Genomic DNA, 124,460 nt, shown 5'->3' on the forward strand with positions numbered 1-124,460 from the left:
TTTTGGGGTCCAATTTCTCTTGTTACCCTTGTGAAAATAAAAACTTGGGGGCAAAAAGATCATTTTTGTAGAAAAAATGAGATTTTTTATTTTCACGGCTCTACGTTATAAACTTCTGTGAAGCACTTGGGGGTTCAAAGTGCTCACCACACATCTAGATAAGTTCCTTGGGGGGTCTAGTTTCCAAAATGGTATCACTTGTGGGGGGTTTCCACTGTTTAGGCACATCAGGGACTCTCCAAACGCGACATGGCATCCGATCTCAATTCCAGCCAATTCTGCATTGAAAAAGTCAAACGGTGCTCCTTCACTTCCAAGCTCTGCGGTGCGCCCAAACAGTGGTTTACCTCCACATATGGGGTATCGACGTACTCAGGAGAAATTGCACAACAACTTTTGTGGTCTAATTTCTCCTGTTACCCTTGTGAAAATAAGAATTTGTGGGCGAAAAAATCATTTTTGTGAAAACAAATGCGATTTTTTATTTTCACGGCTCTACGTTATAAACTTCTGTGAAGCACTTGGGGGTTCAAAGTGCTCACCACACATCTAGATAAGTTCCTTGGGGGGTCTAGTTTCCAAAATGGTGTCACTTGTGGGGGGTTTCCACTGTTTAGGCACATTAGGGGCTCTCCAAACGCGACATGGCGTCCGATCTCAATTCCAGCCAATTCTGCATTGAAACAGTCAAACGGTGCTCCTTCACTTCCAAGCTCTGCGGTGCGCCCAAACAGTGGTTTACCTCCACATATGGGGTATCGGCGTACTCAGGAAAAATTGCACAACAAAATTTGTGGTTAAATTTCTGTTTTTACACTTGTGAAAATTAAAAAAAATGGTTCTGAAGTAAAATGTTTGCAAAAAAAAGTAAAATGTTAATTTTTTTCTTCCACATTGTTTTAGTTCCTGTGAAGTACGTAAAGGGTTAATAAACTTCTTGAATGTGGTTTTGAGCAGCTTGAGGGGTGCAGTTTTTAGAATGGTGTCACACTTGGTTATTTTCTATCATATAGACCCCTCAAAATCACTTCAAAGGTGATGTGGTCCCTAACAAAAACATGGTGTTGTAAAAATGAGAAATTGCTGGTCAACTTTTAACCCTTATAACTCCCTAACAAAAAAAAAAATTGTTTCCAAAATTGTGCTGATGTAAAGTAGACATGTGAGAAATGTTATTTATTAACTATTTTTTGTGACATATCTCTCTGATTTAAGGGCATAAAAATACAAAGTTTGAAAATTGCAAAATTTTAAAAATTTTCGCCATATTTCCATTTTTTTCATAAATAATCGCAAGTAATATCGAAGAAATGTTACCACTAACTTGAAGTACAACATGTCACGAAAAAACAATCTCAGAATCAGCGGGATCCGATAAAGCGTTCCAGAGTTATAACCTCATAAAGTGACACTGGTCAGAATTGTAAAAATTGGCTCGGTCATTAAGTACCAAATTGGCTCTGTCACTAAGGGGTTAAAGAAGTTGTCCACTACTATAACCTTTTTTTTTTTTTTTCATAAATCTTGCTATTATGTGCCACTGAAAACATCTACTGTGTTTATTTTAGCAATATTACCTTTTATCATGCTGTAGCAGCACATTTTAGTGCTGGATTCAGCTCCCATGGGGTTAATCGACAACTTCCTTTCTCCTGAGTCATTGTGCTCTAATAATACTAGTTCCATGATGCATTGCACTGCTACTAAGCCTGAACCTAGCACACCCACTCCAAAACACACCCCAACCCCTCCCTCCTCTCCCTCCTCTAGCTTCAAAAAGATTTGTGATGTCATTTCTGTCCAACCTCCTCTTTTACATTTGTCCAACCCACACTCCATTACACACAGATAGATAGTAGATAGATACATACAGATATATATCTATTTCCATAGATATGTCCATATCCATGTTTCTAAACCCCTTCACCCCCTGGAGCTTTTTTGTTTTCGTTTATCGCTCCCCTTCTTTCCAGAGCCATAATTTTTCCATCAATATGGCCATGTGGGGGCTTATCTTTTGCGGAACAAGTTCTACTTTTGAACGCCATCATTGGTTTTACCATGTTGTGTAGCAGAAAATGTGAAAAAAATTCAAAGTGCAATGAAATGGCAAAAAAAGTGCAATCCCACGCTTGTTTTTTGCTTGGCTTTTTGGCTAGGTTCACTAAATGCTAAGGCTGTGTGCACCCGTTGCGGATCTGATTGCAGATCCGCAGCGTTTTTTGCTGCACTGAATTGCATCAAATCCGCAGTGTAGTGTACAACCAATGTAAGTCTATGGGAGCCGCAGACTTGTGCACATGCTGCGGAAAAAGCCGCACCGAAACCGCACCAAGGACTGCATCAAAACCGCACCAAAAACTGTATCAAAACCGCACCAAAACTGCGAAACTGCACCAGGTTTTGATGCAGTTTTGGTGCAGTTTTTGGTGCAGTTTTTTTGGTGCGGTTTATGCGCGGTTTTAATGCCGTTTTTGGAAATAAGTAAATAAACGGAAAATGTGCATGATTTGAATGGAAACATGCATGAAAAAACGGATTCCAAGGCCGGATTCATCATTTCACAGCTCAGTTTCATACTTTTTTTGCTGGATCCGTCGCTGTGCGTTTTTTCGCCAGACAGAAAAAACGTTCCTCTGTATGTGTTTTCCATCCGGCGGAAACAGCTTTTTTGACGGATCCGGCAAAAAACGGATGAAACTCTATGAGAAAAAGACGGATCCGTCGGAAAAAAATGGATCCGATTTTTTCAAAACTCGCCGGATTGTGCCTCACGGCAAAAACCTGATGTGTGAAAGCACCCAAATATATGGATAGATACATCTATGTATCTATAGATAAATATATCTATAGATAGATATATCCATAGATATATAATAGAAAGGCCGATGTTTCTATAAGGCTACTTTCACACTTGCGTTTTTCGCAATCCGTCTTTTTGGGAAAAAACGGATCCTGCAAATGTGCTCGCAGGATGCGTTTTTTACCCATAGACGTGTATTAGTGAAGGATCGCGACGGATGGCCACACGTCGCGTCCATCGTGCAACGGATGCGTCGTGTTTTGGCGGACCGTTGGCACATCCGTCACGTCTGCCATTTTCTACCGCGCATGCGCGGCCAAAACTCCGCCCCCTCCTCCCCGGACTTCAGAATGGGCAGCGGATGCGTTGAAAAACTGCATCCGCTGCCCACGACGTGCACAAATTTCACAACGTGCGTCGGTACGTCGGCCCAACGCATAGCGATGGACCCGTGCCAACGCAAGTGTGAAACAGGGCTTAATGAGCGTTTAATTTAATAAAAAACTGAAAAAAACGACGTGGGCTCCCGCGCAATTTTCTGCGCCAGAGGGGGAAAGCCGATATTGGATGTTGGATATTGGTCCTCCCCCGGCTACAAATACCAGTCCGCAGCCACCCCAGAAATGGCGCATCTGTAAGTCTACGTTCACATTAGCGTTCGTCGCCGCATGCGTCATGTGCCCCTATATTTAACATGGGGGCGCATGGACATGCATTGTGCTGCGTTTTGCGACGCATGGGTTTTTTTGGCCGCAAGCGTTGGGCGCAGAGGACGCAGCAAGTTGCAATTTTTTTTGCATCCAACTTTCGGCCAAAAAGGACGCATGCGTCGCAAAACGCAGCGTTTTAGCGTGCGTTTGTTGCGTTTTTGTTTGCGTTGTGCGTTGCGTCTCCGACGCTGCGGCGCACAACGCAAATGTGAATGTAGCCTTAGATGCGCCAATTCCGGCACTGAGGCTGGTTTCACACTTGCGTTTTTGGATGCTGCGTTTTAGCGCTAAAAAACGCATGTGTTTTTTTCCCTATACTTAACATTAAAAATGCATGCGTTTTTTCGCATGCGTTTTGACGCGTTTTCGGCAACTCATGCGTTTTTGAACGCGCGCGTTTGTTTGCGTTAAAAACGCATGCGTTTTTATAGAAAAGAAAACAGAAAAAAACACTGAAAAACCACCCACCACCATCAGGGTGATAAAGGGATCCTAACCCTACCCTCACCCCTAACCGTTTAATGAACATTTTATGTCAGTGCCACGTTATCAGTGCCACCAAAAAAAACCAAATGCATCATGAACATCAAAAGGTGGGAATGCTAAGTAGCCAGCCACCTGGTGTAGTTTAATTCGAACATAAATACTTTAGAATAAAGAGAAAATAGTGGAGTCAACTCGAATTTCTAGAATGTAATAAAATACAACTTTTATTTAGACAATATTAAAAACAGTACAAACAATGAAAGATCAAATGTGTTCAGGAAAAAGCAGTAACAGGCCAGGTGCGCACAGATTTGTTGCTATTGGTAAGGCATAAGCTTATCACAATAAGTAATGCAGGCAAGTAGTACCGTGGAATACAGGGTTCAGCAACAGAGGCATATAGGGAGACTAATTTAGTATGACTCTAATAAGTACAGGGCCAACATTGTAATAAAGCCTCACCCAGACGTGAAATAAGGGAAAAGTGCGGCAGAGCTTACCACAGTGTGCGCAATAATGAGTAATACAAACAAGTAGTGCTGTGGAATATCAGGCTCAGCGACTGAGGCATATAGGGAAACTGTTATGGTGTGACTCTGACCGATGCAGAGCCAACATTGTAATAAAGCCTCAAAAAGACATAGAATAAGGGGAAAATACGGCAGAGCTTACCACAATGTGCGCAGCAGACCTGTATGCGATGGTGGATGACCCGACGCGCGTTTCGTGTCCACGCTGGACACTTCCTCAAGGGGTATATTCTGCACATATGGGCAAGGACCTTAAATTGCCATGGCGACATACCACGTGGTGTGTTTTACACCAATCGCGTTGCGGTAATAATGGCGCATGCGCAGTGTAAGTCCCGGATGTCGGCACAGCAACAAGGCGCTGGAGTCAAGCGAAGGAAACCATGGAGACGCCCGCCGTCATGCCGAGCTCGGGGACAGCACCGCGGATGCGCACAACCGCCTGAAGATTTGGAGACGTGTGGTATATACAGCAAGTAAGATATTAACAGCATCACTATAGGCAGCACAAGAAGTCAAATCAATATATATACATAGCATATTAATTACGTGTCAAATGAACAAAGACACAAAGACAAAGTCATATTATAACCATAAAGCATCTGTGTCTGGCCATAATATTAGTAGGTGCTTAAAAATGACACAAATATAAAAGATGTCAACAACGCTGTATGGGCTCCATGATGCGATGATGAAATGGTGAAGGAAGTACGCCATGAGGTTCTTGGCCATAATAAACAATCACTGAATGAAAATAAAAAATAAAATTAAAAACATAAGAACAAGAAAACGCATTTTACACCATCTAAAGGAAAAATATATATACAGTAATGATAGAGCACAAAGAGAAGAACAGGATAGTGATGTGGAACACAACTACAGAAATGGGGCAAAAGTAAGAGATTCATTAAGACCTTTAGGGGCCAGTGTATCAAGAACTACGATCCATCTGGATTCTTTTTGAGCTAGGATTTTTTTGTAATTTCCACCGCGAATCCCGAGATGGATGGCTTCAATCCCTCTAACTTTAAATGATGTTGGATCACATTTATGATGAACTTTAAAGTGGCGAGGGATGGGTTTAAGTTCAGAAAGATCGACCGCTGTCTTGGCCGCGCAAATGTCCCGCACGTGCTCACGTACTCTGATTCTGAGTTCTCTCGAGGTAAGACCAACGTATATCATGGAGCAGCCACATGTAGCATAATAAATTACATTGGTACTGCCACATGATATACGCTGTCGTATTGTATATTGCTTGGAGCCATCTGATGATTGAAATGTAGAGCACCGCAGGACATTCGCGCAGGCAAGACAACGGCCGCAGGAAAAGCAGCCCACTATCGGTTCTCTGTTACTAAAAGGATTAACAATTTTTGGGACGTAGTGGCTGTTAACGAGTAAATCATTAAGGTTTTTGGATCGTCTTGATGTCATGGAGGGAAAGTCGCCAATGGATGGGCCCAGGGAGGGTTCAGCGCCCAAAACAGCCCAATGTTTTGTTAAGATGTCACGCATATTTTTCCATTCGTGATTGTACGTTGCAATAAAGCGGATCTTTTGATTATCTTTTTCTTTTTTCATCATATTTTCTCTAGGGTACAGCAAGTCACTCCGTGGGTTTTTTTTCGCTCTGCTGTAACCTTTCCTTATGCACCTGTTGCTATAACCACGATTAGAAAAACGGATTTTAAGGTCACGTATGTCAGTGCCACGTATTTCAGTGCCACGTATTTCAGTGCCATGTATTTGTCACGTTTAGGGTTAGGGTTAGGCCCTAACCCTACCCCTAGCTATTTCTATTTATAGTGGGTTTTCTTGTGGATTTTGATGATTGGCAGCTGTCACACACTTCTCAGCATGCGTTTTAAAAACGCAAACGCATGAAAAAACGCATGTAAATGCGGCAAAACGCCGCGTTTTTTTCTACATGCAAAAACGCATGCGTCTAAAAAACGCAGCGTTTTACCACGTTTACATGCGTTTTTTCACACATGCGTTTTTTAAAAAAACGCATGCAGATAAAAACGCAAGTGTGAAACCAGCCTAATCCCCTCTCTTCCCACTCCCGTGTAGCGGTGGGATATGGGGTAATAAGGGGTTAATGTCACCTTGCTATTGTAAGGTGACATTAAGCCGGGTTAATAACGGAGAGGCGTCAATAAGACGCCTATCCATTATTAATCCAATATTAATAAAGGGTTAATAAAACACACACACATTAGGAAAAAGTATTTTAATATTCTTCATTTCACCATACTTACCATACTTCAGCCCCTGCAAAAAACGTAAAATAATAAACCGTATACTCCCTGTCCGCCGTAGTCCAATTAATAACGAGTGTCCCACGACGATCTCCCCTATAGAACAGAGACATCGGGTGATGTCACTGCTCTATAGGACCCTCAGTGACACACTGACAGGAGACAATGGCTCCTGCAGTGCATCACTGAGGTTACTATAGTTCACTGGTCTCACTTTATGGCAAAAAGCTGCGTGGGAACTTTCTCATACAGCATACCATAAAGTGAGACTAGGGACTATTTTCTCACAGGGGCGTAGGAATACATTGTGGGGAATACATTGTGGAAGGATACCTTCCTCCCCTCATTGTCTTCCTGGAGCCCCTGGAGAGTGGTTGCATCAGCAGATGCTCCTGTTCTCCACGGGAGATCGTCGTGGGACACTCGTTTTAATTGGATTTCTGCGGATCAGGGAGTATATTGGTTGTTTATTATTTTAATATTTTTTATGACACTGGCTTCGGGGATCAAAGTGACAAGTAATGGTGAGTATGTAATCTATGTTATATGTACTGTATGTCTGTATGTATGTATGTACTGTATGCGCATGTCGTCGCATGGCGCATGTCGTCGCGTGGCGCATGCCGTCGCATGGCGTATGCCGTCGCATGCATCATGTCGTCACATGCATCATGTCGTCGCATGCATCATGTCGTCGCATGCATCATGTCGTCGCATGGCGCATGTTCTGTATGTGTGTATGTACTGTATATGTGTGTTTTTTTTTTGTTTTGTTTTTTTTTACATTCAACACATTAGCCGGATGATGGGACTACTACTGTCCCATCATTGGCTAATGTGTCACTGACTGTCACTGTAGCAGGCAGAGCACGATGGGACTTGTAGTCCCATCGGACAATGCCTGCACACAGAGACACACACACACACACACACACCAAAGACCACCCCACCCCCCGCAGCAGACCCAGCACATACCGGCAGCAGAGCCCCGGCCCCCACCCCCACCCCCACCCCCACATGCCGGCGCAGAGCCCCGGCGCCGTACCTACATACCGGCGCTGGCACGCAGAGCACCGGCGCCGGCACGTACATACAGACCCCAGCGCCCGCACTTTCATCATCCCTGCCTAGCCCCACCCGCCCCCAGCACAGCCCCGCAGGCAGCCACCAGCCCCGCCCACAGCCCAGTCACTCTTGATGAGTGACTGCTCTGACTGTGCGTCTGGGACACACCTGCTGCTGACGTCACGTCAATTTCCAGAGCCTGGAAATTGACGTGACGTCGGCGGAAATAAGCGGCGGCTGCAGCCTGGGGGTCACGTGACCCGGACTCAGCCGCCGCTACAGCGCCGCTCACAGGCGAAAACGGCAACAAAAGGTATTTGCACAATTCATCAGGGGCCCCGGGGGGATACATTGGGGGGTTAATTGAAAGTAGTGGACAACCCCTTTAAGCACATAGTACATCTTATTACTTCTACCCAAGTGAAGTGCATGACCTTACATTTATCCCCATTAAAGCTCATTTGCCATTTATCAGCCCAAGCTTCTAGTTTACATAAATCATCCTGTAATATAAAATTGTCCTCCCCTGTATTGATTACCCTGCAGAGTTTAGTGTCATCTGCAAATATTGAAATTCTACTCTGAATGCCCCCTACAAGGTCATTAATAAATATGTTAAAAAGAAGAGGGCCCAATACTGACCCCTGTGGTACCCCACTGCTAACCGCGACCCAGTCCGAGTGTGCTCCATTAATAACCACCCTTTGTTTCCTATCCCTGAGAACAGTCGCCGAGCTCAGCGCAAGACCCGGAATATCTAAAGAGCGGTGACGTTACTGATGTCACCGCTCTTCAGAGTCACCGTGTCTCGTGCTGTGCGGCGGAACCAAAAGTGGCTGTAGGCAACGTTTATGGAGCATCAGAATGAAGTTCCTTAGCCTTTGGTCGTCTCAATCCCTTCATTATCTACGAGATCCAGTTATGTAGGTAAAGTAGCGGCTTTTCTTGGTACTGCAATAAATAGGACTGAGCTGTAATGCTGGACACAGCTGTGATCATATGTTATATAGTCATGTTACACTCCCCTCACTTCTTGTAACCTACAAGTGTACGAAGATATTATACAGTCACCATATGACAAGTGGGCCTGTGTAACTTCAAATGCCAGGGCTGAATTTTAGTCCCAGTCCGGCCCTGTGTACTGGCAAACACAAAAATTGTAGATGGTCACCACTTTGCAGCTAAAACGGCTACCATCCTTCTTAGGCCGGTTTCACACGTCAGTCGCTCCGGTACGTGAGGTGACAGTTTCCTCACGTACCGGAGCCACTGACACACGTAGACCCTTTAAAATCAATGCATGTGTGCAGATGTCATTGATTTTTTGCGGACCGTTTCTCCGTGTGCCAAACACGGAGACATGTCAGTGTTCGTGGGAGCGCACGTATTACACGGACCCATTAAAGTCAATGGGTCCGTGTAAAACACGGACCACACACGGACCTTCTCCGTGTGCAGTCCGTGTGGCATGCAGGAGACAGCGCTACAGTAAGCGCTGTCCCCCCCACATGGTGCTGAAGCCGCGATTCATATCTTCTGTGCAGCAGCGTTTGCTGCATAGAAGATATGAATAATAGTGTTTAAAATAAAGATCTATCTGTCCGCCGCCCTCCCACCCCCTGTGCGCCCCCCCGCTGTTCTGAAAATACTCACCCGCTTCCCTCGTTGGCTGTCGATGCTTCCTGTGCTGGCCGGCCCTTCTACTGTATGCGGTCACGTGGGGCCGCCGATTAGAGTCATGAATATGTGGCTCCACCTCCCATAGGGGTGGAGCCGCCTATTCATGACTGTAAATGAGCGGCCCCACGTGACCGCATACAGTAGAAGGCGCGGCCAGCACAGGAAGCATCGACAGCCAACGAGGGAAGCGGGTGAGTATTTTCAGAACAGCGGGGGGGTGCACAGATAGATCTTTATTTTAAACACTATTATTCATATCTTCTATGCAGCAAACGCTGCTGCACAGAAGATATGAATCGCGGCTTCAGCACGATGCAGTGTACCACACGCGTGGGTACCACACGCTCCGTGTGGTACCCATTCGGCACACGGGCGGCACACGTGTGCCGCACGTATGGCCTACGTGAGCTCACGGGGACACGGATAACTCCGGTACCGATTTTTTTCCGGTACCGGAATTATCTGGACGTGTGGGACAGCCCTTAGATGGCTTTCTACAAAATTTCTGAGTGTATGGGGGAATTTTTGCCTATTCATACAGAAGAGCATTTGTGAGATCAGACATTGATGTTTGATGAGAGAACCTGGTTTATAATCTTTTGGCTCATCCCCAAGGTGTTCAGTGGGGTTGAGGTCATGGCTTTCAGGCCCATTCAAGTTCTTTCTCACCAAACTTTGCCAACCATGCCTTTATGGATATTACTTTGTGCACTAGAAAAGGTCTTTAACAAAACTGTTCCAAAACGGTAAACTTTACAATTTTTCTTTTTATGCTGAAGCATTAAGATTTCTTTTGACAGAAACTAAAGGGCCCAAGTCATCCTGGAAAAAAAAACAATCCAATAGCATTATACCACTTTTACCAAACTCTACAATTGGCAAAATGTAGTCAGGATCATGATGATCCAGCATTCGCTAAACGCAGTGGCAGTGTACTTTACACCACTCCATTATTGGTGAAGGGGAGTTGATGGGATGGGTGGAGGAGATGGGATAGGGGGTGCCTGTATGCGGCTTGGCCGTGAAAACCTGTGCTGTAAAGCTGCCAGTGCATTGTTTTGTGTTGATATTAATAACTGCAGCGTTCCAGACCTCTGGCACAGTCAGCCGAGCACTGGTGACTCTTCTGCACTATGCGCCTTAGCACATTGTGACCTCCACCCTCTGCAACTTTGATTTGTCACTTCTTGGCTGCATTGCTGCGGTTCCTAAACACTTCCACTTTTTCAATAAAGCCGTTCACAGATTTAGGAAGGAAGAAATTTCACAAATGGCTTGTTACACGGGTAACATCTTACTACAGGACCATGCAGTAATTCAGTGAGCTCTTTAGAACAACCAAGGAGTAGGGGAGACTGCATGGCTAGGGTTGGATTTTATACACCTGTGGCAATGAAAAATCCTTCTTTCAGTGATTAAGAGGTGTGTACCAATACTGTTGAAGAACACAACCAGGGACAGCTGAAAACCGATGCCATACTGTGTGAATGAAGTCCTCCTGCAAAGCATACTTAATGGACAGGGTGTTAATTGCTCAGTCATTTTTCTTATCCTAAACATAAACCAGCCTCTTGGCTAAAGGGTAATTACACTTCAGAAACGTTCATTTATTACCTTTCTCGGATCAGTGTTCCAGATAGCAACACAAACATTATCGAGCCTGTACTCATACTTTTTCCTATGTAAAATGTTGAGGAGCCCATTGTAACTCAAACAGGTAGTCTGCATTGCACCAAAGATTAGTTCTATGTGTGCTTCCATAACATTTGCATGTGTTTGTGTCGCTTCTCTTGGTTAAGTGATGGTGCACATTATGATGGCCTTTTAGCATGTCAATGAACTGGCCACCACAAAGAACATAGTGACGCTACGTTCACATTTGCGTTGTGCGCCGCAACGCACAACGCTGGAACAACGCATGCCTAACGCTGCGTTTTGTGACGCATGCGTTCTTTTTTTGAACGCTAAAAAAATGCAACATGCTGCGTCCTCTGCGCCCTGACGCTTGCGCCAAAAAGGACGCAGGCATTACAAAATGCAACGCATGTCTGTGCGCCCCAATGTTAAATATAGGGGCGCATGACGCATGCGTCGCCACTGCAGCGCCCGACGCTGCGCTGCACAACGCAAATGTGAACGTAGCATAATATATTACTTTTTTATTTAAAGGGAACCTGTCACCTGAATTTGGCGGGCCCTTTATTCAGTCCAATGGGCGGTGTTTTATTCACCCCTTCCTTTCCCGCTTAAAGTTGATTCGCTTTCCTTCATAGAACACGCCTGCGCAAGGCAATCTTGCCTGCGCAAGGCAATCTTGCCTTGCGCACTGTGCTTTGCCCAACTGTGGGCAAAGCCGAAAAGCATTAGTGTGCATGCGCCGACGCACTATGTCCCTGAAGTATTTCGCTGTTCCAGGACATAGTGCGCATGCGCACTAATGCTTTTTGGCTTTACCCGCAGTTGGGCGAAGCATACTGCGCGTGCGCAAGGCAATCAACTTCAAGACGATATTGCAGCCAGTGGGAAAGGAAGGGTTGAATAAAACACCCGAAAACACCACCTATCGGACTGAAAAAAGGGCCTGCCAAATTCAGGTGACAGGTTCCCTTTAATTATGTTTCTTATTTTAACAGCCTTCAGCTCGATTTCGAGCTATGGCGGCCTGATGGATGGGAGATTGATCTTCTGCAGGACTAGATATGTCCACCAGGGTCTTCTTCGCCGATGTGTTTTAATTGCGGAAAAAAACGAAACATATGCACAAAAATTGCGGAATGCATAAGGGTATGTGTCCACGTTCAGGAAACGCTGCGTTTTTGACGCAGCGTTGAGCAGCATGCATAAAAAAACGCAGCGTCCAGATGTTACAGCATAGTGGAGGGGATTTCATGAAATCCTGTCTCCACTATGCAGTAAAAGACGCATGCGGCAGACCCGAGAAAACTCACATGCGGCGCGTCTTTTAAGAACGCAGCATGTCCTTACATTGCAGAAAAAACTCAAGGACAACGCAGGTGACCTGCCAGTGACCTCAGGTGCGGATTTGGTCAGGATTTTACCTGCATACAATTCTGACCAAATCCTGAAGCAATCCTGAACGTGGACACATACCCTTAAAAATGATAGGATGCTTAATGTAAGCGTTTTTGCAGCGGAAAACCGCCAGAAAAACGTGAAAAATCCGCAACGTGTGCACATAGCCTGACCGTGATGGATTTCTGCTCTTCATTGTTTAGCACACAGAGAGAAGCAGCATGGAGGAAATTATACAGCAGTCCTCAGCTGTGTAGATCTAAATCCAGCTCTGGGATGAGGTAAAAAATAACTGGTTTAGGCTACTTTCACACTAGCGTCGGGAACAACCCGTCGCTGCGCGTCGGGCCGACGTTCCCGACGCTAGTGTGGTCTCCGCCGCACAACGGGGGCAGCGGATGCATATTTCCCACGCATCCGCTGCCCCATTGTGATGTGCGGGGAAGTGCGGGGAGGTGGGGGCGGAGTTCCGACTGCGCATGCGCGGTCGGAAAAAGCGGACCGTCGGGAGCAAAAAACGTTACATGTAACGTTTTTTTCTCCCGACGGACCGCTACCATACGCCCAAACGCCGCCAAACGCATTCACCGTTTGGAAATGCGTCGCAAATGCGTCGCAAATGCGTCGCTAATGTTACTCTATGACGAAACAACGTATCCAGCAAAAACTTTTGCTGGATGCGGCGTTTCGCAAAAACGACGCATTTGCGACGTATTGCAGTTAACGCTAGTGTGAAACTAGCCTAAAAAGCAAAGCACAATATTTCTGTCTCTCACTCTGCTCCTCTCTCCTCCGCTTGTTTGTTTTTTTATGTATTGAGACATAATGGGACATGTAAATCTGAAAGGGGCCCAGGATGGGGGACATTACTACATAATGGAGGAGCACCAGGTGTCACTTTTTAGGATTTAGAACACTACAAGGGCCCATATACAGTTATATGAAAAAGTTTGGGCACCCCTATTAATCTTAAGCTTAATGTTTTATAAAAATAGTTTTTTTTTTTGCAACAGCTATTTTAGTTTCATATATCTAATAACTGTTGGACACAGTAATGTTTCTGCCTTGAAATGAGGTTTATTGTACTAACAGAAAATGTGCAATCTGCATTCAAACAAAATTTGACAGGTGCATAAGTATGGGCACCCTTATCATTTTCTTGTTTTAAATACTCCTACCTACTTTTTACTGACTTACTAAAGCACTTTTTTTGGTTTTGTAACCTCATTGAGCTTTGAACTTCATAGCCAGGTGTATGCAATCATGAGAAAAGCTACTTAAAGTGGCCACTTGCAAGTTGCTCTCCTGTTTGAATCACCTCTGAAGAGTGGCATCATGGGCTCCTCAAAACAACTGTCAAATGATCTGAAAACAAAGATTATTCAACATAGTTGTTCAGGGGAAGGATACAAAAAGCTGTCTCAGAGATTTAACCTGTCAATTTCCACTGTGAGGAACATAGTAAGGAAATGGAAGAACACAGGTACAGTTCTTGTTAAGGCCAGAAGTGGCAGGCCAAGAAAAACATCAGAAAGGCAGAGAAGAAGAATGGTGAGATCAGTCAAGGACAATCCTCAGACCACCTCCAGAGAGCTGCAGAATCAACTTGCTGCAGATCGTGTCACTGTGCATCGGTGAACTATACAACGCACTTTGCACAAGGAGAAGCTGTATGGGAGAGTGATGCGAAAGAAGCCGTTTCTGCAAGCACGCCACAAACAGAGTCGGCTGAGGTATGCAAAAGCACATTTGGGGAAGCCAATTTCTTTTTGGAAGAAGGTCCTGTGGACTGGTGAAACCAAGATTGAGTTGTTTGGTCATACAAAAAGGCATTATGCATGGCGGCAAAAAAACACAGCATTCCAAGAAAAACACTTGCTACCCACAGTAAAATTTGGTGGAGGTTCCATCATGCTTTGGGGCTGTGTGGCCAATGCCGGGACCGGGAATCTTGTTAAAGTTGAGGGACGCATGGATTCCTCTCAGTATCAGCAGATTCTTGACAATAATGTTCATGAATCAGTGATAAAGTTGAAGTTACGCAGGGGATGGATCTTTCAGCAAGACAATGATCCAAAACACCGCTCCAAATCTACTCAGGCATTCATGCAGAGGAACAATTACACTGTTCTGGAATGGCCATCCCAGTCCCCAGACCTGAATATCATTGAACATCTGTGGGATCATTTGAAGAGGGCTGTCCATGCTCGGCGACCATCAAACTTAACTGAACTGGAATTGTTTTGTAAAGAGGAATGGTCAAAAATACCTTCATCCAGGATCCAGGAACTCATTAAAAGCTACAGGAAGTGACTAGAGGCTGTTATTTTTGCAAAAGAAGGATCTACTAAATATTAATGTCACTTTTCTGGTGAGGTGCCCATACTTATGCACCTGTCAAACTTTGTTTGAATGCAGATTGCACATTTTCTGTTAGTACAATAAACCTCATTTCAAGGCAGAAACATTACTGTGTCCAACAGTTATTAGATATATGAAACTGAAATAGCTGTTGCAAAAAAAAACTATTTTTATAAAACATTAAGCTTAAGATTAATAGGGGTGCCCAAACTTTTTCATATAACTGTATCTAACCAACACGGGTGGAGGGCCAACAGGTTTTAGTTACACCACTGAGTACCATGGATCCCTAAATCCCAAGGATCCCCTTAATCATCCATATAAAACAAGATCAGCATACGGGTCCCACATACGGATTACAGTACCAGAGACTTTTAAGTGCAAATCTGACCTGTACAAATAAGATATATCGTAGATATCTAGTATTTAGGGAATAAATCCACAGATGTCATTAAGTGCTAGGACACGTTCACACTATCAGTATTTGGTCAGTATTTTACCTCAGTATTTGTAAGTCAAACCAGGAGGGGAACAATCAGAGGAAAAGTATAATAGAAACACGTCACCACTTCTGAATTTTTTACTCACTGTTGGTTTTGGCTTACAGATACTGATCGTGTGAATGTGGCCTTAGATAAATATCCAGGTGTAGGTAGGTTTCAGAGATACCTAGTGTATGAAACACTAAAAATCGAGTGTGGTGTGAAGGGTCCAAGGAAAGGGTGCATGTATCCACAGTATTACACTCCCTAGTAGATCATAGTTACAGTCTCCCCAAGGCTATGTTCCCACAAGGAGCTTTTGGTGCGTTTTTGATGATGTAGAATTTCTGCACCTAATATTTAAATTAGCTTTCTTGCTGTTTTTCATTTGTGTCACATTTTTGGTATGTCATGCTTTAAATAAAGCTGCTTTGTTTCTGATACTTCCTTGTATTTTGCTTTGGCAAAACTTTATTGACATACATTTTTTTTTTAATACGTTTCTGCCGCGGAAACGCACTAAAAATGCATGTGTTTTTTTTTCTGTAGATTTCCAGCATCTAATGTATGTCTATGGGGAAAATCCACACAGAAAACTCTGTGTAAGGCTATGTGCACACGTTGCGGAATGTAAGCAGAATTTTCCTCATCAAAACCGGACTCCCTTGCCAGGAAATACGCTCGCGTTTTTCTAGCGTTTTTTTTTTTTTGCATTTTTTCACACTTTTTTGGTGTGTTTTTCATGTGTTTTTTTCCATGCATCCCAATACAATTATATAGCGGCAAAATCGCCGCGATTCCGCAAAATTGTTGAACATGCTGCGTTTTTTTCTGCGATGCATTTCCACTGTGGAAAAAAACGCAGCATGGGCACAAGAATGCGGAATTCCATTAAAAATAATGTGATGCATTTTTTAAACGTTTCCGCAGCGAAAAAACGCAACCTGGGCGCATAGCCTAACCGAAGAGAAATTGACATGCTGCCGATTTGAAATGCAGGTCAGTTTTCTCAGCGCTAAAAAGAAGCACAAGTGGCTGGCACTGTTTCCCATAGCAACCAGTTATACTTGTAAAGGCCAGTCTCACACGTCCAGATAATTCCGGTACCGGAGTTATACGTGTCTGTGTGCTCACGTGGCACACCTGTGCCACCTGAGGATCACACGGACCGTGCAGGAGAGACAGCACTACAGTAAGCGCTGTCCTCAGCTCCGGGTGGAGCCACATATTCATCACTGTAATGAGCGGTACCAAGTGACCGCTCACACAGGACAAGCTGCCGGCGCTGAGAGGAGGCATCGCGGGAGCTGGGTATTTCTTCTGCAAGCGGGTGGGCGCACGGGGGGTGGGAGGCGGGAGGTGATTTCAAACTTTATTTTTAACAAAAAAAACTTGATCTTTCATCCCTTCTCTCCTGCAAGAGTTGCTTTCTGCCGAGCAGGACAGAAGGGATGAATGCCGGCTTCAGCACCACACGCAGGGGACAGCGTTTAACTGTAGCGCTGTTTCTCCTGCGGTGGTACGTGCACACGGAGGAGAGTGCACACTGTTCTCTGTGTGCACGTGTGCGGGACGCTTTGCAGACCGTGCTGCCGCAGAAAAGCGGACATGTCTCCGTGTTTTGCAAACGGACACACGGTCCGTGAAAACACACTAACATGTGCAGAGACACATTTATTTTAATGTGTCTACGTGAGTCAGTGTCTCCGGTACGTGAGGAAACTGTCACCACACGTACCGGAGCCACTGACGTGTGAAACCAGCCAAAATAAAAGCTGAACTTTGATTGGTTGATGTGGGTTGTGACGCAAGGTGACGGTGTCTGCACTTTCAACAGTCAGGAGGACTGTCATGTCAGAGGTAATTACAGTGCTCAGCATAAATCAGTACACCTCTATGAAAAGTAAAATTTTAATCAATATCTCACTGAATACAAGAACGGTTTCCACATTTTTTACAAGACTGAGACCCATAAAACATGTTTTTTAACCCATAACATAAAAGTAAGGTTAATATTTCATTACAAAATCTTCTCTTTTATTCAAATTGTTTGATGCAAAGATGAATACACCCCACATCTAAAAAAAAAAAAAATCCTACATAGTATTCTGTATGGCTTTCATGATTTTTAACGACTTCTCCAAATTGTCGATTTTTCATACGCACACTTAACGTATGAAAAATTGGTCTGAGTCTTCCTGCTGAGAGTCGCATGAGTTTAATGTGAGTACAGTCCGATTTTTCACACCTAGCATCCGATTTACATCCGAGTGCAGTGCAATTTTAACATGAGCTTTTACATACAGCAATTCTCTGTCCGTTACACATCGTTTTCAAAGGAAATATTCGTCAAAACACGCACATATGCATATATATATATATATATATATATATATATATATATATATATTATATTAGATAGAAGAAAAGCAGTCAATTCATGTGCGTGTGCAGTAAAATCACACTGACAGAATAGAATAGATATATACACATAGAATACATAGATATATAGATGTCAGTGACACACACACATATATATATATATATATATATATATATATATATATATATATACACATACATATATATATATATATATATATACATACAGTGGGGCAAAAAAGTATTTAGTCATTCAGCAATAGTGCAAGTTCCACCACTTAAAAAGATGAGAGGCGTCTGTAATTTACATCATAGGTAGACCTCAACTATGGGAGACAAACTGAGAAAAAAAAATCCAGAAAATCACATTGTCTGTTTTTTTATCATTTTATTTGCATATTCTGGTGGAAAATAAGTATTTGGTCAGAAACAAAATTTCATCTCAATACTTTGTAATATATCCTTTGTTGGCAATGACAGAGGTCAAATGTTTTCTGTAAGTCTTCACAAGGTTGCCACACACTGTTGTTGGTATGTTGGCCCATTCCTCCATGCAGATCTCCTCTAGAGCAGTGATGTTTTTGGCTTTTCGCTTGGCAACACGGACTTTCAACTCCCTCCAAAGGTTTTCTATAGGGTTGAGATCTGGAGACTGGCTAGGCCACTCCAGGACCTTGAAATGCTTCTTACGAAGCCACTCCTTCCTTGCCCTGGCGGTGTGCTTTGGATCATTGTCATGTTGAAAGACCCAGCCACGTTTCATCTTCAATGCCCTTGCTGATGGAAGGAGGTTTGCACTCAAAATCTCACGATACATGGCCCCATTCATTCTTTCATGTACCCGGATCAGTCGTCCTGGCCCCTTTGCAGAGAAACAGCCCCAAAGCATGATGTTTCCACCACCATGCTTTACAGTAGGTATGGTGTTTGATGGATGCAACTCAGTATTCTTTTTCCTCCAAACACGACAAGTTGTGTTTCTACCAAACAGTTCCAGTTTGGTTTCATCAGACCATAGGACATTCTCCCAAAATTCCTCTGGATCATACAAATGCTCTCTAGCAAACTTCAGACGGGCCCGGACATGTACTGGCTTAAGCAGTGGGACACATCTGGCACTGCAGGATCTGAGTCAATGGTGGCGTAGTGTGTTACTTATGGTAGGCCTTGTTACATTGGTCCCAGCTCTCTGCAGTTCATTCATTAGGTCCCCCCGCGTGGTTCTGGGATTTTTGCTCACCGTTCTTGTGATCATTCTGACCCCACGGGGTGGGATTTTGCGTGGAGCCCCAGATCGAGGGAGATTATCAGTGGTCTTGAATGTCTTCCATTTTCTAATTATTGCTCCCACTGTTGATTTCTTCACTCCAAGCTGGTTGGCTATTGCAGATTCAGTCTTCCCAGCCTGGTGCAGGGCTATAATTTTGTTTCTGGTGTCCTTTGACAGCTCTTTGGTCTTCACCATAGTGGAGTTTGGAGTCAGACTGTTTGATGGTGTGCACAGGTGTCTTTTTATACTGATAACAAGTTTAAACAGGTGCCATTACTACAGGTAATGAGTGGAGGAAAGAGGAGACTCTTAAAGAAGAAGTTACAGGTCTGTGAGAGCCAGAAATCTTGATTGTTTGTTTCTGACCAAATACTTATTTTCCACCATAATATGCAAATAAAATGATAAAAATAACAGACAACGTGATTTTCTGGATTTTTTTTTCTCAGTTTGTCTCCCATAGTTGAGGTCTACCTATGATGTAAATTACAGTCGCCTCTCATCTTTTTAAGTGGTGGAACTTGCACTATTGCTGACTGACTAAATACTTTTTTGCCCCACTGTATATGTATATTACATAGATAAAAGAACAGCCGGTAATTCATCTGCCGTGTGTTCTGTAAAATCACTGCAGGAGCCGACAGGATAGAAGAGATGGATTACATGCAGAAAATACAAATGGATATATCGATGTCAGTAATAAATACAATTAGTGCAGTGTGTGTGCAGCTTACTGTATATGTATTTAAGAAAAGATTATTTTTTGGAAAAAAAACGGCGTGGGCTCCCACGCAATTTTTGTAACCAGCAGAGGGAAAGCCGACAGCTGGGGGCAGATGTTTATAGCCTGGGAAGGGGGTAATACCCATGGAGCTTCCCAGGCTATTAATATAAGCTCACAGCTGTATACTTACTGTAGCCTTTACTGGCTATTAAAATGGGGGACCCCCCAAAAAAATGATGTAGGGTCCCCCTATAGTTAATAACCAGCAAAGGCAGATATTAATAGCCTAGGAAGGGGCCATGGATACTGCCCCCCAGGCTAAAAACATCAGCTCTCAGCCACCCCAAAAAAAGGCGCATCTCTAAGATATGCTACAATTTTACTCGCACGTCAAATATGCCTGAGAAAAAATATGCTGCCCCATAGATTAACACTGGTCCGAGTGGTATGCGATGTTTTCTCACATAGCACTCGTCCGTATTCTACGCTAGTGTGACCCCGGCCTTAGGTCCTGGATGCTGGATGGAGAGTGATGTTTAACTTGTCTCTTTACAATTCTCTATAGGTGTGTTCGATTGGGTCCAGATCAGGAGACATATTAAAGCCTCCTCCATTTGTCAGTGTTTCCAGCACCTTTGGTATCTGTTTCTTTTCTCAGACACCACACGTACCCATTTTAACCCATTAATGACCGCCAATACGCCTTTTAACTGACCTGAGATGTAAGAATAGCCTCCCCATACAGGTGACAATCCAGTAGCTGTCGGCTGTACACTATAGCTGACAACTTGCTCTATCAGCCACTATCAGTGCTTGCACCGTCCAAATCTGTTTAACCCATTAGATGCTGCTGTCAATAGTGACTACATCATTATAAATGGTTAACAGAGTTTGGGGGCTCCCTCTTTATCCCAATTGGTGCCCTCAGATCATGATTGTGTGGTCTTGATATTTGCCATTGCAATTCAAGACCAAATAGCGGCCTTGAATAGAGTCTGACTGCTGTAGTAATCGGTTCAGAAGTTAGCGGCATTTATGTGGTAAAAATACACATTTTCATTTCTGTCATGCTACTTTGTATTAATTCCTGAAAAGCACCTGATGGGTTAATAAACTACCTGACAGCAGTTTTCAATATGCCAGGGGGTGCAGTTTTTGAAATGGTATAACTTTTGGAGGTTTCCCAAAATATGGTACATCTAAAGGCACTTCAAACATGGATGAGTCCCTAAAAAAAATACATTTTGTAAATTTCCTTGAAAAAATGAAAAATTCCTGCTACATTTTTAAACCTCCTTAAATGCTAACAAAATAAAATAAAATTTTACAAATGGTGCTGATGTAAAGCAGACGTGGGAAATGTTATTTATTAATGTTTTGCTGTGGTATGACTCTGGATTAGAGGGATAATCATTCAAAGTTTGAAAATTGCTAATTTTTTTACATTTTTCTCAAATTTCTGATATTTATTATAAATAAACACAAAACATATTGACCTAAATTTATCATTATCATAAAGTATAATGTGTCACGAAAAAAACAATCTCAAAATCACTGGGATTTGTTGAAGCGTTCCAGAGTTATTAACACATAAAGTGACACTGGTCAGATTTCAAAAATTTTGCTCCGTCACTAAGGGGTTAAGCTATGCTCTATGCACATGTCCATTTTCCAGCAGCATGGATGTTAAAAGACAATGGAAATCTATGGATCCATGAAAAACACATACAGTACATGGATGGAAAACTGTGCTGTAGGTGTTTAACATTGCAAAGCATAAGAGGAGCTTTGTAATATTTGCAATACCAGAAAAACACTGATGGTAAAGAGAGACACACGGCTGACACACTGATGAAAAACACTGACAGCCCTAGTACTCCTTTTTTCACGTATGTATTTAACCCCTTTACCCCCAAGGGTGGTTTGCACGTTAATGACCGGGCCAATTTTTACAATTCTGACCACTGTCCCTTTATGAGGTTATAACTCTGGAACACTTCAACGGATCCTGATGATTCTGATATTGTTTTCACGTGACATATTGTACTTCATGATAGTGGTAACATTTATTTGCTATTACCTGCGTATACACGTATTTGTGAAAAAAAACGGAAATTTGGCAAAAAGTTTGAAAATTTTGCATTTTTCCAACTTTGAATCTTTATGCCCTTAACCCCTTCCTGACCTTTGACGCCACGTAGGCGTCATGAAAGTCGGTGCCAATCTGACCTGTGACGCCTATGTGGCTTCATGGAATGATCGCGTCCCTGCAGATCGGGTGAAAGGGTTAACTCCAATTTCACCCGATCTGCAGGGACAGGGGGAGTGGTACTTCAGCCCAGGGGGGGTGGCTTCACCCCCCCGTGGCTACGATCGCTCTGATTGGCTGTTGAAAGTGAAACTGCCAATCAGAGCGATTTGTAATATTTCACCTAAAAAACTGGTGAAATATTACAATCCAGCCATGGCCGATGCTGCAATATCATCGGCCATGGCTGGAAACACTTATGTGACCCCCCCACCCCACCGATCGCCCCCCCAAGCCACCGATCTGTGCTCCGCTCCTCTCCGTCTTGTGCTCCGCTCCCCCGTCCGCTCCCCCTGTGCTCCTATGCCACCCCCCGTGCTCCGACGCCCCCCCCCCCGTGCTCCGATCTCCACCCCCTTATACTTACCAAGGCTCCCGGTGTCCGTGCGTCTTCTCCATGGGCGCCGCCATCTTCCAAAATGGTGGGCGCATGCGCAGTGCGCCCGCCGAATCGGCCGGCAGATTCGTTACAAGTACATTTTGGTCGCTGTGATAGGTTCTATCACAGCGATCAAAATAAAAAAATAATAAATAAACCCCCCCCTGTATCACCCCCATAGGTAGGGACAATAATAAAATAAAGAAAATATTTTTTTTTCTTTTTCCACTAGGGTTAGGGTTAGAACTAGGGGTAGGGTTAGGGCATGTGCACACAGTGCGGATTTGGACGCGGATCCGCAGCGGATTGGCCATGGATCCACAGCGGATTGGCCGCGGATCCGCAGCGGATTGGCCGCTGCGAATTCGTAGCAGTTTTCCATCAGGTTTACAGTACCATGTACACCTATGGAAAACCAAATCCGCTGTGCCCATGGGGCGGAAAATTCTGTGCAGAAACGCTGCGTTGTATTTTCCACAGCATGTCAATTCTTTGTGCGGATTCTGCAGCGTTTTACACCTGTTCCTCAATAGGAATCCGCAGGTGAAATCCGCACAAAAAAACACTGGAAATCCGCTGTAAATCCACAGGTAAAACGCAGTGCCTTTTACCTGCAGATTTTTCAAAAATCATGCGGAAAAATCTCACACGAATCCGCAACATGGGCACATAGCCTTAGGGTTAGGGTTGGAATTAGAGTTAGGGTTGGAATTAGGGCTAGAGTTGGAAATAGGGTTAAGATTAGGCTTGTGGTTAGGGTTACGGATAGGGTTAGGGGTGTGTTGGGGTTACAGTTGTGGTTAGGGTTGGGATTAGGTTTAGGGTTGGGATTAGGGTTAGGATTAGGGTTAGGGTTGGAATTAGGGTTACGGGTGTGTTGGGGTTAGGGTTGTGGTTAGGGGTGTGTTGGGGTTAGGGTTGTGATTCGGGTTATGGCTACAGTTGGGATTAGGATTAGGGGTGTGTTGGGGTTAGTGTTGAAGTTAGAATTGAGGGGTTTCCACTGTTTAGGCACATCAGGGGTCTCCAAACGCAACATGGCGCCACCATTGATTCCAGCCAATCTTGCGTTCAAAAAGTCAAATGGTGCTCCCTCCCTTCCAAGCCCCGACGTGCGCCCAAACAGTGGTTTACCCCCACATATGGGGTACCAGCGTACTCAGGACAAACTGGGCAACAACTGTTGGGGTCCAATTTCTCCTGTTACTCTTGCAAAAATAAAAAATTACTTGCTAAAACATAATTTTTGAGGAAAGAACAATTATTTTTTTATTTTCACGGCTCTGCGTTATAAACTTCTGTGAAGCACTTGGGGGTTGAAAGTGCTCACCACACATCTAGATAAGTTCCTTGGGGGGTCTAGTTTCCAAAATAGGGTCACTTGTGGGGTGTTTCTACTGTTTAGGCACATCAGGGGCTCTGCAAATGCAATGTGACGCCCGCAGACCATTCCATCAAAGTCTGCATTTCAAATGTCACTACTTCCCTTCCGAGCCCTGACGTGTGCCCAAACAGTGGTTTACCCCCACATATGGGGTATCAGCGTACTCACAACAAACTGGGCAACAAATATTGGGGCCCAATTTCTCCTGTTACCCTTGTGAAAATAAAAAATTGCTTGCTAAAACATCTTTTTTGAGGAAAGAAAAATTATTTTTTATTTTCACGGCTCTGCGTTGTAAATGTCTGTGAAGCACTTGGGGGTTGAACGTGCTCACCACACATCTAGATAAGTTCCTTGGGGGGTCTAGTTTCCAAAATGGGGTCACTTGTGGGGGGTTTCTACTGTTTAGGCACATCAGGGGCTCTGCAAATGCAATGTGATGCCCGCAGACCATTCCATCAAAGTCTGCATTTCAAATGTCACTACTTCCCTTCCGAGCCCTGACGTGTGCCCAAACAGTGGTTTACCCCCACATATGGGGTATCAGCGTACTCAAAACAAACTGGGCAACAAATATTGGGGTCCAATTTCTCCTGTTACCCTTGTGAAAATAAAAAATTGCTTGCTAAAACATCTTTTTTGAGGAATGAAAAATGATTTTTTATTTTCACGGCTCTGCGTTGTAAACTTCTGTGAAGCACTTGGGGGTTGAACGTGCTCACCACACATCTAGATAAGTTCCTTGGGGGGTCTAGTTTCCAAAATGGGGTCACTTGTGGGGGGTTTCTACTGTTTAGGCATATCAGGGGCTCTGCAAACGTAACATGATGCCCGCAGACCATTCCATCAAAGTCTGCATTCCAAAACGTCACTACTTCCCTTCCGAGCCCCGGAATGTGCCCAAACAGTGGTTTACCCCCACATATGGGGTATCATCGTACTCAGGACAAACTGGACAACAACATTTGGGGTCCAATTTCTCCTATTACCCTTGGGAAAATAAAAAATTCTGGGCTAAAAATCATTTTTGAGGAAAGAAAAAATATTTTTTATTTTCACGGCTCTGCGTTATAAACTTCTGTGAAGCACCTGGGGGTTATAAGTGCTCACTATGTATCTAGATAAGTTCCTTGGGGGTCTATTTTCCAAAATGGGGTCACTTGTAGGGGAGCACCAATGTTTAGGCACACAGGGGCTCTCCAAACACGACATGGTGTCCGCTAATGATTGGAGCTAATTTTCCATTCAAAAAGTCAAATGGCACGCCTCCCCTTCCGAGCCTTGCCGTGCACCCAAACAATGGTTTACCCCCACATATTAGGTATCGGCGTACTCAGGAGAAATTGCCCAACAAATTTTAGGATCCATTGTATCCTGTTGCCCATGTGAAAATGAAAAAATTGAGACTAAAAGAAATTTTGTGCGAAAAAAAAGTACTTTTTCATTTTTACGGATCAATTTGTGAAGCACCTGAGGGTTTAAAGTGCTCACTATGCTTCTCGATAAGTTCCTTGGGGGGTCTAGTTTCCAAAATGGGGTCACTTGTGGGGGAGCTCCAATGTTTAGGCACACAGGGGCTCTCCAAACGTGACATGGTGTCCGCTAGCGATGGAGATAATTTTTCATTCAAAAAGTCAAATGGCGCTCCTTCCCTTCCGAGCCTTACCATGTGCCCAAACAGTGGTTTACCCCCACATGTGAGGTATCGGTGTACTCAGGAGAAATTGTCCAACAAATTTTAGGATCCATTTTATCCTGTTGCCCATGTGAAAATGAAAAAATTGAGGCTAAAGTAATTTTTTTGTGAAAATAAAGTACTGTTTCATTTTTACGGATCAATTTGTGAAGCACCTGGGGGTTTAAAGTGCTCACTATGCTTCTAGATAAGTTCCTTGGGGGGTCTAGTTTCCAAAATGCGGTCACTTGTGGGGGAGCTCCAATGTTTAGGCACACGGGGGCTCTCCAAACGCGACATGGTGTCCGCTAAAGATTGGAGCCAATTTTTCATTCAAAAAGTCAAATGGCGCTCCTTCCCTTCCGAGCCCTGTCGTGCACCCAAACAGTGGTTTACCCCCACATATGAGGTGTCAGCGTACTCAGGACAAATTGGACAACAATGTTCGTGGTCCAGTTTCTCCTTTTACCCTTGGGAAAATAAAAAAATTGTTGCTAAAAGATCATTTTTGTGACTAAAAAGTTAAATGTTCATTTTTTCCTTCCATGTTGCTTCTGCTGCTGTGAAACACCTGAAGGGTTAATAAACTTCTTGAATGTGGTTTTGAGCACCTTGAGGGGTGCAGTTTTTAGAATGGTGTCACTTTTAGGTATTTTCAGCCATATAGAACCCTCAAACTGACTTCAAATGTGAGGTGGTCCCTAAAAAAAATGGTTTTGTAAATTTTGTTGTAAAAATGAGAAATCACTGGTCAAATTTTAACCCTTATAACTTCCTAGCAAAAAAAAATGTTTCCAAAATTGTGCTGATGTAAAGTAGACATGTGGGAAATGTTATTTATTAACTATTTTGTGTCACATAACTCTCTGGTTTAACAGAATAAAAATTCAAAATGTGAAAATTGCGAAATTTTCAAAATTTTCGCCAAATTTCCGTTTTTTTCACAAATAAACTCAGAAATTGTCGACCTAAATTTACCACTAACATGAAGCCTAATATGTCACGAAAAAACAATCTCAGAATCGCTAGGATCCGTTGAAGCGTTCCTGAGTTATTACCTCATAAAGGGACACGGTTCAGAATTGCAAAAAACGGCAAGGTCATTAAGGCCAAAAAAGGCTGGGTCATGAAGGGGTTAAATCGCACAAAATACTTAATAAGTAACATTTGAAGTCACTTTGAGGGGTCTGTATGATAGAAAATACCCAAGTGTGACACCATTCTAAAAACTGCACATCTCAATGTGCTCAAAACCACATTCAAGAAGTTTATTAACCCTTCAGGTGTCTCAGGAATTTTTGGAATGTCTAAAAAAAAATGAACATTTAACTTTTTTTCACAAAAAATTTACTTCAGCTCCAATTTGTTTTATTTTACCAAGGGTAACAGGAGAAATTGGATCCCGAAAGTTGTTGTAAAATTTGTGCTGAGTACGCCGATACCCCATATGTGGGGGTAAACCACTGTTTTGGCGCACGGGAGAGCTCGGAAGGGAAGGAGCACTGTTTTACTTTTTCAACGCAGAATTGGCTGGAATTGAGATCGGATGCCATGTCGCGTTTGGAGAATCCCTGATGTGCCTATACAGTGGAAACCCCCCAATTCTAACCGAAACCCTAACCCAAACACACCCCTAATCCCAACCATAACCCTAGCCCTAATCCGAACCCTAATCCCAACCGTAAATGTAATCCAAACCCTAACTTTAGCCCCAACACTAACTTTAGCCCCAACCCTAACCCTAACTTTAGCCCCAACCCTAACCCCAACCCTAATGGGAAAATGGAAATAAATACATTTTTTTAAATTTTATTATTTTTCCCTAACTAAGGGGGTGATGAAGGGGGGTTTGATTTACTTTTATAACGAGTTTTTTAGCTGTTTTTTATGATTGGCAGCCATCACACACTAAAAGACGCTTTTTACGTATTGCAAAAAATAGTTTTTGCGTCTCCACATTTTGAGAGCTATAATTTTTCCATATTTTGGTCCACAGAGTCATGTGAGTTCTCGTTTTTTGAGGGATAAGTTGACGTTTTTATTGGTACCATATTTGGGCATGTGACATTTTTTGGTCGCTTTTTATTCCGATTTTTGTGAGGTAGAATGAACAAAAAACAGCTATTCATGAATTTCTTTTGGGGGGGCGCTTATACCGTTCCATGTTTGGTAAAATTGATAAAGCAGTTTTATTCTTCGGGTCAGAACGATTACAGCGATACCTCATTTATATCATTTTTTATGTTTTGGCGCTTTTATACGATAAAAGCTATTTTATATAAAAAATAATTATTTTTGCATCTCTTTATTCTGAGGACTATAACTTTTTTATTTTTTCGTTGATGATGCTGTATGGTGGCTCGTTTTTTGCGGGACAAGATGACGTTTTCAGCGGTACCATGTTTATTTATATCCCTCTTTTTGATCGCGTGAACTTCCACTTTTTGTTTGGCGGTATGATAATAAAGCGTCGTTTTTTGCCTCGTTTTTTTTTTACGGTGTTCACTGAAGGGGTTAACTAGTGGGACAGTTTTATAGGTCAGGTCGTTACGGACGCGGCGATACTAAATACAGTTAGGTCCATATATATTTGGACAGAGACAACATTTTTCTAATTTTGGTTATAGACATTACCACAATGAATTTTAAACAAAACAATTCAGATGCAGTTGAAGTTCAGACTTTCAGCTTTCATTTGAGGGTATCCACATTAAAATTGGATGAAGGGTTTAGGAGTTTCAGCTCCTTAACATGTGCCACCCTGTTTTTAAAGGGACCAAAAGTAATTGGGCAGATTCAATAATTTTAAATAAAATGTTAATTTTTAGTACTTGGTTGAAAACCCTTTGATGGCAATGATTGCCTGAAGTCTTGAACTCATGGACATCACCAGACGCTGTGTTTCCTCCTTTTTGATGCTCTGCCAGGCCTTCACTGCGGTGGTTTTCGGTTGCTGTTTGTTTGTGGGCCTTTCTGTCTGAAGTTTAGTCTTTAACAAGTGAAATGCATGCTCAATTGGGTTGAGATCAGGTGACTGACTTGGCCATTGAAGAATATTCCACTTCTTTGCTTTAATAAACTCCTGGGTTGCTTTGGCTTTATGTTTTGAGTCATTGTCCATCTGTAGTATGAACCGACGACCAATCAGTTTTGCTGCATTTGGCTGGATCTGAGCACACAGTATGGCTCTGAATATCTCAGAATTCATTCGGCTGCTTCTGTCCTGTGTCACATCATCAATAAACACTAGTGACCCAGTGCCACTGGCAGCCATGCATGCCCAAGCCATCACACTGCCTCCGCCGTGTTTTACAGATGATGTGGTATGCTTTGGATCATGAGCTGTACCACGCCTTCGTCATACTTTTCTCTTTCCATCATTCAGGTAGAGGTTGATCTTGGTTTCATCTGTCCAAAGAATGTTCTTCCAGAACTGTGCTGGCTTTTTTAGATGTTTTTTAGCAAAGTCCAGTCTAGCCTTTTTATTCTTGATGCTTATGAGTGGCTTGCACCGTACAGTGAACCCTCTGTATTTACTTTCATGCAGTCTTCTATTTATGGTAGATTTGGATATTGATACGACTACCTCCTGGAGAATGTTGTTCACTTGGTTGGCTGTTGTGAAGGGGTTTCTCTTCACCATGGAGATTGTTCTACGATCATCCACCACTGTTGTCTTCCGTAGGCGCCCAGGTCTTTTTGCATTGATGAGTTCACCAGTGCTTTCTTTCTTTCTCAGGATGTGCCAAACTGTAGATTTTGCCACTCCTAATATTGCAGCAATTTCTCGGATGGGTTTTTTCTGTTTTCGCAGCTTAAGGATGGCTTGTTTCACCTGCATGGAGAGCTCCTTTGACCACAAGGTTTACTTCACAGCAAAACCTTCCAAATTCAAGCACCACACCTCAAATCAACTCCAGACCTTTTATCTGCTTAATTGAGAATGACATAATGAAGGGATTGCCCACACCTGTCCATGAAATAGCCTTGGTGTCGATTGTCCAATTACTTTTGGTCCCTTTAAAAACAGGGTGGCACATGTTAAGGAGCTGAAACTCCTAAACCCTTCATCCAATTTTAATGTGGATACCCTCAAATGAAAGCTGAAAGTCTGAACTTCAACTGCATCTGAATTGTTTTGTTTAAAATTCATTGTGTTAATGTCTGTAACCAAAATTAGAAAAATGTTGTCTCTGTCCAAATATATATGGACCTAACTGTATGTGTACTTTTATTGTTTTTTTTATTTAGATAAAGAAATGTATTTACTGGAACAATTTTTTTTTCCGTTATTTAGGAATTTTTATTTTTTTTTGTAAATATTATTATTTTTATTTTTTTTACATTGCCCCGGGGGGGGGGGAACATCACAGTAAAGTGACAGATCGCTGATCTGACACTTTACAATGCACTGTGTCAGATCAGCGATCACACAGGCACTGCAGGGAGGCTTCCCGGCTCCTGCTCCGAGCAGGCGCTTAAAAGCCACCTTCCTGCAGGACCCGGAAGGACCCCCGTGGCTATTTTGGATCCGGGCCTGCATGGAGGAGGAGGTAGGAGACCCTCGGAGCAACGCGATCACATCGCGTTGCTCCGAGGGTCTCAGGGAAGCACGCAGGGAGGCGATGCTTCACAATGCCGCCAGAATGCTGCGTTTATCTTTGATCGCAGTGTGTCTGGGGTTAATAGTCAGCTGACACCCGGCCGCGATCAGCCGCGCTCCCCCCGTGAGCGCGGCTGATCTTGTTAGACGTACTATCCCGTCGGTGGTCATACGGGCCCATACCACCTCGACGGGATAGTACATCTAATGTCAGAAAGGGGTTAAATATGAATATTTGTAGGAGGCTTTAGCCAATGAATAACTTTCATCCAGTTCTTCAGAAATGCAACCGATTTGTGTTTTGGATAATTGTCATGGTGAAAAGGTCACGTCTAACAAGGGCACGGAGTGATGGAAGCATATTTTCTTTCAATATAGAGCAGTACAACTGCAAATTCATGATATCATCAATGAAATCTAGTTCCATGACACCAGCAGCATTCATGCAGCTCCACATATCCACATAAGGACACTGCCACCACCATGTTTCACTGTAGGTTCCATGTATTTAGATCAATACATTTATAAAAATGTATGGTGCATACAATGAAACATTGTGGTGGCTTATGTATATCAATAGTCTCACCGCCCCAAGATAACTTCAGGCCAGGTCATGCAAAAGATATCAACATCTCTACAAATTCTCCAGTTATGATCTGACTTGGTCACTTTATAGATAATCTATACTGCGGTATCAAAGCAAAAGAGACACTTTTAGTAGCAAAGAGAGGAAATGGTTAAATTTAAAAGGGAACCTGTTAGGTCTGATAACTCTTAATCTGCAGGTAACTAGCGTATGAAGGTGCATGCCCCTGTACTGAAACTGCCGCTGGGTAGAAAATGAAATTTCTTTCTCCTGGGAGCTGGCGGTTTTCCGCCATGCAGGCATGCCATTGCGGCTTCAGTCACCTCTTAGTATACACTGAGCAGTGGCAGTAAGTACACTCTGTCCCTTTTACAGCTGTCTATAAGGCCGGTTTCACACGTCAGTGGCTCCGGTACGTGAGGAACCGGAGCCACTGACACACGTAGACCCATAAAAATCAATGCATCTGTGCAGATGTCATTGATTTTTTGCGGACCGTGTCTCCGTGTGCCAAACACGGAGACATGTCAGTGTTCGTGGGAGCGCACGTATTACACGGACCCATTAAAGTCAATGGGTCCGTGTAAAACGCGGACCACACACGGACCTTCTCCGTGTGCAGTCCGTGTGGCGTGCAGGAGACAGCGCTATAGTAAGCGCTGTCCCCCCCACATGGTGCTGAAGCCGCCATTCATATCTTCTGTGCAGCAGCGTTTGCTGCATAGAAGATATGAATAATAGTGTTTAAAATAAAGATCTATCTGTCCGCCGCCCTCCCACCCCCTGTGCGCCCCCCCCGCTGTTCTGAAAATACTCACCAGCGTCCCTCGCAGTGTCCTGTGCTGGCCGCCCCTTCTACTGTATGCGGTCACGTGGGGCCGCAGATTAGAGTCATGAATATGTGGCTCCACCTCCCATAGGGGTGGAGCCGCCTATTCATGACTGTAAATGAGCGGCCCCACGTGACCACATACAGGAGAAGATGAGGCCAGACCAGGAAGCAGCGACAGCCAACGAGGGAGCGGGTGAGTATTTTCAGAACAGCGGGGGGGGCGCACAGGGGGTGGCAGGGCGGCGGACAGATAGATCTTTATTTTAAACACTATTATTCACAGAAGATATGAATCGCGGCTTCAGCACGATGCAGTGTACCACACGCGTGGGTACCACACGCTCCGTGTGGTACCCACTCGGCACACGGGCGGCACACGTGTGCCACACGTATGGCCTACGTGAGCTCACGGGCACACGGACACGGATAACTCCGGTACCGATTTTTTCCGGTACCGGAATTATCTGGACGTGTGGGACAGCCCTCAGTCAAACTGCTTAGGTGTGCTTACAGCTGTAGCTCACATTTTAGTGAGTGGTGACAACAACCTAATTTGCGTGCCTTCATAACTGAAAGCTGGTGGCTGCATGGAGGAATAAAGTTAATTTTCTCCCAAGTATCGCACTTTCAGTACAGAGGCCAGGCATCTTCCTAAGGGCTTGTTTCCATTTGCGAGAAACACGTCCGTGTCTCACATGTGGAAACCAAGCTCTGGCATCGGCACTCCAGAGCGGAGCGTGCAGCTCCATGTGTTCCTATGCGGCCGCACGCTCCGCTCCCAAGTGCCGGCACCAGAGCTTGGTTTCCACATGCGAGACATGGACGTGTTTCTCGCAAATGGAAACAAGCCCTTAGGATGAGTGTCCACGGTTCAGATTGTCGGCACTTTGGACGGAGCGGAAAACCCGCTCCACCCAAAGCGCCACCCCCTTCTATACACGTGGTGATTCCGGATGTGTTCATTGCACACATCCGGAATCTCCGCACCCCATACATAGGACCCTGTTATTTACCTTCTGGCGACGGAGCATGCTGCGTTCTAAAAAGATGCGCCGCAAGTCCGTAAACGCAGGGCCGCCGGATGCGTGTTCACACGCATAGTGGAGACAGGATTTCATAAAATCCCTCCACTATGCGGTAACATCTGGACGCTGCGGGTTCGCTGCGGAGTGTGAAAGAGGCCTTAGACGACCAGGTGTTAATCTGGGGATGCTTTATTATTGTTTCTACATGATTATGAACTTTTTTTTTTCTTTGCATTATTTGAGGTCTGCAAGCAATGCAAAATTTATTGCTTGGAACTTCAGAGACGTTGTCAGAAGCTTATAGAATAAAAGAACAATTTACATTTTACTCAAAAATATACCTATACAGAGAAAAATCAGACAACCAGAAAATTTTGCAGTGGTCTCTTAATTTTTGCCAGAGCTGTATATCCTTCACACATAAGAAAAATGAATGAATAACAATGGGATTATAATCTATTGGTTCTAAACCTAAATATCCAAAAAAGGATACATATCTTATTTATGACGAGATTAGAAAACAAGAAAAATGTTGCTGCTGCTGAAAGCTTGGGAGGAGCTGAAATGTTCAAATTCTGACAAATAAAAGAATCAATATTCACAATTATCTCTGAGTGTCGGGAATTCTTCACTTCCTTCCACGTGCAGAACAAGGAGTGGAGTGTGGATCGCCATTTGGATTTTCTAAAACCAGGAGGGGAACAATCAGAGGAAAAGTATAAGGCTGCCGTCACACTAGCAGTATTTGGTCAGTATTTTACATCAGTATTTGTAAGCCAAAACCAGGAGTGGAACAATTAGAGGAAAATTATAATAGAAACATATGCTCCACTTCTGCATTTATCACCCACTCCTGGTTTTGGCTTACAAATACTGAGGTAAAATACTGACCAAATACTGAATGTGTGACCGCAGCCTAATAGAAACATGTCATCACTTCTGTGCTGTGAATGCTTGGATTAGACTTTCCATTGCCCCCTATACTGCTGAGACAGCCATCTTGGCAGTATGTTAAAGGGACACTGTCACCTGAATTTGGAGGGAACAATCTTTAGCCATAGGGGCGGGGTTTTCGGGTGTTTGATTCACCCTTTCCTTACCCGCTGGCTGCAATATGGGATTGAAGTTCATTCTCTGTCCTCCGTAGTACATGCCTGCACAAGGCAAGATTGCCTTACAAAGCCTGAAGCAAACCTGAACGTGGACCCATACCCTTACACACAGATGTGTTAATGCTGCAAAAGGGTTGAACCACATATTGGGGTTGGATGTAAGGCCGGCATCACACTGGCGTATTGCATCCGATGCGAGATCATCGGATGCGATATGCTAATGACACTCGGCTCCTGCTCACAGCAGAGCAGGAGCCGAGTGTAATGCGTCTGTGCTCCGATTCTCTCGCACAGGGAGGATCGGAGCACAGCTGCGGAGGAGGCAGAGAAATGAATTTCTCCATCTCCTCCATTGCTGGGGTCCGCTTATAACGCACAGCACTCGGATGATAGCCAAGTGATGTGCGCTGTCTCACTCGCACCCATAGGCTTATATGGGTGCGAGTGAGCCGAGATTTTTCCTCGGTCCGAGACAATCGCAGCATGCTGCGATTGTCTCGGACCGAGGAAAACGGCCGACAAAAAGTCGGCTGCTGGGAGCTGCCCCTGAGCTGAACATTGGTCCGAGTGCAATGCGATTTTTTATCGCATTGCACTCGGCCGTTTAAAACGCCAGTGTGACGCCGGCCTAAGTGTCCAAAACTCTGCCCACTGCAACTTCCAATATGCAGACATGAAGACAGACACAGTGTGTGGCATCACCCTAGTCAGGCCTCATTCAGATGTATGTTTTACACCTGTGTTTCAGATAGAACCCATACTCATTTTAGTCTAAGGAACTGTTCGCATGGCCATGTTTTTTACAAACTATGTGTCGGCAAAGCAAGTCACGGAGACACGTCCATTTTTAAACCAAGTCATGCATCAAAATCACCCGACAAATCTACAGGTCAGTGAAAACCATGGACAGCCCATGGATGCCACCCATGTGCAACCTGTGTTCTATCTATTTTTAACTTTGCAATGGGTAGGAGAAGCTTTGCAATTTTCTTTTTTTTTTTGTGTACGAGAAAATCACTGATGAAACACTGATGGTAAAAAAACTGACAAACTGACCAGACACTGATGAAAATTGGTACCTTTGTTCTCGTATGAGAAAAAACTAACATTTGAACGAGGCTTATCGTTGCCCTAAAGTGAATTAAACATCTGACCAGTAATTATCTAATCATTTCCTAAGTGAGGAAATCCCAAGTAATTATGGTGGGAAAGAAGGAATAATAAAGGAATACAATTAAAGAAAAAAAATCAATACATAGACGCTGCAAATGCAATAACATTATTACTAATTGGCAAAGTAATATATGAGGCATACAATATAAAAATGTGCGGCGTGCTAGACCAAAACAAGCAACACATTTTTCAGTACCAAATGGGTTAAATGGTTTCCACCCTAGAAGTGTTTGTATCCAACAGGATTTTGTCTTGCTACAAATAGGGGGTTTGTAATAAGGTTTGGCAGTGGCTGCTTAGCGCATGGTAACAATGGCTGCATGGAGTACTGTGGTGAGTTATCCCAAGATGCTGGGCTTCCCAGAGGGAATTAGATGCTGTTTTCCAAATATATCACTGTAATGGTTAATATTCCAAATGTGTTGCTCACCCCCCATTGATATTTGCATAAAAATAAACTATAGCAAGGGTAGCTAAATTAAAGCGTACCTCCAGTTTTATAGGACCATGATTGTTGTGCTGTATAGTTTTATTTTTTTTTTTTAAAGTCACTTTTAGTGACTTGTGCCCATAACCTGCAGTACTCCCCGTCAGAAGACTGTGTTGTGGGCCATAATGAAATATGCAGCATCCTTCCGTCCTCAGGGTGGGAGTGAGTGCTGTAAAATCCTGTGGCGCCGTTGACACCCTGAAGACGATATTCTGGCAGCAGGATGAGGACATGGCATATTTTACAGTAGCCTGCGGTGCATACTTTGTGTGGTCTGTACTGTGGGTGATCAGTAGAAATTGGTAATAGGCTTAGAAAAAGTATACTACATAGTCCTGCATTATAATATTTTTCTTGAGGAAGCTGAAGGTATGCATTAATTGTGCAATATGGTTGTGGTTTTTTGTTTTGTTCCCCCCCCCCCCCCTGAAATTAGTGATCCTGGCAAAGATTGTCACTAGTGATGAGCGAATGTGCTCATTATGGTGTTATCCGAGCATGCTCGTGTGCTAACCGGGTGTCTTCAGCGTGATCGAATGCTATGTCTGTGTTCCCGCGGCTGCATGTCTCTTGGCTCTTGGATAGCCACAACCGTCAGGGATTGCTTGTTTGTGAGGCAATCCCTGCATGTGCTGTCTAATAGCCGAGAGACATGCAGCTGCAGGGACTCGAACATAGCATTCGAGCACGCCGAAGACACTCGGATAGCACACGAGCATACTCAGATAACACCTTATCCCAGCACATTCTCTCATCAGTAGTTGTTACTCTGGGGCCCGGCCTGGACGACATTAGTAGTAATTGGGCTGGAGACAAGCCTGGCTCTGTATGTGTTCAAGAGCTGCCTGGCTTTCCATACACTTCTGGAATATTAATGTACTCTTCCTTTTTGCGCAAAGCTTTAATTGTTATGTGTCATCCATCTTATGCACATGTACTGAAAACAGTCATCAGGCCTTGGACTGGTTTCAGATGGCCGTACAAATCCCACTCTAGTCACAGCTTTGACAAAAAGCGTTAAATCTGCCAACTGGAAGCCAATCCAATGCTGCATGACAGATGGTACCTGTGTTGGCATCCACGTGCCATGCTTACAAGTGAAGTAATTTTTTTTTTTTTTTTTTTTTACTAACAATTTAACTTGCTTATACTCGTAATGTGGATATATACTTTAACTTGTGAAAAGCTCAGTTCCCTTCTTTTCACTGCAGAAACTGTGCCCATAACCATTGATGACTAGCCTGAAATTAGTCACAGAACTAACTTTTTTTTTTACCTGAATTTTTCTATCTGATTTCAGCTCTGGGAAGCGGACAACGCTGTGGCAGACGGGATAAACATGATGAAGGACAGACTCTGCAGCCAGAGACCTCCTCTCGAAGAAATCCGCAATGGGACATTGATTCCACCAAACAAAGCAATAGCTGCGGTGTGAAATAAATGTTTATTTCTCTTTGAGGCCACCCCACCCCACCAGCCTTTCTAACAAACATATATATATATATTTTTTTATATAGAACTGTAAGATGTCTAAACCTGTCAAAGTCATAAAGCAAGAAGCCTCTGAAAGAAATGTGCTAAACAAAGTATTATGGACAGCTAGGACGATGTTTCAGGTAATTTTTTTGTTTTCTAGTTATAGCGGTTTATTCGGTGATTGCTCATATATACATACTACCCGAATATCATAAAACAAGCGTTCACAGGAAAAACGCCTTCCGGATAATCGTGCTGTGGAAATACATGCTAAGGGCTTTCATGACTATTACGCCAGTTGCACAGCTCAGATCTGCGATTATTTTCTCATACCGATTCGTCATGAGCACAATGGCAGCATCAGAGAATCACACTAAGGGCTCATTTCCACATGCGAGGCACACGTCCGTATCTCGCATGTGGAAACCAAGCTGTGGAGCCGGCACTCCAGAGCGGAGCGTGCGGCCGCATAGGAACACATGGAGCTGCACAGCTCCGCTCCAAAGTGCCGGCACCAGAGCTTGGTTTCCACATGCGAGATACGGACGTGTGCCTCGCATGTGGAAATGAGCCCTTAGGCTGCTTTCACATTTGCGTTAGAATCCGCAGCGTTTAATCTGCAAACGCAAGTACAGGAAAAACGCATAAAAGCGCGTACAAACGCAGCGGTTTTTATACGCATGCGTTTACGCATGCGGCTTTAAAACGCTGCGTTTACATGTTTTATGCATTTTTTTAGTGCGCATGGTGTAAAATTTTACAGGAGAGAACTAGATAACGAGACCCTGCCAATGGGACTACAGAGGGCGTGTATTATGGGATCTCTATATATAGACCCGAGGACTGCTGAAATCTTACCAGTGTGCTACTGTATCCTGTGTCATGATGGATCTTCACATGGATAGCTTTTACTTCAACCTGGATCTAAGCATCCAGCTTTTTATTGCCTGTGCATTTGCTTGGGAGCAACACCGAAACAGTGAAAGACGGAGAAGGACACAGCGTAGGCGTTTTTGGCAACACCCCATTATAGAACTGCAGGAGAGCCGTGGTGCATATCACACACTGTATGACGAGCTCAATGACAACCCGGACAAATTCCCGGAATATAACAGATGTCGCAAGACTCTTTTTTTTTTTTTTTTTTTTTTGAGTTGCTTACTCGTGTTCAAGGAGTCATCAGGAGACAGGACACCCAGCTCCGTAGAGCAATTCCAGCAGAGGAACGTCTCCTGGTTACCTTAAGGTACGTAATAATTCTAAACAAATGCCAGTCATAATTATTGTGTATTCTTTGCATTTTTGTAAATTATTTTTTCTTTATTTTATTACAGATTTCTTGCAACTGGAGAGAGCTTGTCATCCCTCCACTTCCAGTACCGCCTTGGAATTTCCACCCTGTCCGGAATAGTTTTTGACACCTGCCGGGCTCTGTGGAATGTTCACCGTGAAGAATTTATACCCATACCCACCGAGGACATGTGGATGGAAATAGCTGATGAATTCTGGACTGTGTGTGATTTCCCCAACTGTTTGGGTGCGGTGGATGGGAAGCACATCCGGATTATCAAACCAGCCAGAACGGGATCACAGTTCAACTACAAAACATATTTTTCAGTAGTTCTTATGGCAATAGCCGATGCGGACTGTCGCTTCATTGCCGTGGACATTGGTGCTTTTCCGTGGCAACGATTCACAGACTTTCAAAAACTCGGATATGGGCCGACGTGTTTATGGCAAAAATTTTAATTTTTCACAGCCACGTCCTCTCCAACACTTAAGGCCCACCGATGCCATTTGTAATGGTTGGTGATGAGGCATGTCAGATGAGTGAAAATCTACTGAAGCCCTATTCAAGTCGGCACTTGAACCGCACAAAACGGATCTATAACTACAGACTAACCAGGGCCCGCAGAACAGTGTGCCTTTGGGATTATGGTGTCCAAATGGCGTGTTCTTGCAACAGCCATAAATCTTAAAATGGAGACAGTTGATGAGGTGGTAAAAGCCTGTGTGGTTCTACACAATTACATTCTGGCTAAGGAGCAACCCACCATTGAACTTGATGAACAAGTTGCAATCCCTTTGCCTGATTACTGGCATCACCTGCTGCGGTCAACTGTTGAAGTTGGCCACATGCGGAACCAATTTGCTGCCTTTTTTGATTCTGACATTGGACGTGTGGCATGGGAGGACAATATGGTGTAAAATGTCCTGTTGGCTTCGGGTCTGTAACAGTTATGTTTTAAATGTTAATGTTTCTTGTAATAAAAATTGTGTTTTTGTTATCTTACCCATGTCTCCTATGTATTTCCTTTACAAACCACTTTGGGTTTTTGGGCTTAGGTTGTTGACGTCACTGTGTCCTGACTCGGTTCATCAGTAGCTATTTGACGCAGACTGTAGAGACTATGGCTGTTTGGTGCCGTCACATTCGCAGTATTTGTTCAGCACTTTACATCAGTATTTGTAAGCTAAAACCAGGAGTGGTTGTTAAATGCAGAAGTGGTGCATATGTTTTTATTATACTTTTCCTCACATTGTTCCACTCCAGGTTTTGGCTTACCAATAGTAATGTAAAATACTGAGCAAATGCTGACAGTGTGACGGCAGCCTACACAACAGATCTACAGTATAGTCATAAGTTAGGTGTCAGAAATAATGAATTCATGATGCACAAATGGCTCATGAATTCATTATTTCTGACACATGTCCTGGTGAGTAATAGATATGCCTTGTATCACCTCCATCGTCCCTTCATATTTTGCATCAGTATTTGGAATCCAAAATCAGGAGTGATTGATAAATGCAGAAGTGGAGCATATGTTTTTAGTATACTTTTCATCACATCGTCCCTTCACTTTGTGTGAAATAGATTTAATGTACAAAGAAGATAAAATGGAGGTAATACAAGGCATTTCTCAACTCACCAGGTCAGGTGTCATAACTAATGATTTTTTTGAAGACCCGACCTGTTGAGTATAGTTCTGCTGTGTATTACCACCATTTTGTTTTCAGTCTGCGACAAAGTCAGAGTAAACAGAAAGAAGAGGGTTTGGAGAAAATTTTTTTTTTTTTTTTTTGCAACCTCATATCTCTATACCAAACACACACAAAGCTTCAGTGTTGTACTAACTACTGGAGCTAGGAGGTGACCCAAAAAAAAGTGTTCGGCGCATTTTTAGATTTGGCGCACGGTGTGTTGGCGGCAATGCACAATTAACCAAACCTTATTGGGGGGGGGGGGAAAGAATATTTTAACAAAACAAGCTAAAATAAATTAACTGCGCCTGCTTGGGGTTGATTGATGAAATTTGGGGGGTGTGGAGCTGTGAGGGCTGGCTAACTGTGGACGATGCCGGGGTGGCTGGAGAAGATGCTATAAAATTACTGGGGTCTGGAAATTCGGGGATTGGACTAGTCACATGAGAGGGCAGAGACACACTGGAAGGGTGAGACAAACCAGACATTACAGACACATTGGGAGGTGAGGGGGAGGGATAGCTATTGTCTTTTGTTTCTTTTTTGCCTTTCCCTTTCTTGGATCAGCGCAGCTGTAATGGGAGCCTCGTTGGGCTCATTGATATTGGCCTGGCCGTGGTTGCCGACCTGTCACGTCCGTGTGCCTGTGCAGCGGCATTGTTGTGGTGGCGGGGAATGCCAGGGAAGGGTCCGGAAGCGGCATTGCTGTTGTTGTGGTGGCTGGGAGTGCCAGGGCAGGGTCCAGCAGCTGCATTGCTGTTGTGGTGGCTGGGAACGCCAGGGCAGGGTCCGGCAGTGGCATTGCTGTTGTGGTGGCAGTAGTGAAGGCCATGCCAGGGTCCTGCGGCTGCCGCATGGTGGTGGCACTGGAGGAGGTCCAAGCAGGAGCAGCGATTGTCATGGTGGGCTGTCCTACAGCACTCGGCATGGTGGAGCTATAGTTGTGTCCGGCAGTGCTTGGAATGGAGGTGGCCGTGCAGTGGTATGCAGCAGATGTCGGCATTGACGTAAAGCGTGACAGTGTGGGCACAGGTGGAAATGCCCCCACTGTCTGCTGAAAATACCGACTCTGCTGCATAGCCTGCACGTAAGCAGCATTGCAGGCCTGCATAACACTAATCTGGAGTTCGGGAGTAAGGCCGGGGTCACACATGCGTGTTTTACGGACGTAAGAGCGCAGAAACTACGTCCGTAAAACTTGCATTACATACGGCACAATTATTCTCAATGGGGCTGCTCCTATCAGCCGTATATTACGGATCCGTAATATACGGCTTTCTACGGCCGTACAAAATCGCAGCATGCTGCGTTTGTCAGCGTATTGCGCAAAAAAATCGCCAATGAAAGTCTATGGGGGCGAGAAAAATATGGATTCCACACGGACCAGCAGTGTGACTTGCGAGAAATACGCAGCGGTGTTAGTGAAAAGTCGGTAATTCAATTGCCGGCTTTTCATTTCTCCTGCACAAACCCGACAGGATATGAGACATGGTTTACATATAGTAAACCATCTCATATCCCCATTTTTTTTTTTTTTTTTTGCATATTCCACACTACTAATGGTAGTAGTGTGTATGTGCAAAATTTCAGCGCTGTAGCTGCTAAAATAAAGGGTTAAATGGCGGAAAAAATTGGCGTGGGCTCCCGCGCATTTTTCCCCGCCAGAGTGGTAAAGCCAGTGACTGAGGGCAGATATTAATAGCCTAGAGAGGGTCCATGGTTATTGGCCCCCCCGTGGCTAAAAACATCAGCCACCCCAGAAAAGGCACATCTGGAAGATGCGCCTATTCTGGCACTTGGCCACTCTCTTCCCACTCCCTGTAGCGGTGGGATATGGGGTAATGAAGGGTTAATGTCACCTTGCTATTGTAAGGTGACATTAAGCCAGATTAATAATGGAGAGGCGTCAATTATGACACCTATCCATTATTAATCCAATTGTATGAAAGGGTTAGAAAACACACACACATGATTTAAAAGTATTTTAATGAAATAAACACAGCGGTTGTTTTAATAATTTATTGCTCTCAATCCATCAATCCATCAGCAACACCCTCGCTTGGCAAAATAATAAACGCACAAGATACATACCTTCTGATGTCCTATCACGTCCCACGAGGTAATCCATCTGAAGGGGTTAACTAATATTACAGGCACGAGCTGCGATAAACCACTCGCTCGTGTCTGTAATCCCCGGGTGCTGAAAGGAAAGCAGTGATGCGCCCCTGCTGGATGTTCTCATGAACTGCAGCCTGGGAACTTTTTCCCACGCTCCAGGTCATATGAGGACATCCACCAGGGGGCGCATCACCGCGACTGAAGGAAATGTAGGTCAATGACCTACATTTCCTTCATTCGCCGGGGATTACAGGCACGGAGCACAGCTGCATTTGCAGGGCTCCTGCCTGTAAAATATTTTAACCCCTTCAGATGGATTACTTCGTGGGACGTGACGGTTCAGCTGAGGGTATGTATCTTGTGCGTTTATTATTTTGCCAAGAGAGGGTGTTGCTGATGGATTGAGAGAGCAATAAATTATTAAAACAACCGCTGTTTATTTCATTAAAATACTTTTAAATTGTGTGTGTGTGTGTTTTTTAACCCTTTCATACAATTGGATTAATAATGGATAGGTGTCATAATTGACGCCTCTCCATTATTAATCTGGCTTAATGTCACCTTACAATAGAAAGGTGACATTAACCCTTCATTACCCCATATCCCACCGCTACACGGGAGTGGGAAGAGTGGCCAAGTGCCAGAATTGGCGCATCTTCCAGATGTGCCTTTTCTGGGGTGGCTGGGGGCAGATGTTTTTAGCCACGGGGGGGGCCAATAACCATGGACCCTCTCCTGGCTATTAATATCTGCCCTCAGTCACTGGCTTTACCGTTCTGGCGGAGAAAATTGCGCGGGAGCCCACGCCAATTTTTTCCGCCATTTAACCCTTTATTTTAGCAGCTACAGCGCTGAAATTTTGCACATACACACTAACATTAGTAGTGTGGAATATGCAAAAAAAATGGGGATATGAGATGGTTTACTGTATGTAAACCATGTCTCATATCCTGTCGGGTTTGTGCAGGAGAAATGAAAAGCCGGCAATTGAATTACCGACTTTTCACAGATATCGCGCTGAATGACATCTAAATACAGAGTGTGTGTGTGTGTGTATATATATATATATATATATATATATATATATATATATATATATAATTTTAATGAACATTTGAGCACATAAATCCATTAGATGTCGGTTTTGCAAGCCTGCGCGAAAATCTCGCAGTACGGATGCCATACGGATTACATACGGAGGATGCCATGCGCAAAATACACTGACACACCCTGACTACGGATCAATATTTTGGGAACATTTCTCCGTATTACGGCCGTAGTACGGACGTATAATACGTGGCGTATTGTCTTACGCCAAGTGTGACCCCAGCCTAAGGTGTTCCGACATGCCCTGTTCAATCTGATTAAAAAAAAATGATGTGCTGGCCTCTGGAGGTCGACTTTCACTTGGGCAAGGGCTGTGGTAACCTCATGGATACGTGTACTCATATGGCTAATGGCAGTATCCATTCGGTCACCCAACGCCTTGAGTCCCTCGTGGAAGACCGAGCTCAAGTACAAAAACTCGGGCATGAGTGACCTGTCTGCGGCCCTCTGCCGCTGCCAGGAGGAGCCAAAAAAAAAATGGGCAGAGGACTGGGGAAGGGGATCACCTGATGGACCAGCTTCCTGGTCTCCAGTTAGTGTGGCAGGCCTACTTGCTGCAGCGCTGGAGGATGGCTGGGACGGGTCCGTGGCTGACTGATGAAGGACCGCTCCAGAACCGGGGCCAACAGTGGTGCTCCATGTGCTGTGAAAAAAGAATGAAAAAAAAAAATGTAAGACCAAACATTTACAAAACGCAAAGTCCTGTGGAATATAAACAGAGATTTAGGCTGAGGTCACACTAGCAGTATTTGGATAGAGTTTTACATCAGACTTTGCAAGCCAAAATCAGGAGTACTACAGTACGAGGAAAAATAAAATAAAAACACATGCACCACTTCTGCATTAATCACCCACTCCTGGATTCCAAATACTGATGCAAAATATGAAGGGACGATGGAGGTGATACAAGGCATATCTATTACTCACCAGGACATGTCAGAAATAATGAATTCATGAGCCATTTATTTGTGCATCATGAATTCATTATTTCTGACACTTGACTTGAGCACAAGGTCTTGGCTGCATCACACTGCATTGCAATACTTACCAAATGCAGTTCGGACCCGAGTCGGGGCATTGTCCCAGCCATCCCACAACGCTGCGGCCACCTCATTCCATAGGCGCCGGACCGTCACGTTGTTGGAGTGCAGTGGATCCCGGGTGTCCCACAACGGGACTCGCTCATGGACCAGGGAGATGAGGTGGTCATTGTCTATTAGGTCCTCATCCCGTTCTGGAACCTAAAAAAAACAAACAAAAAAAAAAAACATTAATGTTGGAGACATTAACATAAAGAAGAAAGAAAACAGAAGCAGAGAAATGGCATAAATATTTAAAATAAAAAAAATAAATAAAAAAAATTAGTGCAGAAGCAAAAGGGAAAGAGAGAGAAAAGTAAAGAAATGAAGATTCAAGAATTGTAAAGTGAGGATACAATAAACAGTCAGCCAGGTATACTTACACGCTGCTGCCGTGCCACTCGACCGTGACTACGCTGCTCCTGCCCAGTCTCTGCCACAGTAGTAGAAGAGCTCTAAAAAAATGAAAAACCAAAATTGTCATATGTGTAGATGTGACAGTGAATACTTACCAATCTGAGGAGGTGAGTACTCACTTCGCTGACATTTTCCGCTTGTGCAGGCCCAGGCGTTTGATCCTCATCAGAAGAAGACATTCTGATGCATGCAGAAAGAAAGAAATGGCAGAAATTAGGACATGTAGAGATAGAAAATAAAGGCATTGGCTAGGATATACTCACATTGTTCAGTGTCTTGTTTTCCTCCAAGGATGTAGCCTGTCTCGTCTGCTGAGTAGTGACCTGCAAATGTCCACTCCCTACCTTATCACCTTGTATGTGGGGGGTGACTAATTAGTGTCTAGACATGTTTTTCTGTGGTATTACGCATGCGTTCATATAGACAGCAATGCGTTTTTGGCGCATTCCTTACGCAATCGACCGCATACGTTTCCAGGCGGCAAATTGTTAATGTTAAATATAGGAATACACAACGCATGCGGATATTTGCGGAAGAAACGCTGCGGACACAACCGCAAATGTGAAACCGGCCTTACCCATATGAGTCTATGGGTGCATATGAAGCCACGTCAGACTGCCCTCAGATGTCCTTAAAAAAATTCCATCAGACCAGAAATCATAATGTAAAATATATTTTTTTATTTTAAAAGTAAATGACAATTACAGGAAAACACAACCAAAATATATGGAATTTTTTTTATTAAAAATATTTTAAAAACAATATCCAGCAATTATTTCATTATTAGAATATAAAATGTATAATAAACAGTATTGGTATTATATAAACTCCTCCAGTCGCGGTATTCTAGGGATCAATAAATTACAAAAATTGCAAAATATAAATCCCGTATGTGCAGGACATGGCAATCCCAAACTGATCAGTAAGAATTAAATAAATATAATGCAGCTAATAATATTATAATATACTGAGTGAAAAAAATATATCAAATAAATTTGTGAATAATATGATGAAGCAGTGAGCGAAACGGCGTTGGAGTGGTGTGTGCGGGGCAGTGGCATCCCTAAACTGGTCAGTATCAACAAATTATTGTTTATATTAGGTTGGCACTTTTTGGCAGCACTTTGATAGTAATAATATATTAATTGTTGGATTCCCTGTGCACTATTTTTGTAATCACATTTGTTTGGTTTTGTATGCAACTTTTTATCAATGCACTATTGCACTTTATTATAAATTGAATATTTGGTTGCTGCACATTTAGGGTATGTGTGTATATATGGGGATATACATACATATTATTCACAAATTTATTTGATATATTTTTTCACTCAGTATATTATTATTATAATATTAGCTGCATTATATTTATTTAATTCTTACTGATAAGTTTGGGATTGCCATGTCCTGCACATACGGGATTTATATTTTGCAATTTTTTGATCCCTAGAATACCTCGACTGGAGGAGTTTATATAATACCAATACTGTTTATTATACATTTTATATTCTAATAATGAAATAATTGCTGGATATTGTTTTTAAATTATTTTTAATAAAAAAATTTCCATATATTTTGGTTGTGTTTTCCTGTAATTGTCATTTACTTTTAAAATAAAAAAAATATATTTTTACATTATGATTTCTGGTCTGATGGAATTTTTTTAAGGATTATTCTCAGAAGTGTTTTTCCTCAGTATATACAAATTGTATTTCTGGTGTTTCTTTCTATATAGGTTTTTGTTTGCCCTCAGATGTCGTCCCAGTGCAGTGCGATTTCAGCGGATGCCAGCAATGAAGAAATTACTTTCTCCGTCTCCTTCAGCATTTGTGCTGCGATTCTCTAATGTGAGAGGCTAGGATCACAGTAGCCTGACATCGGCTCGCATCAGAATTTGAGCCAAATGTCACTAGCATATCACATCCGATGCTCTGACAACGTATGCTTTACACTAATGTGACACCGACCTTAGTGTGATGTTCTCAAGTACAAATGTGCCTAACTTTCTTTTTGAAGGTTCCTTTAAACTCCGATGTAACAATGAAGGATGAAGATGGCTTCTGCCAAGCATTTTCTGAGATTCTCAATCATGTGGAAGATATTGATGCTGAAGACTCTGACAATCCACAGATGTGCAGTGACTATGTAAAAGACATTTATGCCTACTTGAAAGAACTTGAGGTTTGTGGTGTGTGTGTGTGTGGTGTGGGGTTTTTTGTTTGTGTTTTTTTTTTTTTTTTTTTTAATTTATTTCTGTAATTTTTAAATGTTCTCCATGCCTGTGTGAGCAGGATGCAGTAACAGAAAGGAGGCAGAGCAAGGGTTAACATATTTACTGTTAACAGACATTGTACTCCATGCAGGGAGCAAGGTAGGGGAACAGGGGTATTGGGAGATATAGGCTACGCAGTTTGGGGAAAATGCAAGGTACTACAATAACAGTGCTCAAGGTGTGACTTATCCGGTCCTGACGACGCCCAGCATGCAATGTCCACAGGATAGGGAATGGCGCTAACAAAGGTTAGCGTGTCCGGTGTAGTCCTGTTGACGTGTCTGAGCAGCATCCTGGTGCCAACTACTAGTCTATGGTGTCTTTTGGGGGCTCTTTCGTCTGGGATCCAGAAAAAGGGAGCATACCACAGTTCACAGCGATGCCAGAGCCTACCGTGGCTCGATAGACATGTACCGGGGGTAAGGGTACAGTTCACGGTAGCACCCCTAGTCTCTCTTAAGCGGTATGCACGTGATACTCACGAGCCCGGAGTGTTTGGCACCTTGCTTTGCGGGGGCCAATGGGCACTCAGCACATCTCTGGTCAGTCTGTGAGTATGGGCGGGAATGCTGCTGCGTGTGCCTACATTGCTGCGATGCTCGAGGAACGGAGCACTCTTCTCCTTGCTGAGCATTCCCGCCAAGTCTGACTGCTTCCGCGCACACGCTCTCTCACTTTTTGCTTAGCCATGCCCCCTGCAGACCAGTGCAAAGGTTGGTCCGGTCCCCTAAGCTTTCCATTGGACAAGAGAGGAGACAGTTCCAAACCCGGCGCAAGATAGGTTCCTCCGGTTGTTCTTCTTACACCTGAGCAGACAGAATCCTCGTTGTTTTATAAATGATGCAATGACAATCCAAAAGATTTCTTAAATTAAGCCCACCACGGTGCGGTATGCAGTTCATTTAAGGTTGACACATCTTTAGACCTCCTTTATCATTCAGCAGGAGTCGCTGTGAAAAGGTTGCCCCATATAGTCAAATTCATAACTATTTACATCTCATTCTTACTAAATCTGCAGGATGAAGCCTGTAACTTATCTTATTTTGCAAATTTAAGGTCAAGCAGTCTGTACGTCCACATTATCTGCAAGGAATGGAAGTGACTGAACGTATGCGAGCGATCCTCGTAGACTGGTTGATGCAAGTTCACTCCAAATTCCACCTATTCCAAGAGACTCTCTACATGGCTGTTGCAACTTTGGATCGCTTCCTACAAGTAGGATTCTTTACATATGATGTCTACAACTTCATTTTGCTACTTTTTTCTACTAGATATACTCTACTGTACATGGTTGTAACGGGTTGGTGAGACACTACTGCTTTCTGTACATCTTTTGTTGGTTGGAGGGAAAATGCATTTATTCTTCATAATTTTGCAATTGTCTTAAGGTTCATCCTGTCAGAAGGAATAAGCTCCAACTGGTGGGAGTTTCATCACTCTTTGTGGCCTCAAAATATGAAGAAATGTATTATCCAGAGATTGCAGATTTTGTCTATATAACAGACCATGCCTATTCCAAGGCTGAGATTCGAGAGATGGAAAGAACAATACTCGATAAGCTGGGATTTGACATGGGAAGACCGTTACCAATTCACTTTCTTCGCAGAGCCACAAGGTGTTGCCGTGTATGTAGCTTCTTATGCGACTTTAAGGTTTTGCTGTCTCTTACACTCGGGATACAAAAATATTTAGAATTGATACATTTTAATAGCTAACTGAAAAGATGGTAACAAATTGCAAGCTTTCGAGACTACACAGGTCTCATCAGGCATAGACTAATAGAAATTCTGAAGAATCACATATTTATGCACAACACATCACAGAAAAATGCCTTAGATAAGACAGGTGACGTGAAGCAGAATTACCATTATCTGAGTGATTAACAGTTATGTCCATAAATATTGGAACAGTTCATAGATAAGGAGTGTGAATGTTTTATTGTCCTCTGATTGGGGTCAGGTTCTGTGTTATGATGACCCCACATGGTCTGAGGAGCAAATTCCTTAGTTGATGTAAAAAGACATAAATCCATGTGACACATTCATTCCTGCACTAAGGATACAATGTGACATATCCTGTTACAGTGAGATTGTGGAGTGCTTAGCAACATTGTATCTGGCGATTTCCTATTTTATGGTGTTTACTGGGTGCAAGACTCTCCAGTGTCTTCTAAAATAGTCACAAGTTTAACTTTTTTTTTTTTTTTTCTTTTTCCCCCAACTTACCTGAGAATTGCTGTTGAGCAGCAATTGTCATCATGTTGCCACAGTCTTAGTCTGGCCGTAGACAAGCAAATAATTTGCACTTTGATTAGGCGCTAACTTTATTTTCATTCTGCTCCTGAGAGCAGAACGTGTTTTTTTTTTTTTTTTCTTTTTTTTCTGTCTTTTAATAAAGGCGAACAGATTAAGATGAATATTTTAATTAAAATTCTGACTGCATTCCGCGAACTGAAAGTTTCTGATAGATTTCTTATCAAAGGCCAAGGTCTGTATAGCAGGCCATAGTATACCCAGGGTATATTATGTAATATAACAGTATTGAAGCAAAAAAAAAAAGATAGAGATAGATATCCACAATGGAAATGTAAGATAACAAACATGCATAAAGGACTTATAGAGACCAACTGCCAACTGTTAACAGCAAAGAAGAAAAATAAGCAGCTATATAGTCCCATAAAACATGGACTTTACTAAACAACATTAAAACCATCATCAAATACAATGGTGCAAACAGGGGAATAGACGTGCGCTACAATGGCCATAAATAGCGGGCTGGATCACCCTAACAGAGCCCTGCCATAACATAGTATTAGGCCACATTATAATACATATCTTTAGCTGCAAAATAAATATTGGACAAGTGCCCCAGCTTTAGCAAGAATGTCAGCCGTCAAGCATTAATACATACCTAATAAGCGCAGGATATATTATGGCCTAGACCATTGATGGCGGACCTTTTCGAGACCGAGTGCCCAAACTGCAATGCAAAATCCACTTATTTATCGCAAAGTGCCAACACAGCAATTTAACCTGAATACTGAGGTGTTAGATTAGAAAACACAACTTGGACACTAGCGCTATTTGGAGTCTATAGCAAAGAGCTTGTAAGCGCTGCAATACAAGCCACCGATTCCAGTGGAGGGTCTGTTCTTGAGAATGGGGAGGATTTTTAAGTAAAAGTAAAATCGCAAAGCTTTTTTTTTTTTTTTTTTTTTAAGTTTTTCCTTACCAAATAAAATGATTTAACTTTTGGAATTACAGTGGAATAATATAATGTTACATAAGAGCAGTGAAAAACATATATGGCTTAGTTTAAATATGTCATAACAAAAGATATAAAAAAAACAAAACCCCTTGATTAAAACAAACTATGATGCAAGCATAAGTGCTCTCAAATACGGTATGATACCCCCACAGTGAATTCCTCCATACGCACAGTATGACCCTACTGTGACATTCTCCCCCCCCCCCCCCATTACAGTATGATTCTCCAACTATAATTACCACCCAGCTCTCCATACAGTATAATGGGCACAAAGTCCTTCATACAGCACAATGGCCCCACATAGTCCTACATACAGTGTAATGGACCCCACATATTGCTCAATATAATAATTCCATACAGTATAATGGCTCCACACAGTGAGCCATAAAGTAGAATAGACCCCACATGGTGCTCCATGCTGTATAATGGCCCCACATGGTGCTCCATAAGGAATAATGGCCTCACTTTAACAAAAAAAACAAATTAACTCCCCTACCCTTTCCAACGCTGATCTGGTCTGTTCATATATTACAGTCCTGGCAGTGGGCATGCGCACACCCTCCTCAGCATTTGTGCAGACTGATGGGAAGGCAGCGGCCTGATGCAACGGTGCGCTTGCAGAGAAGAATGACTGTAGTGCTAGTGATGAGGAGAGTGGTGATGAGGTGTGTGCCCCCTCTGCCACGTGTGCCATAGGTTCGCCACCACTGGCCTAGGCCATTTCATACCCCCTCATGCCAGATTATACACCCCTGTGTGTCTGAGTATGATAGAAAGAGATCTGCATGCATTTCAACAAATCATTGACAGTGTGAGAAAACCAGTGAAGTGATAAAACTTTGTATAAAAAAAAAAAAAAGTTGTCAAAGACCATTCACAAGACCAAATACAGTTTCCTATGTTAAAGAAATGCAAAGTATCTGAAGAAATACTATTGTTTGGTGTGTTTCCCCTTGGTCATTTGTACGGTATTATTGAATACTGCTGGTACCAGTGGTTATTTGTTTTCTCCGTTGACAGAACTTGGTGCTATAATACACTTGTGTGAGCTTTAGACTTTATTTACACCTCAGTATTTGTATGCCCAACCCAAAATTGGTGTAAATCTTTCAATGCTAGTTTTTCTCTGTAAGTTCCACTCCTGGATTTGGCATATGAACACTGAGTTGTGAACTTGGCCTTAGTGTGCTGTTTCACTGACCATGAATGATGGCATGGTGCAGTATAAATCTCCACAGTCCCAGCTTCTCCTGGCAATGCCAGCCCTGGCAAAGAGACCAGTTTTGTAATGTATTTATTCGATACTGTGTATGCTTTTCTTCTAGGCAGAGGCCGAGCATCACGTTCTTGCAAAATATTTTATGGAACTTACCTTGTTAGACTATGACATGGTTCACTATCGGCCTTCCATCATAGCAGCCGCATCCCTGTGCTTGGCTCAAAAGGTTCTCAACTGGGGGACATGGGTACGTAGCCAGTACTTGTTAGTTTTTTTTACTTGTCTGCATATTCATAAATTCTAAACCCGGAAAAATCCCTATGTTTTGTAATTCCAGTAAACTGCCTATCTTTTGTTTCCATACAGGATACCACAGTCCAGCATCACACTGGCTACACTGAAGATGATCTGCTCCTGGTCATGCAGCACATAGCAAAGAATGTAGTAAAGGTCAATAACAATATGACAAAATATGTTGTAAGTATTTTTTTAATTTTTGTAATAAGAAGCTTATTTTAAGGCTGGAGTCACAAATACAACCCCTGGCAAAAAATATGGAATCACCGACCTTGGAGGATGTTCATTCAGTTGTTTAATTTTGTAGAAAAAAGCAGATCACAGACTTGGTACAAAACTAAAGTCATTTCAAATGGCAACTTTCTGGCTTTAAGAAACACTAAAAGAAATAAAGAACAAAAAATGTGGTAGTCAGTAATGGTTACTTTTTTAACCAAGCATAGGGAAAAAATTATGGAATCACTCAGTTCTGAGGAAAAAAATTATGGAATCGCCCTGTAAATTTTCATTCCCCAAACTAACACCTGTATCAAATTAGATCTGCTCGTTAGTCTGCATCTAAAAAGGAGTGATCACAACTTGGAGAGCTTTGCACCAAGTGGACTGACATGAATCATGGCTCCAACATGAGATGTCAATTGAAGCAAAGGAGAGGATTAGCAAACTCTTTAAAGAGTGTAAATCATCACGCAATTTTGCAAAAGATGTTGGTTGTTCAGTAAGCTGTGTCTAAAATCTGGACCAAATACAAACAACCTGGGAAGGTTGTTAAAGGCAAACATACTGGTAAACCAAGGAAGACATCAAAGCATCAAGACCGGAAACTTAAAGCAATATGTCTCCAAAACAGGAAATGCACAACAAAACAAATGAGTAACGAATGGGAGGAAACTGGAGTCAACGTCTGTGACCGAACTGTAAGAAACCGCCTAAAGGAAATGGCTTTCATTTAGCTTTTCTGTATGTAAACTCCATCATTAACACCTTAACAGAAAAAACAAGGCTACAGTGGGCTAAAGAAAAGCAATTGTGGATGACTAGATGAAAGTCATATTCAGTGATGAATAGTGTTGAGCATTCCGATACCGCAAGTATCAGAATTCCGATACCGAGATCCGATACTTTTGTGGTATCGGGAATCGGTATCGGATCTATATTACTGTGTAAAATAAAGAATTAAAATAAAAAATATTGATATACTCACCTCTCCGGAGGCCCCTGGACATCACCGCTGGTAACCGGCAGCCTTCTTTGCTTAAAATGAGCGCGTTTAGGGCCTTCCATGACGTCACGGCTACTGATTGGTCCAGTGCCACTCATGTGACCGCCACGCGACCAATCACAAGCCGTGACGTCATTCTCAGGCCCTAAACTCCTCATTCTAGGAATTTAGGACCTGAGAATGACGTCGCGGCTTGTGATTGGTCGCGTGGTGGTCACATGAGCGGCACGCGACCAATCAGAAGCCGTGACGTCATGGAAGGCCCTAAACGCGCTCATTTTAAGCAAAGAAGGCTGCCGGTTACAAGCGGTGATGTCCAGGGGCCTCTGGAGAGGTGAGTATATCAATATTTTTTATTTTAATTCTTTATTTTACACAGTAATATGGATCCCAGGGCCTGAAGGAGAGTTTCCTCTCCTTCAGACCCTGGGAACCATCAGGATACCTTCCGATACTTGGTGTCCCATTGACTTGTATTGGTATCGGGTATCGGCGATATCCGATACTTTTCGGGTATCAGCCGATACTATCCGATACCGATACTGTCAAGTATCGGACGGTATCGCTCAACGTCAACACTAGTGATGAATAGTGAATTTGCATTGGGCAAGGTGATGATGCTGGAACTTTTGTTTGGTGCCGTTCCAATGAGATTTATAAAGATGACTGCCTGAAGAGAACATGCAAATTTCCAGTCACTGATGATATGGGGCTGCATGTCAGGTAAAGGCACTGGGGAGATGGCTGTCATTACATCTTCAATAAATGCACAAGTTTATGTTGATATTTTGGACACTTGTCTTATTCCATCAATTAAAAGGATGTTTGGGGATGATATCATTTTTTTCAAGATGATAATGCATCCTGCCATAGAGCTAAAACTGTGCAAACATTCCTTGAAGAAGACACATAAGGTCAATGTCATGGCCTGCAAATAGTCCAGATCTCAATCCAATTGAAAATCTTTGGAAGTTGAAGAAAATGGTCCATGACAAGGCTCCATCCTGCAAAGCTGATCTGGCAACAGCAATCAGAGAAAGTTGGAGCCAGACTGATGAGTACTGTTTGATACTCATTAAGTCCATGCCTCAGAGACTGCAAGCTGTTATAAAAGCCAGAGGTGGTGCAACAAAATACTAGTGATGTTTTGGAGTGTTTTTTGTTTGTTTGTTTGTTTTTTATCATGATTCCATAATTTTTTTTCCTCAGAATTGAATGATTTCACATTAAAAAAAAAAAATAAAATAAAAAAAAAAATAAATTGGTCTGATGTTGATCCAGAAAAGTATGAACTGGCGTTGTTCTGGGAAGTGGCCAATATCCGTGGAGGTGTTAACTCCTCCTTTACCAACCACTTGGCTTTGTCAGCGGACATTACACAGCTGACATCAAAACACAAACCATCTGTCAGATGGCCCCATTACTAACCCTGTAGTCAACTGAAAAATACACGCATACGCACACACATCCTTTATTTGTAAAAAACACTCCCTGATAATTATCCTCTCTTATCCATTTTATTAGCAAAAACAATTATCCACAGGGTCCACTGTAAATCCATAAAATGGAGGTCCCACGACTATTCTCCCCAACCGCCGACTCTGCTACATCCAGAGGCTGTGATGAGCGGTGACATCCATAGCATGACTGCTCACCACAGCAGCCGAAACAGAGTAGCGCGAGAACGAGTGGCGGTGACGTCATTAAGGTTACCACAGGTCACAGCTGATGTTTTCTCGCATTGCACTCGTCTGATTTATACAGCAGTGTGAGCAAGTCCTAGGGCTATGTTTCCACAATGCATATTCGAGCTTTTGATATTGCAGCATTTCTGAACTTTTGTAAATTAGGATACTTGCATTTTTCATGCTGCGGTTTTTGGCATGTCATGTTGTAAATAAAGCTGCTTTACTATTAATACACCCTAACCTTTTTGGCTTTTGCAAAACTTTATTGATGGCCAAACACACTAAAAATGCTTGATATCCATGCAGCAAAAATTCAGTGGGGGAGGGGAATCAGTGGGCACACAGCCTGAAAATTTCAGAAAGCCAGTTGCCTAAATCCTAGGGTGCACTGCCTGCCTACCAGGACGATAGATTGATGGATAGATCTCCTTTTTCTTTGAGAACATGGCTGTAATGTTAATGGATGATGAGTATGTTCTTTTATATTCTTTGTGCAAAATGTGAATGAAGAAAAAAGATGTCATGAGAAAAAAAGAGAGACCGCGCTTGCTAGGCAACATTGCTGCTCCCCACTAGTTAAGAGTAGTCTCCATGCTGGCAGCAAGGATCAACCAGCTGGAAATAACCAGCAGTTTTTTGTTATTGGATGACTCTTCAGGGATGGATTCAAAGTTCTTCCATGTTGTTGGATACCGTATTTTTCGGACTATAAGATGCACCGGACTATAAGGCACACCCAGGTTTTAGAGGTGGAAAATAGGGGAAAAAAATATTTGAAGCAAAAAAATGTGGTAAAATATTTAATAACATACTATTATATGTAACATATAGTAGTATGTTATGTTGGAAGCTGCAGGACCAGTGTGGTGTCTGTACACTACTATATGAAGATACTGGAGGGTGAGTATAAGAATGGGGGCACAGGGCTGATATTGAAAGCACCACTCCAGCACTGCAAAATAGCACTGGAGTGCTGCTTTAAAATCCCATGGGAGAACTATAACTCCCAGCATGTCCTGCAGATCCTATGACATGCTGGGAGTTATAGTTCACTAAAGCAGTGGCAGAGTGCTTTATTGTGTTTTGTAAAGACTAACCTCTTAATTGTGGCAGCCTGCCACCCTGTGGTGAGGTAAAAGCATCCCATGACTGCACACAGAGCCCTCCCTCTTGTTGCCTCTCCACAGCACAGGTTTTGAGGAAGCCTGCAGATTCTAGTGGAGAGCCTGAAGGACCTGTGATGATGTCAAGAAGAGGGAGGGCTCTGAGCTGCCATGTGATGCTCCAGCCCACCCACTCCTGACATCACACAGGTCCTGTTTGTGCACAGCACTCTGCATGGCAGGCAGGTATACAGCAATCTCCTCTCCGCTCTGGCCCCTGCTGCTGCCTCCTCCCAAGGACACACAAATCTCCCTAGCTGCTGCAGCAATCAGCGCTGAGGAAGCCATGCCTGTCCCTGCTTAAGTGCAGTGTTCATTTGCTGCTCCCGCTCACTGATCAGTGGGCGGGGAGCCGCTAATGAATATTCACTGCACTTAATCATCGGGACCACATGGTTTTCCCAGCTCTACAGTGCGATCCCACTCACTGCTGCCCCCCTCCCCACATGCTACATCCGTACCATAAGACGCACCCACACTTTCCTCCCAAATTTGGAGGGAAAAAAGTGCGTCTTATGGTCGGAAAAATACGGTAATTTAGGCCTTCTTTTCTTCCTATAAATTTGCTTTTAAACTTCTTATTTTTTCAGTCTGTTAAGAACAAATATGCTAGCCGAAAACTCAACCGGATCAGCACCATCCCTCAGCTCAACTCTAAAGTCTTATTGCGTCTTGCTGCTCCTCTTCTGCCAGAGTTGTAGTAGCTTTATGGATGCAGCGTGTGCAGTTTTATTACAACTTTGAAAAGTTGTTGCCATTTTTATATCTTTTATTTCAGTGTTGGATTATATTCTATGTACGTTAAATGTTCAGAATAAAAATAAAATATTTAAATTTATTACCATTGGCTCAGGTGCTGTGTATTTTCTACAAAATGAGTAATAACTGGATATTTGGCGGGTAATTAAAGACAATCTGTTAAGATAGATATATAATTTTTTCTTTTTTTTGGGGGGGGGGGGGAAACGAATCATATTATTTTAGTACTTGGGCAGCCCTTTTCAGTATATGTACATTTTGATACACTCTACTGTAACTGACTGGATCGCTCCGTGTGGAGACCTGTTAGTTTCTCATACAGGCTGTTAGTCAGGGGCATTGCCAGGGTTAGAAAAGATCACATGACACCCCCCCCCCCCGAACAAAAGTCCAAGTTCTTCTACATGTTAATTCAATCCTCTATTGTCCTCCAGAGGGGGCGCACATCAAAGGTCAGAAATGCTTAAAGGCCCCGTCTCACTAAGCGATTTACCAACGATCACGACCAGCGATATGACCTGGCCGTGATCGTTGGTAAGTCGCTGTGTGGTCGCTGGGGAGCTGTCACACAGACCGCTCTCCCCAGCGACCAACGATCAGGGGAACGACTTCGGCATCGTTGAAACTGTCTTCAACGATGCCGAAGTCCCCCTGCAGCACCCGGGTAACCAGGGTAAACATCGGGTTACTAAGCGCAGGGCCGCGCTTAGTAACCCGATGTTTACCCTGGTTACCAAAAAAAACAAACACTACATACTCGCCTTTCGGTGTCCCTTGCCGTCTGCTTCCTGCTCTGACTGAGCCGCCGTACAGTGAGAGCAGAGCGCAGCGGTGACGTCACTGCTGTGCTCTCACTTCTCACTGTACGGCCGGGAGTCAGTGAGAGCAGGAAGCAGACGGCAAGGGACACCGAAAGGCGAGTATGTACTGTTTGTTTTTTTTGGTAACCAGGGTAAACATCGGGTTACTAAGCGCGGCCCTGCGCTTAGTAACCCGATGTTTACCCTGGTTACCAGTGAAGACATCGCTGGATCGGTGTCACACACACCGATTCAGCGATGTCAGCGGGGCCTCAACGACCAAAAAAAGGTCCAGGCCATTCTGACACGACCAGCGATCTCGCAGCAGGGGCCTGATCGCTGGTACGTGTCACACATAACGAGATCGCTATGGAGGTCGCTGTTGCGTCACAAAACTTGTGACTCAGCAGCGATCTCGCTAGCGATCTCGCTATGTGAGACGGGGCCTTAACTACACTGATGGAACAGTACCGCCATGACTAATTACCTTTTATACCATGTCTGGATAATCCCACTAGATTGTAGCTAATACTGCCATTCAGTTAGAAAATGATTCCTTATGACATGACTCTAGCAACACGATATTGTGACCTAATCGCTCTGGATCCCCAGTTATCAGCACGTTATCCTCTATTTCCAAAGACTCAATAACACATGAAACGTGGGCCTGAATCAGCTGACAACCTCCGGTATTGTGTGTTTTTTGTTTTCTGCCTGAGGTAAAATTACACACGCACTTCAAATTTAAACCTGCAGTTAATAAACATAATTCCATTATTGCTTTTTTGAGTTTTGCTTTTAAGGTATTTAATTGTATGGCTCGTGGACACCAATTCTCTTGGTCAGTACACTTGTCTATATATATATATATATATATATATATATATATATATATATATATATATATATATATATATATATATATAATCTTTTACAGTATAGATTTGGCGGTAATCTTAATAGGTGAAGACAGCATCAGACCCACCATCAATGCATGAATACAGCACCAAAATAATCCGCAGTACAGGAATACGGCACCAAGCAGAGATTGTCTCTTTAGGCTATGCGCCCAATGTGTGGATTCTCCTGCAGATTTTTCTGCATCGTTTTCAAAAATTCCGCAGGTAAAATACACTGCGCTATACCTGCGGATTTCCTGTGTTTTGTGTGGATTTCACCTGCGGTTTTACACCTGCAGATTCCTATTGAGGAGCAGGTGTAAAATGCTGCGGAATCCGCACAAAGAATTGACATGCTGTGGAAACTACAACGCAGCATTTCCACGCGGTATTTTCCATAGCATGTACACTGCGGATTTGGTTTTTCATAGGTTTACAGTACCATGTAAACCTGATGGAAAACTGCTGCGGATCTGCAGGCAAATCCGCACCGTGTGCACATAGTCTTAAACCAAACAAACCGTGTTTTACTCAACATCACGGAGTCCACTGATGCCTTCCAGTTACAGAACTGCTGTCTGGCTGCCGTGCTGTTAAAGTGACTTTAGTGCTGCAGCCAATTCCAGTAAATGAGCTCTGACTGTATAGATGCAATGTCCCACTCAGTCACTGAGCTGAGTGAGTGGCTGCCACCCTGTCATTTGTGATGTCAGTGCTACAGCTAATTCCAGAGCCTAACGCTGGAGACTCCGCACTAGACCGAGGACCGTGCGTAATGCGCATTTATTTATATTTCTCTAACTGCACACACTGCAATGTCAAATCAGTACCCACCATATGCAATTTTTTTTGTATCTCATAAACCTATAATGCCCAATATGTCCTTTTAATAATGGTAAGATGCTGCTTTGCCCAGGCTACACCTCCACCCTCTACCCTCGAACCTTCCACAGTCCCACCGCCCACTCTTGGAAAAACTGCACTTCTGCATCACGTTCTCACCATCGCACATTAATAATTCCCATTGAACACCATACCACACACATAGCCAGCAGCTTGTTTTGTCAAAAGATTTATTTATTTTAAGTCGCCACCATGCCATGTAGACTCTTTTGACAGGGCCCTACTCTAGTCTATTAAACATTTCTTAAAATATCCAATATCCTGTTTTGTCTATATTTTTCTTTAACGGAATGTCACAATTTTTTTTTTTACCAATAATGCCACATACAAGAGACAAATACCACCACATCATGTCTAGGTCACATATTACCACCACATAGTTACCAAATATTACAATACTGAGTCATATGACATGTCAAAAAGAAATGACAGTTGCCAGCCCCTATCAAATTGATATCAAATGGATATCGTAGTATATTAAATTAATTACTGACACGATTCCCAGTAATCAAAGTGGAACAAAGTGCAATATCTTTTATAATGATAAATTAATCAGAATTGTTTCATCGTACCTATTGTTATATGGGGCCTATTATTTATAGGTCCAATAATAATTATTCTTTTGACTATTTGATACGATACAGTACTGATTTTTGTAAAATAAAGAACGAGACACACCTTTTACAAATAAAAGTTATGTTTATTGCACAAAATCATTTACATTTTATAAAGTCGTATGAATACATTTGTGTTCAACTAGATTCAATCAGTTATATCACCTTTCTTGAACTCCACAATACACCGCAATAAAACATATCAGTTATCACTGAACACTCATTGCTAATAGTATTACAATCATATAGATTGCATATTGTAGATCCGTTAGGAAGCTGCAAATGAATACAAACACATTGTAGATCCATTAGAGAACTGAATACAAACAGGGGTGAACCTAGCCTCTCTGCTGCCTGAGGCAAGCTGCAAAATGGTGCCCCCCTTAACACATACCACGATTCATGATGCACAGAAATATAGCACAGCCACATAGCATATAGCAGAGCTCACGTAGTATATAACAGAGCTCACGTAGCATATAGCACAGCCACGTAGTATATAACACAGCCACGTGGCATATAGCAGTCGGGTAGCATATAACAAAGCCTACATAGTACATAGCACAGCCACGTAGCATATAACTCGGCTTATATTTATTCTTTAACTCTGGGCCATGTTCACACATTGCAGGAAATATCCGCTGCGACTTTGTGACCTAATCCGCAGGTCACTGATGAGTTCACCCTACTCAGGCTATGGTGAAGTCTGCGGCAGGTTTCACACCCTGCATTTTTCTGCAGTGTGTGAATGGGATGGTGAAACTCCCGCTACCTGTATAGTACTATTGCTGCAGACGTGTGCAGAATCCACAGCAAGGTCTGGACGTGTGAACTTGTAAAATCTGCAGGGAATCCGCTGCACAGACAGAACTGTGAACACGCACAAACTGCACCTGGTCCCTGACACACCCAGCTCCCCGCCAGTCACTGCAGCCCCCCGATAGTGTGCGCAGAGGAGCACAGAACAATGCGGCTGCCTTACCTCAGCAGCGGAGCTGTACAGAGCAGCAGTGGCGGGAGCACATACTTGCCATACTGGAGAAGACTACATCCGGGAGGTAGAGGACCTTTCGTGATGTTACGAGCATGTGATCAGTCATGTGGTGTTAGTGATGTTGCAGCTGAGCTAATGTTGCAGGAGGAGCAGAACCCGGCCAGTCACACACAGATCCGGCTGTTTTTGGTGATCCTTCTCGCTATGGCCCCGGCACTTGCCAGGGTGCTGACGCCGGCCTTCAGCCCTGTATAATAGAGTACTAACTGAACCTGTGTCTCCAACGCAAATTCAGTTACTACAGCAGCAGAATCTGCCTCCCCCTCACTTCAGTGATGGCAGTGCCACCTGAGGCAAAGCGCTCAACTTGCCATATGGTAGCAACGCCCCTGAATACAAAGGACACTGTACTATAGCCAATTATGTTTACAGCTTATTGCCACAGCTGATGTGTTCGTCAGAGACCTACTGAGGTATCACCTGTTGCCTATTGTGGACTCTGAGAGACCTTAATAAACATTGTCTCTAAGGCCAGGGTCACACTTGCAAGTGTGATGCGAAAAACTCACGTGAGTCTCTCGCATCAATACCTGGCACTGCCGTCGACACTCAGGACCGGAGTGTGCAGCTACATAGAAATACATGCAGCCGCACATTCCGGTACCGAGTGCCGGGTATTGATGAGAGAGACTTGCGCGAGTTTCTCGCATCACACTCGCAAGTGTGACCCTGGCTAAGGCTGCATTCATACAAGCACTTATTATGTTTAGAGCTTATTGCCACACCTGATGTGTTCGTGGACGACCTACTGAGGTATCACCTGTTGCCTATTGTAGGCTCTGACAGACCTAAATAAACATTGTCTCTAGGATTGCATTCATACAAACACTTCTAATTTTAAGTTGCAAGAAGTAAATTTAGGTAAATGTCACCGGTTTTCAGTTCAGTGAATGACCTATTCATAGGGATCTATGACTACATTGTCACTTCAAGTTGTATGCTGCACTAAGGTAACCGTTCAGATCTGCAGTTGTAATTTCAAGTTGCTTGAAGTGTAGATGAATTATAAACAAGAGGCACCTGCTTTTTCTTTTTTCAAGGATACCGTTCAGATCTGCAGTTGTTACTTCATATTAGTTGAAGTGAATAAGGCTGGTTTCACATTTGCGTTTGTGGCCGCAGCATTTGTACCGCATATAAACGCATGCGTCGTGTATTCCTATATTTAACATTAGCGACGCATGCGTTTTTTTTTGTTCGCGTTTTGCCGCGTTTGACGACGCATGCGTCGTCTCGTCGTTTGCGTCTTGGCGCGGAAATTAAACATGTAGCAATTTTTAGAGGTGTCTATTTGCCGCCTGGAAACGCATGTGGTCGATTGCGCAAGAATTGCGTCCAAAAAACGCATTGCTGTCTATGTAAACGCATGCGTTTACAAACACATGCGTTTGGTTGCGTTCTTGATCGCATGCGTTTCAATAGAGAAAAACATGTCTAGACACTGATAAGCCACCCCCCACCATCAAGGTGATAAAGGGTGTGGACAGTTGCAGGTCACTTCTCCCCAGACTCTGAAGCAGACGAGACGCAGGATACATCCATGGAGGAAAACAAGACACTGAACAATGTGAGTATATCCTATCCAATGCCTTCATTTTCTATTTTCTGTCTCTACATGTCCTACTTTCTTGCATTTCTTTCTTTCTACATGCATCAGAATGTCTTCTTCGGATTCTTCTGGTGAGGAGTTTCGTCCTGGGCCGTCGGAAGTAGAGCATGTCAGTGAGGTGAGTACTTGCCTCGTCAGATTGGTAAGTATTCACTGTCACATCGACACATGTGACAATTTGATTTTTTCCTTTTTTTAGAGCTCTTCTACTGCGGCAGAGACAGGGCAGGAGCAGCGGAGTCAAGGTCCGGTGGCAAGACGGCAGTGGGTACGTATACAAGGCTGACTGTCCTCAGTGTAATATTCTTGAATCTTCCTTTCTTTCCACTCGTATTTCTTTACTTTTTTCTTCTGGAATCCTTTTGTATGTTGACTTTCCTATTCATGCCATTTCTCAGCATCATTTTTCTTTCTTTTTAATTGAGCAAACTTTAATGATTTTCTTTAATTTTTAGGTTTCACAACAGGAGGATGACCTAATCGAGAATGACCTCTGTTATGGACCTGGTGGTTAGGAGCACCCGGAATGACCTGATGAGTAAACTAGTAATCGGAATAAGCTCTGGGAAAGTGGGAACTCTGCTGACCGCAAACCCTACTCCTATCACACACTAGAAATAGCCGTGTAGTGTACCTAACTCTCCCTAGACGCCTCTTCACAGCCTAAGGGCTAACTACCCCTAAAGTTAGAAATAGAAGCCTAACCTTGCCTCAGAGAAATTCCCCAAAGGTAAAGGCAGCCCCCCCACATATATTGACTGTGAGTTAAGAGGAAAGTCACAAACACAGGAATGAAACAGGTTTTAGCAAAGGAGACCAGACTTCACTAAATAGTCAGAGGATAGAAAAGGGAACCATGCGGTCAGCACAAAAGACTACAAAAAACCACGCAGAGTAAGCAAAAAGACTCCCCACACCGACTCACGGTGTGGAGGTGCCACTCTGCACCCCAGAGCTTCCAGCTAGCAAGAGAATATCATGATAGCAAGCTGGACTAGAAATTAGCAGTACTAAGAAATATATTCAGGAAGCAGTAACAACAAATGAACTAGAAAATGAGAAAAACACAAGGCGCCCCCAATGTGTCACACTGTTTAGGAAAACATGGTCCTATGCAGGGAATGTACTCACCTATTAGAGTTGTGAACCTAGGTCACAACTCCCATATAGGCTTAACCGTAGCAGCAGGTCTCCACAAGAATCCAAATGAGGATGTTGAGGGTAATAGTCTTAGGCGAACTGAAGACCGCGCACACGGTATGAATTTTTGGGTAGTTTATTGAAGCCAACGCGTTTCAAGAGCTTTCCTGCTCTCTTCTTCAGGGCATATAGTACATAAACACAATATGGGGTGTATATATACAAACAGGAAGGGGGAGGGACACCAGCCCCGTTTTACCATAACACATAAGTACAATTAAAACCAATAAAAGTCATTTAAAGAATGTTGCTCATTATTATTTATTTATAACCTAAGGTCACTAATGAATATTAAACCCCCCCCCCCCAAAAAAAAAAATATAAAATATAAAATAAATTTAGAACACGCCCTGAATAAAATCACAAGAGGTAAAAATGAGTATTCGAACCAGGGAGCTTAACGTAGTAATTCCATTTTTTAGGCTATTCTAGTCATTGTGCCACGGAATGGTGATAAGTTCTTTCTGATTCCTTCATAAGTAATTATAGAAACCTCACAAAGGACCAGAGGTAAGTTGTTATAGGAGTGAGGTTAAGTAATTGTCACCTCACTTAGTAAAAGGTTTTATTAAGTCACAGAATATCTGACATTACATTTAGCCCTCCTGGCTCAAGCGAATTAGCCAGGAGGGCTAAATGTAATGTCAGATATTCTGTGACTTAATAAAACCTTTTACTAAGTGAGGTGACAATTACTTAACCTCACTCCTATAACAACTTACCTCTGGTCCTTTGTGAGGTTTCTATAATTACTCATGAAGGAATCAGAAAGAACTTATCACCATTCCGTGGCACAATGACTAGAATAGCCTAAAAAATGGAATTACTACGTTAAGCTCCCTGGTTCGAATACTCATTTCTACCTCTTGTGATTTTATTCAGGGCGTGTTCTAAATTTATTTTATATTTTATATATTTTTTTTTTTTTTTTTGGTTTTTAATATTCATTAGTGTCCTTAGGTTATAAATAAATAATAATGAGCAACATTCTTTAAATTACTTTTATTGGTTTTAATTGTACTTATGTGTTATGGTAAAACGGGGCTGGTGTCCCTCCCCCTTCCCCTTCCTGTTTGTATAAATACACCCCATATTGTGTTTATGTACTATATGCCCTGAAGAAGAGAGCAGGAAAGCTCTTGAAACGCGTTGGCTTCAATAAACTACCCAAAAATTCATACCGTGTGCGCGGTCTTCAGTTCGCCTAAAACAAATGAACTAGCAAAGACTTATCTTCTGCTGGAGTAGACAGGTCCTCAGAGAAGTCCAAGAGAGATCTGAACCAATACTGAAACATTGACAGCTGGCATGAAGTAACGATCTGAGTGGAGTTAAATAGGGAAGCCAGCATAGCAATAAACGAGAGCAGCTGACAAAGCCAACCTCAGTGACCAGCAGTTCCGCTCAAAGCCACCAGAGGGAGTCCAAGAGCAGAACTAACCAAAGTACCATTCATGACCACAGGAGGGAGTCCGAGAACGGAATTCACAACAGACCTCCTTATCACCCTGGTCCAGGAGCGAGTCCCGTTGTGGGACACCCGGGGTCCACTGCACTCGTACAACATCACGATCCGGCGGTTATGGAATGAGGTGGCCCAAGCGATGTGGGATGGCTGGGACAACGCCCCGACACGGGTCCGAACTGCATTTGGTAAGTATTGCACTGCAGTGTGAAGTAGCAGAGACCTTGGCCGTGCTCACTCGACTGTGTGTGATGAAAGAAACTCTCAGGAGTTTCTCTCAGCACACACAGTTGTGTGAGCACGGCCAAAAGTCCTTTTTCTGACCACAATATTTTTTTTTAACAGTATCCAAAGTCAAAACACGTTGGCGTTCGATGAAGGACCGCTTCAACAAGGACCTGCGTCAAGAGAGCCGTGTTCCCAGTGGTTCAGGAGCAAGGATCAGACGCTACAAATTCCATTGAGTACTGTAATTTTTAAGACCGGTCCTTGCCCAGAGAAAGTAAGTATTTATCACATGCATTAGGTTGTATTCTATTGCCATAATCTGTATTTTTACATTCCACAGGATTTTGCTTCTGGCAAATTTTTGATAGTAATTTTCTTTTTCCTTTTTTCACAGCACATACAGCACTACTGTTGGCCCAGGTTCTGGAGCGGTCCTTCTTCCGACAGCCACGGACCTGTCCCAGCCATCCAGCAGCGCAGCAACAAGTGGGCCTTCCACACTAACTGGAGACCAGGGAGCTGGTCCATCAGGTCTTCCCCTTTTGCAGTCCTCTTCCACTGCCCCCTTTTTTTTGGGCTCCTCCCGGCAGCGGCAGAGGGCTTCGGACAGGTCACTCATGCCCAAGTTTTTGCACTTGAGCTCGGTTTTACACGATGCAATCAAGGCTTTGGGTGACCGAATGGATGTTTCACATAACCTCTTGAATGCACGTATCCAGGAGGTCAGCAAAAGCCTTGATCAAGTGAAAGCCGACCTCCAGAGGCCAGCACATCATTTTTTTTAATCAAATTGAACAGGGCATGTCGGAACACCTTACTCCTGATCTCCAGCTGCGTGTCATGCAGGCCTGCAATGCTGCTTACGTGCAGGCTATGCAGCAGAGTCGGTATTTCCACCAGACAGTGGGGGCATATCCACCTGTGCCTTCACTGTCACGATTGTCCTCAATGCCAACCTCTGCTGCATCCCACTGCACGGCCACCTCAATTCCTTCCACAGCCGGACACCACTACAGCACCACCACCATGCCGAGTGCAGTTGGACATCCCACCGCCACCACCATGACATATGCTGCTCCTGCTTTGACCTCCTCCACTGACACCACGATGCAGCAGGACCCTGGCATGGCCTTCCATACCGCCACCTCCACGATGCAGCAGGACCCTGGCATGGCCTTCCTTACCGCCACCTCCACGATGCAGCAGGACCCTGGCATGGCCTTCCGTACCGCCACCTCCACGATGCAACAGGACCCTGGCATGGCCTTCCGTACCACCACCACCACGATGCAGCAGGACCCTGGCATGGCCTTCCGTACCGCCACCACCACGATGCAGCAGGACCCTGGCATGGCCTTCCGCTCTACAAGCGTTATGGACTCTGGCATGGCTGCACGCTCTCCGAGCACTATGGACTCTGGCATGGCTGCACGCTCTCCGAGCGCTATGGACTCTGGCATGGCTGCACGCTCTACGAGCGCTATGGACTCTGGCATGGCTGCACGCTCTACGAGCACTATGGACTCTGGCATGGCTGCACGCTCTACGAGCACTATGGACTCTGGCATGGCTGCACCCTCTACGAGCACTATGGACTCTGGCATGGCTGCACGATCTTCGAGCACTATGGACTCTGACACAGTGCAGCCAGACCCTGACAGGTCACCCGCCACCACGCCATATGAGCCCACCAAGACCTCCCACAACCAGGCAAACCAAAAAAAAAAACACAGAAAAAAAAACAGAGGACTCTTAGCATTCTTCCCCCTTCACCTCCCAATGTGTCTGTAATGTCAGGTTTGTCTCACCCTTCCAGTGCGTCTCAAGCCTCTCATGTGTCAAGCCCCATCCCCGAACTTCCAGACCCTTCTAGTTTCATTGCCCCTTCTCCTGCCACCTCTTCGTTTTCCACGGTTAGCCAGGCCTCAGTTCTTCACACCCCCCGTTTACATCACTCTACCCCATGCCGGCGCAGTAAATAATTTTTTTAGTTGTTTACAAAGTAAAAAAAAGTTTCATTTGCCACAATTATGTTTGGTTTATTGTGTCTTCCGCCGCCGGCAACACACACCGTGCGCCAAGAAACTTCGCCACACACTTACTTTTTGGGCCACATCATATCTCCAGTAGTTAAAAATAGAAAGACTGCAGCTTTGTGTGTCTTTAGTATACAGATATGAGGTGGGCCAAAAAATATTACATGTATCTCCATAATCTCTTTTTGTCTGTGCCTAGTGTGGCAGTCTGAAGAGAAAATGGTGGAAATACAGTGCAGAGTCAGACCTCTACTGAACAGGTCAGGTATCAAAAAACTCATTAGTTATGACACCTGACCTGTTGAGTAGAGAACTGCCTTGTATAACCACCATTTTCTCTTCTTTATACATAATCTATTACACACAAATTGAGGGACAATGGTGGTCACACACTACATATCTATGCTCACCTGCACAGGTGTCAGAAATAATGAATTCATGATAAACATATACAGGCTCATTAATCACTATTTCTGACACCTGACTTGATGATTATAGATAGTGTGACAGTGATTGTCTCTTCAGTTTGTGTCCAATGGATACAGGAGAAGAGAATCATGACACAATGACGTCAACAAGCTTACCAATAAAGCAACATGGCTGCCATTACTAGCAGTATGTGGCCAGTGTTTTATATCAGTATTTGTAAGCCAAAACAAGGAGTTGAACAATTAGAGGTAAATTATGATATTAACATAATAACTAGCACCTCTGCCTCTATCACCCACTCCTGGTTTTGGATTACCAAAACTGATATTAAATACAGATCAAATACTGCCAGTTTTAGGACAGCCTTGGTTTGGAGAGGAAAAAGATAGGAGACACGGTCAACACAACCAAAACTAAAGTTTATTAATGAGAAATATTATCATTGTAGAAAATTACTGGTACAGATGTAATTACAACAGGACATTTACACAACGTTGTCCTGCCATGACACACGTCCAATATCTGAATCAAAAAAGGCAGCAAATTGGTCCCGCATGTGACGAACGGCTGCAGTTGACCGCAGCGGGTGATGCTGGAAATCGGGCAGTGGGTGTGCAACTGGTTCATCCAGTTCAATGTTGGGTTGCTCCTTAGCCATTATATAATTATGCAGTACCACACAGGCTTTGACCACCTCGTCGACTGTTTCCACTTTTAGATTTATGGCTGATGCAAGAATGCGCCATTTAGAGACCAGAATGCCAAAGGTACACTCTACTGTTCTTCGGGCCCTGGGCAGTCTGTAGTTAAAGATCCTTCTAGTGTGGTTCAAGTCCCGACTGGAATATGGCTTCAGTAGGTTTTCACACATCTAAAAGGCCTCATCCCCAACCATAACAAATGGCATCGGTGGACCTTGAGTGTTGGGGAGAGGTTGTGGCGAGGGAAAATTGAAATTTTTGCCATACACACGGCGGCCCATATCCGAGTTCTTGAAAGTCTGGGAATCTTTGCCACGGCCAAAAGCTCCAATGTCCACGGCGATGAAGCGACACTTCGCATCGGCTATTGCCATGAGCACAACAGAAAAATATTTTTTGTAATTGAAGTACTCTGATCCTGTTCTGGCTGGTTTGATAATGCGAATGTGCTTTCCATCCACCGCTCCTAAACAGTTGGGGAAATCACACACACTCCAGAATTGTTCCGCAATTTCAAGCCACATGTCCAAGGTGGGTAGGGGTATAAACTCATCCCGGAGTACATTCCACAAAGCCTGGCAGGTGTCCACAACTATTCCGTACAGGGTGGATATTCCAAGCCGGTATTGGAAGTGGAGGGATGATAAACTCTCTCCGGTTGCCAGAAATCTGGAAGAAAAACAAACACAAAAAAACATTACAATCTATTCTTTTTATGGTGTGGTTACGCTAAAGAAAGAAAGGAAAATACCCCAAAAATACATGTCAGAAAACACTAAATTTGGACTGTCATTGGTTTACATTTTGAACGTACCTTAATGTAACCAGCAGACGTTCCTCCGGTGGAATCGCTCTACGGAGCTGGGTGTCCTGTCTCCGTATGGCTCCTTGGACATGAGAAAGCAAATCCCGGAATGAGTCTTGCGACATCCTTGTGTATTCCTGGAATTTCTCCGGGTTGGCATAAAGCTCGGCATAGAGCGTGTGATAGGCTCCATGGCTCTCACGTAGTTCGATAATGGGGTGCCTCCAAAAACGCCTACGTTGTCTCCTCCATCTTTCACGATTTCTGTCTTGCTCCCAAGCAAAAGCACAGGCAAGAAACATTTTGAAGCTGAAATCCAGGTTGAAATAAAAGCTCTCTATGCGAAGATCCATCATGACACAGGATACAGTAGCAAACTGTAAAAATTTCAGTAGCCCTAGGGTCTATATATAGAGATCCCATAATACACGCCCTCTGTAGTCCCATTGGCGGTGTCTGGTTATCTTGATTTTTCTCTTGTGAAATTTCTCATCATGTGCACCAAAAACGCAAACGCAGGAAAAAACGCATATAAACGCGTACAAACGCGGCGTTTTTTTAACCGCATGCGACAACCCATGCATCTAAAAAACGCCGCTTTTGTACGCGTTTATATGCATTTTTTCCACCACTTGCGGATGCGTTTTAAACGCTGCGGATTTAAACGCTAATATGAAACTAGCCTAACAAAGAGCTCTGCATATTTGGTAATTATTATGAGATATTATCACCTAGAGGAGGACTCCACTCACCTTCTCTCTGCACAAAAATAACAATCTGTGTCATGAAAAAGACACCTTTCCTGCAGTTTGCGCAGCAAAGAGTAAAGTTCTAGTCTGGCATACACTGTTGTAAAGCATGCTATAAAAATGTGTTTGCTGATGGTGTGATGTCCTTCTGCATATTTCCAATCAATTGTTGTGGTTTCATCATCAATAAAATTCAACATTGAAATGTCATAGTACGGTAAAAAAAATGCTGAAAAAGCTCTTCGGGATTGCTAATAATGCTGGTACATGATAAATTAGATCTCTGGGCAAACTTTCCCTATAAAGAATTTAAGAAAAAGTTTAGAGATCTGTCTCTTAGTAGGATTCAATCCTATATTTTCAGTCTGTAATTGTACACCTTCTTTTTCAAGAAAGGCATCAATGTACTGTTGTTTCTTGTTGTCATCAGTGCACCAGCTAGGATAACCAAAGGCCTCCTGCTTATCCCTTAGGCTACTTTCACACTAGCGTAGTTTGCAATACGTTGCAATGCATCGTTCAGGAGAAAAAACGCATCCTGCAAAGTTGTCTGCAGGATGCGTTTTTTTCCCCATAGACTTACATTACCGACGCATTGCAACGTATTGCCACATGTCGCAACCGTCATGCGACGGTTGCGTCGTGTTTTGGCGGACCGTCGGCACAAAAAAAGTTACCTGTAACTTTTTTTGTGCGTCGAGTCCGCCATTTTCGACCGCGCATGCACGGCCGAAACTCCGCCCCCTCCTCCCCGGACCTTGCAATGGGGCAGTGGAAGCGTCGTAAGACAGCTTCCGTTGCCCACGTCGGGCATTTATTTCACAGCATGCGTCGGCCCAACGCACTGCGACGGTCCCGTACCGACGCTAGCGTGAAAGCAGCCTAAGGCTATGTGCACACATTGCGGATTTGTTGCGGATCCGCAGCGTTTTTCCTGAGTGGAATTGCACCAAATCCGCAAAGGATTGCTCAAGCAATGTTAATCAATGGGAATCCAGAATTGTTGTACACATGCTGCGGAAAATTCCGTCCGGATTCGCAGCATTTTATTTTCTGCAGCATGTCCATTCTTTTTGCGGATCTGCAACGCTTCTGTACCCATTGACTTACACTGAGTCAGTCAAATCCGCAGGTGTAAAAAGGGCTGCGGATTTGCGTGCCAAATCCGCTGCAGAAAGGAAATGTCAGAGGGAGGAAGAGTGTGTGGGCAGAGAATATTTGTGTGTCTCTGTGTGTGGGCGGAGGATATCCTGTCTGCGTGTGTGTGTGTGTGTGTGTGTGTGTGTGTACCCATGCGTTGTCTGATGAGACTACTACTCCCATCCGGCTATGTCTGCTGTCACATATAACAGTGACAGCATGATCCGATGATGGGAGAGTAGTCCCATCTACCGGCAACTGTGTTCAATGGTAAAAAAATAAATGAAAACATTTACATAATTACATACAATATACATACTCACTCATCACCTAATCCCCCGATGCCCGCGTTTCCTGCAATCAAAAATAATAAACAACATATAATACTCCCTGTCTGCCATAGTCCATTTAATAACGAGTGCCCCATGATTATCTCACGTGTAGAACAGTCACATCAGGAGATGCGACCGCTCTACCCGGCCTCCGGCGATACACTGACAGGAGGTAATCACTCCCGCAGTGTATCACTGAGTCGCCGTGTTAGTTCACTGGAGTTCATCAACTGATCAGCTCCGGTGTTGTCACTTGTGGCACCACTGCGTGAGAAAATTCTCATGCAGTGGTGCCGTGAACTCTCAGTGATACACTGTGGGAGCAATTACCTCCTGTCAGTGTATTGCCGGAGGTCGGGTAGAGTGGTCACAACTCCCGATGTGACTGTTCTACACGTGAGATCGTCGAGAGACACTTGGTATTACATGGACTACGGCGGACAGGGAGTATTATACGTTGGTTTATTTTATTTTTGTTGCAGGAGACGAGGTCGTCGGGGATTAGGTGTTCAGTAAGTATGGTAAATTAAGATTCAATAAAGGAGTCTGTGTGATGATTTCAAATAAAGGACTTTATTCTGTCCGTGTCTTTATTTCCCATGTAACTATGGGGTTAGTAATGGATAGGTGTCTTATAGACGCCTCTCCATTATTAACCTGTAGGCTTCATGTCACCTGACAATACAAAGGTGACATCAACCCCACAAAAATGAACCCCACTTGCCACCTCTACAGGGCAAGTGGGAAGAGCGAGGCTAAGTGCAAGAATTGGCACATCTGGGATGGCTGAGAGCTGATGTTTTTAGCCTGGGGGGATGCCAATATCCATGGCCCCTTCCCAGGCTATTAATATCAGCATGCAGCTGTCTGCCTAGCCTTTGCTGGTTCGATTTTATAGGGGGACCCCTGTTATGACCCCAATGGCAGAGGGTCTCAGAAATAATAACCAAGTCTGCAAACACAAAAACCAGCTCATAGGGCAGTGGTAACTGGGCTGACCATATATCTAATCCTAGCACCACAAATAGAAGTAGCCGGGGAACGTGCCTACGTTGGTTCTAGAGGTCTCGCGCCAGCCGGAGAACTAACTAACCCTAGAAGGGAAAAGAAAGACCTTTCTTGCCTCCAGAGATAAGACCCCAAAAAGTTGGATACAAGCCCCCAACAAATAATAACGGTGAGGTAAGAGGAAAAGACAAACATAAGAATGAACTAGGTATTTAGCAAAGAGAGGCCCACTAGCTAATAGCAGAATATAGTAAGATGACTTATATGGTCAGCAAAAACCCTATTAAAATATCCATGCTGGATATTCAAGAACCCCCGAACCGTCTAACGGCCGGGGGGAGAACACCAGCACCCCAAGAGCTTCCAGCAAGGTCAGAAATCACATTTAGTACAAGCTGGACAAAAATAGAAGCAAAGCAAATAACCCAAATAACCAAAAAGCAGGACTTAGCTTAATCTTGCAAAAACCAGGACCAGCGGACAGGAGCAAACAGAAGGATCTGATTACAACGATGCCAGGCACTGGACTAAGGATCCAGGAAGTTAATATAGCAACACCCCTGGACTAACGGCCCAGGTGAGTGCCAAAGTGAAGAAAGACAATCCCAGAGTCATATCACTAGTGACCACAAGAGGGAGCCAAAAAGTCTAATTCACAACAGTACCCCCCCTTAAGGAGGGGTCACCGAACCCTCACCAAGACCACCAGGGCGATCAGGATGAGCAGCGTGAAAGGCACAAACTAAATCGGCCGCATGCACATCAGAGGCAACCACCCAGGAATTATCCTCCTGACCATAGCCCTTCCACTTGACCAGATACTGAAGTCTCCGCCTGGAGAGACGAGAATCCAAGATCTTCTCCACCACGTACTCCAACTCGCCCTCAACCAACACCGGAGCAGGAGGCTCAACAGAAGGAACCACAGGCACAACGTACCGCCGCAACAAAGACCTATGGAACACGTTGTGAATGGCAAACGACACCGGAAGATCCAAGCGAAAGGACACCGGATTAAGGATTTCCAATATCTTGTAAGGACCGATGAAGCGAGGCTTAAATTTAGGAGAGGAGACCTTCATAGGAACAAATCGAGAAGACAGCCATACCAAATCCCCAACACGAAGTCGGGGACCCACACCGCGGCGGCGGTTGGCAAAACGCTGAGCCTTCTCCTGTGACAACTTTAAGTTGTCCACCACATGATTCCAGATCTGCTGCAACCTATCCACCACAGAATCTACCCCAGGACAGTCAGAAGGCTCCACATGTCCCGAGGAAAAACGAGGATGGAAACCAGAGTTGCAGAAAAAAGGCGAAACCAATGTAGCGGAACTAGCCCGATTATTAAGGGCAAACTCAGCCAACGGCAAGAAGGTCACCCAATCATCCTGATCCGCAGAAACAAAACACCTCAAATAAGCCTCCAGAGTCTGATTAGTTCGCTCCGTTTGTCCATTAGTCTGAGGATGAAAGGCAGACGAAAACGACAAATCAATGCCCATCCTAGCACAAAAGGATCGCCAGAACCTGGAAACAAACTGGGATCCTCTGTCAGACACAATATTCTCAGGAATGCCGTGCAAACGAACCACATTCTGAAAGAACACAGGAACCAGATCGGAAGAGGAAGGCAGCTTAGGCAAAGGTACCAAATGGACCATTTTAGAAAAGCGATCACATACCACCCAGATGACAGACATGCCCTGAGAAACCGGAAGATCTGAAATGAAATCCATGGAAATGTGTGTCCAAGGCCTCTTCGGGACAGGCAAGGGCAAGAGCAACCCGCTGGCACGAGAACAGCAAGGTTTAGCCCGAGCACAAGTCCCACAGGACTGCACAAACGACCGCACATCCCGAGACAAGGAAGGCCACCAAAAGGACCTAGCCACCAGATCTCTGGTGCCAAAAATTCCCGGATGCCCTGCCAACACCGAGGAATGAACCTCGGAAATGACTCTGCTGGTCCACTTATCAGGAACAAACAGTCTGTCAGGTGGACAAGAATCAGGTCTCCCAGCCTGAAATCTCTGCAACACACGTCGCAAATCCGGAGAAATGGCTGACAAGATAACTCCCTCTTTAAGAATACCAACAGGTTCTGCGACTCCCGGAGAGTCAGGCACAAAGCTCCTTGAAAGAGCATCAGCCTTCACATTCTTTGAACCTGGTAAATACGAGACCACAAAGTCAAAACGGGAGAAAAACAATGACCAGCGGGCCTGTCTAGGATTCAGGCGTTTAGCAGACTCGAGATACATCAGATTTTTGTGACCAGTCAAGACCACCACACGATACTTAGCACCCTCGAGCCAATGACGCCACTCCTCAAATGCCCACTTCATGGCCAACAACTCCCAATTGCCAACATCATAATTCCGCTCAGCAGGCGAAGACTTCCTAGAGAAAAAGGCACAAGGTCTCATCACAGAGCAACCAGGGCCTCTCTGCGACAAAACGGCCCCTGCCCCAATCTCAGAAGCATCCACTTCAACCTGAAAGGGATGTGAGACATCAGGCTGGCACAAAACAGGCGCCGAAGTAAACCGGCGCTTCAACTCCTGGAAAGCCTCCACGGCTGCAGGAGCCCAGTTAGCAACATCAGAACCTTTCTTGGTCATATCCGTCAAAGGTTTAACAATGCTAGAAAAATTAGCAATAAAACGACGGTAGAAGTTAGCAAAACCCAAGAACTTCTGAAGACTCTTAACTGACGTGGGCTGAGTCCAATCATGAATAGCTCGGACCTTGACTGGGTCCATCTCCACCGCAGAAGGGGAAAAAATAAACCCCAAAAAGGGAACCTTCTGTACTCCAAAGAGACACTTTGAGCCCTTAACAAACAACGCATTCTCGCGCAAAACCTGAAACACCATCCTGACCTGCTCCACATGCGAGTCCCAGTCATCAGAAAAAAACAGAATATCATCCAGATAAACGATCATAAATTTATCCAGATACTTCCGGAAAATATCATGCATAATGGACTGAAACACTGAAGGAGCATTAGAGAGCCCAAAAGAGTTTGGAGCGCCCCCACACCGCCGCAGGGCCGAGGGGTACCCGGAGCCGGGCCTCTAGGTCTCAGTCCTGGGGTTGTCACGGTGGCTAGACCCGGTCCGTGGCCCTGTCTGTCAGTGGGGGACGTCCGGTGCAATGAGTGGTGTTGTAACGGTGCAGTTGTGGGGTGCAGGTCGCGGTAAATAACGAGGACACCAGGTTGCAGTCTCTTTACCTCTTTACTGGAGATCTCTGAGTCCTCAGTCCAGAATACGGTTCACCAGGCTGCGCAAGTCCGGCCGGTCCAATGGCACTTCCAGAGTTCTCTTCACAGGTGGAAATCGGTGCCTTCCTTCTTAGCGCTATGTGTTGTAGTCCTCCCCTGCTGTGCTTACGGAAAGTACCCCACAACTGTTGTGTCTGTTTCTTAAGTTCCCTCACAACTCGATTAAATGATGTTCTTCTAATCGTCCGTCCCTCCCTGATGTTACGGTTAGAACGGCACCCGTTTGTCGGGTAGGCCTGGAGTTCTTCCGGGACCCTAGAGACGCCCCTCTCCCGCAATTGCCTCCCAAGACTTCATAGGTGATATGTGTTAGACAGCCCGCCTTAAACTGACTGTCCTGCCGCTGTTTGGAGTATTGCTTGAAGCTGAATGTTATTCTACTCCCTCGGTGTTCCGGCCACCGGTAGTGCGCCTCAGTAGGGTGTTGCTTCGGTCTTACAGCACGACCCCTACTGGAATTCTCCTATTGCTTGATCTCGTTTCTCACTCAGCACAATCTATCTCGCTTCTAGTCCTTTCTTAGGGCACCGCCGCTATTCTGAGCAGGCACGGTCCCGTTACGTTCTTTCCAATGCCAAGCCTCTGCCAGGATCCCACCCCTGGCAGAGACCCTACTGTCTCTTCCTCCACAACACCCTCTGCCACTGAGTGTTGCTTCGTCCAATCCAGTCAGCTTTCTGATCTAACTTCCTGCCTGACCCCCGGTTTACCCACTATGGTGGGGAGTGGCCTAATGAATAGCACCCTTAGCTCCCCCCGGAGGCCCTGCGGTGAAATGTATTGGTGTCTGTGATACCTGATCAGATGAACTCCTTCAGTGCCATCGAACGCACCATGGCTCCCCATAGTGGCGGAGCCACAGTACTGCAACGACCAGGACTCTGGGGCGCTGCAGCATCACCAAGTACTCAAAATGACCTTCGGGCGTATTAAACGCGGTTTTCCATTCATCTCCTCACTTAATGCGCACAAGGTTGTACGCACCACGAAGATCTATCTTGGTGAACCACTTGGCACCTTTAATTCGGGCAAACAAGTCTGACAACAGAGGCAAAGGATACTGAAATTTAACAGTGATTTTATTCAAAAGCCGATAGTCAATACAAGGTCTCAAAGATCCGTCCTTCTTGGCCACAAAAAAGAATCCCGCACCAAGAGGGGAAGAGGATGGACGGATATGCCCCTTCTCCAGAGATTCCTTGATATACAAACGCATTGCGGTATGCTCAGGTACAGACAGATTAAATAGTCTACCCTTAGGAAATTTGCTACCTGGAATCAAATCTATGGCACAGTCACAGTCCCTATGAGGAGGCAGAGCACTGGACCTGGACTCGCTGAACACATCCTGATAATTAGACAAATACTCAGGAACTTCCGAAGGAGTAGAGGAAGCAATAGACACCGGCGGGGAATCACCATGAATACCCTGACAGCCCCAACTTGACACAGACATTACCTTCCAATCCAAGACTGGATTATGAGTCTGTAACCATGGCAAACCCAAAACGACCAAATCATGCATTTTATGCAGAACAAGAAAACGAATCACCTCCCGATGTTCAGGAGTCATGCACATGGTTACCTGTGTCCAAAACTGCGGTTTATTTTCCGCCAATGGCGTAGCATCAATCCCCCTCAGAGGGATAGGATTTACCAACGGCTCAAGAACAAAACCACAGCGCTTGGCGAATGACAGATCCATAAGACTCAGGGCAGCACCTGAATCCACAAACGCCATAACAGGGTAAGAGGACAATGAGCAAATTAAAGTTACAGACAAAATAAATTTAGGTTGCAAATTACCAATGGCGACAGGACTAACAACCCTTGTCAGGCGTTTAGAGCATGCTGATATAACATGTGTAGAATCACCACAGTAAAAACACAACCCATTCTGACGTCTATGATTTTTCCACTTATTTCTGGTCTGAATTCTATCACATTGCATCAAATCAGGTGCTTGTTCAGACAACACCACCAGAGGATTAGCGGTTTTGCGCTCCCGCAAACGCCGGTCAATTTGAATAGCCAGCGCCATGGAATCATTCAGACTTGTAGGAATGGGGAAACCCACCATCACATTCTTAATGGCTTCAGAAAGGCCATTTCTGAAATTTGCGGCCAGAGCGCACTCATTCCACTGAGTAAGCACGGACCATTTCCGAAATTTTTGGCAATACACTTCAGCTTCATCCTGGCCCTGAGAAATAGCCAGCAAGGCTTTTTCTGCCTGAACCTCAAGATTGGGTTCCTCGTAAAGCAATCCAAGCGCCAGAAAAAACGCATCAATATTTGCCAATGCCGGATCTCCTGGCGCTAGCGAGAAGGCCCAATCCTGAGGGTCGCCCCGTAAAAAAGAGATAACAATTTTAACTTGCTGAGCTGAGTCTCCAGATGAACGGGGTCTCAGAGATAGAAACAATTTACAATTATTCCTGAAATTCCTAAACTTAAATCGATCTCCAAAAAACAGTTCAGGAATAGGTATTTTAGGTTCAGGCAAAGGACTCCTGGTAACAAAATCTTGTATGCTTGCACACGAGCAGCAAGCTGGTCCACACTTGTAATCAAGGTCTGGACATTCATGTCTGCAGCAAGCACAAGCCACTCAAAGGTAAAGGGGAGGAAGAGAGGAAAAAAAAAAAAAAAAAAACCTCAGAATTTCCTTTCTTATAATCCCACTTCTGCAATGCATTAAACATTCAATGTTGGCCTGGCATACTGTTATGACCCCAATGGCAGAGGGTCTCAGAAATAATAACCAAGTCTGCAAACACAAAAACCAGCTCATAGGGCAGTGGTAACTGGGCTGACCATATATCTAATCCTAGCACCACAAATAGAAGTAGCCGGGGAACGTGCCTACGTTGGTTCTAGACGTCTCGCGCCAGCCGGAGAACTAACTAACCCTAGAAGGGAAAAGAAAGACCTTTCTTGCCTCCAGAGATAAGACCCCAAAAAGTTGGATACAAGCCCCCAACAAATAATAACGGTGAGGTAAGAGGAAAAGACAAACATAAGAATGAACTAGGTATTTAGCAAAGAGAGGCCCACTAGCTAATAGCAGAATATAGTAAGATGACTTATATGGTCAGCAAAAACCCTATTAAAATATCCACGCTGGATATTCAAGAACCCCCGAACCGTCTAACGGCCGGGGGGAGAACACCAGCACCCCAAGAGCTTCCAGCAAGGTCAGAAATCACATTTAGTACAAGCTGGACAAAAATAGAAGCAAAGCAAATAACCCAAATAACCAAAAAGCAGGACTTAGCTTAATCTTGCAAAAACCAGGACCAGCGGACAGGAGCAAACAGAAGGATCTGATTACAACGATGCCAGGCACTGGACTAAGGATCCAGGAAGTTAATATAGCAACACCCCTGGACTAACGGCCCAGGTGAGTGCCAAAGTGAAGAAAGACAATCCCAGAGTCATATCACTAGTGACCACAAGAGGGAGCCAAAAAGTCTAATTCACAACAGACCCCATGTCAAAAAAATTTCTGGGGTTCCCCTGTAAACTAGCCAGTAAAGGCTAAGCAAACAGCTGTGAGCTGATATTAACAGCCTGGGAACCTTAATGCCTATTGGCTCCTTCTCAGAATGTTAACATTTTCCCTCTGCTGGTTATTAAAATTATTCGGGAGCCCACGCAATTTTAAAAAAAATAAACTGTGTGTGTGTGTGTGTGTGTGTGTGTGTGTGTGTGTGTGTGTGTGTGTGTGTGTGTGTGTGTGTGTGTGTGTGTGTGTGTGCATCTTTAATATTAATGAGGGTATTTGGCTGTAGAGGTTGAACAAGCAAATCACATCACAATTCTTTTTTTTTTATAGTATATCTTTATTTTGCTGTATGGATTTACAAAAATGTATGAAAATCCGCATGAAAATTCACATCAAATCTGCATCAAAACCAAGCAAATTTTCAACTGCATTTTCTACCAAGAAAGGCAGATACTGCACATAATTTTACACAAGCAAATCCGCAACGTGCGCACATAGCTTAAGATGAAATTTAATGTACGGGGCAAACAGATCATCACTAGTATTAGGAAAATCCCATATTTCATAGATGTGGGCTATCCTATACCCTTTTTCTATGGACATCTCAACTCTATAGTACACTGTGTACCTGTCAGAGAGTGCTCTTCATCACTATGTGTGTAAACCTCAGTCTGTGAATTTACAGCGCATGTATAGCAAAGGGGCAATATTAATTTTTCTTTGAGCTTTATCGGAAAAAATAAATCTCTCCGTCAGTAGACCTTTACTTTGGTGATACCAAAATAATTTTTAATGATTGAAGCTTTAGGAGGCCAATTTGCATGTTCCAGGTACCTTCTGGAAAAAGTGAAGAGTCTCCCTCAGCAAGATCGTTGGGTACAGTCGGGACCAACTCCTTGGAAAGCATCGCCAAACCAGGGATTGAAGCTTAAGGAGGCCAATTTGCACATTCCAGGTGCCTTCTGGGAAAAGCAAAGAATCTCCCTCAGCAAGAAGATTGTTGAGTACAGCTAGGACCAGCTCCTTGGAAATCAGCCAAATTCTTGCTTCTAGGGCATTATTGCAAGAAAACTTGGCTGATTGAGTAGGTTACACAAGAAGGAAGACACACAGCAAGTCTGCAGGATCTAGGAGCAACATGGCAGGTGTGACAACCTACATGGTGAGCTGCAGCATGTGCTACATGTTCACAGATCAATCAGAAGAAGAATCCAACTTAAACTGCCAAAAGTGTAGACTACTGGCCTTTTTAGAAGAAAAGGTGCGTGGTCTGGAAGAAAGAATTGCAACTTTGAAACTCATTAAAGAAACTGAAGACTTCCTAGACAGAACAGAAGCATCTCTACTGGTCACAGAAGGTGAAAAAAGTGTCAGAGAACCTCCAAATGCAGACGAGTGGAAGCATGTGACCAAAAGAAGCAAGAAGAAAGTGGCAACATCACCAGCCACACAACTGAGAAACCGATACCAAGGCCTTGCGGAGGACGAAGATGGCACACCTAAGGATGAGGCACTACCAGCAAGCAAAGAAGAAAAGGGCACACAGCAACACCCAGAAGTGACAACAAAAAGTACAACCAAGAAGCAAAGAAGAGTGGTAGTGGTGGGAGACTCACTACTGAGAGGCACAGAAACAGCCATCTGCAGACCGGACATAACCGCAAGAGAAGTATGCTGTCTCCCTGGTGCGAAGATCAAGGATGTGACCGATAGGATACCAAAGCTCATCAGCTCCAAGGACGTCCACCCATTTCTTATGATACATGTTGGCACCAATGACATGGCAAGGAAAGACCTGGCAACAATCTGCAAGGACTTTGAACTAAAGATGAAAGTAAAGGAACTGGAGGCACAGGCAGTTTTTTCTTCTATCCTTCCAGTAGACTGGCATGGCATCAGGAGATAAAACAGGATCCTTGACGCGAACAACTGTCTAAGACGATGGTGCAGACAACAAGGATTTGGATTCCTGGACCATGGTGCGAATTACCTGTACGACGGACTCCTCACCAAAGACGGACTACACCTCAACAAAACTGGAAAACACACATTCGCCAGACGACTCGCTTCACTCATCAGGAGGGCGTTAAACTAGAAGAAGAGGGGACGGAAAGAAAAACGTTAGACATGAACATGAAGCCAGGAAATACACTGATGAAGGATATGAGGTGCTGCAAAAAAGACCCAAGACAACATACTTCGAAGGGAGGTAAGAACATTTCTAAAACATCCACAGGGAGGAGATTGGAACAAAACAAAATCCTCTAAACTCCATGCTCGCAAATGCCAGAAGCCTGACAAACAAGATGAAAGAACTAGAAGCAGAAATATCTACAGGTAACTATGACATAGTGGGAATAACCGAGACATGGTTAGATGAAAGCTATGACTGGGCAGTTAACTTACAGGGTTACAGTCTGCTTAGAAAGGATCGTAAAAATAGGAAAGGAGGAGGGGTTTGTCTTTATGTAAAGTCTTGTCTAAAGTCCACTTTAAGTGAGGATATTAACGAAGCAAATGAGGATGTCGAGTCCATATGGGTCGAAATACATGGAGGGAAAAATAGTAACAAAATTCTCATTTTAGTCTGTTACAAACCCCCAAATATAACAGAAATCCTGGAAAGTCTACTGCTAAGGCAGATAGATGAAGCTGCAACCCATAATGAGATCCTTGTTATGGGGGACTTTAACTACCATGATATTAACTGGCAAAGACCTGCGAAACCCATAAAGGTAACAGGTTTCTGCTAATAACCAAGAAAAATTATCTTTCACAATTGGTGCAGAATCCAACCAGAGGAGCAGCAATTTTAGATCTAATACTATCTAATAGACCTGACAGAATAACAAATCTGCAGGTTGTCGGGCATCTAGGAAATAGCGACCACAATATTGCAGTTACACTTGTCTTTCACAAGGGGGACTTGTCAGGGAGTCACAAAAACACTGAACTTTAGGGAGGCAAAATTTGACCAGCTTAGAGATGCCCTTAATCTGGTTGACTGGGACAATGTCCTCAGAAATAAGAATATAGATATCAAATGGGTAATGTTTAAGAACATCCTAAATAGGCACTGTAAGCTGTTTATACCTTATGGGAATAAAAGGACAAGAAATTGGGTTTTTCCTATGTGGCTAAACAAAGAGGAGGAGTAATTAACAGTAAAAAGAAAGCGTTTAAACTACTAAAGCAGGATGGCACCGCTGAAGCTCTAAAAAACTATAGGGAGAAAAATACTTTATCTAAAAATCTAATTAAAGCTGCTAAAAAGGAAACAGAGAAGCACATTGCTAAGGAGAGTAAAACGAATCCCAAACTGTTCTTCAACTATATCAATGGTAAAAGAATCATAAGCGAAAGTGTAGGCCCCTTAAAAAATTGTGAGGAAAGAATGGTTGTAGATGATGAGGAAAAAGCTAATATATTAAACACCTTCTTCTACACGGTATTCACAGTGGAAAATGAAATGCCGAGAGAGAAAGAAAACCCTATATTAAGGGTCACCAATCTAACCCAAGAAGAGGTGCGAAACCGGCTAAATAAGATTAAAATAGATAAATCTCTGGGTCCGGATGGCATACACCCATGAGTACTAAGAGAACTAAGTAATGTAATAGATAAACCATTATTTCTTATATTTAGGGACTCTATAGCGATGGGGTCTGTTCCACAGAACTGGCGCATAGCAATATTCAAAAAGGCTCTAAAAGTGAATCTGGAAATTATAGGCCAGTTAGTCTAACCTTTATCGTTGGTATAATATTTGAAGGGTTTCTGAGGGATGTTATTCTGGATTATCTCAATGAGAATAACTGTTTAACTCCATATCAGCACGGGTTTATGAGGAATCGCTCCTGCCAAACCAATCTAATCAGTTTTTATGAAGAGGTAAGCTATAGGCTGGACCACGGTGAGTCATTGGACGTGGTATATCTCGATTTTTCCAAAGCGTTTGATACCGTGCCACACACGAGGTTGGTACACAAAATGAGAATGCTGGGTCTGGGGGAAAATGTGTATAAATGGGTAAGTAACTGGCTTAGTGATAGAAAGCAGAGGGTGGTTATAAATGGTATATTCTCTAACTGGGTCACTGTGACCAGTGGGGTACCACAGGGGTCAGTGTTTGGACCTATTCTCTTTAATATATTTTTATTAATGATCTGGTAGGTTTACACAGTAGAATATCAATATTTGCAGATGATACAAAACTATGTAAAGCAGCCAATACAAAAGAAGATAGCATTCTGCTACAGATGGATCTGGATAAGTTGGAAACTTGGGCCGAAAGGTGGCAGATGTGGTTTAATAACGATAAATGTAAGGTTATACACATGGGAAGAAGGAATCAATATCGCCATTACACACTGAACGGGAAACCACTAGGTAAATGTGACATGGAGAAGGGCTTGGGGATCCTAGGTAATGATAAACTTACCGGGAGCAGCCAGTGCCAGGCAGCGGCTGCCAAGGCAAAGGATCATGGGGTGCATTAAAAGAGGTCTGGATATACATGATGAGAGCATTATACTGCCACTGTACAAATCCCTGGTTAGACCGCACATGGAGTACTGTGTACAGTTTTGTGCACCAGTGCTCAGGAAGGATATAATGGAACTAGAGTGAGTACAAAGGAGGGCAACAAAATTAATAAAGGGGATGGGAGAACTACAATACCCAGAGAGATTAGCAAAATTAGGATTATTCAGTCTAGAAAAAAGACGACTGTGGGGTGATCTAATAACCATGTATAAGTATATAAGGGGACAATACAAATATCTCTCCGAGGAAGGTGACGGTCACAAGGGGGCATTCTCTGCGTCTGGAGGAGAGAAGGTTTTTCCACCAACATAGAAGAGGATTCTTTACTGTTAGGGTAGTGAGAATCTGGAATTCCTTGCCTGAGGAGGTGGTGATGGCAAACTCAGTTGAGGGGTTCAAGAGAGGCCTGGATGTCTTCTTGGAGCGTAACAATATTGTACCTTACAGTTATTAGGTTCTTTAGAAGGACGTAGATCTGGGGATTTATTCTGACAAAATATAGGCTGAACTGGATGAACAAATGTCTTTTTTTCGGCCTTGCTATGATACTAATGAACCCAAATCCCTCATAGATATTATGAGGATGGCCTACAGGGTATGTTTTAGTTTTGTTTACAAAGGGATGCAGACTTGTGAAATATAGTAATGTAGGGACTCTCCAGATTTCAGGCTGTGATACACTTTAATGGCATTAGTACGTCCTCTGTAAAGTTCATCGGGGGGCTCTAATGGCTTGTGAATTCCATTTGGAGGAGAAGTGTTTGAAGATTAGAGTCTTTTTCAACCATTTCATCCCACTCATGTTCCCACATAACTCTCACTGCGTAACCGCACCACTGCAAGTAACGCTTTTTAGCTAAAAAGAAGTAATATAACTGACCATAAGAAGTGTTTGTGTCCTTATTTGCGTCATTTTCATTATAACATACAGGGCACCCGTGGTAAAAACATCCCTAAAATTGAAAGGCAATGTGTCTGTTTTTAACATAGGCATAACCATCTAAAAAACATTTCCTGACTTGTTTTACACCCCCTCTCAAAGCATGTTGAATGACTATGTTCTCTATGTGAGCTACATACATGAGCCACTGTATAGAGGCTGATGAGAAGCATTTTTTTTTTGTCTTGTGATAATTATCACCCGGTAAAATGGCCATGGTCTTTTTTGGTAAAAATTTAAACGTATACATAGTCATACATACAGATGCCAGGGTAACGAGTTGAAAAGGATCAATACATCTGGAAACTTCAATTTTTTTCTTTTCTCGCTTACAGTATACTTTACAATTTTTCCGCGTCATTTCCATAGCACGCTCCCTATAGAGTTCACATGAGTGTCTCAGAATCTCAACATCTTGTTTGCAGTAAGCTTTTGGTTCAGACTTAAAGTCAAAAGTTGTATTTACCTGGGTCTCATAAAACTCCATGAATTCCCCTCTCTCACTAGGTGACATGTATTCCACCCCATAATATTTTACAATGGGTAGGGGACCCACATAGTTTTGATTTTCTTCAGTGTTAAAAAAGTGGGGGAAAATACTTTTTTGAACCTAAAAATCCCATAGCCTGCGGCAATTTACTAAGTTTTGGCCAGGGGATGGACATACTGTGAGATATTGTACCAATTTACTAATAATTTTAAAAAGAATGATAATATAGTTTATGATTTTGTAATGCGTAATTCAGTTGATTCAAACTTTAATAATTGCAAGTCTCATGATAATTATGCAGGGCTCTTTGTTACTCCAACTAAGGGCTCATACTCACTTGCGCGAGACTTGGATAGTCTCGCACGGCAATCCCCGGCACTGTACCTGGCACTAAGGAGCGGAGCGTGCGGCTGCATGTATTCCTGTGAGGCTGCACGCTCCGATCTGAGTGCCGGCAGCAGCGCCGGGTTTTGTCGTGCTAGACTCATCCGAGTCTCGCGCAAGTGAGTATGAGCCCTTAGTTGGAGTAACAACTGAAGATCTGAATGATATCCTAGAAAAAGCAGGTGCCTCTTGTCTCCTTGTAATTCATCTACACTTCTTGCAACTTAAAATTAAAAGTGTTTGTATGAATGTAGTCTTAGGGTACTGTCTCACAGTGGCACTTTGGTCGCTACGACGGCACGATCCGTGACGTTCCAGCGATATAGTTACGATCTCGCTGTGTCTGACACGCTACTGCGATCAGGGACCCCGCTGAGAATCGTACGTCGTAGCAGATCGTTTGAAACTTTCTTTCGTCGTCAAGTGTCCCGCTGTGGCGGCATGATCGCAGCGTGTAACAAAGGTTGTATACGATGTGCGCACAGTAACCAACGGCTTCTACATCGCAACTACGTCATGAAATTATCGCTCCAGCGCCGTATATTGCAACGTGTGACCGCAGTCTACGACGCTGGAGCGATAATGGAGCGACGCTGGAGCGTCACGGATCGTGCCATCGTAACGACCAAAGTGCCACTGTGAGACAGTACCCTTAGAGACAATGTTTATTAAGGTCTCTCAGAGTCTACAATAGGCAACAGGTGATACCTCAGTAGGTCGTCCATGAACACATCAGCTGTGGCAATAAGCTCTAAACATAATTGGCTACAGCACAGTGTCCTTTGTATTCAGTCTCTAATGGATCTACAATATGCAATCTATATGATTGTAATACTATTAGCAATGAGTGGTCAGTGATAATTGATTTGATTAATTGCGGTGTATTGTGGAGTTCAAGAAACGTGATGTAATTGATTGAATCTAATTGAACACTGAAATGTATTCATACGACTTTATAAAATGTAAATGATTTTGTTCAATAAACATAACTTTTATTTGAAAAAGGTGCCTCTCGTTCTTTATTTTACAAAAATCAGTACTGTTTATCATATCAAATTGTCAATAAAAGAGAATAATTATTATTGGACCTATAAATAATAGGCCCTAAATAAATAATAGGTGTATCAAAAAAGACTATAAAAGAGAATAATTGGTCCTTAGGACCACTATAAATAATAGGTACGATGAAACAATTCTGATTCATGTATCAATTGGTTTATAAAAGAGATATCACACTTTGTTTCACTTTCATTACTGGGAATCGTGTCAGTAACCAATTTAATACACTTTGATACACTACAATATCCATATGATTTCTATTTAATACACTTTAATATCAATTTGATACACTACGATATCCATTTGATATCTATCTAACACACTTTGATACACTACGATATCCATATGATATATATTTAACCCCTTAACCACCGGAGCTTTTTTCGGTTTTGCGTTTTCGTTTTTCGCTCCCCTTCCCAGAGCCATAACTTTTTTATTTTTCCATAAATATGGCCATGTGAGGGCTTGTTTTTTCGGGACGAGTTGTACTTTTGAATTACATCATTGGTTTTACCATGCCGTGTACTAGAAAACGGGAAAAAAATTCCAGGTGCGGTGAAATTGCAAAAAATACTGCAATCCCACACTAGTTTTTGTTTGGCTTCTTTGCTAGGTTCACTAAATGCTAAAACTGACCTGCCATTGTGATTCTCCAGGTCATTACGAGCTCATAGACACCAAACATGTCTAGGTTATTTTTTATCTAAGTGGTAAAAAAAATTCCAAACTTTGCTAAAAAAAAAAAAAATTGCGCAATTTTCTGGGACCCGTAGCGTCTCCATTTTCATTATCTCGGGTCGGGTGAGGGCTTATTTTTTTGCGTGCCGAGCAGATGTTTTTAATGATACCATTTTGGTGCAGATTGGTTCTGATCGGCTCTGCTACATAGGAGCGATGCACAGATCGCTCCTATGTAGTAGATTTACTGCATTGCTATGAGCGCCGACCACAGAGTGGCACTCATAGCAATCCGGCATCAGCAACCATAGAGGTCTTCAGGAGACCTCTGGTTATCATGCCGACACATTGCTAACTCCCGATCACGTGACGGGGTCAGCGATGCCCGCATTTCTGTTCAAAACAGCTGCCATGTCCCGGCTTTGATGTGGGCTCACTGATGGAGCCCGCATTAAAGCGGGGGTTCTGCCATCGGACGTACTATTCCGTCCGATGGCAGAAAGGGGTTAATACACTTTAATATCAATTTGATACACTTTGATATCAATTTGATAGGGGCGTGTCAACTGTCAGATTTCTTTTTGACGAATCATATGGCCCCCTTACTACTAACCAACAATGCTAATATTACCATAAGTTCCATTATACGCAGCAGCTCTATACAAAGTATAGTGTCAGTATACAGGTAATACAGTGATCACCAGTGACATTATACATAGGAGCTCTGTGGATAGTGTACAGGTAATACAGTGATCACCAGTGACATTATACACAGGAGATCTGTATATAGTGTACAGGTAATACAGTGATCACCAGTGACATTATACACAGGAGCTCTGTATCTAGTGTCAATGTACAGGTAAAACAGTGATCACAAGTAACAATATACACAAGAGCTCTGTATATAGTGTCAGTGGACAAGTAATACAGTGATCACCAGGGATAATATATACAGGCGCTCTGTATATAGTGTCAGTGTACAGGTAATAAAGGGATCGCCAACGACATTATATGCAGGACCTCTGTATACAGTGTACAGGTAATAGTGATCACCAGTGACATTATACATAGGAGCTCTGTATATGGTGTCACTGTAAAGATAATACAGTGATCACGAGTGACATTATATAAGAGCTCTGTATATAGTGTCAGTGTACAAGTAATACAGTGATCACCAGTGACATTATACACAGGAGCTCTGTAAATATAGTGACAGTGTACAGGTAACACGTAGACTCACCAGCAATGTCTCTAGTTGAAGTCCTTCATCTTCACTTTCTTCTTCATCCAGTACACACCACCATCACTTACAGTGGGTACGGAAAGTATTCAGACCCCTTTACATTTTTCACTCTGTTTCACTGCAGCCATTTGGTAAATTAAAAAGAAAAGTTGTTTTTTTTTCATTAATGTACACTCTGCACCCCATCTTGACTGATAAAAAAACAGAAATGTAGAAATTTTTGCAAGTTTATTAAAAAAAGAAAAAACAAAATATCACATGGTCATAAGTATACAGACCCTTTGCTCAGACACTTATATTTGAGTCACATGCTGTCCATTTCCTTGTGATCCTCCTTGAGATGGTTTTACTCCTGCATTGGAGTCCAGCTGTGTTTAATTAAACTGATAGGACTTGATTTGGAAAGGCACACACCTGTCTATATGAGACCTCACAGCTCACAGTGCATGTCAGACCAAATGAGAATCATGAGGTCAAAGGAACTGACCAAGGAGCTCAGAGGCAGAATTGTGGTAAAGCACATATCTGGCCAAGGTTACAAATGAATATCTGCAGTACTCAAGGTTCCTAAGAGAACAGTGGCCTCCATAATCCTTAAATGGAAGAAGTTTGGGACCACCAGAAGTCTTCCTAGACCTGGCAGTCCAACCAAACTGAGCAATCGTAGGAGAACAGCCTTGGTTAGAGTTGTATAGAAGAACTCCAAGATCACTGTGGCTGTGCTCCAGAGATGCAGTAGCGATATGGGAGAAAGTTCCACAAAGTCAACTATCACTGCAGCCCTCCACCAGTCAGGCCTTTATGGCAGAGAGGCCTAACGGAAGCCTCTCCTCAGTGCAACACATATGAAAGCCCACATAGTTTGCTAAAAAACATATGAAGGACTCCCAGACTATGATAAATAAGATTCTCTGGTCTGATGATGCGAAGATCGAACTTTTTGGAGATAATTCTAAGCGGTATGTGTGGAGAAAACCAGGCACTGTCCATCACCTGCTCAATACAGTTCCAACAGTGAAACATGGTGGTGGCAGAATCATGCTATGGGGGTATTTTTCAGCTGCAGGGACAGGTCAACTGGTTGTCATTGAAGGAAACATGAATGTGACCAAGTACAGAGATATCCTGGGTGAAAACCTCTTCCAGAGTGCTCTGGACATCAGACTTGGCCGAAAGTTCACCTTCTAACAAGACAATGACCCTAAGCACACAGCTAAAATAACAAAGGAGTGTCTTCAGGACAACTCTGTGACCATTCTCGACTGGCCCAGCCAGATCTGTTGTGATCCGCTTTTTGGGCTCCCCTAGTGGTGGCTGGTGGTACTGGAGACTTGTGTGTTCTTTTCTGCCTCAGCTCACCTGCTTCCATCAGTTTTGGGAGTTCCCTATTTAGCCTTGCTCTCCAGTCACTTCCTTGCCGGTCATCATTGTAACCTGAGTCTTTCAGTTGCATGTTCCTGCTACCAGTCTGCTGATCAGCTAAGTGGACTCTTGTCCTTTTTGTTTTGTATTTTTTGTCCAGTTTACAGTTTGTCATTTCCTGTTACTGGAAGCTCTTGTGGACTGAAATTGCCACTCCTGTGTCATGAGTTGACACAGGAGTCTTAAAGTAATTTCAGGATGGGTTTTTGAAAGGGTTTTTCAGCTGACCGTGAAGTCCTCTTTTGTATCCTTCCTCTATCTAGAAAGTGGACCTCGCTTTGCTAAATCTACCTTCATACTGTGTATGTTTTTTCCTCTGAACTCACCGTTAATATATGTGGGGGCTACTATCATCTTTGGGGAATTTCACTAGAGGTAAGCCAGGTCTGTTCCTTCCTCTTCCAGGCGTAGTTAGTTCTCCGGCTGGCGCATGGCATCTAGGCAGCCGTAGGAATGCTTCCTGGCTACTGTTAGTTGTGTGGTAGATTTAGGTCACGGTCAGCTTGAGTTTCCATCACCCGAGGGCTAGACTGTTATTTTGTGTTTCTGATGTTCCCATGCCATTGGGGAATCATGACACAGATCCCTGACCTAAACCCAATTGAGCATCTCTGGAGAGACCAGAAAATGGCTGTCCACCAACGTTCACCATCCAACCTTACGGAACTGGAGAGGACCTGCAAGGAAGAATGGCAGAGGATCCCCAAATCCAGGTGTGAAAAACTTGTTGCTCCCATTAGCCTAATCCTGCTGCTGCTAATAAGTGAGAGAGCAGGCAGCAGCTGATGGGAGTATTCATCAACTGGTGCCTGTACTAAATAAATGAAAATTAAAAAATGGCGTGGATTCCCCTGCATTTTTGATAACCAGCCAGGCAAAACTGACAGCTGATGGTTACAACCCTCAGGGTTAGCAACATTGGGTATCAAGAATAGAGGGGTCCACACACAGTTTTTTTAAAATTATTTCAATAATTAAAAAAAAAGACATTTGGTTCCCTGTTATGATCTGGTGGCCTAAGAGCAGCATGAGACGTACTCTGGAGAAGGTGGTACCTGTACTGACCGCAGACCCTGAACTTAACACCGCAACTAGAAGTAGCCGTGGAATGTACCTAGCACTCCCTGGACATCTCGACACAGCCGGAGGACTAATTACCCCTAGAGATAGAAAAGGGAAAACTATCTTGCCTCAGAGAAAATTCCCAAAGGACAGACAGCCCCCCACAAATATTGACTGTGAGAGGAGAGGGAAAAAACATACACAGACTGAAATTAGAATTTAGCAAAGGAGGCCACTTCTAGCTAAATAGAAAGGATAGGACAGAGTACTATGCGGTCAGTATTAAAACACTAGAAAATATCCACCACAGAAAATACAAAAAAACTCCACAGCTAACTAAAGACATGGAGGGTATATCTGCATCTCCAGCTTGGCTAAACAAATCCTTATACAGACCAAGCTGGACAAGACAAAAACATGGAAAAGAACTGAACAATAAGGCCACAGCATGTGGACAGCAAAAAATCAAGGCCAGAACTTATCTTTGTTGAAAAGAACTGCAAAGCAGGAGAGACCAGGCAGAGATGTGAATCCTCCAGGAACAATGGACAACTGGCACTGACTAAAGGGTGAAGCAAGACTAAATAGCCCAGTCACAATTGCATAAAGTGAACACACCTGATAAATGCTGCGACTCAGAGACAGCAGCGCTACCACTTACAACCACCGGAGGGAGCCCAAGAGCAGAATTCACAACAGTTCCCCACATTTTTGACAACCAGCCTTGCTAAAACAGATAGCTGGGGTTTGGTAAGGGGCCATTGATACTGCCCCCCTAAAAACCGCAAACTGCAGCCGCCCAGAAAAGGCGCATCTATTAGATGCGCCAATTTTGACGCTTTGCCTGGCTCTTCACACTACCCTTCTTTTGGCAATTGTGGTTTCTATTGGTGAGGTTGATGTCACCTTTGTATTGTCTGGCTTACTAAGCCCACGACTTAGTAATGAAGAGGCGTCTATAAAACACCTATCCATTACTAATCCTATAGTCATGTTGTAAATAAGCACAGCAAGATTAAAGTCCTTTAATTGAAAGAATGACACAGACTCCTTTAATGATTCAAAATTAAATCATACTCATGTTATCACTAATTCCAATGAAGCCCTTGTCTCCCGTAATAAAACAAAAATAAAAGACAATATCCCTCAACTCTCCGTCCTTTTGTCCCACACCGTAATCCATGTCTGAGGGATAAACAGTTTTCAACCTGGACTGTGCCAATATGCAACCGTCCAGCCTGAGAGCCACTGGGAGAATGAGGTGCTGCGAGCACAGCATCAGTGACTAGCGGTGGCGTCATCGAGGTTACTGCCGGTCACTGACTTTAAGTTCTCAGCCAGGCCCCTGAACTGTAAAGACCTTTTTCTTATGAATTGTCCCATCAGCCGCTCCTGCTCTCGCTGTTATTAGCGGCAGCAGGCATAGGTAAACGTATCGGGGAGTAAGGCAAGAAACGGGATGAATAAGGCTACTTTCACACTAGCGTTGGGCTCGGCCCGTCGCAGTGCGTCGGGCCGAGGTCCCCGACGCTAGCGTTCTCTGCGCCGCACAACCGGGGCAGCGGATGCATTTTTCCAGCGCATCCGCTGCCCCATTGTGAGGTGCGGGGAAGTGCGGGGAGGTGGGGGCGGAGTTCCGGCCGCGCATGCGCAGTCGGAAAAAGCGGACCGTCGGCAGCAAAAAACCGATAGCACAGTGAGAAAGTCTCAGGATGCAGTGTTGAGCTGAATGTTCACCACAGTTCACTGTTGGAAATTTCTCCATGTGAACTCACCTCTGCACTGTGGGACTTTTACTCACTGTGATCTCACTGATGTCACTGCAGTTCATTGACCCATCTAGGAATGCAGTATCAGTGACAGGCGGTAACCTAGATGATGTCACCATTTTTCGCTGATGCTGCTCTAGCAGCAACTCGTTCATTAGTGGTTCTCAGCCTGGACGGTCGCATCTTGGCACCCAGGTTGAAAACTTGGGATTATGGCGTGGGACAGAACGATGGACAGGTGAGGAGTAGTGTTGTTTTTTATTTTTGTTTTATTACAGGAGACAATGGCTTCAATGGAATGGGTAATGACGCGAGTATGGTTTAATTTAGAATCATTAAAGGAGTCTGTGTCATTCTTTCAATTAAAGGACTTTATTCTTGCTGTGCTTATTTACAATACTACTGTTTTTATCCAGCATAGATTTTAAATAAATAAATTAAATAAATAATTTAAAAAAAAGGGCTTGGGGGGTAACAATATTGGTGGCCTTTTACCAGCCTGAGACTACCAGCCCTCAGCTATCTGTTTTAGCAATGCTGGTTGTCAAAATGGGGGAGACCCCACATCTTTTTTATAATTTATTTAAATAATTTAAAAAAACGGCATGGGGACAGCTCTATTTTTGATAACCAACTTTGTTAATGTTGACAGTTGTCACTATTGCCTGGCTGGTTATAAAAAATATGGGGGAACCCACGCTGGGGTTTTTTCTTATGAATTGTCCCATCAGCCGCTCCTGCTCTCGCTGTTATTAGCGGCAGCAGGCATAGGTAAACGTATTGGGGAGTAAGGCAAGAAACGGGATGAATAAGGCTACTTTCACACTAGCGTCGGGCTCGGCCCGTCGTGGTGCGTCGGGCCGAGGTTCCCGACGCTAGCGTTCTCTGCGCCGCACAACGGGGGCAGCGGATGCATTTTTCCAGCGCATCCGCTGCCCCATTGTGAGGTGCGGGGGGGAAGTGCGGGGAGGTGGGGGCGGAGTTCCGGCCGCGCATGCGCAGTCGGAAAACGCGGACCGTCGGCAGCAAAAAAACGTTACATGTAGCGTTTTTTGCAGCCGACGGTCCGCCACAACACGGCGCAACCGTCTCACCACGGTTGCGACGTGTGTCAATTCGTCGCAATGCGTCGTTAATGTTAGTCAATGCAGAAAAAACGCATCCTGCAAGCACTTTTGCAGGATGCGTTTTTTGACCAAAACGACGCATTGTGACGGAGGACAAAACACGCCAGTGTGAAAGTAGCCTAAGCGCCATGCCTGGCCTGCCCCGCACTGCTGGGTGTGAGGACATTCTTCAGGCATATAACCAGACTAAAATGGCTGCAGGACTTCACCAGCAGCGACACAGGCTCCTGTCCTGGGTGTTATTGCGGGGGAACCCACGTCCCTTCATTCGTGCAATACTAGACACGGCCGACAGGCGCTGCTCACCAAAGTCCTAAATCGGCGACTTTCTTTCTCAGCATTCCGCTTATGGCAAACAATGGGTTACTTACACCCATCAGATAAACCATGAGCTTGCCCATGGCAGATAGAAAACACTGCGATCAGGAGGCTATAAAAACATGGCCGCCAGCCATAACAGCACAGAAAGGGAATAAAGCATTTCTAGCTCTAGTGTTCCTCAGAAATCAAGACACCACGTGACAATTAAGTCCCACGCGCCTTTGCTGGGATGTCTCGCGATATTTCGCAATCGCTGGTTACTGCGCGTTTATTATATTACTTCTATCTGCCAATCACACGAGAGCTTAGAGTGGACACACGTTGATTGAAGACTTAACGCCATTGGTTGCCAGGGCAGCACGTTCCGTTGTGCTGAGCCGTTAAGCCAATAGGCAGTGAGCGTTCACAAACGTCCTGGCCAATAAGAAGTCGCAGAGGGATATTTAAAATTAATTCAGGGTTAGGTTGAGAAGTCGTAGCGCCTTGTGGACGAGGAGGTGGCGGCTGGAGAACTTGGGTTTTAACGTGTGGTTTTACCGTGTTCTGTAGAAATGGCGACCCGCCGTGCTGCTGTGAGTACCGCCGGTGTGTGCTCCCCCGGGAAGTCCTGTAGGACTGGGTGTCTGTAACCGGCCGCCTCCTCCAGGCCATGGCCAGGCGCCCCCACAGTGACGGGAGCGTGGAGACCCTGCAGCAAGAGCGGAGTAATGGCCGGCAGCCTGTCACCGTGCTCGCTCCCTCTTACCGGGTGTTACTGGGGAATGGGGTCTGCCGGGCAGCTAAGTTATTGGTGCCCAGCTCCTCCTGCTTCTGTGGTGGGAGCTCTGGCCTGTTATGGGGGACACTACCGGCTGCTCCGCTGTGATGGGGGCCTCACGGGGCTGCACCCTGTCATAAAATGCCCGTCCTGGCATCAAATGCTGTCTGCATGCTGGTGGCTCTGCCCCACATGGAGCTGCTGACATCAGCACAGGTACCAGGAGCCCTGGCAGAGAGCTGGGGATGGTGACTAATGGGCTTCCTTTGTTTGTTTTTGTTCCCTGTAACCCCTCGGTTGAGTGGTCAGCCTCTGGCTCTTTAAAGGGAACCTGTCACCCCCAAAATGGCGGATGAGCTAAGCCCACCGGCATTAGGGGCTTATCTACAGCATTCTGGAATGCTATAGATAAACCAACCCCCCATGAATCCTGAAAAATAAGAAAAAGGTTAGATTATACTCACCCAGGGGGGTGGTCCGGTCTGATGGGCGTCGCGGTCTGGTCCGGGGCCTCCCATCTAAGGCTACGTTCACATTTGCGTTGTGCGCCGCAGTGTTGGCGCCGCAGCGCACAACGCAAACAAAAACGCGGCAAAACGCACGCTAAAACGCTGCGTTTTGCGCCGCATGCGTCCTTTTTGGCCGAAAGTTGGACGCAAAAAAAATGCAACTTGAAGCGTTTCTTGCGTCCAACGCTTGCGGCCATGCGGCGCAAAACGCAGCACAACGCATGTCCATGCGCCCCCATGTTAAATATAGGGGCGCATGACGCATGCGGCGCCGCTGCGGCGCCCGACACTGCGGCGCTGACCGCAAATGTGAACGTAGCCTTACGATGACATCCCCTTCTTGTATTCATGTGCAGGTGTACTTTGTCCTGTTGAGGGCAGAGCAAAGTACTGCAGTGCGCAGGTGCCTGTAAAGGTCAGAGGCCGGTAAAGGACAGAGGCCCAGCGCCTGCGCACTGCAGTACTTTGCTCTGCCCTCAACAGGACAAAGTACGCCTGCGCCGCAAGAGGACGGTCATCTGATGAAGATGGGTGGCCCTGGACCGCGATGCCCATCAGACCGGACCGCCCCTGGGTGAGTATAATCTAACCTCTTTCTCATCTTTCAGGATACATCGGTGCTTATCTACAGTTTTCCAGAATGCTGTAGTTTAGCCCCTGATGCCGGTGGGCTTACCTCACCTTCGATTTTGGAGGTGACAGGTTCCCTTTAAGGGAACCTGTCAGCAGGATTGTGCTTAGTAACCTGCAGTGTCAGGTCAGTGCCGTTCTACTGATTACAATACCTGGGTGATATGTCTTGTGGTTGTTTAAGGCATCTTTCACATTTCCATCGGTACAGGGCCGTTGCAAACCGTCGGCCCGACGGACGTTGTGCAAAATTGTGCACGACGTGGGCAGCGGATGCAGTTTTCCGATGCATCCGCTGCCCATTATGAAGTCTGTGGAGGGGGGGGGCGGAGTTCCGGCCGCACATGTGCGGTTGGAAAAGGCGGATCCGACGGATGAAAAAAAAACAAAAAAAAAAACGTTCCCTTGAACGCTTCATCACGAAGGCCAGAAAAAAACACGACGCATCCGTTGCACGACGGATATGACATGTGTCCATCTGTCGTCAATAAGTCTATGGCAAAAGAACGCATCCTTGCGGGCACATTTGCAGGATCCGTTTTACCAAAACGACGGATGGCAAAAAACAGGAGTGTGAAAGAAGCCTAAGCCTTAATTTCAGTTAATGGTGTGTGGTCTGCATGTGGTGCTCCGATTAGGAGTTCCTCAGTTTGGCTTCTGACAGGTCACTGATCCCTCACTGACCTGCCCCTAGATAGTATAAAATATCTCTATCCCTTCTCCACTGTTCTGGGTATATAATTATTATGGTTGAGGGTATCCTGATAGAGGTGGTCTGCAACGGCGCATGTGCCGGCAATGCCATCTTGCTAGAGGGGGGGGGGGGGGGGGGGGAGAATGTCTTCCTCCAAGATGGCACAGTGGCAGCTATTGGATCAACTCTATGTACACTGATGGCTGTTACTGCACAGGAGCAATTTTCAAATGGATTTTTTTAAATATCAGGATAACCTCAAACATAACAATTATATACACATGTGATTATACTGCAGCACAGGTGCCACGGCCTTCGCCTGCCTGCAGAAGCTTATTTTTCATTATGTAAACTAGGGGCAGTGACCTGTCAGCAGTCTCTATTATGAATACCTAAGCAGAGCACTGGCATATCATTAACTCAGAACTGGAAATAAGGCTTAAACCACAAGATGTATTTCATCACCATGTATCACTGTGATCAGTATAACGGCGCCAACCTGACACTGTGTAGGGTACTGTGCACAATCCTGCTGACAAGTTCCCTTTAAAGGGACTTCATTTGAACTGTCCTTCTGTGACAAAGTCCTGCCGCTCAATGCTTCATGATGGGGCCAGTAATTTATACACCTTTCCACCTGTTTTTCCTACTTCCACCCCCCCCCCCCCCCCTTCAACAGCTCTGCTTTTATAGATTGAAATCTAGCAGGTGGGAAGGTGTATGTGAGGGGCTATATTTGGCTAACAGTCATTCTGTGCTTTAATGACCTTTGGACCATCTGACACTGAGCTCTAATAAGGTTCTGTTTGTAAAGTCTATTGCGCCCTATCGCTAGTGTCAGACCAATGATGCTCTTGTATTTATAGACTGTAAGCTGGCGAGCAGGGCCCTCACTCCTAGTGTAGCACTGTCGGGACAGACAATAAATGTCATACAAGGCCAAACTAAATTGTAATATGTTGGTGCTAGAGTAAGAAATGATTTTATTTCATATGTTTGCTTCATTGTGTGTGTATAAGCCTTAAAGGGGATGTCCAGGCAAGAAATGGATGACCTATTTCTTGGGTAGGTCAGTATGACATTGACCAGAGTCCGATTCCCACCAATAAGCTGAAAGTGGCTTCTTTTGATTAGTAGCCAGGAGCTGCATTGAGTAGCTTTCTTCCCTGAGCTGTTTTCAGCTGATCGGTCATTTTATCGGATCCCATCTGATCTCATTGAAGACCTATTGTGCAAATGGACATCTTGCATGGACAACCCCTTTAATGCTATGGCACTGAAGTCTGAGCTCTACATGCAAGTTAAGCCTGTACTAATCATGTCTCTTTAGGCTTCCCGTGAAGCTGACAATGCTATAGCAGGAGCTATGAAATCAAAAGCCCCCTTTAATGTGCCGAGAGCTGCTCTGGGAGAAATAGGAAATAAGGTGACTGTGCGTGGAAAGCAGATTTCTGTAAAGGTGGGTGTTGTGCATTTACAATGTACCTGTAATTAAAATGAAGCTTGCATTCTGCAGGAACTAAAATAAGCTTCAGATGTGCTAATGTTCTGAGGGCACTGCTCTAGTATCAGAGCCCTGGTCACAGCTGGGCATCCACAGCCAGCAGTGAGGCTTCTCACTGGTTAGATGAGCAGTGTGGCACCACTGTGTGCAGGCTGAGAACACTGCTAATCAGGTGCACTGACAAACTGAGGCCTAACATAAATACAGCCCTGCATAATGTGACATTCTTGGATATATAATATAATGCTCTTATTCTTCTCAGAACTCTAATGCAGTGATGAAGCCAAGCAAACCTGTAACTAAAGTGACAAATGTCAATGTGAAACCAAAGGCTGTCACTGTGAAGGTGACTGAAGCTCCAGCAAAGGTAAGCTTCTAGTCATGGACGAGGGTCTCTTCCAGAAAACCATTTCTTTATCACAAGAGTTGACATCTATGGGCAATACCTGTGACCTCAACTACTCATGTCACTGCTTCTTACTAATCTATACAACCTCTAATTAGAATTAAATGGTCCTTACATTTCTAACTTGTGCTTTAACCTCAAGGAATCCTCCCCAGTTCTGATGGATGTGTCTATGAAGGATGAAGAGGAACTCTGTCAGGCTTTCTCTGACGTTCTGAATGGTGTGGAAGACATTGATGCTGAAGACGGTGGAAACCCACAGCTGTGTAGTGAATACGTAATGGACATTTATAGCTACCTGAAAGAACTGGAGGTAAGTGTTGGCATGATCACAAGCTAACCCTTTAACTTCCTGGTGGTACTCCTTGCAGGACTGTTCTGGTCCGTAGCAGAACATGTGCTGAGCTTTAACATTTTACTGTCACTAATAGGCTTGTCCTGCAGTGTACACTGCTAATGACTTTCATAAAGGGAAAAGGTTCTTTGCTCAATCATTGGTGAGCATGAATGGAGTAGGTACTCTGGAAGCAGGACAGCTGGGGGCTTTGCTTGCATGTATGAATGGGGTAATGGAAAGGAACAAATGTGTGAGGAGCAGCTAGCTGCTGTGGATTGGAGGGAGTCAATTCCTAAAGGTACCGTCACACTTAGCGACGCTGCAGCGATACAGACAACGATTCCGATCGCTGCAGCGTCGCTGTTTGGTCGCTGGAGAGCTGTCACACAGACAGCTCTCCAGCGACCAACGATGCCAAAGTCCCCGGGTAACCATCGGGTTACTAAGCGCAGGGCCGCGCTTAATAACCCGATGTTTACCCTGGTTACCAGTGTAAAATGTCAAAAAAAACACACTACATACTTACATTCCGCTGTCTGTCCCCCGGCGCTGTGCTTCTCTGCACTGTAAGTGCCAGCCGTAAAGCAGGGCACAGCAGTGACGTCACCGCTCTGCTTTCCGGCCGCTGTGCTTACACAGTGCAGAGAAGCAGAACGCCGGGGGACAGACAGCGGAAGGTAAGTATGTAGTGTTTGTTTGTTTTTTTTTTTTTTTTACTTTTACACTGGTAACCAGGGTAAACATCGGGTTACTAAGCACGGCCCTGCACTTAGTAACCCGATATTTACCCTGGTTACCATTGTAAAACATCGCTGGCATCGTTGCTTTTGGTGTCAAACACGCCGATCTGACAACCAAATAAAGTTCTGAACTTTCAGCAACGACCAGCGATATCACAGCAGGATCCAGATCGCTGCTGCATGTCAAACTCAACGATATCGCTAGCCAGGACGCTGCAACATCACAGATCGCTAGCGATATCGTTTAGTGTGACGGTACCTTAAGTCTAGAATGTATCTATTGCTCATTATTGCCAGACATTGCTGCTGATCTCTTGCCCTCAAGATGTATAATAAAAGCTTTCATGGTAGAACCACAAGAAAGCTCACGATACACTAAGGACTTAGAAATCCTCAAACTTTTTTTTTTTTCCCCAAAAACACCTGAAAAAGGCAGATGCTTACCTGCCCAGGCCTCCAAACAAATGCACATGTGTGCACCTGTTACTGCCATCTTTAATTGGGTCCACTGCACCCTGATAGTGCAGTAGAGCCAATTAAGCAGGCAAGCTTTTTTTTTTTTTTTTTTTTTTTTTTTTTTCCCCCCCTCTTGTGTTTTCATGATGGAACCACAGCAGATGTGAAGGGAGGTCACCTGCAGACTTTTATTCACGTTAACAACCAAATTTTATTTTATTTTTTGGTTCTGCATACCTGCACCTTAGTTGTAGCAATAAGACTATCTGGTGTCTTTAACAGTACCAAATGCAGAACACTTACAGCTGACTTGGGAAACCTGTGTATTGCGGTACCATGTAGCCATCAGTGCTGTGCATCTTGTGTATGCCCAATCAGATATTCTAAGGGTACCGTCTCACAGTGGCACTTTGGTCGCTACGATGGTACGATCCCTGACGTTCCAGCGATATACTAACGATCTCGCTGTGTTTGACACGCTACTGCAATCAGGGACCCCGCTGAGAATCGTATGTCGTAGCAGATCCAGCGATGTGTTCACTTGCAACCAGGGTAAACATTGGGTTACTAAGCACAGGGCCGTGCTTAGTAACCCGATGTTTACCCTGGTTACCATTGTAAATGTAAAAAAACCACTACATATTTACATTCCGGTGTCTGTCACGTCCCTCGCCGTCAGCTTCCCGTACTGACTGAGCGCCGGCCGTTAAGGTAAAGCAGAGCACAGCGGTGACGTCACCGCTGTGCTGTGCTTTACGGCCGGCACTGACAGTCAGTGCGGGAAGCTGACGGCGAGGGACGTGACAGACACCGGAATGTAAGTATATAGTGTTTGTTTTTTTTCATTTACAATGGTAACCCGATGGTTACCCGGGGACTTCGGCATCGTTAGTCACTGGAGAGCTGTCTATGTGACAGCTCCCCAGCGACCACCCAACGACTTACCAACGATCACGGCCAGGTCGTATCGCTGGTCGTGATCGTTGGTAAATCATTTTAGTGTAACGGTACCCTAACAGTCATGAAGTCAGAAAGCCCAACTTAAGACTCCTCCATTCCCTGACTCACTACAGAGCATGTACATAAAATGCAGCACAGATTCATCTCCACTAAAAGCTCAGATCCTTAGATCAGGAACAGACTTTTATAGGACACTTCATAACTTTCCCAAATTCTTGAATACATTTAACTGCACATCCTGCATTGTACTACTGTACCCAATGTATTGTATATCTTAGTCTGTTTAAAAAAAAAAAAAAATTTCAACTCCACCAAAATGGACTCCCAACTCCAGAAATCTGGTTCCATCCCCTTGTATTCTTCCCTGTCTCCTACATAACCTCCAGGACTGTAATGCTGGCTTAGCCTAGTGACTTTCTTGTTGGACGTACAAAATGAGCTGTTAAACACTCATCTCTAACATATTTCCCACATGTAAACTGACTATCTTGTGTCTTTCTGTAGCTCAAGCAGCCAATAAAGCAAAGATACCTGGAAGGAAAGGAGGTAAACGAACGCATGAGGGCAATCTTGGTTGACTGGCTAGTCCAAGTTCACTCCAGGTTTCAACTACTTCAGGAGACTCTGTACATGGGTATAGCCATAATGGATCGTTTTCTTCAGGTAGGTGCTAGCTTTCTGTCCTCATTACCCCATGCGTCACAATCGGTCTGATTAATGGTCTTCTGCACATAGGTTCAGCCCATCTCTCGTGGAAAGCTTCAGTTGGTCGGTGTAACTGCGCTTCTACTGGCTTCCAAATATGAAGAAATGTACACCCCAGAGATCTCAGACTTTGTTTACATCACAGACAATGCTTATACTGCATCACAAATTAGAGAAATGGAAATTCTGGTGCTGCGTCAGCTAAAGTTTAACCTTGGCCGTCCACTACCACTTCACTTCCTGAGACGTGCTTCAAAATCCTGCAGTGTAAGTTGGTGGTGGTGGGGGGGGGGGGGTTGGGTTGGTTGGCACTAAATTAATTCAGTTCTGAATGGTGTTGGAGCTGAGATTGAATCCAAAAATATATAGTCTTGGGGTGTGCACATGCCCAAGACTTGCAGCAGAAAAATATGCTGGAAATCATGATGTGTTGTCATGTGATAAAGATGAGGGGGGGGGGGGGGAAGCACTGTCTGTTGGCTTAGGACTAGAGATGAGCAAATATGTTCAGCTCCCTCCTTATTCGGCAAACTATAGCACCTTCCAAATAAGCTGCAGAGGGAGCTGTAAGTGCCGGCTGGTCAGTTGCATGTTTAGCCCAACAAATGGACTATCCATGCATGTGTTGTGAATATCACACAGCCGCAACACATACACCTGTGGCACCGGACAGCTGATCAGCCGGAGCGATGCAGGTTCCATCTGCAGCTTATTCAGTAGGCACAATAGCTTGCTAAATAAGGAGGGAGCCAAACGTATTCATTCGCTCACCTCTAGTTAGGACCCTTTGCTTTGCCATTCTGAGTGAAAGCTGGAAAGGCCATCAGCAATTTCTCTATTCCTGTGTAGAAATTTTCAATTCCTGCACTGTATGGGGATTCCTGAAATATAACCTTACATCTGTTATCTGCAGGCTTATGCAGAACAGCATACGCTCTCAAAGTATCTGATGGAGCTTACCCTCGGTGACTATGATATGGTCCACTTCAGACCTTCTGAAATAGCATCAGCGGCGCTTTGTCTGGCACAGAAGGTCCTTGATGAGGGCAGCTGGGTAAGTTGCATATGTATGCATGCCTCTTATGGTGGAATGATGAATCTAGAGCCAATAATGATTTCTAATGTGAAAATCACTTATGCATATTTCCATCTTTAGGGAGCCACGCAGCATCACTACACTGGGTATGTAGAGGAAGACTTGTCTCATATCATGAAGCACATGGCAAAAAATGTTACAAAAGTCAACAAGAACATGACAAAGCATGTGGTAAGACTTAGACTTAATGGCGGAGTCTTGGCAAGTAGCGCAACACTTGGCTGTCAATTTTTTTTTTTTTTTTTTTTTTCTTTTCTATTTGTAGGCTGTGAGAAACAAGTATGCCAGCAGCAAGCTAATGAAGATCAGCACCATCCCTCAACTGTTATCTCCAGTGATTACAGACCTAGCTGCAAGTCTTGTGTCCTAAAACGGCACTGGGGAACTACTACTTTTTGCACTTTTATAACACTGCCATTTCAGGCATCAATGCTGCTGAATCTGTAAATACTGTTTTTATAACTTTTTTTATAGTTGTGATCTTTGAGCAACTGATGGAACATCTGTTAAATAAACTTTCTTTTATATCAGTTCCAATGGCTTTAATTCTAAGCACTGTTACTATAATTCAGGGATTCTAGATTCTGTTAACTTACAAGTCCAATGAATGCTAATTTTTGGCTGAGCATTTGTATCTCCAGATATGCCATTGTTGGTACTTTGTTTTATCATCTAAATTGATCGGTGGCAGAAAAACACATCCCATGTCTCGGTGTACAATTCCTGGCTGCCCGCAGACCCCAAGCAACAAGTACTTCCTGGATGTCCCTGAGTGCACAATCAGGAGGAGGTAGTCCATATCCTTGATGGGATCAGGAACATGGTTAAAAAGCATCCCTCCACCACTCTTCCCCTTCCCTCAATTGGGGATATACACAAAGAGCACTTGAGGTGCAGAATAAACCTACTTGGATCTGTTGAGCAGGGGATCAGGGTTCAGTCACTCTCCCTCCTGTAGTAGAGTCAAGAGGTTAACTCTTTTCTGGGTAGAAGTCCCTCAGACTTCCTGTTAAGCTGGGGTTCTTGGGTTCCTCTCAATCCCCTGAACATGCAGTTGAAGATTCAGCACTGACACCAGCATGTGCAGATTAATTTTTGGTTTCCAGGGGAGGGACAGGAGACCTCTCATCTGGCATGCATTTCAGTGTGAACTGCACTTCCATGGGAGGAACTACTGGTAATTGCCTATTTACAAGAAGAAACAAGGCTAATACTGGCAAAGCAGATGCAAGCCAGTTGTGAAGGACCCGTTTCACTTCCAAGGGCTTCTTCACACATCACATGTACCAGAAACCTGAACACAGACCGTTCAAGTGAAATGGGTCTGAGCACATGTCCGTGTTTACACAGACCATGTCAATGGGCAATTTTTTATTTTTTTTTTGCTGTAAAATGTCCCACATGCTGACAGATAAAATCTGTCATCAGTGTGACATGTACCAGCAGTATTCATGCTGGTGTCAAAGACTGCTCACATCATTGCCAGCAAGGGACAGGACATTGGGGAGTTTTATTGAAGTATTAAAAAAAAAAAAAAAAAAAAATGCATTATACTCGCACCTAATTCCTCTCCTAACAAAGCACTTGTCCCCTGTAAACAAATTACCAATATCCCTTACCTATCCAAAGCTGACAGCCTGACTGGAGGAAAACTGTCAGCCTATGCCTGCTGGCAACAGCTGTTGCTGGTACTCCAGCTAAAATAACGCACCAAGAATAAGAAGATTCAGAAATTTATTACAAAAAGTATAATGACATAAAAAGTACAAGGGATGTGACAGGGGAATAGCCAGAACGTGGGAGAGCGCAGGGAGACCAGGCACTAGCAGGTACATAGTATAGATTCAGTAAAGTTACTCCATAGTGTGTAAAGTGATAATTCAAGTAAACAAACCCAGGAAATAGGCACACACCTCGGAGCAAACACACGACCAACAGAGGGGCTGTAAACCACCTCTGAACCCACAACCACTCGGGTGTCAGAGTTTAGAGTAAATCATTAGTAATATTTACCTGCATGTGCCTGGAGCCCTGTGAAGCCCACTGTCCCCTACGCGCGTTTCTGCGCTCAAGCCTTCTTCCGGGGGAGGCTGTTGCTGGCTGATGGGAGTATTGACCAACTGGTACCTGTGCTATGAAAGTTTGTTTTGTTTGTTTTTTTTTTGTTGTTTCTCCAACCATACAAAACTTGCAGCTGTCTGCTTTAGCAAGGCTGGTTATCAAGAACAGTCCCACACTTTTTATTAACTAAAAAAAATAAATAAAACCTCCTTTAGCCAAGTTAAAGCAGACAGCTTGGGGCTGGTGAGGGGCCATGGTGGATGTTGGGTCCCCGCATCCACCCCAGAAATGGAAAATCTGTTAAATGTGCCAATTCTGGCACTTTGCCCAACTCTTCCCACATGCCCTGTGGCAAGTGGGGTTCATATTTGTGTAGTTTGACACCATAAGTTTCAAGCCTGAGCTTGTAGTGGAGAGGAATCTAAGATTCCTATCCTTCGCTAATCCTAAAGCTCTAGTGTAAATAAACACCCAGCCAGAAGAAGTACTTTATTGAAATAAAAACTGTTTTTTATTTCAAGTTGCACACTGTGCCCATTCCATTGAAGCCCTTGTGTCCTGTAATAAAACAACCATATTCCTCACCAGTCTGACAGTCTGTCCCACACCATCATCAATGTCTGGGGATAAACAGTTTTCAACCTGGACTGTGCCAAGATGTTACCGTCCAGGCTGAGAATGTCACAGGTGTGTCAGAGGCTACAGACTGTCGCACTGCATCTGGCTGCAGAAGGTCTCCACAGTTTGCTTTGCAGGCTTCTTCCTGGTCCTTCTGACTGACCCAGTGGCAACCTCCCCTGGCACGAATGTACACACCTGGACCTGTTTATAGCTTCCAGCTTTCTGCCAGGAGTTGCCAGTGCTATTTCCAATTCCCTGTTGAGGCTTGGCACTATAGCAGTCAGTTATCTTCCTCTGTGTTTGGAGGAAGTCTGTGTTTGAGTTTACTCAAGCTACGTGTTCCTCTTGTGTATCCAATGTCTTTAGTTATAGTGGGGATCAACCAGCTTTACCCCGTCCTTCCCTAAGTAGGGCTTACTGCTAGAGTCAGGCAGGGATTGAGTATCCTGCTCGGCGATAGGTGCAGAACCTATGTAGGGGCGCTTAAGGCAGACAGGGTGACATTAGATCTGACTAGGGGTCTCTGCTTCCCCTTATCCCTTCATGTTGCACTTAATCTTTCCTACACCATGCGTGACAGAGAACCACAGAAGAATGAGCTGCTGCAAGCTCTGCCTCCGTGACATCGTAATTACCATTGGTCACTGAGGCTACGTTTCCAGCCAGGCACCTGAACTGTGGTGACATCAGCACAGTGAGAGTCTCAAGGTGCAGCGTTCAGTGAGTTTACTGTGAGTATTTTCTTATGATGAAGTCACTGAGCTGTGTGCTGCACTGTGGTGCTGAGGTCACTGCAGATCAGGGATCCAGCTGGGAACACAGCCTCAGTGACCTGTGGTAATATCTATGTCCGTGCTAGTCTCTGAGACTGAGCTCGCAGCAGCTCATTCCTCAGTGGTTCTCAGCCTGGACGGTCACATCTTGGCACTGTTCAGGTTGAAAACTTTCTCCCCCATAGAATTAATTGGAGCTCCCTGTAAAGATTTCAACCTGCATCTTTCCAGTCCCCGAGAGTCTTATCAAAGGCTGCTGGTAGATGTAAAAAAAAAAGCTAATAGATTCAGGAGCAGTAATACTGGTAACAAAATAAGAATGGCCCCTTGACTACTACATCTATTTTCAATAAAGAATCCTGAGGGTGACTTCTGTACAATCATAAATCTAAAATCCTTAAACCAGTGGGAAGGAATTCAACTTGGAACCAAAATCCATCCCTCTAATCGGCAAAAATATGGTAATGAGTACTCTAGTTCCCAAGGACACCTGTTACCATGTGACTATTCACCGTTCCAATCAGAAATATGAGGTTAGCGCTGAAGGAAGAAATAATTAAATAGTACCAGTTCGGTTGTCTTGCATTTGGTCCTTGTTCTTCCCCACGCATCTTCACCTAACATGGCAGAATTTATGGCTTTTTTTAATTGAAAAAGAGCCATTGTTCAGTACTTGGACTACTTTCTTCTAGTGGCAGAATCACTACAACAGCTAACAAGCCAGCTAGTCTCAACCATCTTGGCCCTGAAGAACCTGGGTGATTTTAAACTGCGAGAAATTGAACCTCATGCCAGGAAAGCCATTTTTCTCTAAACCCCCCCACAACAGCACACAGGAGGATGTCATCTCATTCTAAGAAAAAAGAAAATGGCTGACAGCACTCACTAGTTGGGGCGCCCGTTCACTGTCCCGGTGAACCATCCAGGACGGTCAGGAAACTTCAGAAAAAAGGGTCACTGCGCTCCATCCAGGTGAAGTATATACAAAAGAGTTTATTATGCCATCAAAGCAAGCGACGTTTCGACCTGAGCAGGTCTTTATCAAGCATACACATAATGAAAAAGGACGGCCTTAAATAGTGTGGATACCACGCAGGGCACCAATCACTATCAGGACGCCACCCACAGATTATACATCATAAAACCATATTCAAAACAGACATCAGACATTATAAAATTAGCAATCACCTAACATAGAAGTCTCCAATAGCGATCAATTTAAAAAAAATTACACCAAACTTCACAAACACAGCAGATGTAAATACACCACCGTGCAATCCGCTCTGTGCATCGTCCGGTCGTCATGGAAATGATGGCCAATCCGCTTGAGGTAGGGGCACAAATAGAACCAATGACCTATTCACTGGCCCACCCCCAAAAAATTATACCTATCAGCAATCTCAGGACATTCCGTCCTGTTATATTCTCCAATTGGAAAAGCCGTACCTTCCAGCCATCACTAGCAGCAACATCCGGCATTCAGACCCGGTCACCGTTCAGCGGCGGTGTGGAAGCGCAGGCGCACCGCAACCCGGAAATGCCCACAACTCACAACAAAGTGCGGACCTTCCGGCGATGTCAAACTCCGCTCCACCCCCAGCCGCATCACATGACACAGGATCATGCCGGTCACCTAAGCAACATATAAACACCCGAACCTGTAAGAAAACACAGGGAAGGAGAAAATCCCTGCAATCCTAAGATAAACCACTGCATGCATTCAATGCAATATAGAGTGTAATTAAACGACAATCGAGGGACATAGAAAGAAAAATCCCAAGGAGAGTATCAAATATATAGATACTCCATCCTAGTGATACACTATTGACGCAGATACAATTTTAAAGAAGCAATGTGTAATTAAGCGACAGTCGGGGGGCATAAGGAGGGGAACACAGGGAGATTGCCAAACAATATACGGATGCTCCATCCATTACGAGTATTCCCAGGTAATCCTGCCTCGTGACGCCCGACTGAAGCCATTCAATCTAAAAGCAAAAACAGAAAAATTATACATATAACAGTGTCAAGTTAAAAACAAATACCGAAAATGACCACATAACGCACTTGGGAAACACAAGTATGTAAATTAAAATCTATATTTAAGCCTTTGGGCTGTAAGGACCCCAACGTATAAATCCATCGTAGTTCTTTCTTTCTTAAGATTTGTAACCTATCTCCACCCCTTCTAAGAGGCGGGACACTGTCTATCACCCTAAACCTAAGTTGGTTTACTGAATGTCTGTTTTCAATAAAATGTTTCGGAACAGGTAACTCCGTACGGCCAGTCCTCACTGTGCTCTTATGCTTGCTGATGCGGGCCCTTATCTCCATGGTCGTCTCTCCCACATAGATAAGCCCGCATGGGCACACTATCATGTACACCACATAGCTTGAAGAGCAAGTATATCTCTCATTCAAAGAAAACTTCTTACCAGTATGTGGGTGATGAAAAATGTCACCTTTTAGCATGTTATTACAACAAGCACAGCCCAAACACGGAAAATTTCCATGTCTGGCTGTGCTTAGAGTTTTTTGGACCAAAGACCTAGACGGCCCCACATCAGACTTCACCAGCCTATCTCTCAAGTTACGTCCCCGTCTGTAAGACATCATTGGGTACAAGGCAAAACTCGGGACAGTGGGTAAGCCTCGTTGTAATAGGGTCCAGTGTCTCCTAAGAACATTACCAATGTCATTACTTACTGAATTGTATGTTGATACGAAGGGAATACGTTCACATGTTTGTTTGACTCGAGTACTTTTACGAGTGCTCTCTCGAGTACGCATCAAGGCCCTCTCTTTATATTTAGTCACCTCTCTACCAGGATACCCCCTTGCTACAAATTTAGAGCACATCTCTTTAGATGTGCTCTAAATTTGTAGCAAGGGGGTATCCTGGTAGAGAGGTGACTAAATATAAAGAGAGGGCCTTGATGCGTACTCGAGAGAGCACTCGTAAAAGTACTCGAGTCAAACAAACATGTGAACGTATTCCCTTCGTATCAACATACAATTCAGTAAGTAATGACATTGGTAATGTTCTTAGGAGACACTGGACCCTATTACAACGAGGCTTACCCACTGTCCCGAGTTTTGCCTTGTACCCAATGATGTCTTACAGACGGGGACGTAACTTGAGAGATAGGCTGGTGAAGTCTGATGTGGGGCCGTCTAGGTCTTTGGTCCAAAAAACTCTAAGCACAGCCAGACATGGAAATTTTCCGTGTTTGGGCTGTGCTTGTTGTAATAACATGCTAAAAGGTGACATTTTTCATCACCCACATACTGGTAAGAAGTTTTCTTTGAATGAGAGATATACTTGCTCTTCAAGCTATGTGGTGTACATGATAGTGTGCCCATGCGGGCTTATCTATGTGGGAGAGACGACCATGGAGATAAGGGCCCGCATCAGCAAGCATAAGAGCACAGTGAGGACTGGCCGTACGGAGTTACCTGTTCCGAAACATTTTATTGAAAACAGACATTCAGTAAACCAACTTAGGTTTAGGGTGATAGACAGTGTCCCGCCTCTTAGAAGGGGTGGAGATAGGTTACAAATCTTAAGAAAGAAAGAACTACGATGGATTTATACGTTGGGGTCCTTACAGCCCAAAGGCTTAAATATAGATTTTAATTTACATACTTGTGTTTCCCAAGTGCGTTATGTGGTCATTTTCGGTATTTGTTTTTAACTTGACACTGTTATATGTATAATTTTTCTGTTTTTGCTTTTAGATTGAATGGCTTCAGTCGGGCGTCACGAGGCAGGATTACCTGGGAATACTCGTAATGGATGGAGCATCCGTATATTGTTTGGCAATCTCCCTGTGTTCCCCTCCTTATGCCCCCCGACTGTCGCTTAATTACACATTGCTTCTTTAAAATTGTATCTGCGTCAATAGTGTATCACTAGGATGGAGTATCTATATATTTGATACTCTCCTTGGGATTTTTCTTTCTATGTCCCTCGATTGTCGTTTAATTACACTCTATATTGCATTGAATGCATGCAGTGGTTTATCTTAGGATTGCAGGGATTTTCTCCTTCCCTGTGTTTTCTTACAGGTTCGGGTGTTTATATGTTGCTTAGGTGACCGGCATGATCCTGTGTCATGTGATGCGGCTGGGGGTGGAGCGGAGTTTGACATCGCCGGAAGGTCCGCACTTTGTTGTGAGTTGTGGGCATTTCCGGGTTGCGGTGCGCCTGCGCTTCCACACCGCCGCTGAACGGTGACCGGGTCTGAATGCCGGATGTTGCTGCTAGTGATGGCTGGAAGGTACGGCTTTTCCAATTGGAGAATATAACAGGACGGAATGTCCTGAGATTGCTGATAGGTATAATTTTTTGGGGGTGGGCCAGTGAATAGGTCATTGGTTCTATTTGTGCCCCTACCTCAAGCGGATTGGCCATCATTTCCATGACGACCGGACGATGCACAGAGCGGATTGCACGGTGGTGTATTTACATCTGCTGTGTTTGTGAAGTTTGGTGTAATTTTTTTTAAATTGATCGCTATTGGAGACTTCTATGTTAGGTGATTGCTAATTTTATAATGTCTGATGTCTGTTTTGAATATGGTTTTATGATGTATAATCTGTGGGTGGCGTCCTGATAGTGATTGGTGCCCTGCGTGGTATCCACACTATTTAAGGCCGTCCTTTTTCATTATGTGTATGCTTGATAAAGACCTGCTCAGGTCGAAACGTCGCTTGCTTTGATGGCATAATAAACTCTTTTGTATATACTTCACCTGGATGGAGCGCTGTGACCCTTTTTTCTGAAGTCATCTCATTCTAAGCCTGCTGTCACACTAGCAGTATTTGGTCAGTATTTTACATCAGTATTTGTAAGCCAAAACCGTGAGTAGAACAATTAGAGGAAAAGTATAACAGAAACATATGCACCACTTCTGCATTTATCACCCACTCCTGGTTTTGGCTTACAAATACTGATGTAAAATACTGACTAAATACTGCTAGTGTGACAGCAGCCTAATAGGGACAGGGAACACAAAATAGGTCAAATAGCCCCTCCCACCTCCTTTCCCCAGGGTTTTTTCCTGCCCAATAGGGATGAAGAGGTCATCCTACAGTGCTCTGTGTCGGCGGCACACGCTGGGGAAAGATACAAGCTGGACAGCAGGAGATCGTTTGGGCTCTCCTCTCCTTGCGCTGTTCCTGACTCCCACGGACTTGTCTTTGCCCTCTAGTCTGCACCTTCGGGTAAAGTCTGGGGGGTCTTCAGGCTGGAGGCCTCTCTGACCTCTCCAGCCCATCTCCTCGACCGGACCGGAGAAGATGAGACGGGAAGCATGCTTCCGGCTTCCCTCACTGGAGCTTGGGTGACGCAGTCTGGACGACCGGAAGTGATATCAGATACCGGACGTCTTTTGATCACGTCACTTCCGGGTATTGTGTTCCATGCTGGAAAGCACCGGCAGAAACAGGAGGGACATGGAAACCTCCTCTGGGGTTCCCTTAACACTGGAAATATAGTGGGATGAGTCCTTCTGCAGAAGAGGCGCTGGTCCGGTCGCCTGCATAAAAAGCTCCGACAGAGGACCAAGTAAGGTAGGACCAAATCTATGGTTCAGGTCCTTCCCGCTCTTCATTTGTGGCACCCAGTACTGTTCCGGCCCCTGTAAGTTTACAGGTATTGGATCCGCTCCAATGGTGCAGGTACATTACATGGGAGCTTATTTCCTTTTCCCCTTTCTTTCAGGGGGACAAGGAACCTACACTAAGGAGCAAATCCAAGACCACGAGTCGCAAGTGTGCAATCTGTGCAAAGACACTAGTATCTTCACATAGAAAGCATCTATGTCATGAATGCACTGATAAGTTTGTCAGAGAAGAGCATCCCTCCTTAAGAGAGGAAATTAAAGGCATAGTCCGTCAGGAAATATAGTCCTCCCTGACCTCCTTCTCCCAAGCAGTACCTGCTCCCAGCACTCCTCCAGCGCCAAAAAAGAGGAAAGTATGTCATGAAGAGGATTCGGACTTCCAGGGAGAGATGTCCATGCCGGAGGAGATTCTGGAAGAGGGTGAGCTGAGCCTTGGTCCTGATACCATTCAGGATAGGAAATACTATTCAGTCTCCCATGACAGCACCACAGGAGAGGAGATCCATCCTTCTAGGACAGGAAACCTACAGACAAAAGGGCGGCACCTCCCACGCATCAGTTGGTTTCCTATCCTTGATGGGTGAGCCTCTTTAGACATACCTGTGAAGGTAGATTAATGGAATCCTCAGGCCCAGCTAGTCGGTTCAGGCAGCTGGGGTCTCCTGCCTTGGCCAGTGCGGGGTCCCTGGAAGGGTCACAGTGGGTCCAGGGTGCCCTGATGGCACGGCCGTGGGCTCCCTGGTGACGCGGCCGGGGAGGGCTCTGGTGATGAAGCGTGGGGCTCCCTGGTGATGCAGCCTGGGGCTCCCTGGTGATGCATCCAGGGTTGGCCCTTGTGACACGTCCAGGCGGATTCTGATGGCGCGGCCTGGGGCGCAGTGGTGTCGCATCTGGGGGTGGGTCCTGTGGCATGGCCGAGGTGTCTGGATCCATCTGTATGATGACCGGCGATCATGGACTTGAGGAGGGCGGGGTCACTCTGGGGTCCGTGTCGCCTCCGGGGGTGTGGCTGGTGAGCTCTGGGGAAAGGCTCCAAGATGGCGCTGAGGACCACGTGACCCACTGACGCCGATATCTGGGGGTACCGGATGGGGGCGTGCCCAGCATTTAAAAAGGGCACATGCACAGACCTCCTTGCTTCTGTGCCTAATCCTTGTTCAGAAAGGATGGATTCAGGCGAGCAGCAGGAACAGGATCCTGTACAGCAGCAGCCGCTGCTTGGTCAGAAGCCCTGTGCATCCCGGCGACGATCCCATGACAGTGCAGGAAGTGGCCATGTAAGTGAGAGACTGGATTCTGCAGAAAGTCCAGCCAGAAGACCTCCAGCAGAGTGGACGATTCAGCAGCCCCCAAGGAAATTCCTTCGGCTCAGATGCGTCCCCCCACTCCGTAATCCGGTACCTATTCATTTGATTCGCACTGGTAAGTGATCTTCATGAAAGTTCACTCGGTGATGTATTCTTCCCCTTATTTTTTGTCCTGATCCTGCCAGAGAAAGAAGTGTACAAGGAATGTACAGTTTGCAGGTCCCCCTTGCCAGACTCCTATCCAAAGAGGTTATGTCAGTCTTGTATCCAGCACATGGTAGCACAGCAGACACCTAATTTTGCTACAAGGGGAAATTATTTGAAATGAGGTGAAGGAGTCCATGATGTTCCTGTCCCAAGGAGAGACCTATAAGGGGAAGGAAAAAAGAAGGAAGACTAGGTCCCTGGAATCGTACACTGCTTGAGACTTTATTAGGGGTGAGGATTCTTCCATGTCTTCTTCCTCAAAGGACGACTCTGGGCGCTTCTGTTTCCCCATAGATCGGGTGGATAAATTGGTGAAGGCAATCAGGAAATTTATGGGGATAGTAAAAATAAAACCTGAGCCATCTGTTCAGGCTGTTATATTTGGGGGATTTGACCAGACGAAGTACAGATCATTTCCATTGAATGATAAAATCCTCTCTCTGGTATGCCAGGAGTTGATGAGACCAAAGAGAGAAAGTTCTCTTCCCCCAACGTTTAAAAGGAGGTATCCCTTTGAAACCCCGGTGTCAACTTCTTGGGATAAAGCCCCGAAACTTGATGCAGCCGTGGCCAAGGCATCAAAGAAATCCTCTCTGCCCTTTGAGGACATGGGGACTTTAAAGGACCCGCTGGATAAAAAGGCTGACACCTTCCTTATAGGCACCTGGGAGATGTCGGCAGGAGCTCTAAGGCCGGCGGTAGCGTCTACATGTACGGCAAGGGCTATGATGATCTGGTTGGATCGGTTAGAGACTCAACTGAAGAATAGGACTTCTAGAGAGACTATTCTGGATTCATTACTAATGATACAGGGTGCCGCAGCGTTCTTATCAGATGCCTCAGCTTACTCGGTCAGGTTGGCAGCAAAATCTGCGGCCCTCTCAAATGCAGCCAGGAGAGAGTTATGGCTGGAATGCTGGCCTGGGGGACATTCACGCTGGGTGTAAATTTTGTGCTATACCATGCGAGGGGGAGTGTTATGATCCTTAGTGGCTGAGGATCACGAATAGACCAGCAAGTGAATAAACTAAGGACAAGCTCTAGGGAGATGGTAACTGGACTGATCGCAAATCTGAACCTATCCAAAACAACTAGAGGTAGACGGTGAACTTGCCTAAAAAATTCCTAGACGTCTCGAGCCAGCCTGAGGAACTAGCTACCCCTAAAGAGAAAGAAAGACCTCGCTTGCCTCCAGAGAAATAATCCCCAAAGATATAGAAGCTCCCAACAAATATTAACGGTGAAGTAAGAAGAAGGCACATACGTAGGGATGAAATCAGATTCAGCAAAAGAGGCCCACTAGTACTAGAAAGCAGAAAATAGAGCAGGGGTCTATGCGATCAATAAAAAACCCTTACAAAATATCCATCCTGAGATTTCAAGAACCCACACACCAACTAATGGTGTGTGGGGAGAAACTCAGTTCACTAGAGCATCCAGCAAGCGAGGGAATCACATTTTAGCAAGCTGGACAAGAAAACATGATAAACACTGCTGATCAAAAAATGAGCAAGGAAAACTTAGCTTGTCCTGGATGGACTGGGAGAAAGGTAGTCAGAAGGAATCTGAGTAGCACTGATTACATCGACAGCCGGCAACAAGTGGAAGTAAAACAGAGCTATATAGGAACCTCCCAGAGGATAACGAACCAGCTGATAGCCAGAGACCAGCAGGATAACAAACAAAGCCACCAGGGGGAGCCCAAAGCAAAAGTCACACCATACCACCAGTGACCACAAGAGGGAGCCCGAAAACAGAGTTCACAACAGGGGAGTACCTGTTTGGACTGGTCCTAGACGAGCTTCTGGAGAAGGCAGGGGACGATAAAAACAAATTTCAGTCCTACATGTGTCCCTTCAGTAGGAGAAGATTTACCCATGGAAAGCCTTCCAGTGACCCAGCCAAAAAAGCGTCAATGGCCATTCTAAGCTGAATGTTTATGTCATCGTCAGATCGCAGCAGCTATGCACCTTGAGCCAGGACAAGCACTGTCATGGGAGACTGGCTGGGAATCCCTGGTCCCGTTGACATGGGATGATAGAAGGAGAAAGAGCTCCTCGCGGGAGCATAAAAAACCATCCCAATGACTGTCGGCCCAGGGTGGCGATGGTCATAGAAGGCACAATTAGGCATTTTCAGTTCAGAGCTCTCCCCATTGATCTCACCGATGTCCCTTGGGTCTTCACGAAAGTGGTAGCAGAGGTCATGGCTCATCTTCGTGAAACCAATGCCTTGATTATTCCCTACTTGGACGATTTTCTTATTGTAAGTAGGTCGGCTGATCATTGCTCGACGCAAGTAAGAGCAATAATGGCCACCATGGAATGCTTGGGGTGGCTATTGAACATTAAGAAATTGTGCCTAAAACCCCTTAAAGTGCAGGAATTCCTAGAGCTAATTCTAGATTCAGATATTCGAGAGTGTTGTCTTCCAGCCAGTAAATTAGATAACATTTAACATCAGGGTCATCATGTCAGGATCCTCTCCGACAATCAGGTGACGTTGGCCTATATCAACCACCAAGGGGGAACCCAGTCCACACCCTTAATGGAGGTGGCGTATCAATTATTTCAAGTAGCGGAAAACCATTTTCTATCACTGACTGCTCTTCACATAAGAGTTCTTATAAGCAAATTGGGATATTTGGGGTACTCAAAAGCCCCCGCTGACATATATTATTCGTATAAGAGGAAAAGAAAACATCAGAGCAGACTTTTTGAGCCGTAAACTACTCAGGCAGGGAGAGTGGGTACTGAATGGTTCCATCTTCGAGCAGATTGTGTGGATGTGGGGTTGTCCGGACATAGACCTCTTCGCCACCAAAAAGGACAGAAAGGTGAAGCACTTCTGTTCTCTGAACCCCAGAGAAAAGCCACTGGTGGTGGATGCCTTCCTGATCAGGTGAAACTTCGAGCTAGTTTATGCTTTTTCCCCCTTAGCTCTGCTGCCACTGGTAGTGAGAAAGATCAGAGAAGACAGGGCAAGGATTATTGTGGTTGCCCTCCTTTGGCCCAAAAGGGCATGGTTTTCATGGCTAAGGACCATGTCGGTCACCGAGCCGTGAGTGCTACCAGAGCTCCTGGATTGCCTCTCACAGGGGCCAGTCTACCATCCACAAGTGGCTGGGCTTCACCTGCCGGCGTGGAATTTGAAAGGTCATTACTGAGGGAAAGATGGTTTTCTCCTAATTTGATAGCCATTCTTCTAAAGAGTAGCTAGGTGATCACAACCAAAATCTGCGCCAGGACCTGGAAAAGGTTTTTGCCCACCTCAAATTGTGATATCGGGGGGAAGGTTCCGATAGGTCGGATTTTAGAGTTCCTTCAGAAAGGGCTTGAGATTGGTCTATCCACGAGTACTCTTAAAGTCAAGGTGTCAGCCTTGGGGCCCCTGTTTAGCTATGATCTCTCAGGGAATTACTGAATAGCTAGAATTATTAATGTGGCAACTAGATCTAGGCCCATCCTTAAGAAGAGAATAATGCCATGGGACCTGAACCTGGTCCCGACAGCTATGACAGGATCCCTGTTTGAGCCCATTGAGTTGGCCCCAATAAAGGTGCTTTCCCTTAAAGTAGCCCTCCTAGTAGCAGTAATATCTGCCCGAAGGGTGAGTAACATTCAGGCTCGTTCTAGGCTACCGCCATATACCCAGTTGTTAGAGAATAGGGTTATTCTAAAGCCAGATCCATCTTAATTGCCAAAGGTAGCCTCCAAATTCCATAGACTGCAGGAAATAGTTCTCCCTTCCTTCCCAATCCTAAGAACCAAAAAGAACAAAAGCTTCATACACTGGATGTTAGAAGGTGCCTGTTAGAGTACGTGTCAGTCACTGATCCTTAGGAAAAGGATAATTCCTTTTTTGTGTCCTTCCAGGGGCTAGAAAGGGTCTTAGGGTGTCAAAAACCACTTTAGCTAGAGGCATTAGGGAGGCTATATCATTAGGTTATATGTCAAGTGGCAAGACACCGCCAGAAGATCTGAAGGCTCACTCCACATGGGCCATGGCAGCCTCCTGTGCGGAAATATCGATCGAGCATATATGTAAGGCAGCTACATGGTCTTCCCCTTCCACCTTTTATAAGCATTTATAGGCTGGATATGGGTGCCTCTTCCGATCCCACATTTGGGTTAAGGGTGCTTCAAGCTGTAGTCCCTTTCTAAAATTCTTACCTCTCTGTAATTCTCTCATGGTGCTGTCATGGGTGACCGAATAAAGTCTTGGTTACTTAACAGTAAAGGTATTTTTCAGAGTCCATGACAGCACTCTTTTATTCCCTCCCTTCACATGTGGGTGAGCACTTCCACTTGTAAGTATTCACGATTGTGTAATCATATGGTGTTAGGTGTAATGTATGTTTTTCTGCCATTAACCATTGGAGGTCCTCTCGTGCTCTGTAATCCAACTGATGCGTGGGAGCGGTGCCGCTCTTTTATGTCTGTAGGTTTCCTGTCCTTGAAGGGCAGATCCTTTCTCTCATGGTGCTGTCATGTGCTCCGAAAAATACTGTTACCGGTAAGCAACAAAGACTTTTTTCTCGGAGAACATGGAAGAACTCCTTTTGGCGGTGAGGAAGACCATGGAGGTGGAAGAGAAGACTACACGTACAGTGCAGGAGGAGATGTTCGGTCATCTCCGGTCCGGTGTTCCCCATACATAAGAACATCCAGGAGTTCTGGAGGAATGGGATTCTCCAGAAAAGAGATTAAGCACCCCCTCAGAGCTAAAGGACAGATTTCCAGTGGATGAGGAAACTGCAAAATGCTGGTCTGATGTGCCTAAGGTAGATATTCAAGTTGCATGAGTGGCTAAGAAGACTATCTTTCCATTTAAGGCTTACTCCCAGCTAAAGGATACTCTAGAGCTCAATATGAAGGGCCTTGTAGAAGGGGAAGTGCCCCAAAATGTATATCTTTACATAGAGATGTGTTTAGTGATATAATCCTGCCATGTGTTCCACATGAGGCCCCCTCCTCCATCTTGCTCCATGTGCTGGTACAACAGGCAGGATTGAGGGGGATGTACCTTTGCCAGTGGACAATAGACTTGTGACCTCATCACCACACACCTGGGCCTGGACACACCTCTTGGCTGGACATAAAAGGGACAACACATGTGCTTGGAGGTCTCTCTTTTGCCTTGCTGGTTTCCTGGGACGATCATGGACGTACATGGTGGCTTAAGTATACTCTGTATCCCCTTTTCTTACTAGGCCCTGTAACCTCTTAGGCCTTAGGGTTAGTAAGCTATAGATTGGGAGGGCTGATATTGTATGTGTGATTTGGGTAATCGGGCAGTTAATTGTGGGTTTTTATATTGTAGTGATATTGTTGTGATATTACTGGACATTGTGGGTTATTACTGTGTGATACTGTTGGGATATCACTAATACTGTAGTGATATTACTAGCAGCTTTTCCTGCTATGTCTGTCTATATGAAGTGCATATAATTCCCACCTGGTATGCTGCTCATCTACTCAGCTTTACATGCTATGTCTGTCTACATTAAGTGCATATAATTCCCCCCTGGTATGCTGCTCATCTGCTCAGCTTTTCCTGCTATGTCTGTCTATATTAAGTGCATATAATTCCCACCTGGTATGCTTTGCTTACCCATTATTTTCTATCCATATGTACTTCACTCCTCTTGCTTCTCCCTTGCATAGCTCAGTGGTCAATCTACCCCACCCCCTCTTTATGACCTGGCTTAACTGTGAACATGTGCTCTGGACACACACGCCCACATCCCCGCTCAGCTGTGAGCCCTTAGGTGCACATAAATTCAAAGCCATGAGTCTGACCAGACGTGTCTGACCATCTTTGAAATTCCATCTTTTAAATTACAGATTTTTAATTAATATGAATTAAACTAGGATTGGACTGGAATTGACTGGAAGGTAAAGGAATAGAAAACTACTATAATGTTTTGTTTTTTATTAACATTCGCCCCCATACTACTTTATTTCTTCCGATCTCCTGTAATCCCTCCACCCAGTAAGGAACTAGTCATTTCTTCCTCCATCCTCCCCAGCCACCTCACCTTTTCCACAGAACTGTTCCTCCACATACAATCCTTTTTTTCCAGGCACACACGGCCACATAATGACCTATCCAGCTCACACCTTCTAACGCTCTGTCTGCTGCTCCTCATTGCTGGCGACATATCCCCAAATCCTGGACCTCCTCAACACATCCGCACCCTCATTTCTAATCCCCTGCCACAATCCTCTACACGTCTTCGCAACCACAGTAACCTCATACCCATTCATCCAGCCCCCACTCCCCCAATCCCCCTACCTGGAGCACTATGGAACGCACGCTCTGTCTGCAATAAACTGTCATTTATCCACGACCTCTTTATCAATAACAAACTCTCCTTCCTAGGCATCACTGAAACCTGGCTCACCCCCTCTGACTCAGCCTCTCCAGCCGCGCTTTCTTATGGTGGATTCCACCTCTCTCACACCCCTTGCCCCAGCAACAAACGTGGTGGAGGGGTTGGCTTGCACCTGTCCGATACCTGCTCCTTTACCCCAATTCCAGTACCACCCTCTGCTACTCTTCCCTCGTTTGAGGTGCACTCCGTCCGCATCTATTCCCCCTCCAACCTCCAGCTGGCTGTCTTCTACCGCCCCCAGAACTAGCCATCTCCACCTTTCTTGACCACTTCACCACCTGGCTACTTTATTTCCTCTCAGCCGACATCCCCACTATCATCATGGGTAACTTTAATATCCCCATTGACACTTCCACCTCACCCGCCTCTAAACTTTTATTGCTCACTGCCTCCTTTGGTCTCACTCAATGGTCATCCAATCTAATCTCACCCCTCCCCCTGTCTGACCACAACCTACTGACATTCTCTTCCCTCTCCCCTCCTAGTGCGCAACCTCCACTCCACAAACTCACTCACCCTTGCAGAAATCTCAAACACCTCAATCTACACTCACTCCCTGAGTCCCTTCTCCCTCTTACAGACATAGCTTCTTTCCATGACACAGATGCTGATGCCACTTTTTATAACACCACAATAACAGCAACACTCGATTCGACTGCCCCGCTCATGCATAGCAAAACTCGTAGAATCAACAGGCAGCCCTGGCTAACCAGCCTGACCAAAGAACTGAGACGGGCTTCCAGGATGGCTGAACGGCGATGGAAGAGATCTCGTTCTGCTGAGCACTTCACTGCATACAAGCAGTCCCTCACCAGTCTAGCACTCTGGCACCACTCCAATCCATCCTAAACTCTGCCGCCTGACTAATCAACCTGTCTCCCCGTTACTCTCCAGCCTCTACTCTCTGCCAGTCCACGCTCAATGTTGCAAAACAAACTTACTTCTCATCTCTCATATGCTCCCTGACTCACAACCCTAAACAGCTCTTCAACACTTTCAATTCTCTATTCCGTCCCCCAGTATCTCCTCCCTCCCCTCTCATTTCGGCTGAAGAATTTGCCTCTGTCTTTAAGCAGAAGATCGATAACATCAGACAAAGCTTTGACCCGCAGCCCCCAATGCCCCTCCTCTTGACTTCTCAGCCCTGTTCCAAAGCCAGCTTCTCCACCATGACAGACGATCAGCTCTCCATCCTTGCACAACAAAAGTAGGCGGGCACCACTACCAGGGATCACCTATTGCATGCTGCAAGTAAATGCAACAACCAACACAAAAAGACAACAGAGTAGCATGCATTTCTTAAGGGATCACCACTCAGGAGTATCAAAAGAAGAATAATTTTATTGAATCACAACACTAACACTGCACAAAAGTTAAAAACATTTAAAATTGCCAACCACAACAACAACAGCTCTCCATCCTTCTGTCAAGATCACATCTCACCACTTGCACGCTTGACCCGCTCCCGTCCCACCTCATCCCTACCTTCGCAAAAGTCTTCATCCCAACCCTAACACAACTCTTCAACCTCTCACTTACAAACGGTGTCTTCCCCTCATCCTTCAAACACGCATCAATCACACCTATCCTCAAAAAAACCTCTCTCGACCCATCCTCTGTGTCCAGCTATCGCCCGATATCCCTTCTCCCTTATGCGTCAAAACTACTGGAACAACATGTCCATCTTGAACTGTCCTCCCACCTCTCCTCCTGCTCCCTCTTTGACCGGTTACAATCTGGCTTCCGACCACATCACTCAACTGAAACTGCCCTAACTAAAGTGACCAATGACCTACTAACCGCCAAAAGCAAGCGACACTACTCTGGCCTCCTCCTCCTGGACCTGTCTTCTGCCTTCGACACAGTGGACCACTCCCTCCTATTACAGATTCTCTCATCTCTTAGCATCACAGACTTGGCCCTATCCTGGATCTCATCATATCTAACAGACCGGACATTCAGTGTCTCCCTCTCCCACACCACCTCCTCATCTCGCCCCCTGTCTGTCGGTGTTCCCCAAGGCTCAGTTCTAGGACCCCTACTCTTCTCCATCTACACCTTCTGCCTGAGACAGCTCATAGAATCCCACGGTTTACAATATCATCTCTATGCTGATGACACGCAGATCTACCTATCTGGACCCGACCTCACTTCCTTACTGACCAAAATCCCACAATGTCTGTCTGCTATTCCATCCTTCTTTTCTGCTCGTTTTCTAAAATTGAACATGGACAAAACAGAATTCATCATCTTTCCCTCACGTCACTCTACCCCTCCACCCAACCTATCCATCAATGTCAATGGCTGCTCACTTTCCCCATTCGCACGCTCGGTGCCTCGGGGTGATCCTTGACTCTACCCTCGCTTTCAAGCCACATATCCAAGCCCTTGCCTCCTCTTGCCGATTCCAACTCAAAAACATTCCCGGATCCGTGCATTCCTTGACCATGAAACCACAAAAACACTAGTACATGCCCTTATCATCTCCTGTCTCGACTACTGCAACCTCCTACTCTCTGGCCTCCCCTCTAGCACTCTGGCACCACTCCAATCCATCCTAAACTCTGCTGCCTGACTAATCCACCTGTCTCCCCATTACTCCCCAGCCTGTACTCTCTGCCAGGCAATTTACTGGCTTCCTATTGCCAAGAGGCTACAGTTCAAAACACTAACAATGACATACAAAGCCATTCACAACCTGACTCCTCCATACATCTGTGATATGGTCTCCCGTTTCCTACCTACACGCAACCTTCGATCGTCTCATGATCTCCTTCTCTACTCCTCTCTCATCTCTTCCTCCCACAACCGCATCCAAGACTTCTCCCGTGCTTCCCCTATACTCTGGAACTCTCTACCCCAACACATCAGGCTCTCGCCTACCACGGAAACCTTCAAAACGACCCATCTCTTCCTACAAGCCTACAACCTGCAGTGATCCCCAGTCTACTGAACCTCCGCATGACCAGCTCTAGCCTCTCCTAGTGTATCCTCACCCATGCCCTGTAGACTGTGAGCCTTTGCGGGCAGGGTCCTCTCTCCTCCTGTACTTGTGTGTGCCTTGTTTTACTCAAGTTTATTGTACTTGTCTATATTTGCCCCATTCACATGTAAAGCGCCATGGAATAAATGGCGCTATAAAAATGTATAATAATAATATATTTATATATATATATATATATATATATATATTTATAGTCGTCAGCTTGGGTATAAATATATATTTATGTTATAGACTGCAGACTTATGTGTGTGTAATAAATACCCTTTATTGTTACACTGTTTTGTCTCAGTTAGTATAAGGATAAGATAACGTTGAGGCATATTAAGTGGATATTAATTATTAATAGCCAAGTTCGGCGATAATAGTTAATATTGGACCTCAATGGATGTGTAAGGACTCGAGTAGTGTTGAGCGATACCGTCCGATACTTGAAAGTATCGGTATCGGAAAGTATCGGCCGATACCGGCAAAGTATCGGATCTAATCCGATACCCGATACCAATACAAGTCAATGGGACACCAAGTATTGGACGGTATCCTGTATGGTTCCCAGGGTCTGAAGGAGAGGAAACTCTCTTTCAGGCCCTGGGATCCATATCAATGTGTAAAAGAAAGAATTAAAATAAAAAATAGGGATATACTCACCCTCCGACGCAGCCTGGACTTTACCGCTGTAACCGGGAGCCGTTGTACCTAAGAATGCGCGCTTGAAGGGCCTTAGATGAGGTCACTGCGCTCTGATTGGTCCGTAGCGGTCGCGTGACCGCTACGCGACCAATCACAAAGCAGTGACGTCACCTAAGGTCTTTCAAGCGCTTGAAATACCTTAGAAGACGTCCACAGCTTCTGATTGGTCGCGTAGCGGTCGCGTGACCGCTACGCGACCAATCACAAAGCAGTGACGTCTTCTAAGGTATTTCAAGCGCTTGAAAGACCTTAGGTGACGTCACTGCTTTGTGATTGGTCGCGTAGCGGTCACGCGACCGCTACGGACCAATCAGAGCGCAGTGACCTCATCTAAGGCCCTTCAAGCGCGCATTCTTAGGTACAACGGCTCCCGGTTACGGCGGTAAAGTCCAGGAGCCGCCGGAGAGGTGAGTATATCCCTATTTTTAATTTTAATTCTTTATTTTACACATTGATATTAATCCCGATACCGATTCCCGATACCACAAAAGTATCGGATCTCGGTATCGGAATTCCGATACCCGCAAGTATCGGCCGATACCCGATACTTGCGGTATCGGAATGCTCAACACTAGTAAGGAGAGTTCCTCTTTTGGTAACTATAAGTTTAGTAATTTGTGGAGGAAGTCCCTTCCTTTTACAGGCCTCCTGAGAAAATCCTGGGAAACCTCAGCAGCGCTACTGAATACTAATGCAGTCTCTACCTCCGTAGCCAGATCTACTGTATGTATCGTTGGCTTATTCAGCTAG

General features: G+C 44.4%; 2 protein-coding genes and 1 long non-coding RNA gene across 7 annotated transcripts; 2 read left to right on the forward strand and 1 right to left on the reverse strand.

Moving 5' to 3' along the window:
• The first annotated feature begins 35,070 nt into the window (after positions 1-35,070).
• LOC143775568 (G2/mitotic-specific cyclin-B2-like) lies at positions 35,071-56,503 on the forward strand. 5 transcript variants are annotated; one of them, XM_077263859.1, is made up of 9 exons: positions 35,071-35,200; positions 36,658-36,786; positions 36,875-36,973; positions 46,553-46,717; positions 47,865-48,023; positions 48,197-48,433; positions 51,401-51,541; positions 51,661-51,771; positions 56,255-56,503. In XM_077263859.1, exons 1-9 carry the CDS (start codon positions 35,171-35,173, stop codon positions 56,363-56,365), a joined length of 1,182 nt encoding a protein of 393 aa, XP_077119974.1. In that variant the 5' UTR covers positions 35,071-35,170; the 3' UTR covers positions 56,366-56,503. The 5 variants fall into 5 exon arrangements, with proteins under 5 accessions (XP_077119974.1, XP_077119975.1, XP_077119976.1 ...); XM_077263860.1 differs by having other exon boundaries at positions 36,658-36,783; XM_077263861.1 differs by lacking the exon at positions 35,071-35,200 and adding an exon at positions 35,254-35,726.
• LOC143775571 (uncharacterized) lies at positions 51,837-94,308 on the reverse strand. Its single transcript, XR_013215670.1, has 3 exons — positions 94,218-94,308; positions 88,529-88,649; positions 51,837-51,970 (listed from the first exon to the last, which is right to left on the reverse strand). It is a non-coding gene; the product is annotated as an uncharacterized LOC143775571 (long non-coding RNA).
• A 155-nt stretch (positions 94,309-94,463) lies between these two features.
• On the forward strand, positions 94,464-103,556 carry LOC143775570 (G2/mitotic-specific cyclin-B2-like). Its single transcript, XM_077263862.1, has 9 exons — positions 94,464-94,804; positions 98,153-98,281; positions 98,589-98,693; positions 98,875-99,045; positions 101,730-101,888; positions 101,961-102,197; positions 102,844-102,984; positions 103,087-103,197; positions 103,292-103,556. The coding sequence occupies exons 1-9, from the start codon at positions 94,784-94,786 to the stop codon at positions 103,394-103,396; spliced, it is 1,179 nt and encodes a 392-aa protein (XP_077119977.1). The 5' UTR covers positions 94,464-94,783; the 3' UTR covers positions 103,397-103,556.
• Positions 103,557-124,460: the final 20,904 nt, after the last annotated feature.

This window comes from Ranitomeya variabilis, chromosome 5 (genome assembly GCF_051348905.1).
Source record: "Ranitomeya variabilis isolate aRanVar5 chromosome 5, aRanVar5.hap1, whole genome shotgun sequence".
Taxonomy (NCBI): Eukaryota; Metazoa; Chordata; class Amphibia; order Anura; family Dendrobatidae; genus Ranitomeya; species Ranitomeya variabilis.

What these genes read in the sequence shown, in the direction of transcription:
- LOC143775568 (XM_077263859.1), top strand. Translation starts at nt 35,171, where the DNA reads ATGGTAACAATGGCTGCATGGAGTACTGTG. An exon ending in CAAACAAAGCAATAGCTGCG is followed by an intron (nt 36,787 to 36,874) that starts GTGTGAAATAAA and finishes TTTTTTATATAG; the next exon opens with AACTGTAAGATGTCTAAACC. An exon ending in ACAATATGACAAAATATGTT is followed by an intron (nt 51,772 to 56,254) that starts GTAAGTATTTTT and finishes TTATTTTTTCAG; the next exon opens with TCTGTTAAGAACAAATATGC.
- LOC143775570 (XM_077263862.1), top strand. Translation starts at nt 94,784, where the DNA reads ATGGCGACCCGCCGTGCTGCT. An exon ending in TGACTGAAGCTCCAGCAAAG is followed by an intron (nt 98,694 to 98,874) that starts GTAAGCTTCTAG and finishes TTTAACCTCAAG; the next exon opens with GAATCCTCCCCAGTTCTGAT. An exon ending in AGAACATGACAAAGCATGTG is followed by an intron (nt 103,198 to 103,291) that starts GTAAGACTTAGA and finishes TTCTATTTGTAG; the next exon opens with GCTGTGAGAAACAAGTATGC.